The sequence below is a fragment of the Myripristis murdjan genome, chromosome 16 (genome assembly GCF_902150065.1).
Source record: "Myripristis murdjan chromosome 16, fMyrMur1.1, whole genome shotgun sequence".
NCBI lineage: Eukaryota > Metazoa > Chordata > Actinopteri > Holocentriformes > Holocentridae > Myripristis > Myripristis murdjan.
Genome location: NC_043995.1, coordinates 4,540,918 through 4,685,096, shown reverse-complemented (window position 1 = coordinate 4,685,096; position 144,179 = coordinate 4,540,918). Strand labels below are relative to the sequence as shown.

General features: G+C 41.9%; 2 protein-coding genes across 4 annotated transcripts; one reads left to right on the top strand and one right to left on the bottom strand.

The window, feature by feature from the left end:
• The first annotated feature begins 50,209 nt into the window (after window positions 1–50,209).
• On the top strand, window positions 50,210–118,189 carry LOC115374502 (nuclear factor of activated T-cells, cytoplasmic 1-like). Its single transcript, XM_030073460.1, is given in 12 exon segments — window positions 50,210–50,312; window positions 51,535–52,627; window positions 54,737–54,762; window positions 54,765–54,812; window positions 54,815–54,894; window positions 65,113–65,315; window positions 70,324–70,496; window positions 71,603–71,743; window positions 83,133–83,188; window positions 86,258–86,390; window positions 94,803–95,462; window positions 116,325–118,189. Coding segments are annotated over 12 exon segments (2,754 nt in total). The 5' UTR covers window positions 50,210–50,227; the 3' UTR covers window positions 116,381–118,189.
• An 11,219-nt stretch (window positions 118,190–129,408) lies between these two features.
• Window positions 129,409–143,213, bottom strand: slc52a3-2b (solute carrier family 52 member 3-2b). Of its 3 annotated transcripts, none has more exons than XM_030073224.1 (4): window positions 143,032–143,213; window positions 134,219–135,302; window positions 133,164–133,287; window positions 129,931–130,143 (listed from the first exon to the last, which is right to left on the bottom strand). In XM_030073224.1, the coding sequence occupies exons 2-4, from the start codon at window positions 135,253–135,255 to the stop codon at window positions 129,931–129,933; spliced, it is 1,374 nt and encodes a 457-aa protein (XP_029929084.1). In that variant the 5' UTR covers window positions 135,256–135,302; window positions 143,032–143,213. The 3 variants fall into 3 exon arrangements, with proteins under 3 accessions (XP_029929085.1, XP_029929084.1, XP_029929082.1); XM_030073222.1 differs by lacking the exon at window positions 143,032–143,213 and adding an exon at window positions 138,239–138,421; XM_030073225.1 differs by lacking the exon at window positions 143,032–143,213 and having other exon boundaries at window positions 129,409–130,143; window positions 134,219–135,255.
• Between the last annotated feature and the right edge of the window lie 966 nt (window positions 143,214–144,179).

Genomic DNA, 144,179 nt, shown 5'->3' with positions numbered 1-144,179 from the left:
CTCCTGATGGTGAGAACCAGGAAGGAAACAGTGACAACAAGCCAAGTGATTAGTTAATGTGCTGTTACAGGTTCTGCGTTTTCCCCTGCGACGTGGCGGAGCTGCACTCAAGCCCAGAATGCTGCTCTGATTAAGGTCATGCTCAGAGTTTATACCACGCCACCTGAGGATGGCCTGTGTAGTGGACAGGATTTATCGCCAGTGTGCTGATTGTGTTTGAGGATGTACATTTATATAGACCCAGGTCGTGAATGTACTTCATCACTTTACTCTGTTGTGTGAACTTTTTAGCCTAACTTTTTTTTATATACCTGCAATTAAGCTCTGATTTTAGTTGCCCTTTTGGAAGATTTTTGAGGATATGTCAAAGCTGATCACCTTAGTGCATGTGTAGTAAGCTGTCCTTACCTTAAAGGGCCCCTAGGAAGTCACAGTTTCCTTTGTTTTGCGTGTGATCCAGCATGTTTACTACAGGAACTGTTAAAATGTGACTGAGTGGTTTCTGACTTATTTTATTTTCAGTGATTCATCATTTCTCTATGTGTTTGTGGGCTAATTACAGTAAGCACATCACAACTTAACTCTGATTGGCTCCTGCAAAATCTGTCGACTCAGGCCTCTTTTACAGCATTTGAGCAGCAGGTTTACGCTCTTGAATTAGAGCAATGGCTGTGGTTGGCCAATCAGAGTCTAGTATTATGACTGGTATGTCTTTCAGGAATTAAGGCCTGTTCACACCAAGTCTGAATTTTAAACCAAAACAAAGTACCTCTGTGGATGAACTCCTTACCATCGAGTCTCCACACTGATCCCTCATTTTTCCAGAGACCACGTAGATTTATTTTCTCAGTTGAACCTTGTAAATGGCACTCAAAGTTTAGTTTCAGGATAGCATTGATAACTTTCCTCTAACTTATTTTTGTCTGTTGTTTAGTGGAGGAATAACCTGAGAGACACACATACCAGAAGATTCAGCTCAGAGTTGACTTGTTGCTTCTTTGCTTTCCTTCAGATATCCAAACTTTTTCCTAGAATGTCAAAAACTTAAGCACTGGACTTGGTGTAAATAGTTTTGGTGCAAAAAAAAAAATCTGTGTGGTGTGACAAGGCCTTTAGTTTTCAAACTCATTCAATGAATACACATTTGCTAAGCTATGTTTATTTCCAAAAATATCAAGAAGAATTTTTTTTCTTATCCTGGGCCAGCGTATATTTGAAAGCAAAATGATGAAAGCTTAATGATATGGTACCTTTAAGTTATTTTTTCTTGCTCTCTTCATTCCGGTCCTGAAAAGAGAGAGACGAATCATGGGAAAATTACAACAAGTCTTCCGGCCCCTTCGACCACATAGGTTGTTTGTTCCTACCCTCTTCTTAAATTAGTGCCCACTACCAGCAGCAGCAGATGTACCACAAGCCATGGTAAGAACGTGTCAAACCGGTCACGGTTTGGTTAACTTTAGGCACCAGTAATACTCGGTTAAGGTTACGGCGAGGTCGAGGTTAAGGTTAGAGGGCCTTTGTCGTCATGGAGACAATAATAAACCTGCAGACACAAAACAAAAACACAAACATCAGACTCACCTTATGCACGTATTCAACCCAGGTCTCCAGGGTCAAAGTCCTGACCCATCCACCCCCCCAAGACATGTCCCAACATGGAGTTTGACACTTGTGATCCTGCAGCACATCACCTCACTTCCAGACAGACCACACTGTCAGGTCAGTATCAGCTGCTTGCACAAACAGCCTATGGGGTTGTTTTATTGGTGCACTGTCTTGAAAATGACATGGAGGCAATATGACAGAAAATCAATCAATCATCACTCATCAGTCAATCATTATCCAATTTCCCCTCAGGGATCAATACAACATTTCTGATTCTGATTCTGATTCTGAAATGATTGGCATTGTTTCTGACTCCAAAGGAGGAGACAAATGAAAATATGCTCATTTTATTTTCAAATTTCTGTACAGAAGAACTTGCATGGAGTAAGCCTATTAACAGGAGACTTCACTTATTTTCATAATTAATATGAATAATATGACTTAACAATAAAAGAGGTAAACTAATTAGGATTCTTTTGGAATCATAGCTCATGTAATTGTGCTTGAAATCTCTCACTATTCGTCACTTATCACCAAAAAAGTCATGCTACAAATATGTAGCCTGCCAGGTATTTAGTGTAATAAGTTGTTATGAGCTGTGTGTGTGACTGCTCTGCCATGCATCTTCCTCTGTGATGTAGGACAGCCAGATTAATGTGTAACATATAGACAGTGCTGGAAACAGATATTTCTTCCCTCTTTCTCTTAGAGGAGCCCCAGATGCCCTTGAAGCTTTGCAGAGTGTGATTTGTAAATGAGATAGGCGAGTATTACAGACCCTTGGTATTTCTCTTGGCGCCCTGCGATCAATTAAAGAGCGACAATAATAAATGTATACATTTAGAGGGATTTCGCGCGGGTGACAAATGATTTTACCCTTGAGCTATTGACATTGTCTGGGAATAAGCTGTGTCTGTCCCTGTTGTGTATTCTGTCTGAGGGTCCCTTCCTCTGCTCGGGGAGTCTGAGGACACAGCAGACACGTATTCATCATTAGCATGTGAGCATGGATGCACACACACACACAAAATCTTCAGGTCACACACACACACACACACATACATGAACATACATGCAAGCCTTTGTGTGTAAAGTCACATCTCGAGGCTCACAGGTCAAAAGAAGAGTTAGATTTAATCATTGTTCTCACTTATAATGGGATTTTGGAAAGATAATCATGAAATATTTGTGCGATTCTCTCGCTCGCTGATACCGATCTTTGGACGGAGGTAATTGGATCCCCTGTAGTCAACTGAAATGATGATTGTGAGCTCTCTTATTAAGTGGGATGGGAAAATTGAAGACTTGGCGAGGTTACATGATCGTTGCAGCGCGGTGGCATTTTCTGTGTTCATTAATTTTACCAGTACGCTTTCAAATGTTTGTTTGCTTACTCTTTCTCCGCGGCCCGGGAGATTTACAAGTACAGCCTCTCTCTCGTTCACTTTTTTTTTTTTTTTTTTTCGACGCCTGAGATCAAAATTGGAAAATATATCTTCTAATCCCCTTTTGATTTTATTCATGGCTTTGATATGTCACCTAGTTCATATGATTGATTGGTTGAGGGGGTGATGGAATGGTCGTAATAGAAGTCATTAACCTGGTGGGGATCTAATATTACCAATCTGCTAGCCCCTGAAAGATCCATCAATAGGTGAGATATTTTCTCTGGGAGAGGGGGGTGACACATTTAACATATTTCAATAATGTAATTTTCATGTGGAGCAGGTCAGACTGTGAGTACAAAGGGCAATAGTGTTGGAGTGTGTGAGTTGAATCGGGGCGTATGCTAAGCAAATCAATAAAACATTAAAGGCAGCATGCAGAGAGCAGCCCATTTGGTACCTGTCTGCCAAGGGCAATGGTCTAGCCACTCAGAAAAGAGAGAAGGATTGGAGTTGCTGGGCTTGAGGAATGCTCTGGCACTAACATAATTGGAAGGTAGTTGCCTTATGACTGCAAATTGGGTTTTTGCGCTTCATCAATAGGCATTTTGACAAGCGGCGTCCATCACGGCGCGTCTCACTCTCGCCACGCCGACCAGAGAAAGAAGTGTCTCAATAATTACATTAAATCTCTCCCCCTCACCCACCCCCCGCAACCGCCCTTATTGTTGGACAAGGAAAGCAATATGGTATAATTAGGTTTGATTGGGGTGGAGGTGGTGGTGGTGGTGGTGCTGGGGGTGAGAGGAGGGGAGGAGGGGCTCGTTTCCGGTGAGATCTGCGGATGAGCGAAGTTACCATAGCGACATGCATCTGTATCCACCGGCGCGTGAAACATAAAGCGAGGCACGTGGGCACGTCGGACAACACGAGACATCTGTTAAGTGAGAGGATGCCAGGCGTATTGACACTGACCCGCTGCGAGAGATGAACTAATGGCGCCTAAATGCGGAGCCGCATCAGTTATACATGATCTGCTGGGAGGATTTTTAATCTTCCTGGCTCGCTTTGTGCACGCTGCACACTGTTGTGATTTGTCGGGGCAGGGGGAAACAGCAGCAGAAGGCTTGCATTTGCTGAGTTTAACCCTTAACCCTGCAGGCCGCTGAGCTGGGAGCTGACTGATGGGCTGCGGTGAGGTTTTTTGGAGGCTGATAGCAAGATTTTTAGACCCACGGTGATGATAGCCTTTGTGAAACTGTCCAAGTTTTCATACCAAAAAAATCAAAAGATGACTATGATTTTGTGTTTCTGCCAGAATCATCATCATGAATCAGAATCAGGTGGGGAAACTTCTAAAACAGCATTCAGACCATCATATGACACTCTCCACTGAAGTCCATAATGTTTAGGCCTTTCAAACCTAAGCTAAATCACCTGAATTCCTTCTAAGAAAAAAAAAAAAAAAAAAGGTGATGAGTAAATTAGCAAGAAATTTGTACAAAGTTACGAGAAAATTACCAGAAGATTACCAAAATTTAGCAAACAAATAAATAAATAAATAATTTCATCAGCTAGTTACAAAAAATCCCCCCCAAAAATGACTTCAACATTAATGGAAAATTACAGAAAAATTTAAGCAAAATTATATTAAAAATAAGAATACCCAAATTCCAATAGAAGTCTAGCCTAGAATCTAGAATCTACCCCCAAATATTTTCACTTTCATTTGACCATAACACCCCTCAGATAACAGGCCCCATGTGGACAACAGCTACAACACATTCTGACAGCAGAAGACGTTTCATCAGTCTAAAATATAAACACCAGCCATAAACAGGAGTATTTTGGGGTCAGTTCCTCAGAATGAAAGAGCAATGGTTTTCTCAGACAATCAACATGACACAAGATCCCACCAAACAAGCACACAGAGAGAAATCCAGTGCAGTCGAGGTCGAGGCTGCCCTTAGCCTCAACACACCAGAGGTCTGCTGAGGTCTGCTGAGGTGGCTCTCCTGTCCTGATGCTTCCTGATGGCAGCGCTCTCCCCACCTGGACCTGTGACCTGAAGTGCAGATGCAACAAGTTCACACCTGCTCTCTAAGCACAGCTTACAGTCACTGTGAAGCAGGGAAGCACTGACACACCAGCTGAAGCACACAAGGCAGGCTGAGGGACAGAGGCCACGTCAAAAAAGTAAATGACAACACTTCACCTCAAATAACTGCTGGAATTAACTGACAACCACAAACTCATACACTGTAAAAAAAAAAAACTAAAAAAAACTAACTAACTAACTAACTAAATAAATAAATAAATAAATACATTTAAAATGAACAATATAAATAAATATTTTTTTTTATTTAAAAAAATCTGTGTTAAAACCTTATTTTTCTTAAAACAAGTTACAAAATCTTCTAGTTAGTGTATATGAGATATTTTCATTTTTCCAATACGGTTCACATATTTCAGGAATTTTTAGTGGTATAATAGAGTAGTACAAATATAAAGTATAAATATGTTGAAATAAGTCAAAGTGAGGCAGATCAGTCCACCAGGATCTAGGAAGAAAATGACACTTGACAACTGACAACTTTCCAACAAATTTCTGGAAACAAGCTGATTACCTTGTTTGAAAGAAAAAAAAAATATTATCACTGAAATGTGATATTAAAATATTATAACAGCACATAGAGAAAATATAAATGTACCACTGCATATACTATATACACACTACATATTGAGACTTAATGCACATGATGAACATACTTTTGATACTACTTATACATACATACCTTGAAAAAAATTGTAAGGCATATATTTCTATATTTTGTGTATCTTTCCATTTCTTATAATTTCATTATTTTCTTGAGAATCTGAGCAACTGAAACTGACCCAATTTCCCTCCGGGGATCAATAAAGTATTTCTGATTCTGAGAGGGTGATCTCTCTGGTCTCATGTACAGCTGATAAAAGAGGTGGAAATAGCGTAAAATCGGATTTTTAATACTGGTGGAGTGCCACTGTGTTCATTGGACACTGTTTACAGAGCGGCATTAGGGCTGAAAATCAGCTCGAGGGTCTTGGTTAATTGTCACCTGAGTTGCTGTGGGAGGCGGCGGGCAGGGAAGTGCATTAGCACGGGGGAATGTTTCAACTTCACTGCCCACAGGGGAGTTGGAAGCTTTAAGGTGGCACGCTGCTTACCAAGACTAATATGCGGAGGAGATGGGGCTCCAGCACATGGATCTCCTCTTGACGGCTTTGTCACTTAACATTACACAATTCTGGATGGGGGGGTGGTGGGGGTGGAGGGGGTGGGCTATGTGAAACAGTCTAATCATGCGATCCTTGGTTCCCATTCAGGGTTATCCACATATTGTCTCAAGTGCTATGAACCCCGTCGCCTTTGTGTCTGCGTCTTGTAAACACAGAACTGGACAAATAAAACAACAGGAAGTGTATGACAGAAAGCTCTGTGTGGTGTACGGTTTGATGTGTCATCACATTCAGTTTATGGATATTTCTCCCCCCCCCTTGTTTTTGTTTTGAAATTGTGTAAACTTTTGCGAGAGATGTACACAGATAAGCGAGTGTTTGGATGGCCGCTTGTTTAGTCGTCCCAGCGTCTGTTATTGCAGCTATAAGGACAAACAATAATCGCAAATAATATCATTTCCATGACTGGACTAAACAGAGACGGGGGTATTTGCGATGCTGACGTGCGAGCCGGGGCGGCGGATGATGACGGGAGGTGAGACGGGACAGCTGAGCGTGACAGATATTGCTCTGGTGAATGCAACCACTTCGGGTTCAACCCCCGCTACAGTGAGCTCATATTTGGTCACTAAAAGTACACGCAGGCCCACTTTTATCCTCTTCCCATCATCCATCGCCTCTGCTCAGGTTTCGCAAAAAGTAGGTCGGTTGCCATTTGTAATTTACTATTGAAGTCACTGCCTGAAAAAAAAGTAAAAACAATTATCCTCTCATTTTGGAGGCATATTTCTTTAAAATTGGACAGTCTGGGGATCAGTAATAAACCTAAGTGCTGGAATGAAGAAAAAGCTCCTTTTAAAGCTGTCCACCTTGGGGAGCGTGCCACTGGAAATCCTCTGGCTCTTTTTAATACATCAAAGCAATAAATTAATCTTGAATACAACACATGTACAGGCAGGGAAATGAAGACAAAGCCACGGTGGACCGGGGCTACATGCCTCTTATTACGGGCCTGTGATAAACGCCACCTCAAGCCTTACAAACGGCTTATTGGGAGGTGTGGGAGAAACTTATTCTTAATAAGCCTGTCACTTTACAAGGGAAGTGTAAGCAAGAGAAAAATGGTGGCGCGGGAACACGGAGACAGAATTTGTACATTCTGGTGGCAGTCTTATCCCAAACTGCTCCTTTTGATGTGATAATATTTTAAATGCTGGCTCTGTGTTTTGGTAAGGCGGATCTCATGATTCATGCGCTGAGCATCATATCTGTTCCAAATCTAGCTGAGGAGAAACACGGGAGGAAAATCTTTTATGTGGCCTTGGAAAAAGACACTGAAGTGCCTGATTTGTCACTAAGTAAAGTTTGAGAGAAAACATGCAAGAAGCAAGAGAATTGAAATCATTTCAATCGGTATATATATAAAAAGCATTCTTATAATTTCCCTCTTAGGCTTACAATACCAGCATAAATCTCCGTAATTTCTCTCTCCTCTCGTTGTGACTAAGCTCTTAGTCATTGTCATGGTGAAGAGGAGCAGACCACAACGTGTTGTGGAAGATTATGGTTTGGAGAGATGACTCAGGAGCGGCTGATGTTTAGCGCCAGCACATCAGAATCATCAGCCGGCTCCTAATTCTAGTTATTACTCTGTTTCAACTGTTGCATGATGGGAACAGCGCGGTCAGCATGTTGTCTAATAGGGGACGTGTAAACCACACATTATGCTACCACAAATGAGAAAATGATTTTAGATCCTCTATTTTTTGGGCAGCTCATTTCCTTATAACGCTCAGGGTGAATTTGTCCACATTATTAAGAATCAGAGACAAATCTTTATTGAAATGAAGAATGTGGACAGATCAAAAACCGCTATGCCATCAAGATGTATTCGAAAGCTGATGAAAAGCTCAAGTTTCTAAGCTGCATGAGAATTCAAGCATGTTCAATCAGAAATAAATCAAACAACATGCTTCTTTCTTTCCTGACACTTCCCATACATTATATGGAGACAAACAAGCAAACCAATAATAATTAATAATAGTAATATTTTGAAGCCACTGCAGTGAGAAGATGGTTCCATCCCCATTAATTAAGACTATAGATTTGTCCTATTTGCTTAAAGGTGCACTATGTAAAATTAAACTGCAGTGAGGATGCTTTAGACTCAACCGACTGGAAAAAAAAGGAAAAGAAAAAAAAAGTGAGACAAGTATGAAATTTGAAGTTTTCACCATCAGGCCCACAACTGTGCAAAATTTAAATAATCAATGAAATGAAAATGCAATAAGCTCAAAATGTGGAGTCTTCATGGCTCTCATCATCGTACCCAAGATGAGGACCCTTTAGACTCAGCTGTCCAAAAAACCATGGAATGACCACAGAATATGATGACTGATTCACCCGATTTGCTTTAAGGTGCAATATGTAAAACTGGGCTTAAGAGAGGACCCTTTACACCCAACTGACCCAAACAACTAAAAAGAAAAAAAAATGAGAAGCATACAATAAGAAGGTTGAGTCTATACGGCTCTCATCATTGGACCTATTATGAGGACCTTGTAGACCCAACTGACCACAAAAAAAAGTGGAATAAGCATAAAAAATGATGGTTGACACTGTAGGGTTCCCATTGCTGGCCTGATCCACTGATAAATGACATGCTTATTTCAGATTTTGTGATAGCTGAGTCTAAATGGTCCTTACCCAACCAGCCCAGAGTGTGGCTACCCGACCCGAGCCCACTGGGACCTGTTGGAACCTGATGGGTTGTGTCGGGTTTTGAGAAAAATTTGGAAATTATATTCTGGTTTGGGTCGGGTTCGGTCATGTCGGTGTTATTTTAGTGAAAAATGATGGACTTACTGTCTAACCTGGGTAACCTCCTGTGTAGTGCTGGAGTTTACACGTAGGCTATTTCAGGTGGTAAATGTAAGTGATGGAGGACAAGCAAAATCTGCGGCTCGGGTGTGGTTTGGATACAAAAAAAGAATGACTGTCGGGTTTGGGTCAGGTTCTGTTACTATGCTCTCGTCTTGGGTCGGGTTCAGACAAAAATATGCGGCCCGAGCTGGACTCTACATCAGCCCTGAGTTTTGAATAGCGCACCTTTAAATAAATATCTGTTTATCGCACAGTCCCTGGTGAGGAATCTTCTACAAGAGGTGACAGATCCAAACTTAACAGCAATACCCTAAAACAAATCAACACGTCCTTCCATACACAGGTCGTTTGTTCCAACCCTTCAGTACAACCAAGAGGAGTTTTTCCTAAATGTATCCCACCTACAAACAACAGGAGCGTGTCTTATATGACCCAAAGGATCATCTCCTGAGTGAGCCAGCTAGCACACTAGCCAGGGGGCTAGCCACTAAAAATACTAGGTTATGGCTTGGAAAAGGTTATTGTTAAGGTCATTATGGTCAATTTAGGAAAAAATCACGGTTAAGGTTATGAAATGTTTGCTCACGCGCCTTATATTTACTAGATAACATTAGCTAGGCTACCTAATCTCGATCTTGGGTCGGCTGTATTATTGGGTGTATTGTTGGCTGTGTTCTTCACAGGACCACTAGAGGTCGCTTTAAACTTAACTTAACTTTAAAACGGAACTACAGCTCATAATAAGCTGCTGTACAAATGAAGCATGGTGTCGTTTTGTGCCGGAGGACAGTCTTAAACAAACATACCCCTTGTAATGAAGTCCTTCAAACATCAGAATCAGAGATACTTTATTAGATAGATAGATAGATAGATAGATAGATAGATAGATAGATAGATAGATAGATAGATAGATACTTCATTCATCCCGCAGGAAATGCGCAGTTTTTCAGCAGTATCCACAGATTACAGATTAATTAAATAAAAAAGATAAAAAAGATTTAAAAAAAAAAAGAAAGAAAGAAAGAAAGAATAAGATCTAAGTACAACAGAATAAGATCTAAGTACAACCCAGTGTGCAAAAAGCAATGTGCAATAAAAAAACAGAAAAAAAACGTGTGCATGGGTGTATAAAATGTGCTTAGAGGTAGGTCAATGTGCAAATTTAGAAGAAATATACAGTATACACAGATGATAAATAGCAGTAAGCAATATAACCACTATGAACAAGGATTATTAAAAAAAATAGAAATATGAACAATTTAAACAGAAGTATGAACAATTTAAACAGCAGTGGAAAATAACCTAATCAGGGGGAAAGTGTGACGTTGCCACAGTAGTGTAGCTACAAAGCAGACATCTTCACTCCCACTGTGTACGTTAAACTACCAAATGCCATAAATCACTAATACAACTTGTGATATGGATTGCATGATTCACAATAACAAGTAGCTCTGCCTCAGTATGAAGAAAAAAAATGAATTTGCAGGCTCATAAATCGTGGTTGTTGTCAGTAGCAAGGTGAGAGTGTTTCTAAAGTTATGTAGTTAAATTCAGTTCAGTTCAGCTTTACCTCACATGGGGTGATCTAAAACACACGTAAAAGTTCAAACAGTCATTAAAAACAAGAGACAGAATACACTCGTCATATAACCAAAAGAGACAAGACAGGGCAGATTACCCATGAGGTCAGAGTGCAGGCTGAGGTCAGCGCCCAGGCATAGCTGAAACTGTGATAGCTACCACTTGGAGACCTAATGATGCCCATTTACATGTTGCATTGTGCTGGTGCAAAGGTATTTTAATGGGAAGAGAGGAGGAAGATGTTCTTCGAGCGCGACCTGACCTCGGAAAATCAGCCGCTGAGCCGGATGAGCTCCTTTTGATGAGTGTTTTAAGTCGCTCTCCTCTGATTCCATACCTACGGTGCGGCTTGTAATATTCAAAGCCACATCTCCAGAGGCTTGAGGGGAACCTGTGAAAGCATTTCCCTGCCGTTATTGACACACTGCGCAACGGAGGTGACATATTTTGCTCCCTGAAGGCCCAGAATACAGTATAACGCCCCCAAGACGACTTCCTTTTCATAGCGCAGCTCTGAAAGCTTCCTGTCACTTAGCGCAGTTTGACAGCATCATCACAGCCACCATTGATCTGTTTGCTTGCCTCTGCATTATTAAGATGACAATAGTGTGAGCGAATGTGTGTGTGTGTGTGCGCGCGTGTGTGAATGTGTGTGTGTGTGTGTCCCAACTGTAATGCATGTCTCAGATCCATTATAACCCGATTAGATTCCCCTCTCCTGGAAGCGCCGCTCTGTGACAGAGAGCATAATCTTTAATGGAATTTGTGTGAAATTAAATTATACGAGCATCAATAAACATAACATAATTCAGAAGAGTAAATGGGCTTAATTTATTGGATGGGCAGGCGTAATGGCACCGGTGTGTATAGAATGAAGATGTCAGGGAGACAGGTTTGGAACAGCAGGGCAAAGGGGGTTGGCAGATACATCATCAGCGTGTGTGTGTGTGTGTGTGTGTGTGTGACACTTTAAGTGAGAGAGAGAGAGTGAGAAAGATAAATGTTAACGACAGGGCATAGCAGGTTCTCTTCTTCTTCACTGCTCTTACTGTTATGTGCATGCGTGTGTGTGTGTGCGTGCGTGTGTGTGTGTGTTCAATATTCTGAGGCAGGAATTTGGAACAGCAGGAGACTGGCAGATCCTTCATCCACATGAGTGGGTAAAGAAAGTTCAACCTTTTATTAGAGAAGACTGTAATTTAATGGGCAGGGTGCGCACATGGACCGAGAAAGCCAAGTAAGAGGGGGGAGATGAGAGAAGGTGGCGAGGGAGGGGGGGGCGATCGAGAGAAAGAGAGTGAGAGAGAGAGAGGAAGACAAAGATTAAATTGAGAGACAGATGAAAACGTGGGAAGAAAGCAATGGAGACGGAGCGGGAGTCGGACAGAAAATGGGGGAAAAGGATGAAAAGGCCAGGGTGAAAACATACTGAGGGACGTGGGTGAGAAAGGAGGGGCTGGAGCACGCACGCATGTGTGTGTGTGTGTGTGTGTGTGTGTGTGAAGTGGCGCCTTGAAAGGAAGATTTGATGGAGTGGCTCTGCAGCTGTAACAGTCAAGTGTTTGATTGCCCGGGCGGGAATCGCGCGAGGTTGTCATTTTGTGTCTTAACCTTTTTTTCGGAGGGAGCTTTTCTTTTTTGGGGGTGGGAGGTTAATAATCAAAAATGATCTGCTTCACTAGAGCAGATAAATAGTGTCAAACACAGCTGGGACGGAGAGGGGCTGACTGGCCACCACAGAGCTAAATTGATGGTTGTAGCGCGAGAGGAGATGGGGAAAAAAGCCGCCCTCGCTCTACTGTATGACATGAATAGACTTCTAGGTGTCGCATCTTTTTTTTTTTTTCTTTTTTTTTTCCCCTCCCCGCGCTGTCGGTTTTGTGATGAGACGCAGTCAGAAGCCGCGCGTGTCGTGCGAGACTGTAGCTGAACTGATGGAGCGCGTTTACAACAACCTTTCCAATTTACAATTTGAGAGGTTGACATTTTTATTTGGTATTTTTTTTTTTTTTTCTCTCCTCTTTCCTCCTGTCAGTCAGTTCGGATGTATTTACGGAAGGTTCTCCACACTGTTGACTCTGCGTGAGGGATTATGTCATAGAGTCAGACTTCTTGTCACGCACACACACACACACACACACACACACAAACAATAAGACATAGAAAAAGCCACAAGCTGTTGAGGACATACATCATTGTCACATTTTTTTTTCTCCTCCCTCCAGAAGGCCCACAACTGTTTTTGAAAGATATACTGTCTGAAAAAAGCCTCCTCTTTCTTTATCCCATGAATCTGTTTGTGTGGCGGATAAAAAAGGAGATGGACTGAAAGAGGGGGGAAAAGAAAAGCAACTCGGTTTACTTTATCATCTTTCAACCCCCCCCCCCTCCCCGCTCGCCCTCTCCCTCCCCTCCAGATTTGTAGCCGTAATCGAGGATAACTTACAGTATAATCTTGTTTGTTCCTTTCTTAAGTGGAGCGATAACATCTCTCTCGGATCATGAGTGGAACGGCAGGCGGTGTGGAGGGAGGGAGGGGTAGGGGGTGTGTGAGGGGAAGAGGAGGAGGGTGGGAGTGGAGCGGCGAGGTGGAGGTGGAGGTGGAGGTGGGACGGGGGCGAGGGAATAGAGAGGTTGTTGCGTCGTCTTTCTTTATGTGGAAATCCTATAGCGCGGGCGTTTATGACTGGCTGCCCTGCTGCTTCCCCTCCAGGATTTACTGCCCTCATACACCCACACACACACACACGACCGCGCACACACACACACACACACACACACACACACTCCTCAACCTCCCTCTCATAATGTAAACGCAAGCGTTATCAGGAGAAAGCAGGGAAGGACAGTAATAAATATCAGCAATATAAGGGGTCAGCAGAGGTCGATCAGCGAGAAAGATTCCCCCCCCGTCATAATTTGTTTAAGGACTTATAGCCAATAGCTATTTTGGGGATTGTCAATGACCACTGAGGGGGAAGAGGGGCCAACCAGTCCATTATTCAGTGCAGTGAAACAAGCTTTTTCTTCAGCATAACAGCCATTTAAAGTGGCTTATGGAAGCCTTCCCGTTGTGTACATTTTGATTGAAGTACATGACTCAACAATCACCAGGGGCATAATATACCTTTTGATGACGAGCTTATAACGTCTATTACTATTATAAGTAGCATGTGATGTCAGTTATATGCAGGGGTGCCGTATATGGGGGAAAAGTTAGGACAATTCCAAAGGCCCTTGCCTGACGGGGGCCCAGATAAATTAGATAAATCTAATATAAAATTATTAAACCATCATCGAGTAAATATATATGTATTTTTTTCATGGGGCCCAAAATTCCCGGCGGCGCCCCTGGTTATATGAGCATAGGGGTTTTGCAGTCTTATTTAAATTTCCCCTTAAAACACAGAACTTATATACACACTTATATTAAGTGGAATATTCAAACGCAATGTGTCATTAAAGCCATTTGTATCATATATGATACACATTTTCAATTCCGTTTTTCGTTTTCAGTTTAATCAATATTTGACCAAAATACTGTTGTATACCTTTGAACACTTCCCCTGTTCACCCTGGACCATACCATTGGCTCTTCAAGTACATATCATATATCATACACCACAAAGGTCGTGTAATAACATATTTTTTGAATTTTTTTTTTAAAATATATTTTGTTATAGGACTAAATAAAGGGTTCCATTTTTTTAAAAAATTGGAATTTTCTGCCAATTCTTTCATAGTTCAGGCTTTATAGGGTTAAAGGCTGCAGCATCACATCAAATTGAAAATATTTACATGTCTTGTGCATCATTTTTTTTTTAATTTATTTCCCTGGAATTCAGCAGGACCATGCAGCATGCGCATGCAATGACGAACACGCTCATGTGACGAGGCCAGTGAGCGATGAACTGTCTGCTGATCACCTTTTATTTTATCATTGCATCATCATAAACCCATTCCTCAGTCTTTACAACATATTTTGGAATATAAGCAGATGGTAGATGTAATAGTGGCACATCTAATCGATACCCAGCTTCCTTCACACTACAACTTCCAGCGTCTATCAAAAATTATATAACCAAAATGATTTATGTATGATGGGAATCAATAACGTTTTTTATAGCTTGTGACTTGGGTCAATGTAAACTGCAAACACAGTGTTTATTCTCATCTGTACCATCTATATTAAAGATGGATAATGTGTATTTATTTTTCTGATGCTTTTGCGTGGATATAGCATAATGTTCCTGAGCAGAAGTAATGAAGTTCAGTTGCACTGGCCTCCCTGAAGCTGCATGGTTATTAAAGCCTGTTGTTTATGCCCTGCTTCCTTGGGGAGAGAGGGCGGCTCTGATGCTTGCAGGAGATGCATATCCCTCATCAGGAGAGCTATAGAAATGTACGCCTTGTTAATTATTTAAAAGGCCGCGCAGGCTCAGAAACTTTGCCGATAAAACGGATCGGAGATGAGGGGTTGTTTGCTCACTGTCGGGGCAGAAATGCGATAAAGGTAAAGCGGGGCCTTTAGACTCTCCCAGCACAGCCAAGCCTTTTCCGTGTCCAGGGTGTGGCTGATGGATGGGATTCGCCCACCAAGACTCCCCCCACCACCGCGTCCCACCCCCCATGCGCACACCTCTCCCAACCCACCTCCCCCCGAGCCACCCCCTCCCAGCCTGGACAGGTGATACAAGAGTATATTTATTTATTTCCTTTAATACTCTTCTTTATCTCCCTCATTGTTAGTAGGCCTGTGAGATTGATCAATATTTAATTTTCTGGGAGAGGGAGTGGGGAGGAATCAGGGCTGCAGTGACAGTCAGGAAACCTCCATATAGCCGCTTCATCCTCCCTTCCTCTTCCTCCCCTCCCTCATGTCTTGCGTCTCCCCATTCCTCTATTTCCCCGACATCCTCTCCTTTACACCTTTTTCCTGTTGCTCTGTTAATCATTTTATTTTTTTCCCCGCCAAAACAGTTGAGTCTGTTCCTCCCCGGGAGAAAAGAGGGCTGAGGCGAACCTTTAATGTGATGAAGGATCATAAAAGGAGCTGCTTTTTGCCCTTCTGCAGGGAGGCCTTTCCCGTGAACAGGGGCCTTTCGGCGACCTTTGACCCCGTACGCTCGTAGGCCATTGCTTGGATGTGCCCTTTAATGACTGAGGAGTCTCATGAATGGATCATTTTTCACTCCAGAGACCGGGAACCAGCAATATAAGCAGAGGAGAGGGACAAGGAATGCGGGGGGGGGAAAGTGAGGGCGGGGGCGGGGGTGAATAAAGAAAATAGTTTGTAAAGGGATTGTGTTGGTGTTTGTCTGCGCCCGTGACTATCTGCCGGCAGTCTTGGAGGATGCTGACACCTCCGAGTGCGAAAAGCCACTCTGCACATTTCTCATTGCTTAAGTCGAAGCTGCAGATCGGTCAAAATAAAGGATGGGCGGACGCGGCGCGAAAATGCTGCACTGCTGCGGATGAAAATGAGCAAGGTGAGGCCAATAGAGCCCTGAGACAACTGCTTAGTCAGGCCCAACTAATCATGTCCCTTTGTCAATGTATTTGAAACGAGCGAATTGTTGTCAATGACATAAGCCATTACTGTCTTGACCCTAGAGCCCTCTCCAGGATAAATAACCCATAGATTTCATTTAAAACTGACGAGCGTTTGCGCGTCAAATTTCCCCCGTTTTCTCTCTCTTTCTTTTTTTTTTCCCCTCCCGGAGAGGACACTGGAAAGACTTGAAACCGCGAGCTATGTTTTATTTCAAGTGCTTTTAAAATGTTTTGATACCATCAAATTTTAGCCTCACTTCAGGCATCAAAAGAAGAAAACACATGTTGTGGAAAAGGAGGGCATTTTTTCCCCTTTCAGATTTTATTGAGGAATGTTAAACGGCTCTTGCGTGGACCGGCCACACTCTCGCAGCTACTTACGGAAAGATGAAGCATCCCTGTTTCGCTCCTTGCTTTATCAGCGGTGCCGTACAGTAGATGATCATGAAAGGGAGCTGATAGTTTTGACTGCAGGCCATTGAGGCTCTCTCTCTAGATAGAGGGCAGTGCCACCACAGCTCTCATTATGCCCCCCTTTTCCTGATAATCGCCACCAGAAGGGAGCAGGAATTTCTCTCCACATGCTGGTGGTTTCTGGCTCGTTTCAACCTCTGCTTCCCATTGAGGGGAGAGGAATTTAAATTTTCATACACAGCGATGAGAAATTGCTCACACACAGTTGTTCCTGTCTGGCTCGCTTTGAAATAAAGACTTTGAAATCGCAGTGATAAAACGTTATCGGGAGAGAACGGGGGGGGGAATAACGGCTATTCCTTCATAGGTCTCTCACTCTTTGTCTCTGTGAAGTGGCAGCAGCCAGTTTTAGCTCTTTGTATCTGTGATCCACATAGCTGACTAATAGTGCTGTGCAGCATGTGGTCTCGGGGGCTTCAGGCCAGGTGTTGGTGTTAATGCCGGAGCCCTGGCAGCACCTGCTAGGGCCAGCCGCGGCGTAGCGGCATGCGCATCCACGTCTGCTCCACTCGCCCTGCTTCACCGGCAACTTGCTGGAACTGAGGTGAAAATTCAGCGACTGTTACAGGGGAAAGTTGGCATTTGAAAACATTTTTATAGAATCTGATGGGAAGGCTTTGACATTCTGTCATAATTGCCACCACATGCTTTAATTTCCTCTCACAACATGAGCGACTAATTTAATTTCTCTCCGCCTGGAATGGAATCAAGCTCTATGATATTTTGTGATATTAGGTGGCAGGGATGAGGGTGGTAGTTTGATTCTTCATGCTCTAAGGTTCCTTATCCTCATTTTTAATTCATTTAACAAAATCTGAATTTGTTCATTACTGCATTATCTGTTAGGCACCTGAGTGTCTGCAGCACTCCATAAAAGACATAATAGAAAAAAGAATATTATGCACAGTTCAACATAGCAAGAAACTGAGATAATAACTATCTAAAAGCATATTCAAATTTTGCCAAGTAGGTTTACTGCCTAAACCTACCCATGCGCCCAGTGCATCTCATACTGAACAGTGCCTCCAGCATCAGTGTCAGACGCAGAAGGGACATGACAAAGCGTCAGTATTTGACAACTTGAGCATGATAATTCACTGGCTGTTTAAAAGCCAACATAAAAATCTCCATTTTACCATCCACCGGATGCAAACTGGCTCCTTCATCTTCAGGCCACAGTGCTTGAATTGGAGTAGAACGACCTTTCCCATTCACATCAACATAGAAGGAGGGTCTCACTAGTCACTGTGGCCCTTGTAACGCTGTAACGTCCACATTCCGGTTGGTGGTCACTGTTAACATTTATTCACTCAGCGAAAACAGCACAACATTTTCTCCGCTCTCAAGAAAGTGTGACACACTTTTCCGCTCTACATGTGCTTTGTCACTAACTTGTCACTGCAGTAACGAACCACAAATGCCATTTTATTTTGAACTAGCCGAATGACCACAGCAAACACTTCCATGACCGTTTTACTCCACTCAGGTTCTGTGCCTCAGACCATTCCTAGCCTCAGCATACTTTACAGCCTACCCTCCCTGGTAGTTCCACATATAAAAAAGGGATATGTTCATCCATAAAAACACAGAATGTACCTAAAAATAACGGGTATGCAGCCTGTCTACATTAGAGAAGCAAGATACTTGCCCCTTGAGAGACGAGTAAAATATGTCAAACAACATCAAATTCAAAGCTGGACCCATTTCCCCTCTGTCTCTTCTCCGAGGTATCACTGTGTAACCCCCAGCAGCCGCCACACACAGCTTCATAAGATGTTATGACCTCTTATTAAACAGTGGCACTTTAAAGTAGCCCTCTCCTCCTCCTTGCTCCCTGACTCAGTGGTCCACAGAGGCCAAGTTCTTGCCAGGGATTATCAAAGTTAACAGGATTTTAATGGGTCCAGGGAGACCAGTAAAGACCCTACAAGGGCCAGGTAGCGCCGTTCTCCTGCTACCCCACTCGCTCCCTAATGTAGACAGGCTGCATATCCAAGCACCAGCTAAATAATAAACAGATGGCCGCTACCAAATATAGCCAGCTCCAGTCCAAACTACAAAGGGACCCCGAAATGAAATGATAGGGTATTAAAGGGGAGATACAATTTGCAGGTCAAAATGTAATGGTAACCTTTCGCTGTGCAAATTGAAAATTAACCTTTGGGGGTATTGAATCATTCACAGCTGATGTTGTGCATGCACAGCATGCATTTGACTGTGGCAGAAAGAAAAAAACTGCAGACAGAAAAGGGGGGAAATCGGTGGTGATGAAGTCAGATCACATTTATGACTCTGGGGTTTTTCTCTCATTTGTCTCCCCTCTTTGGGACGTATCGCAGCCAAGAAAATCAGCAATGAGACGGAGCGCTGAGAGAGCGGAGAGCCCACTGCCTCTGATTCCTCTGTTCATCTCGCTCGAACATTTTACTTCCAACACATATTATGTTGGAGAAGTCAGTTTTTCTGCCTCCCCGGGTATAAATCAAGCTTGCTCTCTGTGGCTGTCAGATATGAACTGAAATTCCAGTTGACTGTGTTTGCGGTGTAGCGTTGCAAACAAAAACAAAATGCTGCTCATTTTTCATCGAATTATGATTTCTGGGAAAAAAAGAGTCAAGGTCCACTGTATTTTTCTCCTGGATGAATGCATTTATACAAATAGTCTGGCCTCTTTTCACTGTTCCTGCGGGAATTAATCCATGCCCTAAACCCCCTCTGCAAGAAAAGGCTTATAATGCTAACCTTGTCATATTCAGCAGCTGTCAGCGAAATGGCCACTGTACCGGGCCAAGCTGGTAAAGTGGCCTATTCATTATCCTAATCTCATTAGTTAAGATCTGTTAAGTAGAGACCGGTTTTAATGCATGCTTTTCCCTTTTAATTATTGACCATAAATACATTGGAGTGCATTAGGGTCTTGGGGCGAAGAGCAGAGCGCCTCCTAATAGATTAGGGGACAAACACATTATCTAAATGTACGTATCTAACTAATCATGCATCAGCTATAGCCATGTGAGCACTGTGACATCAATTGCAGTTTGACATCTGACCCCGGCCGAGGTCTCCGTCACACAGAGGGCTGCAAAGAAAAAAAAAAAAAAAAGAGAACAAAAAAGAAAGAAACTGACGTCATGATTACTGTAAAGTCCAGGAACTCCCCCCCCTCCTCCCCTTTCCTTTCTCATAATGATTAAGGCCGTAGTGTTATTTCTGAATGCTAACAGAGTATTTCTAAATTGCTCCACGGTTAATCATGTTACAGATTAAATCATTTGGGGATTAGTATTGAATACATGAATAAGCACTGTATGTCAGCCAGCATGCTGGTGATCTCATGTTGAGGAGAAACTGGTTCAGGGGGGAGAGAGAGAGAGAGAGAGAGAGAGAGAGAGAGAGAGAGAGAGAGAGAGAGAGAGAGAGAGAGAGAGAGAGGGTGAGAGATGCAGAGGTCTCTTGCAGCCTTTTCTCTTTCCCTTTTTTTGCTATTTCTTTCTCTATCACTTTTACTCTCCCTCTCCCACTCTCTCCCTCTCCCTGTCTTTCTCTCATACACACATGGACGTGCGCACACAAACACACACACACACACACTCATTCTCTCACTGATGAGGGATAGAAGTGTGCTGTTCACCACATAGAGGGGCTCTTTTACAGTTGTGAGGAGCTATTGTTTTAAACAAGAGTGAGGACATGCCCCATAAGTATCATCCCAGCTGAGGACGATCATAGCTTTGTGTGTGTGTGTGTGTGTGTGTGTGTGTCTCTGTGTGTGTACATGTATCTGCACATGTGTATATATTTGTGTTCTTTTTTCTCTCTTTTTTCATATCCACCATGGCTGACAAAGGGGTAAAGGTGCTGTTTTCTTAAAATAGATACAAAGATGAAGTCCTCACAACACTGGATGTTGATTGGCCCGCAGCACCAGCCTCTCTGATATAAATGAGGTAAACCTGCTGAATGGAGGCTTTCCAGCTCAGATGCTGCAAACTGGCCTAATTGAAGGAATTCTAACAAGTGCTTTTTTGCAGCGGTGGGCGGGGGGGGCGAATCACGACCTAGTCCAGTTGTGATGCATTTTCTGGAGTTTTCTTGAAAAATCAGTGTGCAATAATGACTTAATAACCACTCAAACCAAATCAAACTTGAACAATATCATCAGTATTTTTGAGTAACTTTCCTGAACTCACCTTCTACCCCTCACCCTTTGCTCTCGCAGCTCTTATAGTGTTCCCCTGATCACATAAAACTTTAGGATGTAAAGTGACAATAAGCAGTTTTCAACACATTGCACATACATGAGAATGTCATATTTTAAACAAACACATCTTTGAAGGAAAAAACTCAAATTCTGCACTGATATTTGTGCTTTTCTGTGGTTGTTCCTGGAGACTGGAGTTTACCCACCTTTTTATTCAGCACTACATCACTGCAGCATCAGGCTAGAGAACAGCTGTTGAGCCCCACAAGACAAGCCTCCTCTGTCTCCATATCCTGTTAGAGAAACGCAGAATAAGGACTATTGTCTTGCCCAACAATTATCCACAATAGCACGCAGTGTGTTTCTGTGTGAAATAAGAGCCTCAGGGTTACTTAGCATAAATGACTGGCTATGGCGAAGTCACCAGCTGAGTGTGTGCTATGTGTGTGTATATAGTGGTGCACATGTGTATAATGCATGCCATGTGTATTTGTACAGGTCTGGATTGGTGTTATTACCTATATGACGTATGTTTGCAAGCATTTACAGTGGCGTGCTGTAATATTCATGTATAATTAAGCGAGGAGGAAATTGTCCTAACAGCTACTTGCGCTGATGGGAGCCAATCATAACAGCCATCACAGCTCTTTTATGGTGATTCCAATATATGACTGGGTGAAAAGCAGCCTTGATTTTTAGCCTGATGATCATGTCAGGCCTATTTTAATGTTTTTTTTTTTTTTTTTCTTTTCTTTTTAAGTGAATTCATAAGCCCAGGGGCCTGGTGTGGAGATCCTTCCATTCCTTCAGCTGTGGTTAAAACATGGAAATCAGCAAAACCTGGAGTTACAGTACGGCGGCTGTCACATGACGCCAGCAAATATGCTTCTGCAACCTTGTTTAATAACATGCTTCTGTGTTTGATAAGCTGCAAAAAAAAAAAAAAAAAAAAAAAAAAAGAAAAGAAAAAAGAAAAAAGGGATTATGAGTTTTCACTGTCATTGTTCGTGGAGGTCTCTCTCACCGGCGTGCATGCAAAAATAATTACCAGCTTTGTCTGACGCTAAACACAGGTGATGCATACGCAGGTTTTACGTTTAATCTGCTTAATTACTGTATGACAGCGTGTGTGTGGTTGTGTGTGCGCGTGTGTGTGTGATTCATGCCCTCTCCACTCCACAACCTGCAGTGTCTCCCTGCTTCATCATTATCAGGCTGCTGCGTACGTTATGGGCTAATTCGACTCAGGCAATTATTGCAGGGGAAACATGTATGGAGGCGGGTCATAACGGTCATATTGTATTGGCCGTATTAGTGAGTCAATAAGAGCCCAGGGCGAGTTTATTTAATTACAGTAGTAGCCTGATTAGACTGCTTTCCCTGGAGTAAATACGGGCTACATGTCATAATCATAACAATGGTGTTAATGATGAACAGGTCAGGTAATATCCCCTGCTCTCTCTCTCTCTCTCTCTGTCTGTCTGGGTCTCTCTCTCTCACTTCCTGTGTGTGGCAGCTTGCCTTGTGTAAGATTTTATTGTCGCAAATTGCCAAAGAAATTCATTTTTTTTCCCCCCATGAGCAGGAAAAACAACTGAGCCATCCTCCTTTTTTTGGATAAATACCAGTTATATTTGAATTTGACAATACGTGTCAGTCGGTGTGTTTTAATGTGTTGCGGCTCCCAGCTGACAGTAGATACAGGCATGGTTAAATAGCAGCCTGGAGCTCCGATATTCATATCTCCAGAAAGCATGCTGGGGAAAAAAAAAAAAAAAATTGAAATGACTTACCCTCCATGCCATATCCCAAGACTTAATGAACTAACGCAATCAAAGCAAACTTGACATTTAGTCATTTTCTTAAAAAAAAAGAAGAAATAAATAAAACAAGGTTAATGTTTGTGTTGCCATTTTTTAAATTAAGAAATGCACCCCAAACCCAGCATCTATCACAAAAAGAAGATAATTAATTTGGACATGTTATTTAGATATAATTTACATATAAATGTGTTTTGTGTTCAAAATAAATAAATAATACAAATACACCATGGTGATAAATGACACTCTCAAGAGTACAATTTACAATTAAAATGTTAAAGGCGCTGATTATGTTTGAGAACAATTTCTTCTTGACCTTTTCAGCTTGGAGAGCGTTTTGACAACGCTTTTTACGTGTTTTACATGTTCGCTGCTCTCTCTGACTTTGCCATGGCTCACTTTTCATCAAATCTACCTTTTAATGCAATTTACTGGACTTTTTATTTAAGTGGTCGCAAAACAGTAATGAAAAGGCATCGTATGCACATTTTTAAGTGCAAAAAATAAGGGGCGAAAGCTGTATGGTTTTAAGATGAAGGTCATTTTCAGATGTTTGGTTGATGATATTGTCCGTGCTTCGAATGGGCTTTAAATCTGCTTTCAGTGCATCACAATACACCCTAACTTTTTCAAATATGCCAGTCCCATCTGTGGTTTTCTTACTACTGCCCTGCCAAGCTCTGTTCAAACCCACAGGACTTTATTTTAAATTCTAGTCAAGATCCTAAGGTTTCCACAGATCCCAACCATGTGCTGCTGAATTCCAGGGAAATGTGTATAAAATGATGCACAAGACATGCAGATCTTTTCTATTTGATGTGATGCTGCAGCCACAACGGCATCCTGGCTTTGGATGTTTCAGCCAAAATGAGTGTGACATTGGCTTAGTGAAGTGCTGCGACCTGCAGAGTTCATATATTATACTATGTTGTCATACAATATGGAAAAAAAAAAAAAAAAAAGGGGGTAGGGGGTCATTTATTTATTTTACTTTGATTGAACTGTCTTTTAAAATGAGTTTTTGTCTCATTTTATTCCCATTTTTTACTTTTATTTAATTGTATAACATTGTCTTTATGTCTTAAATTTTACGTAAAACACTGTGAATTGTGTTTGCAAGGTGCTGTACAAATACACTTGCCTCGCCTTTGCCTTGAAAAGGTACCGTGAAACATTCACAGCTTCTTGTTTTATGATATTATATTGTATATACCACAAAAAATGTTCTCTGGCATGAGTTTTTGTCATAATTTTCCATGCTATGCACAAGCCAAACTTTTGAACTGGTTCTGTTTGATTTAAGCATCCAAACGCATGTGTCAAGCTTTAACCACATGGTGGCAGCAAAGTGACAATAGTGTGTGCGCCGGCATGTGTTCGCACATACTGTGTGTGTCCCTGTGTGCATGATGTATGTGGGTGGGTGAGCACACACGTGTGTACGCCATCACACATTTGACAGCGCTGATGTGACCCATGCTAATGAACGCCACTGACGCAGACTGACACCAGGACAAGAAAAAGACCCTTTTCTCTCCAACGCCTCCATTTCTGGGCCTTTAAATAGCCCCACGTAGCCTGCTGCATGTTTATTAGTCATGTATCAGAGCGGCGGCTGATGGACACGGATGCTCATTACCAGTTAGTGTTGCTTCAGAAGAGACCAATCTGTGCCCTGTGAGGCTCGTCAGTCAGAGGCAAACGGGCCTGACAGAGACGTGAAACTTGAACTTGAACAGGAAATGTTGCACAATATAGGGAACCAGACGAAAACGCAGCTTTCCTTGCCAAAAAAATAAAAATGTCCTTGATCAGATCATTCCGCATGCCCTATAATAGGTATATTGTGCAAATAGTACAGAGTGTTCCCCTGAGAGTTTTGTCTGTCAAATAATAATGTCCCTGTCCTTTCTTTTACCCTCCTCTCCAGGTATTTTCTCAGAAGGTTAGGTTACCTTACATCTGCATAAGTACCACATCTCTCTCCCTCTCTCTCTCTCTCTCGCTCGCTCGCTCTCATTTTTTTCCTTTTCTATATTGAGTTATCTGATATTTTGGCAATTTGTGCAATGTGACACACACACATAAACCTGAGAGGCAGACCTGCTCCCCTTTTTCCCTTCCATGCATGACATCACCATGTCTGCTTTTAATTAAAAGACACGAAATGGCAGTACGGGAAATATGAGCAAAATATTTGAATTTCAATCACTATCACGTTTCCCTTATTTCACACAGACTGCGCCTGTGGAATGTGCCATACTCCTGCATAACCAACGATGGGATCAGTCAGCGAGCATTAGGCCTGGGAGCAGAGGAGAGCGAGAGGCCTGACGAGTTAATGCAGGAGCTAAGGAAATGCACTGGAGTCTTACTGTTCCAGGTGCTTTTTGTATAGCAGGGGATGGTGCACAGAAATGGGGACGTTTTGGCTCGACGGACCTCAAGGGCCTCTGCGGCGTCTCTGTCACCAGCAGTGTTTCAGTAGATCTGAGGTGAAGAGTGGAACTATAAGAAAAGAGGAAAAAAGTGAAAGAGATAAAACAAAGATGTTAATACACCAAAAAAAAAAAAAAAAAAAAAAAAAACTAAGCTTTCAGGTGACCTTAACCTTACCAGATATTTAACTGAGGCTCGGTAACTGCTAAAAAATAAAAATAGAACAATCTAAATGAAACAAATCAAAAACATCAAATCAATTTGATTTTCTAAAACAAAACAAAAATAAATCAAATCAACTGAGTCAAAATAAACTCCTTCACTCAACAAATAATATGTTCTCCACCAGAGGGGGCAAGTCTCCATAGGCAAAACACACTAGTTTCCCCTTTTTTCTGTATTTCTTCATCTTTGGGCACCAACTGCCTACTTCTGTTCTGTGTGGCTGGTATGCAACACATATTTATGAGACATTTTTGAGAAATTTGCTTATGGTACTCAGTAACATGTTTATAGTCATCTAATTATGCTTTATGTGATGGTTTTAGGTCCTATGGTAATATTTGTATAATATTCTCAAAGGGACTTTAATAGTTTTCTGTGGTATATGTATCCTAAATTTATGGATTTTTTTTTTATAAGGAAATAATTTTGTTTTATTTAAAAAAAAAACAAAACAGACTTTTCTTTTATCTGGTTTATCTTATTATTCTGAGTACTGGGCTCATGAAATGTCGTAGCTTCTGTATGCAGAACAAGTTGAAAAAAAAAGTCAGTCTTCATGCAATACATGATTGAACCAGCAGATGGCTGCAGCAACACATAAAACAGAGGCATCATTCTACAGAGTTCACATTTTCAGGAATTGGTTGTTTTCTGATTCAGTATCATGAGTAATTCTTGGCATTAAAACTTATCACAAAAGGATATTATTCATTCAGGGGAAAAAAATGCGTCTGTCATTTTATCAGATAGACTCCAAGGGGAAGCAGGCCAGGCACATAATCTCCCTGTAGTTCTTCTTTTCTCAAGTTGTCTGCTGTTTTTCAGTGAGTCAGTGAATGGCAGTCCATGTGTTGTGCACCTGAGAGAGATGTTTTACCCCTCTGGCCAGCCCCTGCACCCCACTCTGCTGTCTGATCACATCTCACCTGCCTCTCCTTGCAGTTCTCTTCTGCTTGCTTCACACTCACTCAACCCTGCCAGGATGGTATTCTGACATTTTGTTTCCTCAGATTAAAAGTTTGAGGCCACAGCATCTGTTAAGTGATATCCTCCGTTCACAGATATCGTATCATCTGCTATTTCGAGAGTTTATCGCCTCCCTTGGTCTAGACTATAAATATCTCATTTGACTTTGCAAAGCTAAAAAGGCACAGAGAGCCCTTTTCAGTTTGCAGTCATATTCAATGATAGACCAGTCAATGAAATGGAAATTCTACAATGGCTAACTTTGATGAAGTATATGAATGGAAGATTACATGAAAAACCAATCACAGTGCCCACTGTCCACTAGGCTTGATGTAAAAGTGGAAATATGTCATCCAGTCCTATGAAACAAGTGCAGGCTTTCAAAGTAAAATGCATCTGTTCCTATTTGTTAGCAAAGTACGAATGACTAACCTGCTGGTGGTCAGTATGCTTGTGCTGCAAAGTGGTTCTAAATGCAAGTCTGTGCAATCATTCGCTGGTTTCAGAGAGTTACTAGGTTCTATGCATGCACTGTGGAAACAATACAGGAATGCACTAATAATAAAATGAAAATGCACCTTTGAATAATTAAGTATTTTTTAAAAGGAAGTACTCCAGTCGGCCTAGAGTTGTATTCTATACTTTGGCTCAAGTAATCTTTGTCCATCACTAACGGCTGTACACTGTCATAATGCCCTATACATTCCCTCAGTCTTGTGTGGGAGTTTGCCCAGTTGAACACCAGCTGCGGTTTCACAAGGCAAATGCTTCATCTCCATTCACTGACTATGAAAGGTGAGTAACGTGCAGGCAGCAGCAATGCCCACCAGGCCAGACACCACAAGCAGGCTCAAAGAGTTTCATGCTCTGCTAAGCTTGATGGTCGCAATGCTATGCAATCACATTTACTAACAACAAAAATTCTCCAGGCCATAAAGCTTTAATTCATAGCTCTAGTTTGGGACTCTATGGAAAATATATTTTTAAGTTTGTCTCCTTTTTAAAACAACATCCTGTGTAGAATACAGCAAAGTTAAAAGACATCCAAGGCTCAGTTTAAAAAATGTTTAAAGGCCTTTATTATTACATGGCTGAATAGGTAATTATTAGTAGTACCTAATTCCTGTTTGCCTGATTGCAGACCCACGCAGTGCTCTAGTGCCATGTGCATTATTCCAGCAGACTTTTTGGGAATCTTGGGGTTGGTTTGTCTATGGAAAAGAGAAAATTATTGCGGTTTTGTTGAGATTTCCTGAGCATACAGAGATTTTGACAAATGGGATACTGTATAGAGCAAAGAGACCGAGATTATTGTTGGTCTTTGTGGTGTGTAATGTTATCAGACGCAGTGTGTTTTAGCGTACTATATTTGAGTACTATCTGTATCCACCAAGATTTGAGAGTTCCTAAAAGTCTTAAGCTGGAATGAGTGTTTTTTCAGGGTCTGCATCTTCCACAGTTACACATCCAGCAGTGCTGGGTCAGCTTTAGTTTGCCTTGTAGGGTAACAATGTAGTCTGGACTCTGGTAAGACCATCCAACTGTCCAGCAAAGTGAAAATATCCTGCCTGTAATAATATGTTAACTAATGTTTTCCGAGCTAACATTGCTCTAGAGCTTACTTCCTAAAATATTGTATGAGGTCCATGTTGCGACAAAAGCTAAAGCTCCATATTATTTTGAAGGGCTTTGCTAACCCTCAACTCTTCTAACATTAGATTGGTAAAATAATTCCTGGTAAAATGGTGGATTGATATCCAACAGCACAAAATCAGTGCTGCCATGCTAACCAGCTTACAGCTACTGTTACTACCACTTGTTGAGTCTAGTGGAGGACAGCACTGCCGGATGGGAATTGAAGGGAATGGGAATTGGAGGCTTCAAATTTTTGTATGTTGAAGAAAATGATCAAACAAGACTAAACAAAGAAAAAACATAGGTGTAAATGTTTAATTTAACAAAACAAAACAGAAAAAACCCAGAAACTGTGATGCGTGGAATGATGTGCTCTCGCTCCCGTGTACACCACGCAGCAGCAAGGATAAATGATTGGCTGGATACTTGAGAGACAGGTTTTTCAATGTGTTTCCCTCTAAAAAAAAATAAAAATAAAAATAAAAAAAAATCTATGACTGGATTTCTCCAACACCACTTTGTTGAAAAGAAAAACTGATTTTGATTCAGCAGTCAGGAAATAAAGTTAAATGACGCACTGTTTCCATGAAATGGCAAACTTATCATACATTTGGCCGCTTTTTGGCATTATTAATCGTGCATCACAGAGAGGGCAAAATTATTGAACAAATACATAAATTATTGTACATCTGGCGACGCTGGTGCAGGATAACAGGTGCGGTTGGACTGTCAGTCAAAACACTGAGGCTGTGTTCTCATTGGATCGCTCCCCTGTTACATAATCAGCAACAAAACCGCTGTTTTGGCTCAGCAGAAACCAACCAATAGGCCTCGCTCTGCATTAAGGACTCAGTTTCGTGATGTTTCATGATTTAAAAAAAAAAAAAAAAAAATTCAGTGAAATGTACATATTTTAGTTTATTGTCCCTTTAATGTGCTAACCCAAAGGCTTGCACTTACAAGGTCTAACTTTTGACAGCAACACAAAGCGAAGTGCCTGGCCTGCATGCTGGTGACTCATGAAGGAACTGTCTGTCTAACATGCAACTATAGGAGCCAGCTGCCTCTGAAACCACCTCATGAAGCCATAACCGAGATATACTAACCTATTTGCTGAGTGAGTTTCATAACTGTCTGGACACTCTGAAAAAGCCACCATGGCAGTCAGTCAGCCTCCGGTACCTAATAGGAGACTGGGACACAGATCTGGTTCATGTGTTGAGGGATAATTTTCCACCTTGAGTATCCCGGGGCTCTGAAAAGCACACAAGGATGCACGCACACACACAGACACAGACTATCACACACACACACACAGACACAACACTAATGTGTTCCGACGAGAGACCGATCTTGAGCCCGACTAATGCGAAAGTGGGAATCTCATTCGTCTGGAGGTCTCCTCCTCACTCACGGCCTGGCATGGTTTTCTGGGAAGTGTGGAAAGCTGAAGCATTGAGTCACTCTAGACGCTGGGTCAGGTGGTTTGAGACTGCGAGAGGGGAATTATGTCGGAGGGGCCAGTTTGCAGTGTATGTCTATTCTCAGTCTGGATATCAGGGATTCCCTCTGACAAGACCTGAGCCTTATTTTCTTATGTGAGGAAGGCAGGAGGGGGGAGAGCATGCGTTCTGAGGGTGACGATGTGTGGAATTATATTGTCCAGATGTATTTACACATACATCCACAACTTCATGAGCAGAAAGGGCCGTAAAAGTTGGCAACAAACCGTTCTTGACACGTGTATGCTTTGTGTGTGAGTGCGCTGTGTGTGTATATGTGCACGCGCGTCCATGTGCAGCCGTCTATGTGCATGCATTTTCCGGTGCACATGTGCGAATTTCTCGGCATGCCTGTGTATTTTTCTTTGGCAGCATTGCGGCTCCTCATCTCCCTTTACTGGAGGCTGATTATGGGCCCAGGCGCTTTCCCAGAAGCCCTAGCTGTTACGTAGGTAGTGGCAAGGTTGTGACACATGGGAGCTGCTGAGTAACACTGCCTCCTGCTGCCAGGCCTGACAAGCTAACCATGAAGGCATGCAGACTTTCACAACGTCTTACCCAACTGGGTGTCTCACTGGGGGGAAGATGTGTCATAATCCCAAATGCATGCATGTAGGTCCAGTGAAGAATGGCATTGTAACATTAGATACTGCGGTAAAAGTGAAAGCATATGTCACCATTCTTTTGGTTTAGTAAGGGGATAATCCACGGCGAGGTGTGCATTACAGGGTTTTAATGCATGACATGGAGGCAACCATCATCCATGGAGACCATTATCCTGCTTATACCACTTGACAGCAATAAAAAAATAGGAATTAAGTTATGGATCGACCATACCATTTTTGCTCGGGTCAGACAGCCTGCCAGTGGAAACGCTAACTAACGGTGGCTAAAGCAATTAGGCAGCAACAAACCTAGCTGAAAATCAGTTGTATGTCCATAAAAACCTGCATGCATTAAAGACAATACACGTTTTGTTGGACACTACTTGTATAATGTAAATTAAATTTATATGCATTTATATCAGCCTCAAAAGGTGGTAAACTGTATTCTGTAAATTAAGAGGTTTTAGTTGTTTTAGCTCTGGTAAACTACACCAACAAGTCAACATATGGCAACGGTGGTCTTTTTTTTTTTTTTTTTTTTTTTTTTGGGCAGCGTGTTTCTAATGCAAAGTTTATTAGCCAGTTTAGTTTCACAGCGCTCTCCGACTATTTTTCTGTCACCCCAGCTTAAAGAGGGCATCATTTTTGCCCATGGGTCAAAAACATGTAATGCAAGATTGAAAGCATAAAGCAACACACCCTTACGCTGACCTTATAACCCTGTGACCCGGAGTCACAATGTTATTCAGCTTGAGCCATGGCATTGTAGACATTATGAATTTGCCAAAATGGATTAAAACGGCACATATCTACACAAAACTGACTTGGCTAGCTCAGGGTTGGTGTTAACGTTACACCCGTGTTAACGGCTGGAAAGTTACTGCAACAGTTTCAAAGCTATTTGTATTTTAAAAACTGTCACTAGAGCATGTCGGCTAATGGATAATATCGGCTGGCATATGTTGGTTCAAAACTTTATTGCAAGCACAGGGGAGAAAATCCCATTTCATTATTGCGGGGGACAATAAACAGCAAAATTTCAGAGAGTAATTCCTGGGGGGGACATGAAAAAATTGCTGTCTGGCACGACTGTACCTCCCTCTTTGTCTCTTACGCTCCTTTGAAACTTGCTGCACAGTGTTGAGCGCTCAGCACGTTCATATGTTTTAAATAATGGTATTGAAAGAGCATAATCCTCGAACCAAATTTCTTTGCTCACTGTTCTATTTCCACTACAGTCCATCAAAGTAGCTTTACAAGAACTAGAAACTCAAAATGAGCTCTAAAACTAGAGGAAATACCTTGAATAATCCAACTACATCAAACTATTTTTTTTACTTCAAAAAACATATTTATTGTAGTGTCAACAAAAAACAAAGCAAGATATGGCATCAAATAGTGCCATACAGTATATGTTTGAGACAACTTTATGGATGGAGGGGTCGTGTCCCCTCTGACCCCCCCCGGGATTTCCGCCTATGTGCCAGCGTATGAATTTAGAACAGTATATGAATTTGATTATGTGCCAATTAGAATGCGCACCCTCCAGCCAATCAGAAAGACGTATTCACCCAAGCCATGGTGTAATGTTGAGTAATGCACTGCTCTGCACATGTGGAGACTGTGAATTCTGTTTGAGTGGCGCTATGACAGAGTAAACCGGAGTTCATATTGGGTCAGGGATATTAATACGGTATCAAGTAATGCAATGCTTAGGCTAAATCAACAGGCATCACACTGTAATAGCGCTGCCATTAATCTTCCTGTTCACATAAACGTCTCCATCTGTAGCCATGCCCACTGTGGAATGCTTTGTGCGACCGGTGCTAAAACACACAGCTCTTGTCATGTCATGTCAATAAAAACGCCCAGTGGCAAGCAGGTGAGCACGCAGTTCCTCCCTGCCTGCTGAAGGTCAGCTGGGCCTAATCCTTCAGCCGGTCGCTTGCTTGCGCAGAGCCGGAGGAGAGTATCCTGTTTATCCTCTGAATACGCAGATATGTGTTTCACCACAGCTCTTTTCCTGGCCGCTTCATTAATGACCACATCCACAAAACCACAGCACGATCCACATTAGGCGCTTGATTTCAGACATTGTTCAGTGTTTACTTGCTGGAGAAGAATTGGAGTCCATGAATCATCGCATTTTGACTCACACTGCAAAGAAAATATGACAATGTTTAACTGAAAACGCTGATTTGCGTTGCGGGTAGCAAATATGACTGTAAAACTGGCAGTCTCGTCTGACTTAGAAAAACCTAAAAATGAATCCCAGAACCCAACAGTCGTTCTGCTGCAGAATGCTAAATGGTAATTTGTAAATTGAGACTATTACTAACTGAATTTGTGCTATTACAGCACGCCAGGCTCACAAAGAGAGACAGCATGAGAGAGCTGCCGCTAACTTATCAGCAGGGGCAGCCGCCAATTTTCCTACTTCACTATATTTCCTGGAGAGGGGTCCCTCATTACACTATTATATTATGTGGTTTCAGTGCAGAGGGTCCAAACTGCCGCATCAGGGTATTCCTCTTGATTGGGATCGCTGTCTGAGGTCAGGAACACCACCGTCAGATTCAAGTGAAAAACACATCAACTGATCACGTTTCCAGAGGCTGGGCAGAGAAACTTCTGGCTGCAGGGAGGAAGCAAATGACTTCAGATGGATTCACAGTCAGGCAAGAGGCTCCCGCTCGCTCTCTGCGGATGGATGGCTTTCAGCAGCACTTGATTACGTCTGGTTAGATCTCGCAGTGTTTTAATCGCATAAATTGGACGGAGAGAAAAGGAAAACCGTCTCTCATTCTCCCTTGATTCAATGTTCAGCTGTGCGTGCGTGCGTGTGTGTGTGTGTGTGTTATGTGTGGGTGTGAAAGAGAATATATAATACACACATGTTTGTGAGTCTGAGTTAATGGAATTCAGCAACCCGTGAGTCACACCGACCTGATGAGAAGATCATCCGGAGACAGACATCCTAAATCTGTGTGAGTGTGTGTGTGTGTGTGTGAGCGCACACACACACGTCCACTGGTGTGTTTGCGCACATCTGTGTTTCCTGTGCTTACACACTTGCACGTTTTAAATGTGTGTGTGTGTGTGTGGCTGCTGTTAAACCTTGTAAAGTCCTAACACAGCAGAACACAACGTGATGTAAAGCTGATTTTGGTGCAATCAGGGTCCAGGTGATGCAAAGCACTTAAGGATCACACTGTGTGGCTTACTCCTCATGTGATACACACTCGGCCGGGTCCTATCAGAGCCAGATGGGGGGTGAATCAAAGCAGAGGGCTGACTAATGACACGACATGGATCGCGTCATGTTGTGCTCAGCAGAGCTACATCCATACTAGGTTAAAAATCCAATTCATATTTATCAGTGTTAACAAAGAGACTACAAAAATGCTTGGCAATCAAGATAAAAGATACAGAAATAATATTACTCAGGTCAACCCAAACAGTTGAGGTAGATGGCCACCAACCCAGAGCCAGGTTCTGCTCAAGTTCAATTTTTTTTTTTTTTAAATTATTATTATTATTATTTTTCCCTGCAAATGTCGCTATATGTGTTTGCTCATGGGGGACATTTTGGGTCATGGGATGAGCCAACATCTGTTGGGTCTCTGTAAAGTACCTTGAGATAACTTTTGTTGTGATTTGATGCCATACAAATACAATTTGTATAGCGGAGCTGAGATGGAGGACAGTAGCAAAAAATTAATAAATAAATAAAAACTAGAAATAAAAAAAAGACTTTGTATGCTGCTTATAGTGAGAGCAGATGGTGTGTGTAGTGATGTGTGTAGTTGGTGATTTTCATAAGGTATGCAACAACAAAACTGACTGAAACTGTACTTTCATAAAAACCTTTACGCATTAAATAAGAAAATGCACTGTTAACATTTAGATCACTTTGACACTACATGTACACTGTGAATTAAATCTATAAGAATTTATATCAGCCTCAAAAGGTGGTAAACTGTACTCTGCATATTAAGAGGTGTTTAGCTGAGACTACACCAACAAGTCAACATATGGGAACACTAATCATTTTATTTGGGCAGCGTGTTTCGAATGCAAACTTTATTAACCGATTTAGTTTCACAGCGCTCTCCGACTATTTTTCTGTCACCCGAGTTTAAAGAGGGCATTACTTTTGCCCATGTGTCAAAAACATGTAATGCAAACATGAAAGCGCAAAGCATCACACCCTTACGCTGACCCTGTAACCTTGTAACCCCCGAGTCACAGCAGTAAAAAACAGAAAATCCCCTCCAACTGGACAGCTGCCATGGTTCCAAGCAACCGACACAAACAGCAGGAAACATATGAGGGGATCCCGTCACAGGGGCCGTGAAAAAGGAAGGCATTGACTAGGGACAAGGAAAGAGGGTGGGGGCTGGGGTGGTGTGGGGGGGGTTGGGGGAAGGGGGTCAGTGCTCCACCAGACTTGCTCCCCTTCCCACCCACAGCAACCCCCTTCCACATAAACGCTTGGCCCGTGCGACTTTTCTTTAAAGTATTTCCCCAGCCTCTCATTCACATCGACTGTATCTGTCTGCAAACCGCTGGGTGACTTGCTGCCGTGCTGTAAAGCCAGGATGGAGCTATTTTTATTCGTTTTATGACATGTCAATACCAACACCAAGGGCAGGTCATAGAATCACAATAACAGTGTAAGTGACCTGCCTGAAGCCCGCTGTGGCTCTGTAAATGAGAGGCCCGGGAAATTACACCGTTGCAACCGCGCCGAAGGACGCTAACTTGACTTGACATCCTCCTCCCCGTCTGTCAGTTGTCACACTTGCAGATTCCTTGAAAGATTTGCTTACATTGCTCATGCTGGATGTGAAATATTGCGGTGAAGAATGCAGCACAGTAACTTGACGGACGGGATGCTGTTTCGACTTGTCCCTGAAAATACTGCGCTGTACGTGTGCCCTACTTTGCGTCCTTGCGAGGCTGCTCTGTCCGCTATATGACAAAGTTACAGTGGGTGCAAACACAAGCGGCCCCTGTGATATTTCAAACAGCACGCTGACGTTTTTAGGGTATTGATCAGGCAGGTGCACTGTGTCGCATTTCTCATGTCAACTTTGCAGAAAAAACAGCCAGAAGAAGTAAGGAAACAGTAAACATGCATCATTCATCCCCTATGAATGATGCAGTCTTGTGAGTTATGATTGAAAAGTGGACCGGGTCATTATGTATATGCAATTAGCCACATTCCTCACAACAATACAAAAGAAGCACTGATGGAAGACCAAGGAAATCCAGAATAGCGTATCATGAGCTTATGTTTACAGCTGTCTTCAAATTAATCATATCTGATTTTTCTAATAATCAGAACTGTTTTTTTTTTTTTTTACAAAAGTTGAAACGGGCCAGATGGATAAGGCAGCTTTATTTATGGAGTACATCTCACACACAGGCAATTCAAAGTGCTTTAGAGAATAATAAAAATATCATCATAGTGAGATTTAAGAGGTTTGAAAAGTAAAGGACAGTAAAGCACAAAGGCAATTCAAAGTGCTTTGCAGAATACAACAAATTCAGAACAGCTAAAAAAAGTCCAAAAGCTTCATTACAAAGAAGAACTGGTGGTGCAAAACATAAAAGTTTTAAGTTCTAAGAATTTTGTCCAGATTAATATCATCTGGGTTATTCCAAGGAGGTGACTGCAAGCCCATGGCTCATGATAACAAAACGCTGCTTCACCATGTTTTGTTCCAACTCTTGGGACAGTCCCAGATGACATAAGTGTCCTTGAAGGTTCATATGGCACAAACATGTCAGAGATCCAGTATCATGCCAAAGCATGGAATAGACACGTCGGTCCACCAGGGGAAGCGTGTCAGTGTCACGTTTGCCATGCCTAAGTGTGTAAATGTCATGCCTTGTTTGGTGTGGGACCTAGGCCAGGCAGAAGAGAGCTAAAGTGATAAAAAAAAAAAAAAAAATCAGAATCCTGGCAGACTGTATTCCATCAGGTCCCAGCACTCACCCATCAGTAAAAATAATAATAAAAATAATAAAAAAAATATAACCAGACCTAATACTACCCAACTTAAGCAAAATGTGAACTTAAAGCTACATTAGCTGGAAAGCCAAAAGCTAAGAGAGCATTACATCACCTGTATGCAACTACTCAACAACAGTACTCCTTCAGTTTCATCTCTAAGAACCTTCAACTCTTCAACTTCACCCCGACTGAAACATAATTAACATGATGTGACTCATAGGCAATCTAGAACATTTTAAACAGAGGCCATAACTAAATTAAACATTAAAATTCAAATTAAATGTACAAGCCATACATCTCTATCGTACCTGGTCGGGAAGGTGATGGGTAATGGTTCCTTTGGGTTCACATGGAGTTGTTGGTATTGACTAGCCTAAATGTTCACCCCCTGCTGGTACAATGGCTGGTACTGCACGCCACACTAGCGGGACCTTTAAACTCTTACGCATGACGAAATGTGACATTGACACGCTTCCCCTGGTGGACAGGCAAATCTACTACACACTTTGGCATGATACAAGGTTATACATATGTACGGAGAGACTTATTCGGGCATCAAATTGTGCATCAAATTTCATGTCATTCCAACTTGTGGTGTGGGGAAACATGACTGATTAAAACATGATTAAAATGTTTGATTGTAATACTACCATTGGACCAATCAGCACAATTTTGAGAAATGCAGTGGTGAGCTGCGTTATTTATCAAAGTTGCATTCATCAAAATACAATCAGCTGTGTCTTAAATATTGCATTTAATAGGCTGATGACTGGAGGATAATCCGGGGTCTGAAGTAACAGACCACAGTCTGTATGCAATTAGGAGTGAGGCAGAACGTCTTGTGTTGTTTTGGTAAAATACATGACCAAATCTCTTCTGCTGTCATCTTCCAGTTAGAGGAAATAACTGTGGAAACCCAGCTGGATGTGACAAATGAAGCCTCATATCAAAGAGGAAAATCATTTTCTATATTTACTCTACAATACACTTCAAGACACGGCGAGATTGAACTTGGATTTGTGACCCTTTCACATCCGCATAGTCAAGACCTTGGCTGTGCTGGACTTTATAAAGGCCTTTTAATGTACTGCAGCCAAGCCTGAGAGCCCTGCAGTAAAAATGGCCTTGGCATACATGCCTGGGTTTAAATCATTGTTATGGACCTGGATGTGACAGTCATAGGCTAGAAAAATGAAACCATCCACCCTCATAATCCCATAACCATTACTGGGATTTGCAACAAAACTGAACGAATACACATTTCTGTAAAGGAGGGGGAAAAAAACACGCTGCTTATATAATATCATTTTGTCTGAAGGTGACATTATGGTCCTCCTCTGATGTCTCGCCTGAGTAATTGGCTGTGTAAGAAGTGATGTTGGAAAATTGTCTCATAGGTTATATGTCTTTGACCTTTCGAGACTGTTATTGGCCACACGTTTTGGATTAGATACACATGTGGATAAGATACAGTGCCCATGTTGGAATCACAATTTTAGGACACAAAAAAGTCAGCAAATCCACTTGCAAGGACAAAGTGCAACAAAAGGTCATTGGTTAAAAAAAAAAAAAAAAAAAAAAATGTGTTGTTGTGTTGTGATTCAACACAAAATTATGCATTGCATCTTTTAGTCAATATTTTCTTTTTTCTTATTTTTCTTTCATCTTATCTTTCTTTTTCCTTTGTTTAGAAGCAAATCATGTTGAAGTAATTCTGTTTGATTTTTTCCACATTTTAGAAAGAAAGACACATAATTGTGGTTGCTAATGCATTTAACATTCTAACTAAATGTACTGAATTGAATCGTTGACTCGAATCGTGGTTTACAGGCTCAAATTGAATCATTCCAAAAAAGAAAAAAATCTTAACAAATTGAATAACCAATTTGTGACTCAAGCTGATGCGGTGCTAAGCCAAACATTCAACCTCCCTGCAAACTACCGATCATCATCTTCTACAATTTTTTTTTTTCACAGTGTGGAAACAAACATAACAAATTTTCTTTTTGTTGACAGAAACTTTATTGACATCATCCTGGGTGTAGCTTTCTGTGAATTTTTACAGTGGTCTTAGTCCTCATTTTTGTCTTTGCTGTGTCTGAGCAGCTATATACTGTAGTCACATTATGATAAATTACATTGCAACCAGTCATTGGCATGCACTGAGTAACAATAGCATTATGAATGTTTTTTTCTCTGTAGACACAAATGTAAAATTCTCTTTTTTTGACACTTTACAGACATCATTCTCGGTGTATAGTTTTTTGTGAATTTTTAGTGGTCTCATTTTTTGTGTTTGATGCTTCTGAGTAGCTATACACTGTAGTCACATTATGATAAATTACACTGTAGTTGCAAGTTTTGGCATCATTACGGCAAGAATAGCTTGAAAGTGTGAAACACCCCCCAGTTTGCATACCAAATCTGCAAAAACAGCCTTGCATCCCTGCAAATTAATCTTTTATCCATGGAGTATCGTGTAAACAACTGTGACAAGGTCCCATCCTATCCAGTGCTCCTTCCCTATTTTATAACAGCACTGCAGAGTCAATATTAGTCAATAGCCGTGTGACGATGACAACCCCTGCTCATTCAGTATACAAACCAGACGTACGCACTACTTCCTATTCATAAGAGGAATCTCTGAAAAAAGCCAGGAGCTAAACATACAGTGGTGTCCAGACATGCCTAAGATAGCTCAGAGCAGTTCTCCATTGTGTGGAATGGAGTAGAGTACGCACCTCTGCAGGCCTACACACTGGGGGGAAAAAGAGAAGTGGGGAAATGTGTACAATCCTGGCCGTGCGTGAGCGCCCGAGTTGGAATTGATTGTAGCCATTCACAACTTGTCTGTATTAACCACAGACTTCTCCATTTAGCAGCGTCACCAGTCAGATCAGACACTCTTCCGGAGGGAGGGCTGGCTGCAGCTGCGGCAGTCGCTGCTTGACGCCGAGGGCTTGAACACACTGTGCAGTTGAGTAATAAACCTCTACTTGTATCAACAGTGTGTGCGCTGATGAATGTTTACAGCTATTAAAAGTTATGCGATTCAAGTTATAGCGCATAGCAAGCCTGCTGAAAAAAACACATAATGATAGTGCAGGGAGTGCAAGATGCCACTGCATACATTTCCCCGGATATGACAAATGAATTATACGTTGTAAAAGTGGAGGGCTAACAGCAGCTTTGAGGACACAGCTTGGGTTTGCAGCCTTGAGTTTTATGTATTTCACTGAGAGTTTGTTACCTCTCTAGATTTCAGTGTCTTGTTAGAGCCCCTGTCCATATTAATATGTGCTTCAAGCTGACTTCCCCCCTATTGGTCACATTCCTAATGTCTAGACAAACAAATATGACAGGTTTAAGCCCACAGCTCTCTCTGTGCTGGACAACCTCAGATGTGATTATTTATACCTGTCAACTTTTAGTCCGTGTTTTATGTGCAGATTTTTTATGGAGATTCTAAGAAATGGGTCTCTGGCCGTGCAAGACATAGCCAGAGTCCTGGGCCAAGCCACTGGTAGTAAACCATGATAGAAAACTGTGGCATTAACTACTGTGCTCATACTGCAATCCCCGCTCTTATCATTATCACATCACCAGCACACTTGGCAAAGATTTCCGCTCCCTTGACAGCGATGCACCACAGAGAAGTTATGCGCTAAGAGCAGAAAAACTCAGAAAACAGGAGTGTTGAAATGTGTACCAGACACAGCTGATCAAGGGGCTGGCACTTATTGATGGGTGTGCGTGCATGTGTGTGTCTGTTGTCTTGGCGTTCGACACGAATGGCCCCGCTTTCGGGAATGACCAAATAAAGAGAAAGGGCAAAATAAACCGCATCAGCAACAACTCAATTCCCCATAGATACTGAAAGCAGCCAGCGTCTGTTTACAAGACATGAGCGGCGATCATTTTCGACAAAACACGCAAGCGAGAGCGGGCCACTCGTAAAATCTGTGCACAAGACATACTATGTCGCTAATGCTCTCCGCAGACATGTTGTGGCTGCTCAGTGAGCGCGATTTCATTGGACCAGATGTAGTAGCGCTATAAATTACATCTTCTCTGGAAATGTATCATTATAGTGAAGTGAAGGCGACTACCTCTGAATACACTGACACTGTATACACCCTGTTTGGAGCTTTACTGTGGTTATGAACCAAACACGGAGAGATGGCACTCTTACTACAAATAGAGTTTAAGTACACTAAATCTGCACTGGGCAACTCCGCACACTGGTGGCTCCAAATGGCAGCAAGTAACCGTCTGACAAATCTGACCTTAAATATCCAGAAACCACTCGATGCGACGTCATTAACTACACACAGCACACTCATGTTTACCAACCAGGATGGCCAGTGGTGCTGTCAAGCAAAGGAAACCTAAAGGACAAGAGAGGAAAAACATTTCATTTCGATTAGTGCAGCTTTCTCTGGACAAAGTGCTCATACATGGCTGTTTATAATTCAAGGTTAGGTTTTGATTTGTCATATGTGTGGAGACGAGTGTGTACCTGACAACAGAATGCCATGTGGGCAAACAGGGTGAATACACAGAGACTCAGTTTCAGGGGATCGGATTCTCTGTTGCAGCTCCACTTTGTGATTTAGGGCTACCGGCTGTATTTGTACATAAAAAAAAGTTTGCCTGGTGCAGAATTAATCCAAGAATGTGTACTTAAAGAGTAAGTCCACAGTAAATCAGAGGAATATTATAACTCACCCTTTGCGGCTATTTTTACCAACTTGTGGTTTTAATGTATGATTGATTTTGTATTTTTTATTTATTGTTTTTAAGTCTATCCAATCTTTTGTTTTAAATACTTCTTTTAAAATTTTAAAAATTTTAAAATATGTTTCCTTTTCTCCTGTTTTTAGTTTGTAAAGTGCTTTGAATGCCATTTATGTTTGTGTTTGTGCGCCTGATTGATCATATATAGCAGAACAGGGCTGCAACATTGCTCTGTAAGGGTTGAAACTTTCAGACATGTCGCTCTTCTGGCCACAATTAATTCCTCATGTGACGGCAGGTATTTTCATCAGGTGTCAATGACAAAAGATGTGCTGTGACACCACTGATTGGTTGAGACCAGAGCTGCAACATGCCTGAAAAATTTCCGCTAGTGTTGATTCAGTCCAGGGTTGCCAAGTCCGCGTTTTTTCCGCCAAATTGGGCTACTTTTTAAGTGTTGCCGCGGGTAACAAATATTGTCTGCGGGTTGGGCTTGGACAGACATGAGTAAAGATTCATATTTTGAATGACCAATGTTTATACCCAAATCCTGTCAAACTGACTCCGGGCCAGATCAGCATATAAACTATCCACATATGTCACATGCTCCACAGACAAATAATATGCCAATGCTGTGTGAGGACACTCAGCACATGACCAATCACATCATCAGCACCGTATCCCATGGTATCCCATATTATATTTTAAGTTCTGATATACTGTAAATTAAATAGGTGAAAGAACTGTTCCGGGAAATTGCCTTTAATGTTTATGGTGTTATTTTATAGATATTATAGTGCATTTTGCAATTATAGCAATGCTGTTGGACTTTAAAAGCAACATATATGGATTTTTGTCTCAGACCTGGCAACCCTGATTCAGTCTTTAAAGGTACACTATCTAATGTTATGACTCATTAGCACCATCTTGTGGCTATTCCCTGTCCTCATCAACGCACATACCAAGAAGCTGGATATTATAAGCTAAGCAGAATTTCATTCATCATAGTTTGAGGCAATATTTTTAAACTACAGCATAATTTCGGGGTACACATATGGTTAGAGATGTTTACAAGGAGCTACAAGTGGTATCAGGTCAAGCAACAGCCATGGGAAACATGGTAAACATATATTTTATGATATAGGCAACAGTACGTTCTAATGCTCTGCTGTAGACCTTTTTCACAGCAGTCATTTTGCCATGAAGTAACAGGCAACCACAGGTGTTACTAATGACTTTAATTACAGGTTTGTTCCATTAGGTCACATTCAGTCACATCCTGGTGTTTTCATGCGGTCTCACCGGAAGAGCTCTTTTAAATGGAGCGAACCTTCATGAATGTTTTTACCCTGCTTTTGATGCTAAAACGGCTGCAAGGAAAAGGTACGTTACAAGAAAGCTAACGGTATGGCTAGGGGGGCTACACACAGCGTATGTTGCTAATGTAAAAACAAATGTGTGGCCTAGTTCGCAGTGATAAAGTTATTCCTAACTGCGAAACAAGTCCAGGGTTTCATGAGCTTGAAATTCCTGTTGTTAGCCTGGCTAGCACCAGACCCTACAGACTAGCATAGTGGGCACTAGCCTTGCTAACATGGAGGGGTGACTTTCCTAAAATAGAACAAAGCCAGACCGGTCTAGCCAGCAGTCGAGTTGTAAAAAAAAATTCAGGAGGGATGGCCATGGTTATGACTTCACCAATTTCACTTTTTTTTTTTTTTTTTTTTAAATGGGGGATGGGTGGAGGTGTAAACTGAAATAGACGTATTAGCCAGGGTTGCCAAGGTCCGCGTTTTTTCCTCCAAATTGGGCTACTTTTTAAGTGTTGCCGGCGGGTAACAAATTTTGTGCGCGGTTGATGATAATGCCTATGAATAAAGATTCATATTTGAATGACTATGAAACCTGCTGCCGACGACTTTGAGCCCACCAGAGAGATGCTGGCCTTGTTCCAGGGGGTGCCGTATATGGGGGAAAAGTTAGGACAATTCCAAGGGCCCTTGCCTGACAGGGGCCCCAAAAAAATAGGTAAAAACTAATATAAAATTATTAAACCATCATCGAGTAAATATATATATATATATATATATATATAGATATATATATATATTTTTTTTTTTTTTTTTTTTCATGGGGCCCCAAAATTCCTGGCGGCGCCCCTGCCTTGTTCAATACAGTTTCTGTATGACAGGGACCAGGGCAAGGATCTCAACATGTCTAAAAAGAAACTGGACAGCGCTGTAAATAGTTCAAGTTCATGGAGTTTTTTCCCGTTCTTTTTTTATGTTGGAGACAGTCAGCAGTTTAACAGGTGAGCTGAAATGATTTTCAATTGCCTTTGCCGGGGAAATTGCCTTTAATGTTTATGATGTTATTTTATAGATATGTATAGTGCATTTTGCAATTATAGCAATGCTGTTGGACTTCAAAAAGCAACATATATGGATTTTTATGGGCATATTTTGAGTTCTGGTATTGGGCCTGATTTTTGGGGCCGTTTTTATACCCTGTTGGCGGGTTTTGGGCTGGTTTTGAGTTGCTGTTTGGCTGCTTTTGTCTCACAGATCTGGCAACCCTGGTATTAGCCACTACTGCCAGTACTGGCCTACATAATATTATGCATCTCCACAATGTTTAAGCACTCCAGTAGCCTATGCAGAAATATATCAAAACCAGAATAGGTGAAAAGACGCATTTTGCTGCATGATAAAAACTACATATGTTTTGCCCAAAGCTGCATTGGTATAGCAAAAAAAAATGGAACATGTATGTAGGCTTTAGGGGAGACTTGTGGCTACTGAGTGAGTGAGCAGCCTGACGTTAACGTTAGTGAACTGGTGTTTTAGCTAGCTGCTTAACAAGAGAGATGAACGTCAGGGCCATACCAGCTGTGTCGTTTAGTTGCTCATGGCCACAGATTCAACCTCTGCTGACTTTTGTAGACTAATAACAATGAACCTGGAGTTTGGTCTTCTTGAAAAAAGTCTCGGAAATGGCGTCCACCTGCCCGTTTGGCCATGCTTACGTATGCAGTATCCACAAGATGGCATAGCTGCGCCTGCAAAAAAAAAAAAAAAAAAAAAAAAAAAAAAAAAGCATGTGTCATTGCATGCCCCCCTCGCCCTCAGCATTTTCATATTATAAGCGTAATTCTTGCAAAATGATGAAATAAGTAACAGTTTCCATATTTATTGATAAAATGGCATCTAAAAAAAAAGGGAGGGTGGGGGGGGTTCATCTGTTTTGTATTGCAGGAGGGATGCCATCCGCCCTCAAACCCCCTCAGCTTGAGTCCTGGGTCTAGTTACTGTCAGAACTTGACAATCTGAAATTTGATCAAGTAATTGTTTATACAGCAGAGGTTTCTGTTCAAGGCAAAATGATTGGTTGAGAGCTTTGTTATTTACTATAACATCATGGGAGGGCAATTTGCGTGTGCTCTTGTACATCGAAAGATTTTTTACATTTGGCTGGTCAGTTTTGGCTTAGTGGTTAGGCTAGTGTTAGGGCTAAGTTAATAAACGGTTAAGGTTAGTAATGCATGTAACAAGTGTATGTTGCATGTTGTCTGTGAACAGATATCCTTCAGATTGGTTTATGTTGCTCAACAAGTTATAGATTGGAGAATTATACTTTTGGTAGAGCATTAAAAACAGCACAATTAATGAAACCAATATTGCTGATTCAAAATCAGTGCAACCAAATCACAGCCATGATGTTATTTACAAAAAATATAACACCCGCCCTCTTGTATCATGTGGTTTAGACATATAAATACCTTGTGATAAACAGACCCAAAAACTAGGCAACACCAAGACAGAAACTGAATGCCGTGAAGAAAAAACACTAAAATGCCCAGCGATGAGAGATGGTATAGGCCTAGTTACTAAATGCATAGATCAAGAGCAGCAGAAGTTAACATGACTGGGTTTTGAGCTTCGGCAGATCTTCTCTCATGCTTAAGGACGTGACAGCTATAATGTCAGTCGCTGTAGAGCCCTGGTAGCGTATGAAAAGCTCTGACTGTTGCTGACAGACACCAGCCTAATGGTACTTTTACTCACAGCACAGAATCCATCAAGATAAGCCTTCAGACTCCTATTGAACAAGACCATGCCACAACCGCAGGGTTTTAAGTTGTTCACAAGTAGCGACGGCCCATCCTACTGAGACTGCCAATCAGTTATGCAGCTACTTTTTTCCTACCACTGGCTTGTACCATAATTCATCTTCTAAAGTATGTGATGCTGCTTTTTCATCTCTGAGCTCACAGGCGCACATCAGCCAAGCCACAGCCGACGCCAGAGAGCTACTGTAGGCAAAGAAAACACAGCGTACTATTACTTTCCCCCATGCAGTCTGCGTACGCTTGCCCCACGGTCTGCCCCCAAAAGGCGGTCTGCTTCTGATTATGTGCGATCATCCTCCCTGCTTAAACTTGCCAGCTACATTTCAGACTCACGGGAGGATTGTTTTTTTTTTTTTTTTTTTCCCTTGAAATCTGGCCCTCATTCAAAAGGAATTACATTGTAGATTATCCAAGCCTCTGCTAATTGTGCACTCCATGGGAGCCACCAGCACATAACAATATTTCCCTATGCTTTCCCAAAATACTGGCTGCATAGTCGTCTCGACCATTTACACTATTTGACCCATCAAGGTTGCAATTTTATTTGTGGCACGTGTCATAAGAAAAGCAGTGAGAGTTTTGCCTCTCCCTCAAACTATCTTAATGACAGATATCCGTGCAAATTCTCTCTCAACTTATATCACTATATACTAACATTTCCGATCATTATACCAATTGTTCAGTGCTACATTCAGCAATTACTTTGTACTTTGGCAGTTGAATCACAATGCTCAGCATGAGCAATGTTGTGTGTGTGTAATATTTAAGTGTCAGCTTCTATTTATCAACCAAAAGCTGCTCAGCTAGCCACAGTGCAGGGGTTTTTACCTCTGTGTCAGTATACGGCCCCAAAATATAACAACAAAGCCATGCCATGCCAAGTAGCCTGTGAATAAATGATAACAGAAGTGCAGTGAAGGAAATTAGCCAAAAAAATGAAAGTCAGTATTTTCCTTTAACGCAGGCAAAGCATACGGCATCATGCCCGCAGATTCATCGGGGACTGACTTTATACAAAACAGTGGAAAGCAAGAATGAGGAACATGGTCTGTTCGTGCTGTCAGTGGTTCAGGGTACTTATTTTGGGTGAAGCTGTGAAACCATATTTCCCTCAAACATGAGGAAAACACATTTGGAAAAGAAACTTAATAGCATTTGAGCTTTGATTTTAATCATGGGGATAGGCTGAATGTTTTGAATAATGCTGATGATCAAATAATAGCATGATTGCCAACATTGAGGACAGTTAACGGTATAGCCTACATATCAGCAGATACACTGAAATATAATACTTTGTTGATCGTTTGCAGGGATCCTCCCTTCTCAAAGAGCGGGCAGGGGGGGCTGGTTTGGGTCCGATATGGAACAACATGAAAAAATGATGCATATTCATATTCACTGGGTAAAGCAATGTCTTATAGTACTCTTATAACAAAGCTGGCGTTGTACTGAAGCCAGGTTATACTAGGCCTAAAGAAAAACTGTGTATTTAATGAGACTGATGACAAACAAAACTACAACCGAATTAGTTCAATACCGCATTTCCAAGCTATTGTTTGAAAGCCTTTGGTCTGCAAGAGGAATGTAATCCAGAGCGAGTAGCATGAAGTTGTGTTGTGGGCAGTAAAATGCTTGGTAAACTATCATTCAGCGGTCTCCATGAGGCAAACAACCACCAATAAAAACAGAAAATTCTATTATGTTTTCGGAAGACCAATAAAGACCATATTCCCAGAGTTACTTACATCAATCTGGTGTTGCTCACCATGATGACTTACTGTCATAAAGATTTATATCATGCTGGAAAGGTGGATAAAATCCCCTCAAAAGGTTTACAGTCCACTGCACTGATAGATTAAAGAACTTGTTTCACAATTTTCAGAGATTGATGAGAAGAAGATACAGAGAGGCCATGCTCAAGTATATTTTTTGACACAGGAAAATAACACTGCATCCAACTGACAGTTTTTTTTTTTTTTTTTTAAGAAAAATTGAAAATTTCTTGCCTAATGACTTTATAATAACATTTCTCTCCATTGATAACCTATAAATTTACTTACTTACTTACTTACTTACTTAGGCTACTTACTTACTTACTTACTTACTTACTACTACTTACCTAATCGATGGATAAACTGGGTTTGGCTGGATTTACCACATCTTGAAAGAAACATACAAGATCAGTGTAAAGCAAATGAAAAAGAAAAATTTTGAAACATGGTTTGCATCGAGACAAAATGATCTCACCCCTCATATTTTTATAGTGATATGACCAAATTACCTCATGAGGTGGGCATTTTTAGGAGCACTATTAGGGATTTGTGACGTGCACATTTAAGCCAGGCTAATAATGGAGATAAACTCTATTTAAATGAGGGTATCATGGGGGGTAAACTGGATTCTAGATGGGTCTCAACCTCGGTGACATCCACTTATGACCGGGGATCACCTTATCCCCCACCCCCACCTCCCACCTCCTCCGATGGGATCCCAGGGTGGAAAACATCATCAGGATGTGCAGGAGGCTGCAGGAGCCGGCAGCGTCATCCCTGGATGGGCGGCGCACTGACGGAGGACGGAGGGTGTTTTCCAGCTTTAAAAGAGCCGGAGCCGGCCCCTCTGACAAACCGCGCTGCGTCACCGACCAGGGGAGCCTCTTGGAAACCTTAATTAGACGAGAGAGAGAGGGAGAGAGAGAGAGAAACTCACCTTAACTGTCTTCTCCCTCCTAGCTGTATCTGCTGCCGGTCTCCAAATCCAGCTCATCTCCAAGCCTTTTATTCATTTGGTGCGCGTATTCCATCGCGCATGGGTACCAAGTGATTTACTAGAGCCTTGCTTTAATTGCATCGCGAATTATGCTTTTACCTGAGGGTGTCTGACGTGAATCAGCTCGTGCATTAACTGTCATCGGTGAAATATTTCTTAGTATAACCTCACAGCCGGGAGAGTCGCGCGTCGCTTGTTGAATGCAGGATACATTCAGCCTAAGCGTCAATTCCAAGTTCAGCTTTGGAGCAGCAGCCGGGAAGGACCGGGGACTTCAGTTTCTCACCTCTCTCGCCGCCGAGATGAAGTCTGCAGAAGAAGGTAGAGCACACGTACACTGTTGTCTTGCTGTTTGCCATACACCACGTCAAAAGTTTTTCGCCGCACCCGTGACGGCCGTAAACGTGTTGACAAATTCGCGGTTGCAACTAATGGAAAGTGACAGGGACCTTGTGCGCACATGTGGAGGCTGAAATTACTAGGCACGAAGCGTCAATCAATTCTAACCTATGGCAAAGCCCCTTCAGCTGATATGTTGTCAACAAAAGTTCAAACCTGATGTTGTCCACTGCATTTCTGATGAAAAAATTGAGTAATGATTAATCACTGAGCGGATATTATTATCTGATATATTGCATGAAAATACCAAATTATGACGTGTAGATCACCAAAAACAGATTAGAGTTGTTTATAGTGAGCATTTGTCCCTAATGTTATTGATTTATTTTAATTAATTGTTGTTTTTTTTTAAATTATTATTTATAAAAGAGAGCAATCATTTCTGACAAAGATTAATTTGCCGTCAATCAAGGTAAGGCACGAGAAATGCCTGTTCCTTGTCAGAACACAGTTTATAACTAAATCCATACCATTTGATTTCTCTAAGTGTCTTTGCAGGAGTTGCTTAACAACATGTGTACAATCAACTCCCATTTTGAATCTGTTGCTGCTGCTGTCATTATGCAGTGCATATTTTAGCACTTTGATGAGACAGGGCCTATATGAATAGCTCTGGATATTGAGTGATGGATCATAACAATGAGGAAAATTCTTTTATTTTCTTGTGTCTCTGCCCCGGGAGGTCAGGGGCAGAACAGCAGCTCTGAAGCTGCACTGCTTCTCTGGGCAAGGACAGTTCAGCAGGGCCAACGCTTGCCCCAGGTTGACTGGTTGACAGGCAGTCTCTTTAACCACGAGCAACTGGTTTGATTTTTTGTTTCAGCTCATTCTTAAAAGTATGCTATGACTCAACATGTGTGGATGCAAACTTTAGTCCTTCAAGGCTCATTGATGCGCCGGCTGTCTCACTTAATTCACAAAGTCTCCCAGTGCTGATGTCATTGACTTTTTGTGGATTTGGGATTTTCATTTTTGTCTTTGAGGTTTCAGATGGACGGGTGCGGGCTGTATTATTATTCATTTCAGTCCTTCAGTCCTAAGCCTCATAATTGGTAACAGGCATGAGAGAGAGAGAGAGAGAGAGAGAGAGATGTGATTTGTGTGTGTTCAGGGACGCTGGGTAGCTTGCTTGACAAGGAGATGCGCTTAACCACACACAGCCTCTATGGTCTGCCGATAGCTGCTTTACTGTCACACACATGCATAAACACTGACACGTAGCAAACACACACACACACACACACACACACACACACACACAGAGTGTACTGGTGAGTTTGCCATAGCCTACAGCCAGCCATCTGTGATAAGTGGCCTCAGGGCTCTTAGTTCCAGAGGCTGCAGATGACTTCTATGGGCGACCACCTACCTCTCCCTGAGGTCCCGTCTGTCTGAGCCCAGCCTAGACCACAATCCCCATGGATAAACCCATCCAATCTTTAGTCATGCTGGTTTGGTTGTGGGGAGAGAGTGTTTTGATCATGATAGAATAATTGAGAAAAATTGCGGAGGAGAGAGAGAGCACACTATAATCTGTGATAGTCAGTGTTTTCAAACGAACTCTTGCTTACACCACACTTTGAATACACTGCACTGCTGTTCAAACCGTCAGAAGGAGCGGTGCGCCTTGAGAGCGAGAGTGAGTCATTTTATTTTTCTTTCATTTGTTGCACCCCACAAATTGCTATCTGGTGTTTTTTTGTTAGTTCAGCAGACAAAGATACGTGTGACCCGGAAAAAGCAAAGTTCAAGATCGTGCATAGCAAGAGAGTGAAAGCCCCAGTGTGACAGAGTGGGTGTTCGAAAAAAAGAAAGAAAGAAAGAAAGAAGCTGAGTATATTGTGGAATAGTGTGTTGAACACATAGACAAACACTCAAAAGGAAAAAAAAAAAAAACAGCTGCAACTTTCAGTAAAGTCAGTCAGGCCTGCAGTCAGGAGGTGTGTCACACCGGGTAGAGTGGGCAGGAGATTGTTATCTGTAGCAGTAGAAGAAGGAGAACCAGAGGAGAGGAGCATCAGTAGAGACAGTACTATAAGAAGACTACACTAGTTTTTTAGTTGAAAGCTGCAGAGATGAGTTCCCAGCCTGAAGAGCAGGAGTTTGATTTCAACTATCTGTTTGAGTACAGCCAAGGTGTGCAGCACAGGACTGAGAGAGGTGGGTATGGAAGGAAAACAGAGGATTTTTTTTTCCCTTATTGTATGTATATTGCACTTTGCCCAAGCATTTTCTGGGATCATGATGAAAATAGCCTAATATGTGTGTGTGTGTGTGTATGTGTGTGTGTGTGTCTGTGTCTGTTAAAGAGAGAGAATGAAGAATAGTCTCAGGTAGCAGAGGTGACTCATTTTGTTAACAAACTGTGGTAATTTCGCTTATATTGTGAGTGATATGCTACATGTTTAAAAGAGATACAGTTTGATGTTGAGTTTTCAGACCAGATTTGCTGTGAAATGCTCTGAGTGTACCCTGTGTCACCAGTTACCCTCTGCCTTTATGTTAGACAGGAAAGCTAATAGGCTTCATTGAACCTTGAGCTTGTTGCCCGATGCACGAAGCATAATCACCTCTGAAAATAGACTGTCAGAAACTAATTTTAGCAGGCCAACCCACGTATTCTGTGGTGTGTGACAGATTCATCATTTCATGTGATGCAGAGCATTGTGGTTAACAAATATAGCACACTGCATTAAGGGGAATGCCCCTCGCTGGTGTGCAGACTGTGAATGGTATTCATTTTGTGACTTTTGTCCCCCATTGAAATGATCGAGGAAGGGCAGACATGAGGTTTCCAGTCCTTGGCAGAAGAGTGCTCGCTAAACAAAGAGGCACAACTGCTTTATGTTTTTCCATTAAATGAACAGAGTTTTGTATTACTGTGCTTGTCCATCGAGTGCACACGCATGTGTGTGCTTTCTTTTGTGTGTTTAGCATGGTGTGTCTGTGTTTACTGCCTCAGCAAACTCCCTTTGACTTAATCACAAGCTCAGAGCGATGCGAGAGTGCTGTCAGTTTTCCACAGGGGAGGGCCTAATTCACTCTGTGAGTGATGCAATCAATCAAATAAGGCATCCATCACTGCTGCTGGAGGAACTCCTGTAGAGTGCACATGACAGTCGACTGCCAAATCAAGCCTTAGCTGAACTGATCAAACAAACAGCATGCCTGTGCAACTTGTCATTACACATCAGCTGTAGCAACTATGCTTTGATATGATGGCTGCAAAAGATATTTGTAAGATTTGTGTAGGTATACTGCTATAAAATGTTATCACAATTTCTGATCATTTTAATGGGTATGCTAACTTTGTAGTGCCATGTATTCACACTGTATAGCTGTTTGCATTTAAAATATATTTTCTCTATATTTTCTTCCTCAGATGCATACAGCTACACACCAAATGTCAGTCTGTCCCTCCCGCTGGGCATGGGAAACCCCTGTCTGGCCACCCAATACCACACGCTACAGTCCAGCCCAGTCATCTCAGTTTCCTCTTGCCACCAGGCTGGCTACAGCCTCCAAAATGACAGCCATGCAGCCCCCGGCTATTACCTGCCCCAAGGCCTGAGACCCAACGGTGCTCCGGCCCTGGAAAGCCCCCGCATCGAGATCACTGCCTACAGCCAATTTCCCGAGGAGGAGGTGGAAGAGAGCAGCAATGTTGACCACATCATCAAACGAGGGGTTAACTCCATTGTGACACTGACGCTGCCCAACGCAGACGGCTACCGTGACCCCACCTGCCTCAGCCCCGCCAGCAGCATCTCCTCCCGCAGCTGCAACTCCGAGGCCTCCTCCTACGAGTCTGGCTTCTACAACTATGACAACTCCCCCCAGAACTCCCCCTGGCAGTCTCCTTGTGTCTCTCCCAAAGGCTCGTCCTCTCTCCTGTCCTGCCCGCATGCCGGAGGCCCTGCGGCTTCCCCGCGCCACTCACCCAGCACCTCCCCGCAAATAGGGGCAGTGGCTGAGGAAGGTTGGGCGGCCCAGCCTCGTGGCTCCAGGCCCAACTCCCCTTCCTGCAGTGGAGGCGGCGGAGGGAGCAGCACGGGGAAGAGGAAGTACAGTTTCAATGGCGTCCCCTACCGCCAGACATCCTGCTCACCCAACCAGTCGCCCGCTCCGTCCCCACAAGGCTCCCCAAGGGTCAGCGTCACAGATGATAACTGGCTGGCCAGCACTAACCAGTACACCAACTCCGCCATTGTGGCTGCCATTAATGCCCTAACCACAGATGGAGTGGTGGACATGGGTGAGGGAATCCCAGTTAAGGCCCGTAAGACCATGCTGGACCACACCCCCACCATGAGCCTGAAGGTGGAGCCCGGTGGTGAGGAGCTTGGTCCTGAGGGCGAGCTCTGCCACGAGGACTACGCCTCCCGCCTGGCCTTCAAGAAGGAGAACTACTGTGGAGGTTTCCTGGATGTGCCCCAGCATCCCTACTCCTGGTCTAAGCCCAAGCCTTACCTCAGGTAGGTGGAGCTGCTCTCGCCCCTGCTGTGCTACACGTCAAACTGTGTACAGTGCAAAAGTTAAACACAAGCATCCACAAGATAAAACAGTGTGACATCAAAGCTGATTGAAGCAGTCACTCTGAAAACAACCCGACAGTCTTGCCTCTAAATTGCCTCACCAAGACAATGAAGCACATTAAGGTGTTTACTTATTTAGACAGATTTATGGTCGTTTACATCTAGCCCAAGGACTACTTTTAAGTTTTCCAGACGGCACAAAAGGAAAACAATTCCTCCAGTAGAGCCACTACCTTACCCTGTTGTTGTCTTTTCTTTTCCAAATTTAGTGTTGTTTGTTTATTGCAAGGACAACATTGTTTTAGATTTTAATCTTCAAAGGCCGTATCAAAAGACAGAAATCCAAAAGTTGTATGCTCCTCTCATCCAAAAGGGCTTCTCTTTGAAGATCAAAAATATTTCATAAATCATATTTCACAGGGAGGAATTGCCCAGCATATGTGTGTGTGTGTGCCCCTGTTGCTATACCAACCCACACACAAACACATACACATAACACACACTCAGCTGTATCACCAATTTCTGACTTTTGAGCAAGGTAAGCTTTTTCAATTCAGTCTGTGTCCCTCGTGGCATTTTTTTTTCCAAGCCAATAGCACACTTTCCTGTCGGAAATCAAGTGTTTGATTAAGATAGTGAGCCACAGGAAGTATGGTGACAGGCCTGGCTGAAGCGGGAAGCAGTCTGTGGCTTAATCAGCCGGCCCGCTGCTCTGCTCTGTCGCGCCGTCAGCCCATCTCCTTCTCTGCCACTAATGTGATGTCATGCTCTGACTGGGCAGATAAAGCCCTGCAGGGGGAAATCAGTTCGTTTTGGGTCAACAAACAGCCTGCAAGTTCCAAGGAGATGCCAGAGATTGGTTTCAGGCGAGCCCCCCCCTTCAGGTCAGGGGTTCTGCGCTTAACAGACATCCGGCATAGAGAATATTGTCCTCGCTCATGTTTGTTTGGTTTAGATATCTCCACGTCTTCACATGGGAAGCCCTAGCTCTCCATCCCAGAACAATGATGTGAGAGAGGCCAGCTGCGGCTCTGAGAAAGAGATACCACGGTCCAAGGCTGAGGGTGTGCAGCTGACCCTGTTTCCATTGTGACTGCATTGTTTTAAAGCCTGACTGGCGCTCTTTATGATTTAGAATTATCAATTTGGCGTGGCGATGCTGCGTTGAGCGAATCTTATCGAAGCGCGAGCCCTTAAACGCTTGAGTGTGCGAGATTTGTTATTGTGCCCTAGAAATGTCCTTTCCTCTCACTGTCTTTACTTTCTTTACTCCTGTGTCTGTCACCCACCTGTCGCACCAATATACAAACACACCGCTCTCTAACCAGGGCACATTCGTCTCTCATTATTTTTCATAAAGAGGGACACTAATTATTACCCAGGCCTAAGGAATTACCCACGTCAGAGGATGACTTCAATTGATTAGATTATAGGCCATGATGAAATGGAGGAGAATAAGCCAGTTGGATTGCACTTAAGTGTCCTCATTTGAGGCTGATTTAAAGCACGTTTAGGTCTTTGTGGATGTAGACTCCTTGGCAGAGATGCAGCCATGGGAACAAAAGTGACATCAGAGCTCCTAGTTTGGCAAGAAAAATACACCATCAGTTTTGACTGAAAGAATAGAATAGAATAGAATAGAAAAATAAGAGATGCCAAGATAATTGCTGTTTCTACATCTTTGGCTTTGTCTTTTGATTATGTGTATGCGGTGTCTGTTGGTGTCTCTTTTCTTTGTCTGTTCAGCCACGGCCATTGACAGTGCTCATGCCCAGTTCTTCTTCTGTTTATTCCAAGCAAACCAGAAATGTAAAACACATCACCTCCTGCACACTTGGGGATTTTGTTTTTTTTTCCCCTTGAAAGACCTACCAGACAGTGGCTGTTTAGAGCAGCAAATTCAAATGCTTCATGAACTGGGTGTAGTTGAATTAATCTTATGTTATATCGGAGCTGTGGACAGAGAGCAGCGAAATATAAAATTAAATGAAAATATCACAGCTTTAATTACTTTAACTTAATACCAGCCATTGCCTCATGTTATTGCAGCCCCTCTCTGCCAGCTCTCGACTGGCAGCTCCATCCTGCTCCGGCCCTTACAGCCGGCAGATCGAGGTGCAGCCGAAGTCCACCACAGGGCCCACTATGAGACCGAAGGCAGCCGAGGGGCAGTGAAGGCTTTGTCTGGAGGCCATCCTGTGGTGCAGGTATGTCACAAACACTTACACACAGACAGTATAGGCAGAGTGTTGTCATTTTGATAGATGAGATTTAAATCACATTTCAAACTGCAAACAGTATGGACTGAATTTCGTCTGAAAAGATAAGTTCCTTGTTTATGCTGCACTTAAAAAACATATTCACTCTATCAAGGATTGATAGCATTGTCAGATACAATTTGATTAAATTTAAGCAGATCAAAAGACAACAGCTGGGCTTTTTCTGCAACTCACTGCAGCCTGTTTGCACATGCACCACAACCTGTGTGTAGTTCTGCGAGTACGCATGTGTGTGTACATTCTGTTATTAATGGCCCCTGAAGCCGGGAGTCAATCTACTGCAGCTAAAGGCTGCTCCGACCAGCAGCAGTACATACTGACTCAATTAGTAAAGAGCAGGACCATCACCTCTCAGTATTGTGCTTGGCGAACACATAAAGAGCATACGTCAGTCTCACCAGCGGCACAGCACAGAGCTCCTTTCTCTACCACGCTGTCATCACACACCGCTGACATCTTGCTTTGCTAAAGGCAGGGGACTAGCAGTACATTTCAACTCACTCTGTTCACCCTATTCAAAGTGTAAATGAAACTGCATTTCAAGGTCCATACCAGTGACTCTGCATTATTTAGCGTAATATCTGTAAAATGTATAAACTTCACTTTCAACTAATCTGTTTCCAAAGCAAGCAGTTGCATTTTAGAACTCCAATATTATTTTTCCTCCCTTTTATCCAGCCCTTGGTTTCCATTCATTCCACTGAAATGAAAATAAACTTTAAGAGACTTCAAACTTTCTTCACAATAGTATTCCATCACCGTAATAAAGTCGTCCACATTAGTTTTCCTAAAAGCAGCAGCACCATTGTGTTTTGATGACTTGAAATCGGGTGGAGTGACCTGAATGGGTCTGAAAGCCCACATTTCCTTTATGCAGCAAATTATCAGTTCTGTGTTTTTTGGAATGCGAATGACTTTGTTAGCTGCAGAAGCAGAACATTAAAAGGTGTGTGTTTCAACCAAAAATTCAAATTTGAAAAGGGGGCGATTTTGTATGTTTTTTATTGATTTGTAAAATGGCTTGTGTCTATGGAATATATGGGTAGATTGTAGTAAATGGGCCAAACATTCAATATCACTTATGTGGTCCTTTAACATAGTAATGATATAATTCTAATTGGTAGTAATTTTGGTACAGACTGCACATGAGGACCTATATATGGCACATGTTCACGTCATAATTTCAATTTAAAGTGCATGTTTACACACATGTGACAACACACCCCTAAACAACCATTAATCACATCGAGCTGAAGGCAAAGCAAGCAAACACTGACAAATCTGGAGGGGAAGCCTTTTGGACCAGTGTGGTTTAAGGCTGGTGGTCCATCTCTCCCACACACTTAACATCAGACGTTGTTAGTGCCACAGCTGTTTTGTAAATAGATGTTGTCAGCACATCCCAGCCTGCTCAATGTCAAACCTTCTCAGCAGCTGTTGGCCAACAAGGTGTTATAAACACAGGCTTCTCAAGCTTCAGGTTTTCTCTGTAAATACAGGTAATTATTCCCCTTCATTACAAACCTTTTTATATAAACATGCTGGCGGCCCGGCATCATACACTCAGGCCTGCCCTGTGCTATAGTTAGACTTTTCTCAGAGTGAGCCTGCAGGTGAGACTGGTCTTGGGTTAGCTCACACCGCACTGTTACTCACACTGGGGGCCAGAGTGAAGACTAATGACTAAGCATCCTGTGTGTCAACCTATACACAATGTCTTCCAGATTTAAGATGGTGAGTTGTTTATGTGATGCTGTACAGGCCCCGCAGGGAATTGATGTAGCTATTAAAATCTGGAAATTGCTAAATTTATAAGAATATTTTCAAGTCTTACTGTGTATGTCAAGCACTGATTATGATGCAGCAGTCATACAGAAAGTATGACAGCTGCTTCACTGACGCACACACCCCTCCCTCTCGCATAGCTCACGTTTTACTCTCACTTTTTTATTGAAGAGTGATTTAATGGGTCTGATATTGCATATGCAAAGGGTCGGGATATCTGGAGGGTTTCGTAAGACCGTGGAAGCTGTTGGCAGAAATATGAATGTGTGGAGATTGGGCAATCGCCTCTGCACAGTAGAAGTGAGAAGATACTATGTTCAAGTGAGAGTTTACTATTTCATAATACATCTTGAGGAAATTTTTGCATCGTTGGGGCTACAACAAAAATCTTTTATAAGTCTCTTACGCAGTCTTTCTCTTTATTGCTCGGTTCATCTTCTGATCTCAGTTGTAGTCCCTGGTGCCCTGCAGTAATGAGTGGCAGGCATTGGATGGGTGAGGTGCAGTCAAGGGGAATGAGTCAATAATGACATGGGGGCATGTGTGTAGGAGAGAGGGGGAGAGAGAAGGCAGAGGGAGTCACAAGGCAGCTGGGGCTTGGCTCGACCGCCTCTGGAGATGCTCTGCTTCCTGCTGATTAGGGCCTGGGTGGCCCAGAGGATGGCTGAGGGAGGGAGGGCTGGGCAGGGCAGAGAGGTGGAGGGAAGTTAGAATCCCAGAGCCCGTCAGATGCCACCTCCCCTTCCCACACACTGCTACCTCCCTCCCACCCCAGGGGGCCTCCGCTTCACTGAGGATGTCGTTCCATGTGAATCGCTCATCCTTCACCCATCTCCCAAACCAACACCAGCAGGCCTCTCTCCTTCAGTCACCCACATCCCAGTTGTTGTTGTTTTTTTTTTAGCTCATGGATGAGCAGGCACATACCTCATAAGTGATGGTTACATGTGTACTGGAAGTGACAACGGACCAAAAAACAGCAAGGTGAAAAGCAGGAAGGGGCACAACATGATCCCCGGGGAGGCAGTGACTGACAAACAGCGAGTGCATCACAAAACCAAAAATCACTGCTCCTGTTTTGCCTCAGACGTTTCAACCACTTATTTACTGTAGCAGAAGTAGCAGCCTCATAATGAGCGGAGGTGTTTTCTTGACTGCTGACAAATACACAGACTCCTCTTTGTTTAGGAAAGTTCGCCGTCTGTAAGGGCTGATGTCATGTAGGTTGTCGACACCGCATTCCCATCACTACCATCCTCCCCACGTGCTGGTGATGTACGGGTCTATACGCTCTATGAACTACGCTCAAGGCACAGACCTCTGTGTCAGTGGTTTTCAAACCTTTTCATTTTCTGGACCCACAAGTTGATTTTCAATTAAGCTGTGGACTCCCATTTGAAGTGATTTTGCCCCAGAGGGCCCCTTTAATCAAGAAAGTATTTTGTTTTGTGTTCAGTTTTAAATGTTTGTGAAAGGCGTGTGAACACACCCATATTTAAAGACAACAAATCTGGTGTAGATCCAGCATTACTGACATTTAAATGCATCAACAATCATAAATGTGGTTTTATATATTTTCTATCTTTTTTTTTCTAATTAAAAAAAAATGCTCATTTTCAATTTTTTTTCCCCCCAAAATTCTGGCAATTGTCTTTTTGCAAACTGCAGATTTGCAATTTTTTTTTTTTTTTTTTTTTTAGCTTATCAACTCTGTTTCCTCTGTTTTGGAGAGAAATCAAGTGACTGTGCAGGTTTCAAAGGGTTAAATCATTTAGATGTTATACTTGGATACTGACAAATAGTGGTGAGATTACGCCAGAAAGAAGGAAATGTTAACATGATCCCTTATATTGTTTCTGCATTGTAAAAACTTCTCGTGAATTATATTACAGTGAAATTCAACTCATTTTGCTGCTGACCCTGTAGAAGCCCCTCCAGGACCCCTGAGGGTCCCGGACCCCACTAAGAAATCCACTGCTCTACATTATGGGTTACTTCGACTCATTACCCCTCTGCTGCTTGCACCAGCTCTCTGCACTCCATCCAAATCTCCCATCATTTATTTTCTGGACCCACGCTATGTCCTCTTCCTGCTCTTCCTCCTCCGCAGCCTCTTAACCTCCCCTCTCACGATTGGTCCACGCTTATGACCCCCACGGCTGTTTTTCCACTTTATTTACTGCAGCAAACCACAGCGTCATTAAGGGGATCTGGGGTGCTCTACCGGCTCCTCTCACACTGTTCCAGAGGCTCCCCTCTCTTACCACAGTTATGTCAAATGTCTACAGGATGGTTTTTCAAAGCCGTGCTCAGGAAAAACCAACAACCTGGTCCACCTTCACGCAGAATACCGCCAGTGATGGTGATTGATGGCTTTTTCCAGGAGAGAAATGATAGGCAGGGGAGAAAAAAAAAATTATGAGAATTATTTTCATTGAGGCTAGCGCCCAAGGACGTGATCCTGCTCTGATCTGTTTTGCGGCTCAGCTGAAGACGTTGGAAAGGTTTTTTAGGTTTACATTCGGTCAGGAAACACACAGACATCCGCCAGGCCCTTAGTAAGCACAGGAAACAACACCTGTGGAGTATTAGACCTATCACACACAGCACAGCCATGCATATGGCTACTGCATATAGGATAATGACTGGCCTATAGGGCTTTCTCCCACCCTCTCTTTCTCTCTCTCTCTCTCTCTCTCTCTCCCTCTCCCTCCCTTCCTCTCTCTCATTAAGTCTAAAGCAGCAACAGACATGGTGTAATTTCAGCAGGATGTGGCCATCATCCCTATTAAAGTGTGCGTGACTTAATACCCATCTCCTTTACCCCAGAACTCTGTGTAATACACATCAAGTTTGCTGTATTGTTTCCGCTGCTGCAACATGAAAGACCTTGGCAAACATGTGCCTGTTTCTTTACATGTGCGGTTTCACCTTGGGATCTTGTGCTCGCTGGCTGTGTAATGTCTCGACAAAAACCCCTGATGTACAGCGCCCTATACTGTAGCTGCTAATTTGTTGCTCATTAAGTGTACTGCCACCTCTTGTTTGATATTCAGAAGGCTCCGTCTGTGTGCCCTGCAGTTAGAGCTTAGTCAGGGCTGTTATTCTTTGCCCAGAGGGGTATTTATGCCGCTATTTAATTCTGAGGTTCACCATCTGCGGGGCTTCCCTTTCACTGGTATTGGGCTACCACTAATTACCAATGAATAACAACTGGAAAAAATGGAACTAACTGGGCATCGTTTTCACTGGTTTGAGGTGATGACCAGACAGCCCACAGATTTATGAGGCAAGACACTGGTGGGTAGTCATGCTATCACAGGGCACAGCAGTCCTCCCTACATTGCTCTGCCCAGATTCCCTGTACATTTTGGAGGATTTTTCATATGGCAGGCAGCGTTGGTAACAAAGCCATTCTTTTTATATGGAATTTGGACCCTTGCTGGTCTAGACATGGGCTAGAGCTTTGAAACCTTGCCCTAAATGACATAACACCGCAGTATTCAGTTCAACACAAACTTTGAGGGATATGGCTGTTTAGTTGCTTATAAAAAAAAAAAAGGAGTACCGCTTGGAACTATGGAAACACATTAAAAGACTGCATATGTTTACTTATGCATTCAGTATTAGGCGCTGGAGACGGCGGGAGAGGGGGAGGGTGATGGAGCAAAGTCTGGAAGGAGAGACAACTTGGATGAGTGTAGATTTAATTGGGTACAGCAAAGGCTGGCTGTGCGACTGTCAGCACTTGAGAGAGGGAGAGGGGAGCGTGATAATGGGAAAAAGCCTGAATCTGCTGTTGCAGTTCTCCTCCCCTATCCCAGTGGCTCCCCTCCTCTCCTGCTTCCAGTCATCTTCTCCTTCTCTCCCCTTTTCTCTGCGCCACGTGGACTTCTACGAGTCATGACATTTCTCCAGGCAGTGATGAAATCACTGTGGAGAGATAGAAGGCAGCTCAATGCAGGCCTGTGCAGTATATTCACACTCTCTTTCTAGCCAGGCCAGACACATCTACTTTACCTGCAAGTCATCATTAAACATTACTTGCTCTAATCCTTCTCTTTAACTCTCGGAGCCAGGTGTTACCAGTGTTTAATGTGTCACTGTCACAAAAGAAACTGAGGGATATCTTCAAAATTCAGGAAAACATTGTTAATCAGGTGAAAAAACATTACTCCACATTACTCTAATTACTCTATCACATATGATTTTCATTGAGTGAACCAAAAGAACAAGCAAACAAGCCTTTTGGAAAATGACTTCAGCTGATTTCAAAGGTCCTTGCAGCTGAAATCTGCCGCCGCGATGATGTATCTGAAATGGTCCGAAGGCGGTGGGGAGATGAATGGTGGAAAGTGGACGGGTTGCACTCCCCTCTTGCTTTTTAGCTCGACAGCCCTCCCCATCATCACAACTGACCCAGACAATACAGCTGCATACAATTACACAATTAATGCATCAGCTGCCATATCCACAGTGTTTTATTTGAGCTTCAGCTATCGAGAATGGCACGTGCAACAGTGGCTTGTGGTAGGAGGTGTAAATGGATATCGCTGACACAGTGGCAGAAGTTGGCACACTTGAACAGCTGCAAATCAAGCCTTGATTCAAATTTGGTTTAGATTATCTCGAAGATAAATATACGTGCTCCAGCTAGACTGTAGTTACAGCTAGGAAAGCTCATCTGGTCAAAATTAGGCGCTCCCTCGTCCAAGCTCACACACGCAGCAAGAGACAGAAAAGCGAAGCTGAGGTCACAGGTGTGTGCGAAGCCTCCGTCGTCGGCCCACACTTAAAGTTTACGAGAGTATCTCGGCTTTTTCCCTCCATCTTATTACTCCTGTGAGGATAAAATGAAGAAGTAAGTTTTGCGTTCTGCTCGTGGTGTGCACTTGAGTGAGCGTCACAGGGGTTCAGTAGGAGAGAAAAGGGGGGTATAGGGAGAGGGTCAGGGGAGCACATATGGTAAAGGAATCAGGGGAGGTCGCCAAGGGGGACTAGACCGCCTTCCTTTGCTGCTGGGAAGGCCAGCGTCACTGAGAGGACTGCCTATAGAGACTGAACAGTTCAATCTCCGAGGGACTGCCTGACCTCATTAATCACTTCCTCTCCTCCATGAGGTCACCACGGCTTTGAGTAAAGACGCCACCTTCGTTGTGTGCTACCGCAACACAACGGAGGGGGATAAAGACCACCCCTCCTACTAGTCTCTCTTGTGGCTCTCCTTACGGCCACGTGGAGGGTGAGGTAATGTTTGGAGGTCACCAAGAAACTCAAAGGCGAGATCCACTGAGGCAAATGTACAAAAAGTGGCAGAAGACGTGGCTTTGTCGCACGACTGCCTGCATTTTATTAAATCATAAAGGACCGTCATGCAGTTTCAGTTTTTTTTTTTTTTTTTTTTTTTTTTTTATTCAGATTTGTATCTCATGCCCCACTGTAGCACGCTTACTGCTCTTTACGTAAGTAACTGGTAGCATGTGCAGCTATGGATAATTACCTCTGGTGACACATAAGTAAAATATAACAAGCAGAGCGGGGTCTGCCGGTGAGATCACCACATGGATGAAGTGGTCCCCTGGGATGCCAAGACTTCAAGAAGCTCCTGACCCTGGCCTAACTCACTGATGACTAGCATGTGTGACTAGCTCACAGGTCAAGACAGCTGCTAGAGACACTACGTGGAGTTGAAGAGAAAAATAGGACCGTTGGAACTGGAGATGTATGACAGCCTAGCTTTACCACTCCCCGTGCAGTCCCTTGATATCTGAATCAAAGAATGAGAGAGATCTTGTCATTACATCCGAGCCGCTGGTATTTAGATTATTGAGACATATGGATATATGCTCTACCTCAAAGAACAGTCATAACCTCCCTTTATCCAAGATAATTAATATTGAAAAAGGTATAACTGGGGAGGGGGGGCACCATCCTCTGCCTTATTCCATAATCCAAAAGTTCTTTGATCAAATATAGGCCAAGGATAGTTAAGGATCACTGTTTATTATCAGGCTAGACAAGTTTTAATACAGTATCCAGACAAATTTGTTTTCAAAAGAAAGATATTAAGTGTCCATGACACTGTAGCACTAATTTCCACTGACTTCCAATGACGTAGTCCTCCAGTCTTCCACAAACCATCCTCTTCCTCACACCCCCATCCCTGACCCCCCTTGCAAAGGTAATTATAAACCCATTAATCAGATTATGTCATAGGTTACATGTGGTCTGCATTTTGTTATATGACTCAATCTGTTAGATAAACAACAGGGGTCTTTTATTCCGTTCGACAAACCCACTGTTTTCTATTCGGAGGGAGCTCAAAGAAAATTGGCCTGAAATGATGCGCTCGTGTGTGTTGAGATAATTGACCAATTTGTGGGATTTTTCAGATGGCCATGGCTGGTGAGACCTGTCTTGAGTAAGTGATCTTTTGCGGTAAATCCCACATGTGGTCAAGCACCTAGCTGAGTTGATCCACGGAGGTCCAGCAGCACTCAATGAGAGGTTAGCCCTCTCTTGCCTCTACAAACCAAATGGATTCTCCAGTTTACTGAAAGTTCTAGGCTTGGAGAGACATCCAAGCTCACACTGACTTGCCCACGTTTTCAAACACCCATATGATTATTTTGAACTGAAAAGAGCAAGCATATCCTGGGAGGTCTGTAGCGCAAGACTTGGTTTCACCAGCAGCGATCCACATTTGGTTGGCAAATTATTCTGGTCAGAAATCACACACAAAGTATCAGTTGTCTTTACCGCACGACAAAATCTGCAATCCTGACTGTGTGTTCATATTTTTGACCCATTACACAGTAGGTTAAATTATTCATTTATGTTACTTTAGACACTATTAGAAAGTGATCCAGGGATGCTAAAAGTAAAGAAAATTGCCAGTTGTAGGTCATATTTGAAGGGCTGTGAATCCCAAAGTCAACAGCACTTTTCAAACTATGCATGGCTATGCAGTTTTTTTAAAGATTTGATCTTTTTATTGGTGAGCAGTAGCAGCTAATAGAGGCCTGCTAGAGGAAGTGGTACTTGTTTGAAGTGGTGGTTGTGATACAGGAGTCTCTTTCATCACAGCGGGACACCGTCTCTGAGCTTTAATGAAAATCATAATGCATGTTCATAACTGCCCAGAAGCAAAGCGACTGGATCCTGTCTGCATGCTAAGCACCATGAACTTTTTTGGGGGTCGTATTAACCATCACATTCGGGTATCGTGTTTGCTGAAGTTGACCTTGTTCGACAGTTAATGTGTACTCAATCATACTTTTTTACTTAAGTAATTTAATTTAATTATAATTAATGCAGTAATTAGTTACTGAGATAACATTTAATGACTCACTTTATGGTGTTATCAAGCAATAGTAGATTAAATGTTTGGGCATACAAAAATATATGATTTACTGATTTAGCAACAGTTTGCCATAAATGTGCATTTTTCTGATTGAAAGACACAAAATAGGAAGATTTGTGAGTTGCTGTTTTTTTTTTTTTTTATTGCTCATGTATTCAGTGCACTGTGTGTGAGTCATATTTGACCAGTATTTCTGTTTTGTTAAGACTGGAATTTGAACATTGTGTGCACCAGCAGTTTATTGAACACATGTGCATGCAATGATGTCAGTGCTATTGTGTGTTAAGATATTTTCGGAACCACATTATTGAGAAAATGATTTTAGATATTCAGTGTATTGATCCCACTGGCAGAGCAGAATTTTAAAGTAAGGTCTGCCGATATCCATCTTCACATTTCACCCCAGGTGCAGTCCGTCTTTATATGTGGCAATAGACGTTAGCCCAATAAACAATTACATAAAGCTTATAAACTGTGAACATCACCCCTCGAGACAGCGGCAGTGATTGTTCTGGTTTCTGATTTTGTCCCTGAAAGGGTCACTTTCCATTGAGTCACTGTCGACTGCTTGCCTCTCCGTAGGCACTTTTTTTTTATAGCAGCAGTGAGATTTTAATGAACAGTGAAGTGATGGGAAGCCAACCTCTCCATCAGCCTCGACGTCTCTCTACCCAGGAGATCACTGCCCCAGACTGTCTGAGAGACATCAAAAAAACTTTTTTTTTACCCTCCCCTTAAGGGATGTACAACTAACTCAAAGAAAGAAGAAAAAAAATAGCCAGAAAAAGGGGTCTCCAACCCAACCAGAAAACAAACACAAAGACAAGCGTTTTATTTTCACAACCGCTGCACCAAGTGAGAGCTTTCATTAAAGGCCCTCTCAACTCTCAGTAGCCGATGTACACTCAATCTCTATTACCGAAATGAGGGGTTGCATGAGGTGGGGATCTTAAAACCTGATGTTGGCTCTCACCTGACTCTCTTTGTTCTCCCACCAGCTTTACGGCTACATGGAAAGCGAGCCGCTCACCCTGCAGCTCTTCATAGGGACTGCAGACGACCGCCTCCTGCGACCGCATGCCTTCTATCAGGTCCACCGCATCACCGGCAAAACCGTCTCCACCGCCAGCCATGAGGTCATGCAATCCAACACCAAAGTTTTGGAGATCCCTCTGCTGCCTGAAAACAACATGAGAGCCATGTGAGTGCTCTTAGGCCTCCACGAGTCCGCTATCCATCTTTTTCTTTCCACATTTTCCCTACTTCGCCTTCTTTCCTATACACACACAAAAATATACGCTTTTCTCTCTTTCGCCACCTTTTTCTGTGCTTTAGCTCCACAAACAGAATACCTGATGATAGGTACTCCACAGCACAGGCTTCTAAGAGGCCTTGAACAAGAGAAGTGTGATTTCTTAGGAAACCCTTTTACCCTACATTCACACAGTGAGCAACTAGTTTGGTGGGTTACTCTGTTGCAAGTGGCTTAAATAGAGGCTTTGCAGCTGTGTCATAAATTTCCTAGTAATGGTGGCTGGAGTTTTCATGGAGGTTCTTTGGAGAACTTTCTGTTGAGTTCAGTTTTGAATGCAAATAATAGCTAAAAACTGTATTCAACCAAGCTACAAAAGGAGAGACACCTGAGAAATACTGGTGCTGTGTGTGTCAATATAGTTGATTTATGTCCAAATTGAGGCTACTGTTACACAATAAACTGTCTTTCCTTTAGGCCTCGTGATTGTTAGCCAGCTAACTAGCCACAAGGCTAATTCAGAAAAGCATCTGCAGAACTCCTTGCATTGAAAGAGAGTTGCGAAGTGGGCACAGCCTCAAGTTCTGGAAGTGTTTTCCCCATTGTTTTCTTTACTGCAATATTAGGCTGCTCAGTGCAGATTTACGGGAATCTCCTAAAAAGAGGGTTAAGTTATTGCCATCTGTTCCAAATGTTTCTGAGAAATCACATTCTTCTTTTGGTTAAGTTTCTTTAAATTCCACATCGGTGGATGCAATCTGAAACAAAACGCCGCAACATAGTCGCTGAAATGATCCAAAAATGTATGTACAAAGTTGCCTCAAAGCTGCAAAGCTCAGTCAGGGACAAGAAGGAAACAGGACAATTAATTTATAGGCTACCTCCATCAGCCTTTTTTGGATAAAGTTGCCGCCCAAACATAATTTGGTTGGAGGTATTTTTTCTTCTACCAATAAAAATACAAGAGACTTTTTTTGTTTGTGCAGTAAATTTGAAATCTGTCTGATCTCAGCAACTTGCAGAGAATTTACCTCAGAATGTCATTATGTATTTCTTCATTTTATTTTTATTCTTCATAATAGCAGATAATAACAGTGCACAATATGTACATAAAATTCAAGTGCTTTAAATTTGTAGAAGGTAATAGAATAGAAGTATGTCCACAGACTTGTATCTTTTTTTTTTTTTTTTTTTTTTTGGAGCCAATATTCCATAATTCTCTAACAGAATTGAATAATAATAATAATAATAATAATAACAATAATGATAATAATAATAATAATAATATTTGGAAGTTCCCATGTGTACACATATGGGAATTCTCATATGGGTAACCAGCTTCCCATGCATTTTTGTATTCACGATACAAAACTATTCTTGAAATAGTGTGAAGTGTGGAATCCGGCTGACTTTTGATGGCTCTCGTCAGCTCCTCTGGACTGACAAGATGGTTGACTCCATCCACACAGCTGAGTTTCTCTTACAACTTTATAGGAAATGAATATATATAATATAATATGTGTCTCATTGATTTTGTTGCTCACAGTGTGAATGTGGGGTTAATCTGTGTTGCATTTTATACATCTTATAGATACTCTCAGCTTACCTTAGGAAAGACTTTTCTCCAAGTTAGCTCCACTCACACTTGCAGGCAGGGGTCTGTGCTCTGCAGTAGCTCCTGGGCTGGGGCTCCATTCAGACTACAGTGGCTTTGCTGGATTGGGGCCCAGAACTCTCTGTTATGATACAGCCGTTTTATCTGAACCTAGGTTACTAAGGCTGTTACCTCTTACTGCACCTCAGGTTTATTCTTCACTGTTTCAAAATGTGAAATATATCCTTTTTTTCTGTAAAGAATCGAATAAGTTTAATGGGTCTCTATTATGTGTAGGAAGTATTTTAATGTTTGTTTAAATACTGTGGGAGTTTTGAAGTATTTGGCCAAAGTTACGGGATATAAGAGCCGCTTGACTGGAAACTGGTCTTTTCTGGTTGGGCATGGATGATTTTAACATTCATACTGCCTTACACTGACATTTCCAACAATACCGCTATATTCCTCATATTGTATCATATTTAGTGGCGCCCCTCACCCATACGACTTTATATGTCACTGGGGATAAATCTGATATTATAAAAATTATTCAAGAGGAAGTTTCTTTTCCCCTTTGTCGTCAGCCTCTGTGCTAAAGGAAAAGGAGTGAAAGTCCTCTCTCTCTCTGTCTCTCTCTTTCCTGACTATCTGAAAGGTCAGAGTCAAAGGAAAGCCTTTTGACTGTCTCTTTCCACTGAGCTGTTAAACAGGCGTCTTGATAACGCAGCATCCATCTCTCTGCTCTCATGCCAGCGCTCATTTGCTCGCTGTGTGGGATGCAGACAGTCGAGGTTTGCAGACAGTTTCAATCTGTCTCCCTCTTTTCTAGGAGGGGTTATCTCATGCACACAAGATAGTTTCATCTCATATCTAGCAGGACATCCATTTCTGCATATACTATTGAAGTAGAATTACATTTGACCATGAATAAATATCCAATCAGCATGGCACTTGTAAAGTATGTTTCTGACTGTTATTACTACAGTTACTATGATTTTTTTTTCTTATTCATATCACTTGGCAGGCTTTATTATCTTGCTATCACAGAAGACTATGTCTTTCATCTAATCTAAACATCTCCTTGCTGAAGATTTAACTATCCAATATTTCATACTATAGAGGCTTTGAAGAGTGACTGCATAATGAGGCATGACAATGTTCATCAACTGTGTTTGTTTAAAACTATAACTGCATGACAGAGTACTTTCATCATGCATGGCCAATAAGAGGCTGTACTAAGCATTACGTGTGTTATTTTGCTCATTTATTCATATTCTACAAACCAAAGTCAAGGGAAAAAAGAGCTGTATAAAACCTGACATTTAGCATGTTCCAGGAATGCTGCCCAAAAAAAGCTACAATGTAAAATAATTGAAATGCCAAACCATATCCCATATGTATTCCCCACTTTTTTCTTACCAGCCACTGTTTGGTTTTATTTAATTTCACAAAAGACCAGTCTGAAAATTAATGCCTTTTTTCCACTAAGAAAAGGGGAAAGAAAATCTACCCCATGCCCCCCAAATTATGAAATGAAATAAAATAAAGACATCTTGAATAATAAAAAAAAAAGGTTCTGCTGTTAAATGTGGCATTGGTTAGTGGAGGTTTTAACCCTATGTTGAAAGAATGAGGCTCAGATGGTGTGAAGGGAGCGGACAGGCCTGGTGCAGTCAGACAGCAATAAAAAGTGACTGTGAGAATGCTGACTGCAGCCAATGTTTTTTTTTTTTTTTTTTTTTTTTTTGCCACTGGAAAGAGCTTCTTGAAAGTGTTTGGGGGATGCTGATGGGGGTGGTCGTCGGGTGTGTGCTCAGTCCTGGAGATTCCTCCAGAGAACAACAATTTGTGCACTACCAGGACCATTTAAAACTGTTATGTGCTGTAATTAATACCTAAGTCTGTCTTTGAAGAAACCCCAGATTGGGAATGACGCGGTTATGCTCCATTGGACTTCCAATGTGTGATCCGCACCACCAGTGGAGACTTCGCCGCTGGTCACGTTGTGCAGAAATATTGCTCAATGTCTCCATAAAACAGCCACCTCAGCCTTTCTCAACTCGGTAGAAAATATCCTGTGCTCTGCAGAGTCAAAGAACATACGGTTGAGAGCTCATATGTAGATATACTGTTGTCTAAACCCATCTAAACCCATTGAACCCACCTTTTTAGACCTTTCAGTTAGTTATTTTTATGATTGTTTGATCACAATATACATTCTATCAAGGGGTGATCAAACTGATGCAAGTTATATGAGCAATTTGTTTTATTGTTTAAGAAGAAGTATAGATAGGGATGTCTGGTATATTAGCCCTTTTCAGACTTGGGTTCTTTAGCCCCTCACTAACTCACACTAGTATATATCAACCCAGGGCTAACAGGTAGCACAAGGTTAAGGATTCACACTGGAAAATTAAAGGCCAGGGTTAATGTCTTCATAACACTTGTAGCACAGTTTTAATTGGATACCAAACATTCTGCCGTTTAACAAAAGCATTCTTTTGCCGTTGTTCTAACCTTGAATCTAACCCTGAGTAACACTACAGATTTTAACGTGACTTTTTAGGGATATCTCCACAAAATCAGGAATAAACTGAACCGGAGCAGTGTTTAGTTAGCCTTGGTCTAAGAGTGAGAATATCCCACATTCAAGATGCAAATGTGAAAAGACAGTTAGCCCAGGGCTAAATGTGGTCTTGGCCCAGAGCTAAGTGTAATGTGAGAAGGGCTATTGATATTTTATTATATGATATGAGGCTGTATCATGTGGGATTTTGCACATGCTGATATTGTGATATAAGTGACATAAGTATTGATTTTACCTGGTTTTAGAGGCTGCATTACAGTATGTGTTGCTGTTGCTGTTGTTTGCCCCTGCCTTCTTGGCCATCATATCCACATTAGCTAACTCTAGCTGTCTACTGATAGTCTATTGATCCTAAAGAAGTATTTACAGTTACGTATCTGCTTTGATTCAGCTGTGAAACTCACTGATGTTGAGTGAAGTGATACTGAGTTAATGTTGGTCAGTTGAAATGAGTTGTGATCCCAGAGTTTCTAATGACTATCAAAATCTCTAGTCTTTCTCAAGTATCTTGAGAAAGCTCCAGTGGCAGAGAGACTATATACAAGTAAGCACACATTTTCTGAGACATCAAAACTTTTTTTTTTTCATATTTTCTTCATTTTTACATTTGAAATGGAGAAACTGGGCTCCATGTCTTTTTTGATTTACTGTTAAATGACTGGTTAGGAATAATAGATGCATGCTAATGCAAATGTTTCTATTCTTCTCCATTCTACTTTTTCCACATTTTTCCAAATATCGTTCTCTAATATGCTTTCCATGCTTCTGTGTTGCAGAATTGACTGCGCAGGGATCCTGAAACTGCGTAACTCAGACATTGAGCTCCGCAAAGGGGAAACGGACATTGGGCGTAAGAACACACGCGTGAGGATGGTGTTCCGTGTGCACATCAACCAGTCCAATGGCAGGACGGTGTCCTTACAGGCTGCCTCCAACCCCATCGAGTGCTGTAAGTCAGAATAAATCAAGAAGCACAATCCTACACACACACACACACACACACACACACACAGAACCACACGCAAGAAATAAACACACAAACTGGCATGCCTCTCCCTCTTGGCTTGCATGTAAGCTCAAGGTGGCATCTATTGTTGTAATCCAATAAACTGAGTTACTATTTTATTACCTGCTGGCCCAAATTCTGTGCCTCTGCACCTAATAAGTTTTATATGATCAAAGCAATTTGCCAAGGCAATAGATGCATTGTACATGATGCCAGACACATGTGTTGTCTATCTCAATATGCACTTTATTATTGCATGCATAAGTTATTGTGGTAAGACTACCCCATTAGCGCAGGTTCCACAGAGGTCATTTGCCAGCTCCAGTTTTGGCAGTTGAAAGAGTGCATTGAAAGAAACCTCTGTTTCTTTGTCATCCATTTGTGTATATAGGTGTGATGTTATGTGCACCCGAGGAAGCTAATTAAAGTTCGATGGTAAGAAGGAGCTGGCACAATAGTTTATGATCCAGATTGGATCATGTGCTTCATCATTACAGAGAAGGGTTATTTAATGATCTTAAGATTTCCTCAGGGTTTTTATCACTAGATCCTAGCTAATGTGTCATTATGCAATCTCAAACAATAGGGGATTCCAGAGAAAATGTGTAGCGATGTGATAACAACTGTGTATTGCGTCTCTGGCTGTGGATCTGGACACCAAAACCCAAAGGCCGGACATGACTAGCTAGCAACAATTATAAAAACAATTCTGCAGGCAGGTGGCTACCCTCTATGGGAAATAATGACTCTGAATCTCAGTATGTCACTGTAGAAATATTGTTTTGATCAATCATCCTCTTTTTATATTCCAGTCAAATAGCAGCTGTTGGCTGCAAGATGACTTCTTAGTGAGAAGTCGTCAAATGGTCATTATAAAGTTGATAAGCCCATTTTTCTCACCAAGAGTTGCTGTTTTATTGGCTGTGCATTGGGCTTTCTGGAGGTAGTGCTGGAGGTCTTGGGGTGGATGGGGATCAGGCAAGCACTAGTGTGTGGGCTCAGAAATCTGCATTGAAATGTGTGGGTTTCCCGGTTTCCCTGTTCAACAGCCCAGCGCTCGGCGCAGGAGCTTCCCTTGGTGGAGAAGCAGAGTCTGGACAGCTACCCCGCCACCGGAGGCAAAAAGATGCTCCTCAGCGGTCTCAACTTTCTTCCTGACTCCAAGGTGGTGTTTGTTGAGAAGGCCCAGGGTAAGCTGCAGGCACTGGACCACGTTTACTGCCTCTATTTTCCTTCTTTCAGTATCTCTTTCAAATGTCTCTCTCCCTCTCCCTCCCTCTCTCTCCCTTCATTGCGTTTCCTCAGTCTCTCCTCCCGTCAAAATAGAGCAGACCCTGCCAGCGAGCCACATGTGGTGTGCATTAAGGCACTATATTTTTAACCAAAGCATATTTACATTTGCTGAAGTTTCCATTGCCTGTTCACTGACGCTCGCCACAAGTTAAGGAATGAATCACAACCAGGGCATGTGCAATGTCTCTCTCTCACTCTCTCTCTCTCTCACTGTCTCCCTCTCTCTGTCTCTCTCCTTTTTGACACTTAACCCTACCTCACTTTCACTAGCTCCCTTTTCCATGCATTCTACCAGTTTCCTCTCCCTTTTGCTTCTGTCTGTAGTTGAGCCTCTCTCACATGGAGACAATCACACTGGCTCTCTGTCATTGAATCATGGTTATTATTTGTTTTTTTCATATTTCGGCCATGCATTTCCTCCCTGCGTGGGAGGGAGCAATGACGAAAACACTCTTGATCAAGTTTGCAAGTTAACGGCCATTTCCTCGACTGCACCCACTAAATCAAAACAAACGTCAAAGACAATGTTACCTCTCGTGGACTTAGAAGAATAGTTGTTGCTGCTTGTGATGATAACAAGAAGAAAGGAAGGGTAAGGAAGAAAGAAAACATTATTTTTCTCTGCAAGTAAATGAAACATAGATAAAGTTTCTTTAAATTTTCCAACAGAGATCAAATTCATCACAGCTCTGAAATCATACAAGCAGATTTTAAGATTTCAGCATAATTGTAAGCCTGTAAGACATTGTTTCATAAAGGGTTACTCTTAATTAATTAATTTATTTATTAATTAATTTATTTATTTATTTTGGAAAATAGGTGTTTCATAATACCTGGTGTTGGTTTTAGCCTCAGCGTCTTCACAGAAACCCTCCTGCTACTTAATCACCTATCCTTCCTCCCTACCATCTCCCTTTTTCTGTGTCCATCCCCACCTTGGGCCAGAATTGTCCTACAGTTTCTTAGAATGCACATGTAAAATAAAGTTGGGGGAAAATGCCCTTGATAATAGGACTACCTTTCTTTGCATGTTAACATGTTCCAATTTTATTCACTGGGTTGTCATCTACTCATGCATGAATGCAGCTACTGTCCCCCTTGGGCCCCCATAAATTATTTATTGGCACCTGTGACTCTTGCTCTGGGCAGGAAAAACGAAGCAGTTGTTTAATAGAAAAAAATAAAGAAAGAAAAAAATTACAATCTCACATAACCCACCACATCAAAAAAAAAAAAAAAAAAAAAAACATACAGTGAGAAAGTCAGAGATTGAGGGGTGAAAGATGGACTGGTTCAGGACAATGCTATGACCTGTTGCCAGTTTCCAGGAGTGGGAAATAAGTTAAAGTAGCAGTCCATCCATTTGTAAAAAAAAAAAAATTATAAAATATTGTTATTGTTATTATATTATTTTTCCTCTCTCTCGCTGTTCTGTAGGACAGTAGTGTTTCTATCTTCCTCTCATTGTTACTGAGTGCTGGACACTGGCTGAATGCTCCAAATGCTAACTGTTAGCCTCCTGCCATTCAGGTGGACTTCCTTCCAGCTAACACTCTCCAAAATTACCACCTTAATCCACTCAAAAAAGGTTTACCATCACTTTCTTAGAATAAAATGAACATACAATTACCAAGTGCACACTGACAAGAGGTACTGTTTAAAACTGTATTTTTCATGTTATCAATGTCCAGAACAGTCTGGTAACATCAGCACTTCCTGTATCACTCTGCACCAGAGCAGCAGCAACCACAACAGAAATGGAGTAGTTTGCTTGAGTTCCCTATTGTTTGTTTTCTTCATTTAACACATGAATGCATGTTGACCAAAACAACAAAAACAAAAATAACAACTTTCTCCAGAGTACTTAAAGATAGCCAGCAATTACTGTTGTGGTTAGCTTCTGTTCCTCTGCTCCCCTCTATTACACATTTCTGTTCAGGCACCTGCCAGCCACTGTTGTAACTGATGGCCAGCATAGATTAGAAAAAAAACATCTACCTTTGATGTTTTTTCTTCCACATTCTTAACACCATTTTGGCCTGTAAAAGTTCTGTGATAGCATATTTAGTGTCCTATATAGCACCTGAGGGGGATGTGAAAAAAATATTATTTGAACTAATATTAAGTGAACTATCCCTTAAAAACAAATCTTATTGATGCAAATTGAGTGTCTATTTTACAGTATCCAGTGCAACTGTATTATTTCCCAGTTCAGAGAGCACCCCTCAGCCCCTTAGAGCCCGCTGGGGTTAAGGGTGAGGCAGAGAATAGGGCGAGGAGCTGTGGATGTACTTGTTAATGTGATATGGGGTCTCCCTCTTCCTGGCTTTACTTAGTCATGGAGGGGGATCCCCCCAGAGAGGAAAGCCCATACATGCAACGCACCTTCACCGCTCCACCCCCACTGCTTCTTGCCTTCCCCTTGACCCCTTCTGGGGTCTTGTATTCCCTCTCTCTCTCTCTCTCTCTCTCTCTCTCTGTCTGTCTTTCTATTCACCTCGGTCGCTCTATTTCCTTCCTAATCTTTCTGTGTTCCTCCAACCCTCTGCCTCTCATCCTCCACTCCTCTCACCTCTATCCTTGATACCCGTTAAAGACATTAGCCAGAGTGTAGCTGTGCGCTAGTGGGATCCCCACACTCGTGCCTGCCATCGACATTTCAGTGGTTTGTTTTTTGTCTCTGTGGTGGCGAAGAGAGGGAGAGAGAGACTGAGAGAGCAAGGTTGTCTGTCTGCTGCTTTGTCTGCTCTTATGTAAACGTTAATGACCAACCACTTCCAGGGTCTCCTAAGTCAAAAGCCTATTACAGACAGACATACACACTGTACATGCACACAAAAGTATGCACATACACAAAGTCACATGCAAACACACATACAACATGCACATACACACATACCATCCACTAATGGTTGCTAACTGCGAGCAAATATGAGTGTGGAAAAGTACTTATGTCCTAAATATACCTCAGAATATTGTCTTTTGGCATTTTAATCAGAGCATCCTGCTGTTTCATGAAGGTTTTCAGCCTCAAAATTTGTCTGATTGTTGATTTAGAGGGCTAAAACTGGGATAAAGAAAAAAGGAACCATCAAAATTATAATTATATTACAGATTTATTCTATAACTTCGGTTTTATTTTCCCTCGGAAAAGTTCATGACTAAATGCGCCCATGAAATACAGAGCGCTGTGGTGCAATAATTACCATTCGCAGACACGTGTGCGCGCACACACACACACACACACACACAAATCCTGGGACATATGCTCACACACACACAAAATTCGATTCTTCGTACAACACAACACCAATCACTGCATTTGCTGCAGTGGTGACAGCCATTACTGTTGCTGCCATCAAAGGTCAAGACGGCTGCTCACTTTCCAAGATTGGCTCCAATAAACACCTTCCAGAAAATTCCACAAATCCTAAGGAGCAACAGACGGTTTCTGACTGTCTGAATCCAACTTATGTGAATAATTATGCTCAGTCAAAATCATCCAAGACAGAGGGAGATCACGCAAGGTTAAATGAAGTAGTTAGCTCATAGCCTAACTTTGGACATCAAGTATCTATAAGCAGTGCAATTTACTGGAATTACAACAAAACTAACTAACTAAGTAACTAAATAAATAAATAATATTACAAGAAAACTTTATAATAAAGTTATATATCTAAACATCAGGTCAGTGTTGCTGTATTAACATCAAAATTCTTGTGTGTAAATTCTGCATCAACATGCCGTCTGAGTGGTTTTCATATTGGCCAACACGTAAACTAAAATCATCATGACGATTATTGAAAAATTCTCAATATCGGGCCAGGACCAATAATTGGTCATTCCCATTGTTGTGTATTAATAAACAAGTCATGTAATATAGAGGTCATATTTAAAAACAAGCAAAAAAAAAAAAAAAAAAACTTTTTTTGGCTAGGTTGTTCTCCTTAGGTCCTATGAAGCTACTGTCCTACTTTGACTGAAAACACTATGCTAAAGTGGTAGCATGAAACACCATTGGGATATGGATTATTTTGGTATCTACTACTAATTATAGTAGATACTAATAATACCTATGATGATGATAATAATAATAATAATAATAATAACTCTATATAGCATTTTTCTAAAGTAACACAGTTAGAAAGTGTTTTACAGTACAAAATGATAAAACAACAGCAGCATAAAACACACAATAGATAAAGTCAAACACACTGGATGAAACCCAAAAACCATTTAGCAAAAAAGAATGTTTTAAAGGGGAATAAAAACAGGACCAACAGGAAGATATGCCAGTTCTGCATGTGGCACATTGACTAAAAGTTCATCACAACCACCACCATGCCCAGTCAGCCCAGCTGGATGCATTAGTGTGCGGCTGGGGAGGCGGCCACAGTCAACGGGACTTTGCTTCTGCAGACTGTGGTTAGAGTCCTATCTCAAGTGAGAGCCTTGTTTATTTTTAGCCTTGTTTATTTTTACCTAATATTAGCAAATGTTTGCTAACATTTCACATTTACCATGACCTTTTCCGAACCTTAACCATGACTTTTCCTGGCTTTAACCAAGTAGTTTTGACGAACGAAGTTAATGAAGCAAACAAATGTGACTAAAGTAGTTAACAAGCTAATGTTAGCTAGTGTTCACACAGGCACGAACATTAACAGTCACATGATGTTTAGGCAGGCTGTACCACATTGGCTGTAAGTCAAGCTGTTGATTTGCAACGTATTTTGGTTCAGAAACGTTGACATTTCAACATATATGTTGGTTTGCAGAAATGTAGAATGGCAACATTTTGTTCTAGTGATTGGGTTGAGCCAATCAGTGTGAATAGCCTTCCTCGCCACATGATCAACCTTTCCACCAAGTTCCATGATGCTGTGTGAATCCATTTGAAAGTTTGATGGATTTTTATGTGAAGCCATGCCCACTGCCATGCCCCTCTCCAGAACTTGCATAACCGGGGGGCTAGACCAATTGGACAGTCTCCTAGAAACTAGGTGTATTCCTTTAACAGGTGAAAATGTTAATCAGACTTCTCCTCCTTTGCACGTCCTCTCCTCCATCCCTCCGTGTTGTTTTGCTTGTCTCTGTCTCCCCTGAGATCACTGCAGTGTCAAATGAGCAGAGCTCATAGATGATGCCACTGTGGGAGACCTTACTGCGACTTCAAAAATAATTACTTCTACTTCTCAAATGCCATGTCCATCCCCACATCAGCTTCACACCAGCACCCACAGGGTAACTGATGCAAACTCTGTGCCTTCAGTGCACAGACACACACACACACACACACACACACACACAAACACACGCACGTGTGTGCGCGCCTACCTTCTGTAGTTATTAGCCCATGGGCCTGTTTGTGTGTTCAGAAGGAAGTGTTTTCAGTGAGTCATTTGTGAGGGATTCCCTGTAGAGGGGTGAAACGGAAAAGATGAAACCCTCAGAGGCTGGATGGAGACCAGAGGGAGGAGAGGGGAGGAAGAGGAGAGGAAGAGGATTACAGAGTTTCTATGGAAACCTTGCGTGTGACCACTTTTACTATTTCTAAGACATCAGAGCATAAAATGATCAAATCCTACACTCACACTGAAATTTGCTTAATGAATGGATGCCAAGCATACCAGTCTCACCAAAATATTTGATATATGCATTTACCTTCTATGGACAAACCCTGTTGCTCCTCTTTTGTCCTTAACTTTACCCCTCTCTCATCCCAGACCACACATTTCAGGATCAGGCTATAGAAACATAATGATAGACTCTGTAAGCCCTCAGTTCTTCATTGTTTTCCTGCAGTATAAACAGTGTTTGTAACAGTAATTACTGTTTGACACACTTTTAAGTAATTCTGTTTTTTTCTCTGGGCACTTCTATGTTGTCTTTTGATTTGATTTTCTGTTATTTTTATTGCGTGTGTGTGCGTGCATGTGTGGTTTTATGTGTGTATTTGAGTGTTTTGGTTTGCCCAAACCATACTTTTGGCACTGGAGAGGGAAGGCATACCTGGCACACCTATTGCAGTGTGTGTTCTGGCTTGCCTTGCTTTCCATCGATGGAAGGATCGCTGGAGGCAGGGAAAAATAGAGAGAGACATAGAGGGAGAGAGAGCTGGGGAAAGCCTACACTCTGACTCAGATGGGAGGTGAGGGAATTCCCTGGTGAGCTGGATAGTTTTTACATCTGGTCGGATTGGAGTGTTGCCTGGAGCTCGGCAGCACCACACAGCCGGGGCTTCAGCAGGGAGAAGTCTAGTCTTCTCCACCTCTGCTTCAGGCTAGTCTAGCACACAGGCAGGGCTTAAAGTCTGAGCTGCAGTATGCAGCAGAGTCCACAACAGGACCCTCAGGCTCACTAAAATTCTTCTTCATGTGGGAACTCTTCAGCAACAGGCCAGTTAACTCTTTGGATCCTTATGCAGTCTAAGAAATTGATCACAGACTCGGATATACACTGCAAGGGCTCTATTACAGAAACTCTGTATCTTAAATTTGAATTTAAGACAGGAAAAGTCTAAGAGTCTAATTTCATAGAAGCAGTTCCCAATGAACTTTAGGAGTCCTATCTTATCTTACTTTATCCTGTCTCCAACATCACTTATCAACTTTTACCACTGTTACCTAGCACCCCACACTATTTGTCTCATCTCTCTGAGCTAAACACTACTTTGGAATTGTTGTTTTTTCTCAAAGAAACTTTTGACTAGGTTTTACTCTCTTAATTTAATAACACCATCACACCAATGGAGCAAAACCAAGGACAACCACTGAACTTCAAGATAGATGAGTTAGAGGTATTGGTCACATCCATACAGAAAATTAAAGATAATACATTTGGGACATTTTCAACAATGCTTTCTTGGGAGATAAAAGAAATGGATTGGGCTAAAATAGCAGACACTATATATTTAGTATCCGGCATTAATGAAGCATTGAAGCAATTAAAAAAAAAAAAAAAAATCTCTCATTTCCTGATAGGTCTTACCTCCAACTGCATGTTTCGTCATCAAACCACAACACATTATTCAGGTCTGCCATAAGTCTTTCAGAGAATAAGTTCCACCTGTCGACATTTTGTAGGTTCTGTAAAAGGACTAAAAGAGTCACCATGCAGATTAAACAAGTCAGCTAACCCTATCTGGTGGAAAAGTCAAAGGTTAGGATGGCTTTTCAGTTATCCTAAAGTTTGGGAGCTAGGATGCTATTTAGGAAAACTGGCTTAGGAACTGATTTAAGACCCAAATCAAGTCCTAGCCCAGATTACCATGGTTACCAAACAGTTAAGATAGGATCTGCAAGTTAGGAAGTTTCCGTAATATGGGCACTGGACCTAAAAGTGTGTTTATAAATTGTTGTGCACCTCTGCCATGGGCAAGTCTACACATCATAAGAATCAGTCGATGTATCATAACAGTCTAGACTGACTGGCCTCTGGCCTTAATCCTTTCTTCAGGCAAGTCTACACACCATGTAGCTACATAAGGAATTCAAATCACCACATCACAATCTTTCTATTGCAGTTATTCAGGTAAATCCCCCACATGATAAAAGTAGTGACTTTATAACCCCGGGCCTAAGTGATGGGACTTGGATCCTTAGCTGAAACCAGTTTGAGAATACTTTTCTTATCAATCAACCTCAGACCCTTTCCAGATCATAATCCATACTGTGTAACACACCACAGGGCTCCAGATGGCAACTGAAATGCTTGACAGTGCACCTAACTTTTTCATTTTGCAACTAGTTTTTTCCTTTGACTGCACAGGTTACTGTCCTTTGTCATCACCCACAGGTCAAGTCTGCTTACACTTTTCTTGTTAGACACCAAGACTAACTCACTAGTAGACCGTGAACTCCTTGCAAATGCACTGTCAGGCTGTAATTTCCACTAACGCCTCTCAATTTGGAGCAGATCCAAATTTCTCAGATTTCACCACATCTCAGATTGGCAGAGACCAGGTGTCCCAGAGGGGAAAGCAACGTTACTGCAAGGCCAGGTCACGGGGGAATCCCCTTTGGCCTTTTAGCTTTGTGCTTTCTTAGACATCAAATCTGTGGAAGCAGTGCTATATTTCAAAGCAAGCACTGTATCAGCAACAAAAACTGGCACTGAAATGGAAAACATGCTCAATATATGCAAATAGGAGAGGGAAAAAAATACTCCTGAAAATCATGTCTGGAAATGAGACAAAGCTAGAAAATACGACTGGATTGATTCACAAGAAAACCTCTACAATTAAGCCCTGTGAATCATATTTTCCATTCCCAGAACCACTAAAGTGAACATTCTTTGGCTGGTGGAGGTTGTTGTGCTGTAAAGAAATACACAACAGTTTTAGTAGAAGGAGAAAGCTCCTCACATTGGTGGTGCAAAAAATGAAAAAAAGAAAACAAAAAAAGCTCCAAGTTCACCTCAAGGACAAGGACATCACTCATCAGCTATGGCCCCATAGTTCATATGTGTAGGTTTATCTTTATAACCCCTTAAAGAAGTCTTTATGAGGTCGTTGTGTATGTTGCTGTAAATGGTATCAAACTTTTGTACGCTGCGTAAGGGGTGGGACTTCTATGGATACTACCTTTATTTGATGCTTCTCTAAAAATAATTAAATAATTGATATTTGTTTATAGTGATAGTTATAAAGATTACGGCCTGGAAGTCATAGTTTACCCACCTTCTTGTTTACCACTAAATCTACTTACTATGAGGTTGCAGTTTCCACATTAACCAAAATCCCATCAATCAGTGAAAACAAAAAAATGAGAGGATTTGTTTGTGCAATATTTACTATGAGGGCAACACTGTTGCTGTGTTATCACTAGATCCACAACATTAATTGTTGTCAGGAAGTGAAATAATATTCAGTCTTGGGGAGTGTATATTTTTGTGGTTAAATTGTGGAAGCCTCACCCTGCATGTGGTCTAATTGCCTGATGAATAAGTGTGTTGTCCTGGTTGTCTCTGTTGGTGTTAGTTTGTGGATCTCTTTGCACAAGTGAGTCATGTACATCAATAGACAGATGGCTGGTTTACCCTAGAGCTTCAGACAATGGGTAATTGTGTGTGTTTCTGTCTGTCTATCTATGTTCATGCATGCCTGGCGCATTCATGCATGTATTGATGCATGTATGTGCCACTGTTTGTGATTAGATTACTAAGGGAATTGTCTAAATGCAGTTCCGATCCCACCTTTTCTTTTGTCAGTTCACCTTCTATGACTCAAATTGAACACCAAAAGGACAGAGGACACTGGGTCTGTGCGTGTGCATGCATCTGAATCTGTGTGTGTGCGTTACGCGTGGGCTGGAGGCTGCGTGAAGGAGGAGGTGTTGTCGGGAACAGAAGCATTTTGCAGATGTTGCAAGGAAGGAGTAAATGGAAAGTTCTGTGGTTATCAGTCCTGCAGCACTCTCTGACTCGCAAAGGTATGCCACATGTGGCATCGTCCCAGCTCGGTCTGAAGTTTACTTTTGCACAACCTGACAGAGTAATCACTGCAAAGTTTGGAGAAACAAGGCGACGGGGAGGGATAAAGGAGGCATAAGAGGGGAAAGAAAAGATTAAGAGAGAGGAAAATAGAAAGAAAAAGGCTGAAAAACATGTTTACTAGTGGAGGGTTGCCGTCGTACAGTCTAAGGTTTCCCTTTTGGAGTGTCTCCCAGAGCGGAGGCGGGTGAGATTCCCTCCTGATTCCCCAAGACGTAACATGAGGAACACTCATCTTTCCCTGACCCCTCTGTCTTTCTTTGCCTGCTCTAATTGCCCTTCCATACCCTCTGCCACCTCAGCTTTATGTGTAACTTCCCTCAGTGCACCTGTCCATCCATATGCACAGCATCATGCTTATTCCCTATCGGCATATCACCCTACTGCTATTTCCTACCCATCCACATTCTCTCCAACCATCGTGATACACATTTCTCCATATGCACTGAGTCCAAGCAGAAAGCCCTTATCTGATCTTTTTCGCCGTCTGTTTTTCTCTTTCTCTGTGTTTTAATATGTCCATTTTGGAAAGAGATATCTGCTGATGTTCACTCTCTGAATAATAAAGCTGACCACCCGCCCCCACTCACTAACACAGCTCAACAATAATAGGCCAGCCGTGACTGGGATTCTTTATTCTTTCACTTGCTGCGTGATGTGAAAAACATAATGCTGTGGGGAAAAAAAACATGGATTTAACATCTTCCAGAGCTCTGGGCCTTGCTATCAATTATTTGGACTGTTATTATCTTATCTGATGGCTTCCAGTCTTCCAAGCTAAAGCAGAATATGTTGCACTGATTGTATGTATAAATGCACAGCTGCTGCAGACCTTGTCAGCATAGCAGTGGCACATTGCCCATGCCCTCACCTTGTAGTTACCCAGCTGTAGTGTGCCACCAACACAAAGGCTGTTCTGTGTCACTTCTATTTCTGACAGCTCTAATGAGTCATTGGCCAAAAAACAACAAAAAAAAGTGGCACTGTGGTTGGTGTTGATTGCCCTAGCAGAGCTCAGAGCGTCTGTTCACGAAGGTGTGGCATGAAATCACAGAGAAACCCAAAGAATGCGAGCTGAGCTTCTACAGGCTCCCAACAGCTGCAGCAGCTCACAGGCTTTTTATTTCATTGCAGCACGGGAAGCCCTCTCACCACAACAAGCTGGAGATGCGAAAAAAGACAGAACAAACGAAAGGCGTTTTTTTTCCTCACAAAGTCTAAGTCTAAAAGCTAAGAATAGAAATAAGAGGGGAAAAAAGGAAAAAAAATGTTAGCGTAAATGGGATCTTTAAAAGAGCCAAAAATAGGCCCAAACTTAATTGTTAAAAAAATAAGAAAGTGCAGTTTACATTTGAATGTTAACTCTGTTTGCAGGTTGTTTATTTTTGAAAGATGTTATTTCACCCTTTGAACAAAAATCACTTTATTTTATTTTGTTTTATTTTATTTTATTTTGTTGTATTGTATTGTATTTTATTGTATTGTATTTTATTTCATTTTATTTTAAAATTACATGGTAATTTCATTCATTCATTTTTGTAATGTATTTTATTAATTAATTAATTATTTTATTTATTCACAATTATTTGATAATTTTGCAGTAATTTTATAATTTTCCTGTAATTTTTGAAAGTAATCAAGTGGATTTGCTCAGGTTTCAAAGGGTTAAACAAGGCCAGAGCCGAGCAAGTGTCGCTGCCACTGAATGGAAAGATGTACCTCCTAATGCCTTGCGCTTAATGCCATGATAATGTGCCATAACAGCCATTGTATTTTATCTTGTTGTCTGTGTAGATGGTCATCATCTGTGGGAGACAGAAGCCAAAGTCGATAAGGACTCCATCAAATCTGTAAGTACACCTCAGTCACATGACACTTTGGAAATGCTGTGGCTCTCTCCAACCCCCCACGCCCCATCCTTACCGCTCTTTTCTCCACCTCATCTGTCCCCTGCAATGATGTAACCTTTGCTAAGCTGTTACAAGTGGCGGCATAGACAACGATGATTAGCCCACGCAATCCTGAATGGAATTTTCACAAAATCTCTCTCACCCACGTGAAGTAAACACTAGCTGCTGTATTTGTTTTCGTCACTAATGCGCACAAACACAGGCAACGAGGTATGCGTACACACACATAGAGAAACACACCAAGACACTCAGACGTACACATAGCCAGACGTTTACTTCACAGTGAAGTGGCGACTTGGACTGCAACACCTCATCTGAGCCCTGCGCTGTGCACGTGCATCAGCCAAGCCTGGATTAGGCCCTTTTTACCTGCTGCTTTCATGAGAGCTGCAATGAGAAAATAAACCAGTGCACTTATTTTACTGACGCCCAGTCACACATTTAGATTGGGTAATAAAAAAAATAGGGGCGAAAGGGATTCGTCACGAGAGGAACAGTCAGTGTTGTTCTACGTGTCACAGAAGGCAGCATGTGCTCTGGAGTTAATTAACATTTCATGGAGGTTCGTTAGGTCTGTTTTCACTGTGGAGATACTGCAGCACATTATCGAATACAAGGATCTGTGAAAACTTGTTTGTGTGTGTGTGTGTGTGTGTGTGTGTGTGTGTGTGTGTGTGTGTGTGTGTGTGTGCGTGTGTGCGTGTGTGTGTGTGTGTGTGTGTGTGTGTGTGTGTGCGTGTGTGCGTGTGTGTGTGTGTGTGTGCCATGACTGTGTTATGAATTGTTGATGCCTTTCATCAGCACTGTCTCATCCTTCCTCCACCTCCCCTTTCTTTGTAAACTCACTGAGGCAATTTACACTTGCAAGGGGTCTAAAATAAATCACACGAGTCCCAGTCCTGCAAGTTGGAGGTGTTTTTTTTTTTTTTTTCTGTCTTTTTTCCCCCTCCCTGTTGTTGCTGTTACACACTCAGGTGAATGACTTTGTTGCATCAGGAGGGCTAAATGTGGACTCTCTGATGCTTAATTGGCCTGTAGGGCTGGCTGATGCGCCGTGATTGGAGTCCCAGATGCTGGAAAATTAGTAGGAGTGCAGGGCTCGGCCGGGGGTGGCGGTGTGGGGAGGTGAGGTCGATGAAAGACAAATAGCACACTGTGCTTATTTGCAACTCTGACAAACAAGTGGAGGGAGATGGCAAAAGAATAGCCTGATATTCAGACTTAATGACCATTCTTTTTCCACTCCATCATTCTGTCTGAAATTAACCCTATGCTAGTCTACCTTTGTGGGCGGACAGATTTGAATCCCCCTGACCACCAGCAGCTGACCTGTCCTGCTGCTGTGACGTAGTTTTCAGTCGACACAGTAGCTGCTTAGCCAGTTTACGGCTCTATTTCAAATCAGCTTAACTTGGCAAAAATGCCAATCAAATGTTGACACTTGGTGCCAATTTTGCAAAGTTAATTTGTTTTTGAAAGGGGTCTTAACAAATGCAAGAGCTCCATATTGCCAAAAAGCCGATGAAAACTTTTGGATGAATGATTCTGTGAAGTCAGGCTAATTCTAGCTCTGTTCCAGGGAGTTAATTTCCGCAGCTAGGCTAAACAGTTAGTTAACAAAAGGCTAGCCACATCAGCTAACTCCCTGGATCAGAACCAGAGGCTATGGGGTAAGATCAGGGGTCCTTTCAAGTGGGGCTGATAAATTCAACGTTTTCCAAATCTCGTCGGCAAAATGAAAGAATCTTCTACTCTTAGAAACACCCTCAGCACACAACACTGCTCTGCTTTGAGTATTCTGATTTATTTAAAACAACTTCAGTAGCAAGCATCTATAACTTTTATCATCCGTTTTCTCATGTTGTTAGCCAGTTTTAGCTAATATGCCATGATCTCTGTTGCTCTAGCATGGCTTGATCACGTCAAGAATGTTTTTTGCTGATTGGCTTTTCAACCAAGAAATTGCATTTGAATTGTGCAGCACCACACCCGTATGAATCGCACGTTCAGATTCACTCTGGAGCAAAGCTGGTGAAACAGAGCACTGGCCTTTTTCTCATACCAGCCGCCACCAGGTCAGCTTACAGTCCTCCAGCCTGCCCGCATGCCTGCCTGTGTTTTTACTGCTGTTCAAAGCGTGCTAGCTTTCACTGGTGGGGATGGAGTACTTAAACACACACACCTGCATGTTTTCTTTGCCGTCATCTGGAGGGCAGACTGGGTCTCTGGACGCAGACCTCTCACTCTCCCTTGCGTCAGCCATTCTCCATGCACAGCATTGACCGACAAAAACCTGCTTCCTGTCACAGTGCCCCGTTCTGGCCTGTTTAGACCCCCGAGGGAGAGAGAGGGAGAGAGAGCAAGAGAAAGAAAGAGTGAGTGAGAGTCATCTTAGGAATTACCAGGAATCAGGCGTTCTGACAGATGCTAACGCTCCAACAAATTCTCTTCGTGTCCTGTTGGCCCCTCAGCAGAAAGACAGCAGTCGAAAGTTCATGTCCGTCCAGACTTGCCGAGATCTGGCCCTGAGGAAGGAGGAGGAGGGGGGAGACAGGCGAACCTCTCCACAGGGACACACGGCAGCACAAACAAATAACCCGGCTACCTCTCTCGTCCTGTGGTGTGCAGGGACAAGGCCGAAGCCGTGGAGATTCTCCCTCAAAGGCAAACAGGGGCAGCCGACCCAACTCACGGGCTTCACTGCCGCGTCTGCACAGTCCAGACAAGCTAATTTAGAGCAGTTCACTCAGCTGCCTAACGTCCAGCCTCTGGGACTCAGTGCCACGAACACAGGCCAACTGCAAAATAAACATAGCTGTTGATTAATGGGTGCACGCATGTTGTAGTAATTGCTACTCCGATTTACATTTGGAGGATCGTTTTTAAAGGGTTTATAAAGCAGATGTGATGAAATTAGATGAGTAGATAACTACTGAAGGGCTTGGATTTTGTTATATGATGCTCTCAACACCTTGACTATCCCATCTGTGGGTTTGTTTTTCCTTCCAGAATACACTCGTTGTGGAGATCCCTCCCTACCGTAACCAGAGAATATCCAACCCAATGCAAGTCAACTTCTACGTCTGCAACGGCAAGAGGAAGAGGAGCCAATACCAGCGCTTCACCTACCTGCCTCCTAATGGTAAACATCAGAATAACCCTATCACCTCATCAGCAGTGACACTTTTCTGATTTTCCTACACATAATGTATATTCAACAAATAACTGTGCTTTACACCTGAAACACCATGCTAGAGCTGTCAGGATTCCATGTTGAGTGTTGTCTTTTTTTTTCTTTTTTTTTTTTTTGGGAGGGGGGTGGGGTGAAGTTACACTTGGCAACTCTTTGCTGTAGCCTGTGAGTGAGAGCAGAAGATGTGAGGTGTGTTTATTCTGTCGTGGGGCTGCGTTCCCCAGCGATGAGGTGTATCTGCTGACTGACAGAGCCTCCGGGCAGTGTTGACGTTGAGAAGTCAATCCCCCCGTCGACCTGACTTTCACACCCCACCTAACACAGGACCTCCCGTTCACCAGCACACCTATAACGCACATGCATGCACAGACACACACGTTTGTGCGCACACATGCACAAGCACAAACACATCTGCCAAATGCTGCTTTGCCCTGCCATTCATGTAGCAACCCGAAAACCCAGGAATACCTCTCCCTGTGCTTGTCATGTGTCCCTGGCCTCTGTGTTTATAGATGGCTTTTCACATTGGAATCTGAAGAATGCCTCAGTGAGAATTGGGAGAGCTACCTTATAGCAGGTTTCTACCGCAAATTTAGATTAAGAACTGGATTTTAACAATAGGCACAGGAGAAGCATAAGCTTTGCCTATCAGTTTCAAATGTCATGAATAAATACTATGTTATTTCATCTTCATTTATCCAGGGAAAGTAGACCAAGCATGTTTGCACTTTTTAGCAGCACCCTGCCTCACATTCATACAGTTTCACACTTTCACACTGGGGAGCTGACCTCAACATTAAATACTGAAGGAATTGAGAGTGTTACTCATTTTTTCCCCACCCACATTTTCACAGTCACTGACTCAAAGTTGAGGATTCAAACCAGTGAGCATCCAGTCACACGCTTGATTCTCAAACCTCTAGGCTACTGCCACCCCTTATTCCTTAACTAGTGAAATCCATTAGATCAAAACAAGGGTATCTTGTTTTCATTGATCAGTGTCTAATGGGCCTAATGCTGCTGGAATAGCATGCTTTGTGTTTTAAGTCTATAGCTGCTAATAAGATGCGACATTTAGATTATCACCAGATGTATTTATGGCCAGAGGAGATAAGCAGTGATTCAGCCCTTGGATGAGGCTCTGAGAGAAAGTAGAGTAGGGCCCTATTTGGAGATGCCTGATTACTGTGATGAACGAGTGCATTCTGGGTAACTGGACCAGTGCTGACAAACCGTGGCCATATATAGCATATCCATTCCATATACCATCCTGATACACCAAGAGGGAGAGAGAGAGAGAGAGTGAGAGAGAGAGAGAGAGAGAGAGAGAGAGAGAGAGAGAGAGAGAGAGAGAGAGCGAGAGCGAGAGCGAGAGCGTAGGATGGAGGGAGTCTTATCAGCCTTGACTGAGCATCCCTAAGTCATTTCTCTGAGCATAAACATGACTCTAATTAAAAGATGACTTGTTGTGCTCTCTCTTTTGCTGCCAAGTAAACCACAAGTACAGCGTGGACCACACAAGCAGGGCCGATGCCTTCATGAAGGAGCATAATTAACTCAGTAATGTCACAGCCAAAGAGACCATGACTCATAAACTGTTGAGGGCTATTTTGAGATTTAACATCCTTGTAATTGTGTGGTTCATATAAACACACACACATTACAGTATACAACAGAACTGTGTAAAAAAAAAAAATAAAAAAAAAAAAAATTGATACAGCTGAGTATCATGAATATTACTTTTAACAGTGCTGTATCCATTTTCTGTCCGCTTCTAACGATACAGTTTGTGCATTTGCCATTTATATAATGTCGGTGCACCTACATTTCAGTGCGCTGTGTTAAAGGTGCACTAACACTGCATTGAAGTGAGGCTCTTGAGACTCAACAGACAAAAAACATGAAATAAGCACAAATGTTAATGGTTGAGTCAACATGGTTTTCATAATCAGCCTCAAAGACTGGTAATTTATGTTCCTGTTCTATTTTTCTGGTCACTTGAGTTTAAACGGTCCCTACTTCAACCAACCCTCAGTTTTGCTAAGTGCACCTTTAAGTAAATGCATTTAGTTTTAATAAATTGGCATTTCTTTCCTTTTCTTTCTTTTTTTTAATTAAACAATTAATTAATTTGATTTTTTTCAAACAAACAACTATATATTTTGCAGGTTTTATTAGTCTATCCAGTTGTTCTGCAACTGGGTAGACTATTTTAAGCTCTATATTATTTTTGTAAGTGATATGTGACCTGTGTATCATGATATGTATTGTATTGTGAACATGGCATCTGTCAACAAGCAATGTAGAATTTCATAGCTAAGAAAGGTAAATTGCATCTAACCTGGAGGAGACTGTAGCTGAAGTGGAGCTGCTCTGGAGGCCAAGCTAAGCTTATAGGTCGGGTTACATCTCAATAGGGTGAACCAGAGAACCACAGCTTTTCTTAATAACCAGTAAAAAGGCAAGGCCATTCAAACGGTTACCACTATAAACTGCATTCAGATTAAATGCAACCAGTGAGATGATTTCTAACTCCAGACCTGCTCTTCCTCTGAAAAATGTTTGCGTAACTACATCTCAGTTCTGCTGGATACTGTCAAGGGTTTTGCAGAATATAATGATTGTCATCAGAGTAAACAGGCCCTAAGTAACAATGATGATGACTGTAATAGTTTCATGGTTTGAAGCAACAAAGAACAAGGAAAGCCCAGGGTAGCTGTTTGTTTTTGAGGGTTTCAGTGTGAGATTGTTTAAACACCGACAGAGACAGTCAACACTGTGGCCAGGTATGGGAGGAAGGCGTAGGAGGGGGTACAAAGAGGGGGATGGTTGCCCATATACACACACACACAAACACCACACACACACACACACATACACATGCACACTGTTGTCATCACCTCTTTGCTTGCCTATATAAAAGGGGTCTTTCCGGCCCGCTGTCCCAACTCATGCACAGTTGTGGTCACTGATGTTGTTTAGAAAGAACATTTCTTTCACACTCTGGTGTCTGCTGATCTATAAAAAGGCAAAACCAACACTCAAAATAGACTGATTTGTTTGAAAAAGCGGAAGGATGAAACAAACAAACTCTGGGACACAGATGCTAGAGAAAAACCACCTTTATTTTCCATTCAGGTCATGTGATCACTTGTTATTCTGTGCTACTAATGCATATGGTTTTAAGTGTGCAACTGTCATTTGAGCCTTAAATGAGGTTAACACCTACCTGCTGGTGCTCAAATCTCAAATTTGAAATTGAAATATGAACACCTAAATGAATGATTTTAATATATTTTCTCCATTAGTCTTGATTGTATATACTTCTGCATCTATTCTATTCTATTTAACTTTATTTTATGTTTCTATTGATGCTGCTGTAACGTAAGAATTTCCCAGTTTGGAATCAATAAAGTAAATCTATCTATCTATCTATCTATCTATCTATCTATCATATTTTAAATAGGATATGCATAATTCCAGAGAGACTGCATTGTTTTAGCCATGTAAACATGCCTGATATTTATCTTCCCTTGCCACACCACAGACGTGAATTATAACATATTATCAGATGCAATCTGTGATGGAAACCTGACTGTTCTCACTCTCACAAGTTGACAGACAGAGATAAGCTTGAGTGACCTGGGTACTGGCGTACTCTAGTCTTGTTGAAACATTGCCATAATAATGCATTGTGAATACAATTAAAACAGGATTTCGGCCATTCAGAATGCTCCCGTCAGAGGTTGGTTACTGTGCAGTCTGTCAGTGAACAATTGAGAATTGAGTAGGGATTGGAATACAAAGAAGCACAGAGTGTCAAGCATGGACCTGAAGAACAAGAGTTAAGCTTTAGCTTTATTTTTGCAACACCAATCATATTTTTATGATTGTGCAAATTGTAAGATTCTGTCTGGCTTTTGCTGTAAAATAATTTAGTAATTTGCCTACTGTCTTAATAATCCTTGAATGTTATGTTATCTTTTAGTGGTGCTATTTTTTATGTACTTGGACAAAGTTCATTACATTTGCCAGCTAGGACAGCAAATTTTTGTTGCTTGGCATCTCAGTGCACCTAGCTAGAAGGTTAATTATTCAAGTTATGAGCTGTCAACTTTGGGGTAACAATGGATTTGGACATCGGATCATGAAGACATTTGCTGTTTCTGACATATAACATCAGCTGCAGCTGTGTGGAATGGTCTGTCGAGTCCATGATGTTGAGATGTACATACAATTCAAGTGTCCTTGTCTGGCTCCCGGAGTGAGCCACGCTTTTCCAAGCTCCCTTCCAGTCATTCTTGCGTGAGTAGAGACGTGACGTGTTGCTCTTCAAATAAGAAACAGTTTTTCACCAACCACATTAAACAACAAACGCCAAAAAAGTGCTGGCAATGACCAAAGCTTGAGCGAAGAACTTCTCGGAACCCCTTTATTTTAACAGGCCGTTCGGAGATTCCTCTGTAATATCAAGTTCTATTCTTAACGCAAACGGGTGCCGACCCCCCCCCCCCCCCTTTTTCTCCATTGGTTTGTGGTTGGAGAGGTTGGAGCGGGGCGAAGGCAGAGTGAGAAACATGTTCTGTGACACATACAGGAAAAGTTAATGAAGCACACATTGTTCGTTTTTTTTAGAAACATTTGCACAGTCATGTTTCCCGAACTGGACAAAGACTGGACTGTTTCTGCCATGTCTACAGCTTTGGGCATTATCAGACTCACCTACGGTACACTGGAGCCCACAGTGTACTGGGTGACCAGATTGCCTACACAGTGGGACACAGTGCACTAGGAACCTGTGAGTTAATGAACTACCACCTGTTCCATGTTAAATGTCACCACAGATCCATGCTGTAGGAAAAAGATGAGTTCAGCGTGGGATTTAATTTTTTTTTCTGCAGCACAGCAATACCTGAGTTCTGTGGAACCACCAGTTCGTATCCCAACTCGGCGAGCATCCCGTCAGAAATGAGAATCAGAGCCTGCTGTATCCCAGAATCCTCTGTGCCTGTGGCTGCAAGTAATGAGGACCTCCTTCAAAAGACAATCTACAAGGCTACATAAGCCCTGTTTGCTTGCCCTCCTAATCAAATACACTGATACAGGCCCAGACCCACAAAGGCATACTCACTCTCTCACAAAGACATATACGTATGTCCTTACTGCCATTCCCTTCAGAGGAAACGAGAGCTCAATAAATACCCAGATCAGGCCTGATCAGTTTAATATGAGCAGACAGAGGGAAACTGCCAGAGATGGAGAGAAAACCATGTGCAGAGCTTCAGCCGTCTGTGGGCCATAACCCACAGGTTGGGAGGAAATAGAAGCCAGCTGAAGTCGGGACTCATAGGGTGAATCTGCTTTCTGTGCTCACATACAAGTGGAAGGGAGATACACAGATGGAGGGAGACCTCTTTATGTCTGTTGCAGAGAAGATAGTTGACAGTCTCAAGACAGTTTGTGAATGTCGGAAAAAGTGATTTCGTATTTTCTCAATCTGGATCACGGCCATAGACATGGAGGGAGGGACTGCAAATTTGTCATTTTTGTCAAAATAAAGGCTTAAAGCTGCTTAACACAGGATTTTGATCAGCCTGAACCAGTGGTTTTCAAAGTTTGGTCCGGACTCCTAAGGGTCCTTGAGGGGCTGCCAGGTGGTCCTTAGCAAAACAAAGGAAGAATAATAATATAATTCCACAATAATAATTCACAAGCAATTGTTGTTATACAAGAATAGTATGAGTCATTATTTTAACATTATATTTTAATCTCACAACTTTCAAACTCAGTGTTCAAGTATGACATCAACAATTTAATTCTTAATCCAACTAGAATATTTCTTCATATCAGGGTTCCAAGGCAAAATCGCTTCAATCATCACATCACCTGAACACCTTTCAAAACCCTGAGCCTAAACCACAAAATGGGGCTGGAACAGAAAAGATTGTCCCATCCCCAAGTAATTTTACCCAAATGAAATTCTAGTGACAGGTGTGGCCACAGGCAAAAAAAAAAAAAAAATTACATCAGATTTATTTATCTTCCAAACCAAAGAGGGACATAAAACGACCTGCTAAACAGAAGCTATTCAGAGAAAGTTAGACTCCGTATTTGAATCTTTTGCCTCTCTAATTCCTCTGGTATCCTTTGGCATCACACTGTGACTGCTGTGTGCAGTTTGCTGATGTCATCTTCCATGATATCTGATTATTAAAGAGATAGTTCACCCATTTTTAAAAATGTGACATTATTTCACTTCCCCCCTCATCTTCCTCTCATTGTTACTGAGTGCTGGATACTGGCTGGATGCTCCAAATGCTAACTGTTAGCCTCCTGCCACTGCGGTGGACTTCCCCCCAGCTAACACTCTTAAAAATAACTGCCCTCATCTGAAGTCCCTAGTTGCCATTGTAGCTTTAATACTAAAAATTAAACTATTGCTGTGTTGACATTCTTCATCACATGCTCTTTGTTCTCCAGTCTTTGGACTCTCACTACAGCTGCATGAAAGGCTCATATCTGCATCATGTCAGCATTTCAAGATCTAAGAAAAATGCTCTTGTTTTTAACTTGGTGATCATTGCTTTTTGAGTTTTGTTACACAGTATAATTGTTTTGAAAGGGATTCACAACCCAAAGGTCATACAGTTGTTTTAACACACTGGGGGAAATGCAGTCCTTAAATTAAAAATACCTTAAATTGACTGGTTTCTACATAACAGTAGGTTTTCATTTAACTACATTGTTCATAATGATGGCACCATGGCACTGTGCCATTCATTCAGCATGCAGAGAAGATAGAGAGAGAGAGAAAGAAAACAAACACAGAGTGAAGTGACTGCAGATATAGGGTGCAGCATGTGACTTGCTTGTTATTCCCCAATCTGAAGAGAGAAGTCCGGTGCATCATGGGACCCACTGTACGGTGTTCCCCCAGACTCCAGGCCTGCTCTGTGGGCTCTGATAGCAGACAGGGCTGACGTAAATATGCTCCCTGCTGGATAATCACAGCACCTCAGCTCAGGCCCCAGAGGCCAGAGGCATGGGGCTTAATGTCACAGTCGGATCTTACTCCCACAAAAAAATAACAACAGATGAAGAAACAGGCTGTTTTTCATACGACACTTCATACATTTCATTTGTGCCGTTCACTTTTATCGTTCAAAAGCTCCATTGTGTACAAGCACAAACACAAACATTTTATTCATGTCGACATCTGTAGGCCTATGAGTAAATGTCATTTGGAGCAAATTTAGCCAAAAACACTTATGGTTGGCATGAAACACTCACCACACCCATTAACACATTTTAACAATGTGCAGAAATAGAAACAGTGTGTCCATTGTGACTCAGAAGCCTTTGCTATCCATCTGGGTATCTTAACACTGCCCTATTAGTGGTGTCCTGGCACAGCTGGAGCGTGTGTACTCATACAATAACTCGCCAGTCGGCTTTGTAAAGTGGACTTCTCTCCCTCTTTCCCCCCTTGGCTTACCCCCACAAATCGAGCGGTGGTATGTTTAAAAATTCAATTAATAGAAAATCCGTCTTGCTTTCAAAAACGGCTCTTGATGGCCAGGAAACACGTGATGACTGTCAATCCAGACTCATCAGGAAGCAGCGCAGACCACCTCTAAATGCACCGGGTGTTGGAAGACAGGAGGCAGGGTGATCAAGTGGGGTCATTGCACTCTCCTGCATTAGCTGAGGCCCAGTGCTCCTGAAACCGCAGGCGTAGCCATACAGCCTCTTAAGGAGCTCAGGCAGCCTAATCAAAATCAAATCATCTCAATCAAATCATTTCTGTCTCTGTCTCTTTTCTCTCTTTTGGTCCCGGTGCAACAATTATTCTTAAAGTGTGGAGGAAGCCTAGGGGTCCCAGGCTCCTAGAGGAACAGCAGCAGCAGCAGCAGCTCAGTGCTTTAAAGTAGTCTTTTATGGGATATCAGAGCTGGAGGAGAGTCCAAAGAAAATAGGTCTTTTACATTATTAGAGCCAGCTGTGGCTTTCCACACTGATGACTCATCCATTTTTCTCCCCCCCTCTATTCTTTTGCTTTTTTTTTTTTTTTTTTTTTGATGGTGCGGTAAAGGAGGGTGGCGGGTGAGGAGGGGGGTTGCTGTGTTGGGAGGCTCTGCCAAATTGACACTGAGCCCATATTCGCTGGTGGTTGTTTGTTTGGATTAAGGAGGGTATCCTAGCCACAATCGTGCTTGCTCACCAACTCCTTTACTCACCCTTTGCTCACGCACTCACTGAGCCACGTGGATCCACAGAACGTGGATCTCCTCCGCGTTCCTAATACTTTCTTGTCTCTCTGTATCTTCTTTTTTCTTTTTTTTTCTTTTTTTTTTCTCCTAGTGCCGATAATAAAGACAGAGCCCAATGATGAGTATGACTCCCTCGGGACCCCCGGGCTGCCCATGCATTCTAAGCCCTACTACAGCCAGCCCAGGCTCACTCCCATCATGCCTGTAGGGGATCCCGATGCCTGCCTGGTTGGGAGCTACACTCCTTGCCCGCCTCGCCATGCCTCCATGCCCGCCTCCTCCCCCAGCTCCAGCCCCACATTGCACGACCTGTCCCCTGTCACATATAGCAAGTGCCTCTCCAGCAGCCCCACCCATGCGGCCCCACCGGGTCCTATGGTGCCCACCATCCAGGAGACCCCCGGTCGCCCCAACCTCACCCATCCAGCCTCCCCGGACCACAGCTCCTCCCTGGGGATGCTCCATTCTCAGGGCAGCCCCAGCCATCTCAACAGCCCGGGAACCCATGGCTACCACCCTATCTACGCCAACAGCAGCCCTTCGTCCTCCCCGGTCTCCCACCCCTCTACTCCAGGCGGGACAGCAGAGAGCCCCTTTGTCCAGGCCTATAGCCCAGGTCAGGCTCAAGCCAGCTCGGCCCAGGCCAGAGATAGCTCCCCCAGCCTGCTCCCGGAGGACGCCAGTCCCCCCTCCCTGGCCATCACTGTCAAACAGGAGCCACAGGAATTGGACCAGATGTACCTGGACGATGGTGAGTTACGTGAAAGAAGAATGTGCATAATAATTATTTCACAAATATGTTGTTTTACTTTATGAAAACCTCTCTTTATGAGCTCACTGGCCATGTCAAAATGTTCCGTTTACGCAGCACGCTGCTTTTATTTAACACCTTTGGCTTATCTGCATGCCACCATGCACATCACCACACCCTGCTGCACCTCTCACTATTTCCTGATGAAATTCTGGCAGCAGATTTACGTCAGATTTGTTTAATTTTAGACCCCGGCAGATTTATTTGCTTTTGCTTCAACGTACAGTCAGGCTCATGTTGTTCAAGTAGCCGCTTTACTTTAAAACAGCGAATTGCCTTGATGGGATTTTGAAACAATCTGTCAAAACATCAGAGTACCGAGGTCAGTTGGGGTGCAGCAGAACAAAAACAGTGGCACACGCGTAGCAAAGCAAACTGTTGACACAAGGACTAATGAAGGAAGCAAAACAATGGGTAGGGGTTTCCTGAACCGAGCCATTTTCCCCCCATCTTTCTGGGAGGGATGCTGGGAGGCAGAAGGCAGAGGCTTTGTTTTCCCGTGTTTTCCCCATGGAGCCTCCACCATGCGGCTGGCGTCATCAGGGGAGACTGGGGGGTCAGCAGCCCCCCTCTGGAAATGAGTCCAAGAGGATAGGGTCGGTGCACCCAGTCTTTATTGCCTCATGAGTCCGCTACTCATCATAATTAGCCCTCTCTCTCAGGTCACCAGCGTGTTCTCTCTGTGCTAACAGAGGCCCCACTTGTTGTCAGGATGTGTATTCATGGAACGCATCAGTGGCATCCTGCCAATTTAAAGTGATAAAGTCCCTATGCATCCAAACATGGGAGGATGGGCGGATAACTCTGAACTCAGGAATATCACTCTTCCTGTGCACCTTTTGTTCAGTAAACAGAAATAGTATGTGCGTGCGTGTGTCTATGTGTGTTTGAGTGCATGCATACTTAGCTTCACTCAACAGCTTAGGGAGTACAAGGGTGATAGGCATGAGGGGACCAGGGGAGTTTTGCTGTGGAACTGTAATTGAGTTGAATTGCAGTTGTCAGCATATCTGTCAGTCCTGATGAGTCCCATTAGTCCTCACCTCATAAACAGACAATACAGAAACAGGGGAGGATGTCTGTCCGTTTATCGGCTCTATAAAATGATTTCCAACTTTTTTCTTCTCTTTTCTTCGCAACAACATTCTCTGTGTCATTCCTTCTCGAAGTTTTTAATAGTTACTGCAAGGCGCACTGTAGGATAATTGAATGAACCTGAAACTTGAGCTTCATTTTGTATTTGTAATAGGGTTCTTAAAGGGTCCTTTTACACCGTAATATGGTACAGTATGAAAATATTCCAAATGTCCACAGCACTGCTAAGGTGAAATCCGGTAATCTTGTTTCTCTCTTCCACTACTCCATTCGCTGTCACTTTAGCAGCAATTGCTCTCCCGCGCGGTGGCCAAATGTATTCAGCCAGTGATTACAGTTGCATTAGGGACGCATAGGAATGTGTATCGATTGACCGAGGACAGTGAGGCAGCCCCATGCAAAACCTCAATCTGCTGCCATTTTGCATCACCTAATGTCTGCGTAAGCATCTGTGGTGAGCTCCTGGAGTCCTGGTAAGTGTGTGGTGGTAACAGCATACTCCAAAGGCATCTGCTGCTCCCGGGCCCGGCCCCATCCCAAACCCCTCAAATGAGCCCTAAGCTAAAATAAATAAGATCGGAAGGCAGCTCACGGGGCGTCCCGCTCCCCATCCACACGCATTACCAGCACACGTTAGCAAGCTGAGCGCTCCATTAGTGAGGGAAGACTAGCGGATGACCTCACCACAGCAGCAGTGATTTAACGCCAGCCTTGCTGGAGCAGCGTTCCTCCCCGGCAATCGGAGCCTGGTGATTTGGAGTCTGCAGGAGCACACTTGAGCTCCCCCCAGAGTGGAGCGCCTCCCACGCTCAAAAGCGGAGGCCTCCGGCTCTCATCAGCCTAGAGGAAATGTGTCTCTCTGGCCAGCCCCAGACTTTACGCAGCCCCTGAGAAATCATTCAGCTTATCAATGGTGAGCTACTGTACCACAAGGAGCTCCGTTAGTATGGAAGGAGGCTGGGATGTAAACCCCCCGACTACCTTACACAGTCTCCACCATAATCTGCTAAACTCCACTGTTCCCTCTGCTATAATAGAAGCTTAGTAACTACAGTAAGTGAGAGACATTAGATGGTGTTTTGGGGGTCAGCTTTGCGGCTATGTGGGAAATATCCAACAGCTGAATTCATACTCAGTATTGATGAATGGTCAGCCGGCCACAATAGGGTCTGCAGTTCGATTGAGGCGCTGAGGCACACCTCCTCACGTAATGCTGTGTTGGCTCTCATCTGGCTCAACCTCAGGAAAGACACATGGCAGCTAGAAGTGGAAATCACTGGGTAACTCGATACTAACACTATATTTTACCCATGATAATGATGTTATCACAATACAGGCGATTCTGGGAGATGCTATATATTGTAATATAATCACAATATCTATAACTGAGGAAAATAAAATACTCTTGAAAAGGCAAAAAAAAAAAACACTACAAAGGAATCAGTCATGTTTTTGTAATCATTCGTGTTTGTGCAACTGCAACATGAACATTACGGAGTGGTTTCAGTTAAAACGCCTGAAGGGAACAGGCAGGGCAGTGTGCTATCTGTGCAAATTAAGCTGAAAACTCCAATACCCATACTTTCCACAAGTGTATCGATAACGACTCATGAGAGGAAGTATCGTGATATGTTGCATTATCCACCTCGATAGCAGCAAGGGCATAGATCAGCAGAGTTCAGAGAATGGAAGCAAGATGTACTTCTGAGGAGGATAAAAAACTCAGCTCTGCTGGAAGACTTGGCACTGGCGTCGTTGACTCATTGTCATGAGTTGCTCACTTAAAACAGAAGTTTCTCCAGACATTTCATGCACACTCACAAGTCACTATCTCTAATTCAGCCTGATTTACAAGGCACATGGCTCTGAGCGCAGTGCCAGTTAAATGACATCAATAAAAATAACAATAGAACTTATGAAAAACGAGCAGCGCAGCATTTACGTTTGCCTTGTTAGCCTTACTAATTAACCCATAAAACGAACGCTATGGTGACGGCACACTTTGTCACACATCCGAAAAGAGCAGTTACGGTGACATCATACCCCCTCTTGTCTTGCATATACACTGACACGCATGTGTGAATATGTGTGTATCTATGCACACACACACATATGTACATATGTTTTTGATCTTCAACTTTTTTTTTTCCTTTTTTTTTTTGATCTTTCACTTTTGGGGAAATTTGGGCTAGCCCTTCACTTCCCCACTATATTGAGTATTTATGTTTTGTTTTTTGTTTTTCTTTTTTATCATGTATGTTTTTGTGTATGGGTGTTACATATATGTGTGTGTGGAGCAGGAGTAGCATGTTGGCTGGGCTTGGCGTTTGGTCCTGTGAGACTGCTGCTGTGTGTCCTCTCTCATTAGCCGCTGCAGCAGTCGGTGATATCATGAAGTACAGCTGAACGCAACATACAGCGAAGGAACTAGAGCTAATCAGAGGGCCAGATTTCTACCAGCTGGCTCTATGGAAAACAGAGGGCCCTTATTCACCAAAATAAGAAAAACACAGCGTGCCAAGCAGGCTCTGCCGATTCCTGACATTTGACATATGTACTCTGATTGCCTCACGTTACAGCGCCAGGTTCCCCTGTGATTGTTTCCTCTCAGCTCCGGGTTTGTGCATTTGAGACGCCATAGTCGCCTTGTTTTTGCAAAATGAAAACAGAATCGGGCCTCCCTTTCCTTTTCCTCCTTCCCTCCCTCCCTCCTGCAGGCAAGGAGGCATTCTAGCATTTCTGAGGATCTCCACGTCCACCATTGTTTCTTCTGAAGGCAACTCCAGGCTTTCCTCATGGAAACTTTTACGCGCTCTTGGCGCGGTGCCCAGACCCCAGGACTCCGCAAAACCCCTAATGATGATTGAGAGCGCGTCCGCACCGCTCTGAAAACATGCTGAGTCGCTCACATTGGACTGTGCCGCGAGACTGGCTCTAGGGCGGGGGGAGGCGGGGGAGTTGTTTGGGGTGGGGGGAGTTGGAAGCGGAGGGGAGGGGGTCATTAAAGTGGAGGTTGAAGTGTCTAATGGGACTCACTAAAGCAGAACTGCTCCTGTATGTTTGGACAAAACGAATGTGCGTGCATTTGTCTCTGTTTTAGTCCGTAGACCCGGTGAGATATGGAGGCACTGTAAGACACGCTGATGGCTCATAGTCGGAGCCTGTGCTTTCACAACACTCCCCTTTGACCCTCTTTGGCCTTTTGGGAGCAGGTTGAACTTCAGCTAATAGTAGGCAGAAAGAAAGGCTGTCTTTTGGTTAAGTGCAAAGCCAAGAACAGAGTCTCCTCCTAGATGCAGTCATATTGACAGGTACAAGAGGAAGGGTGATGGCTTTTTTATTATTTATGGACTAAAAGGAGGATGTGGTGGATTTTTTACTATTGGTTCTGTTGCTGCCTTCTCGTATTAAGAATGTTGTTTTCCTGACATGCCTTGAAATGGTGAGGTACAAGAAAAAAGTTTGGGCTTTCTGGATAAGTTTTATAGTCATCGGAAAAATTAATATATATGGCTAGCCTCTACGAGTGGCCTTGGGGAGTCATTAACAGCCGAGATGATGGTCGGACAAGGGAAACACCAGTATAGTTCAGAATCTTCTTACTGGGATCAAAACCACTGTTTTTACTCTGTAATTTCAGCAGCTATGTCTCTTACTAGCTATTACTATGTAAATCTCACCAAGTGCTTGTCTGAATAACTAAGTAACATATAGAAACTTTTATGCAAAGTATGGTATAAGATAATGTATGATATTTAGTGGTGATCTACATCCAGGATTTTGAAACTTGAAATGCAATTTTCTTCCGTTCACCACACGGCTTCATACCCCACCAGGAGCGTTTCAGAGGCTGAGCATTTTGCCTGCCAGATTTTATTGACTTTTCAACAGATTCAACAGATTTTGTTGATTTCTCGTTTTTCGCCACTTCCAAGATGAATCTCTCGCTGTCTATAGTGTTGGAAGTCTTCTGACCAGTTGACTTCTGTCCTGCTGCGACCAGTTACGATGTAATGTTGATGTAATGATGTAACATACAATCAGGAGTCTGTAATAGGTGTTTTATTTTGAAATTTGATCAGATGCTTTATGCCATTCCTGTGTCTGATTTCCTGCCTGGTTAAATCCACTCTGTGCAGCTTGATGCAACTTCTGTCAAAAGTTGACTAGGTGCATTTATTAAGCAGAGAAGAATAGAAAGATACTTCTGGGACAGTTCTGGGACGCTGCTGAAATGGCTGCGGCGCTTCTGGTGGAATCACAAATGAGTGGCCACCATTAGTTCCAGCAGTGGTGTCACAGCCACCACTCAACGCAGCCACACCTGGTGGAATCAGGCCTTGAAATCAACCCTTGTGAAATCAATTGAGCAAATTTACTTGATTTCTTTCAAAAACTTGGGGAAAAAGGCCATTCACAAATGAGCAAAAAATTTGGGGAACACTGCTTAAAAAATGTGCAAAAGCTATTTAAAATTATTAGAATCATATATTTAAAAATCAGATCAGTGATACTGGATGAGAGTTCTTGTGTCTCAATGCCCTTCAAGGACCCCTGGAGTTTCTTCTGACCCCACTTTGAAAACCACTGGTCTTAATGGGTTATAAATGATAAGGGTATAGGAGAGAATTAGAAACTAGCATGGCCCATGGCCAGTAGGAAGAAATTATAATTAGTTACCCTGTAGAGGAACACGCTCCAAAAAATGAGGTCACTCTTGTACTAGGTCAGCAAAAAAGCGATATAAGTACTCTTTAATACAAAGTCAGTTTGTAATGAAATGTAGAGGAAATAGGTTTGAGTGATATATGGAAGTTACAATGGAATTAATGGAAGCCAGAGAGCAGCGCATACCATGGCGTCTTCGCAATGCAAGAGGGATACCTTTGCAGTTGAGTGGAAGTCCTCTGGATTACCTTAGCACCCTCTGTTTCCTCTTACATCGCTTTTATCTCTTTCCCATTGGCCAGACATAAGAGCGTTAAGATTCCTGGTTGTGATCAGCTTTTTTCAACACATATTATGAAACCCACTCAATTATAGGCTGCATTGTCCAAGATTGCTCGCAGTTTAGCAAATAATTGGATCTAAGTGGATACATATGACAGTGGCAATGGGGTCACAGTATTAGTGCTTTGATTTGTAGGCCTTCGCAAAACCATCGGGAATATTATTAGTTTTGATAAGTGCAGCAAGATGAATCTGTAAGAATTCAATCCATTCATTACCATAGTATGATTGCTTTCATGCATGTGTGTATGTGTGTGTGTGTGTGTGTGTGTGTGCACCCCAAATCCTGGCAGCTGAGCCAGCGGATCTGGTCTGGTTTCAGTCGCTCCGTCATAATATCCACAGTCACTGAGAAAGAATGTGTCTACTGCGAAAGTGCAGCTACATTATCTAAACAAATTGAGTTTCTTTTTGTGTCTGAATTCTGATACACGCACACATTCAGATGGCAGACTTAGATTTCATTTTAAATAGGTTTTGTGTTTTTGAAAGAACCTTCAAAAGTCAGAAACGCATGAAGTAGGTTTGCTACTGTGAGGCTAAATATGTAATTTTTCTCTGATCGTTCCAAGCTGTGTATAAGGTTGGGTAGGTACCGCCGGGTTGGATTTATCACTAGCAGAAAGATCCTCATAGTGAAGTGCAGAGGAGGCATGCACGCACACACTCCTCTGCTGATATATTTGAGCTCCTTCGTTCAGTTTATATTCCTCTGGCTCATCGTGTGTCGTGTATGTCATGTCATTTTTCCTGACACAGCCGTTTAAAGGCTTGGTTTCTGTGGCTCACATTCTGAGGTTAAGGGAAACACACGTTGAAAAGCCACCAGGCCACGCCGATCACAGCGGGTCAAGACCCAGAGAGGGCCTGCGGCTTGGCTGGGATCTCCCTTGCGTATCAGTGATCATGGAGTTACCACCTCGCTCCAGACACTGTCATTACTGAATCTTAACGTGACTGATATAAATGCGGTTGACTGCGCCGACAGCGTGATCACTGATGACTCCACTTAAACGAAGAAGAAAATAGCATGTGATTTCAGCCTTTTAAGATTGGTTCTCTTTACTGACTGGCTTGCAAATTTGCTTATTTTAAATTTAGGATATTTCCTGCCGGGGTTCAGTGTCTTTCTCCAGGAAACTTAGGAAGTGCAGAAGCTTGCTGTCGGCTGACACTATCTTCCATGCAATGTAATAACCACACATGCACACTTTGTGCACACTCCTCTGTAGCTTTGGTAGCGTGTTTGGTCACAGTTTAAGGGGATGTAAATACCTGTGGCACCAGTAAACAGAAGCAGGTCTCCATCCGAGACCATTTAATAACAGCTCCCCATCTGAAATTTGTTCGCTCAGTGAAATAGTATCCTGTAGCGACGGATGTCAACAGAGAAGCCTTCTCCAGCTGCGGGAGGGGATGGGGAAAGCCGTGGGGTTTGCAGATCTTGGCAGAGTTCTCCGTCTCCTCCAATGCAATGTGCAGATAGCTCAAAAGGGGAGGAGGGGGGCTGGCATAGAAAGAGAAAGAGGAGGGGGGCGTCAAGATGGAGAGTGTAGGAGACACTGGGATAAAGATATAGTGTTCCAAATAAGTGAGAGTCCCAGTAGCATCTGTCACAGGACTATAAACCAAATCCACATTGTTCTGTGTTCCAATCCTGTAGCCTATTACACAAATCATTCTCCACACAAATGTTTGAATATAAAGAACACTTGTAAAACTAACGAATCTTCCCAATACAGGATTATGATCATGCCGCTCTCAATCAGTCCCGCTGCATTTTCCCCTAATCATGTGTATTTAATAGACTGGGATCTAAGATTCAATTTGTCTTCCATTCTTTATTCACTATTGTCCAGGTTATGGGCCAGCTATGAGGCATGCAATGAATTAGGAAAAGATTTTGGGGTCAGCAGATTCTCAACATGTCCTTAGATCCAGGAATATTCACAGAGCATGAGAAGAAGCAGGTCAAGCATAGAAATAAAGGCAAGGCAGACACAGACAGGCGGACTAAGAAAAAGAGGGGAAAATGTGAGGTGGAAGAAAGTAGCATGCAATCTTTGGTGATTTTCCCTGGCAAGTTTCTCCCAATGCCCCTGTTCTTCACACAGAGACACTACGTGCTCCATTGTGAGCTGAGGCTGTTAAAACAAAACACTAAAAGTCAAAGAAAGAAAAACACTGTACAAGTTAAAGATCACGTTTTCCTTTTTTTTCCTCTTTGCCCCCAGTGATCACTCACAGTGCAGAGACTTGCTAAGCGGTGGGTTTACTTTGATGGGATTGAATGATCATAACCATTGAACTGTAAGCATCCTGCTGCCAGCATATGACCCATGATGGTTATACATTTGAACGACTCTCCAGATTGTACTCAAGTCGACTCTCCTCAAAACACCATGCTAATAAATAGGAAAATCATTTCACCATCAGCATCTTCACAAGCCTTTGTTTCACCGTGAGGCACTGAGAAATATAATGATGAAAGGCTAAAATGATGTTGCACACAGAAAAATAATGGTTTTAAAATGGTTCTTTAAAAGATTTTGTGTTTCTGTGAAGAACAATGAACTATTAAAGAACCACTTTAATTAGTGGGTGGTTCTTCATTTGAAAAAAAAAAAAATGAAAAAAATGGAAAATGGTTCTGCATTGAAACTTTTTGGATTTAAAGCTCTTTGAAGAACAATCACCATCGTGTCAAAGAACTTTTTTGATGGCTTGCACCTTTGGGGATTTGGGGGCTCTTTGACGTGCCATTTCAGAGATGGTTCCTGAAAGAACTGTGGTGTGAAAACCACTACTAAAGCATCACTGTAAAGAACTATTTTCACTGTGAAGAACTATTTACAGTCCAGTTGGCACTGGCACTCTATTTTTCTGTGTGTATTCGGTTCCAAAAAAAATATTGGAAATGCAAAGCTCAGGTGACTGCTTTTTTTTTTTTTTTTTTTTTTTTGCTTGTTCCAATTTTAGCAGTGCATATTAATCCAAGCCTCTTTTCTGTACAAAACCAGTCTTGTGTTTTAAAAATTATGTAATTCATTTGATGATGTGTTGGCTTCCTTTTAGACCCCTGAAATTCACTGCCGTTTCTAGCTCTAGCAGGCAAGACAAATCAAATCTCTCCTTCTGCTTATACAGTAAATTACCCATGTCAAATCCGCGGGCGTATACTTTGAATTTGAAAGCTCAAGTCGTAAACACTCTGTGTGAATGAAAATGTCACGTACATTTTAATTTGATCTGTGAGATTTACTGCATTATAGAGCATAAAAGCAGGCTCCCGTTTCTGTTAAGGTATTCAAGTGGCAAATCCCTCCCCCCAAGCCCCAGCAAAGTATTAAATCTGCAAGAGATGAAACCGGGTGGACAAAAGCAACCGAAAGTATGATTCTATGATTTACAGGTGACGGCAAAGGTCTTCCTTTCCCTCTCTCTCACACTGTCTCTGGAAGAGTGGCCCTGTCTTCCCTTTAGATTTGGAGATGGCTTGGGTTTCTGGACAACTGCGTTACAGTCTCCAGATGGATGAAAGTTTGTCTGTATTCTATGAAAATCAAAGAAGGGTCGGAGAAGGGTATTGGAGAGAAGGGAAGTGGCGGATTTTGCCAAGATCAGCTTCCTTCTTGCCTCCAAGTCCATGATGTGCCCTTAGGTGACCTCGTCCTTGGTGTCTGCGAATCCCCCTGCTGGTGTTGATGATTTAATGTAGTGGGGTAGCTCTAGGGTTCAGCAGACTGAGTGTTAATCAGATCACACTCAGCTTCAGTACAAAGTCATAGCTCTCAGATCGCTAGAGCTCAGCAGGAATGTTGGAAGACAGAGGCTGAGTTTTTCTGCACAGCAGGAGATTTTTAAGATTTAGTTACCTTCAGAATACTATTCACTGCCTTTGCTGTGACTTTACTATAAATCCTGCAAGAGCTTTCTCTCCAAGAGAATGGTTCCGCACAATACGCCACTCACCCTGCTCACCAAGACAGTGAATGAGTCACAAACCTACAATCTAATACAATGCTTGGACTATCAGACTTTCATCAAAGCATGTTATCCAAAGCAGCCTGGGAGACAGTAATGTTGCTGGCATTCTGCACACTTTGCATTGCAGAGTTCAAGGTAGTTCTGCTACTTTATCATGTTTTAAGTTGAAAAAAAAAAAGATGGCAAAGGACAGTGAGCAGAGCAAATACCATTTCATGGTTGGGAAAACAGATAGTTTAACCAAAGGCCATGATGCGCAGATACACACACACAAGCAGACATGCACGCACACTTATAACAGCAAGATACCTCTCTAAGCTGTCTATTTGTGACTGATGGCGACCAATAAAACTCGCACTGAGGTAAGCCTTTTGGACACCGAGAACACAGTTTCTCTATATATAAATATATAAAAAATAAGTTTCTGAAATCCCACATTACGACTGACAGGCAGCAGGTGATTTAAAGAAGCAGAATACAAATGCTGACGTTATAAATCGTATTATATGCAGGTGCAGGGCCAAATTCTCACTCAGACGGCCATAATCTACTGAAGTATGATTGTTTCAATATGCTCATATTTTCTGCTGTGCGCCATTTTCAAAACCAGCGAAATCTCTAGTCGTCTGCATCGGGGCCTCTGCTGCAGCATACGTTTCTAATTCTGAATCAATCACAGCAAGTTTATCAGATGGCTGAGTTATTTTACCATAAACCCACTGGTAATGAGGCATACAAAGAGTTTTAATCTGTCTCCTTTCATATCTCAATCACATAGACGTGTGTGTGTGTGTTTCATTCAGTTTGTGGCATTTTCAGGCTTTGCTCTTTGCTTTGACTTGGTTATGCCTCACTAGTTGTTGTGTGAACCTGAGCTTGATTTCCCACAATCAGTCATGTAGACAGCCTTTATGTCAGATGACTTTCAGTTCCATACATCTATTTTAGGTTTTGTTAAACATCGTGATTGTTCCGTCCTACCGTGGAATTCAGTACTAAAATACCATATGATGCAAAGCATTATGCAGCTGGCTTTATTGAAATGGTCTTATCATCTTCAAAGAAATGAGGAAAGACTATTTGTAGGTGTAGGTGAAGGTGTAGGCGAAGGTGTAATCTACAAGATTTTTTCTTTCTTTCTTTTGCTTCCTTCTTTTTCATGTGAAACAAGAAATTAGGAATGGAAAGACATGTTTTTTATTTATTTATGTATTTATTTATTTATTTTTAGCTGACAACAGCATTCAGTATCTTTCCACAATAGCATAATTTTGGTAGTTGATAGCAATGCCAGTGATTCAGTGATTCCATGATTATTGATATCTGATTCAGTACCTATTCAGTAAAAACTGAAATGCCATTTACTATACATATTTAAAAATGTCATGTGTTTCAAGTATGTAATCCAACATCACTGATCTGACATTAAAATATGTAAGTTGATTAATTATACATACTTATTTACTTACTTATTGGTGTTTTAAAAAAAAAAAATCATTATATTATTAATTTCAGAATTTTTAGTATTTTTTTGGTTAATATGCTAATTGCCTTTTTTCTTGTTGTTTGAAAGAAAGAAGGGAATTTGCTTAAGTGTCAGAGGGTTAGACAAACAGGCTAAGGGTGCATTAGAATAAGAGCACTGAGTTACAGGGTAAGGGATCGAGTTGGTATCATTTTTTTGGAATTTTGTAATTGACTTGGTACTGAAGGATCAATTTTTGTGACATCACTACTTCCCACCCATGAGTAATACAGATATAGGTTTTTTTGAGAATGTTTTTTTTGTTTGTTTGTTTGTTTGTTTGTTTTTGTTTGTTTTTATTATGCAAAAAAAAAAAACAGAATAAAGATGCATGCAGTTGTTCAGACAGCCCTGTCTTAAGATAAGTAAGTGCTTTATAAATACCATGTTAGTTTTGTTCTGTTGCTACTTTGACAGTTTATGACACACTCTGAGAACATTGTCCCAAAAAAGCCAGATTTCACAATTACACATGCAAAATATCAGGAGTGAACATTTTGAATCGATACCAATAGTCTGGTATATCAGTCCAGCCCTACCAGAATTATAAATGTTATCACTTCTGGTGTGCCAAGGGGAAAGAGCTATCAGACACAGTGTGTTTAAAACAGAAAAAAAAAAAAACTTTTTTGAAGTTGCCACAGCTTGAATGACTGCTGTGCTGTATCAGGCAGCCACAGAAAACAGCAATACAAACATTTCTTCATATAAAAATGCCACTGTTTATTACTTGAAATCTTTTAGGGTAGAGAGTTAATCTGTTGCACTCAGCAAGGGCTGTACAGTGAAAAGTGACTTCATTTGAAAGAAAGCGGCAATGAGGGCACTGGAGAGCAGCCCTAACCATGTAAACACCTCCCCCTCATCCTCCCTGGGGAGCAGCCTCAAGCGATCACACCCGTGGCCTCCTGGGCCTGGGAGGAAATGAGAGGAGGAGGAGGAGAGGGAGGTGGCGAGCTCACAAAGAAAGAGAGAAAGAGGCGAGATAGGGAGAGGTGCAGCACATCATACAAGATCAAAGGGAAAGGTTATGTACTGCTGGGGCCAAAATAAGCACATCAGTGGTGGAGCTTTCAGTAAAATCTGTTGTCTTTAGATTTGCTGTTCTAATTTTAGGGGCCGCTGAGCTTTTATTCTCTCTTTTTCATGCCTGGATCATGCCTAACTCTGACTGGCCAAGTGATTTTGACCTGGACTGGTTAGACAATTAAAATCTCCTGGGTCAGCTCGTTTACTTTGGCAACCGGTCGGATTCATCTGGCTACAGAGAGCAATAAAGTAAGTCCTCTGAAAAGCGAGGCACATCAGAGACTCACAGGTGGAGATTAGAGCAGAGCTCCACTTTATCTCGCTGTCTCTGCTACTCCACATGCAGCGCTAGGAATATGTCACTGTCAGCTCTCAACGCTGCTGCTGCGCTCTCCTTCAAATGAGAGGAGGGCTGGAGGGAGCAGCACTGATTGGAAATGCAACTTGAAGATTCAAAGACTCCCTCCTTGATTCCAATGGAGCTCAGCCACTTACTGTTAACACTCTCATCTTGAATTCTCTCCATCTTTTCTCTGTATCTCTCTCTTTCACTCTTTCTGAACAAAGGGACTCCTCTATCACTCCCCTGCCCTTCTCGGACTCCATTTTCAACTACTGACTCGACTTCAAACTCTTACTGTTCATTTACAATGCTCTGAACAGTCTTGCACTTATGCATATTTCTGAACTACGGCTTCTACAGTCATAGAAATCCAGGAATTTTCGATGGAATTTGTGTTTTCCAGGCCTGTAAATGTGTTGGAAAACAATGAAATATGCCAAAAGTTTTGGAAAAGTCATGGAAATTTTTAACAACGATCGTAATCTTGACAAGGAGGAACAAATACAACATTTTCCCCACAAAACTGGCTCTTGCACCTTCCTAGAAAACCAATTAATCAGAGTCAAAGAGACTTTGCGGTTGCTATGAGACAAATTTTATGTGTCCTGTGATTCCACCCCATATTATCTTGCTTTACTTATTACACAGAATTACAGTCATGGGAATTTGGTATTGAGTGATGGAAAAGTCATGCGTAAGTTTTGGAATTTCATTGGCAGTAAGTGTAGAATGAACTTTTTTGTATTTAAAAGGGTCACCCTTTAGAATGTGGATCAGCCTTCCCAACAGTATTTCTTTCATTGAGACTGATCTGTTTTAGTCAGTTAATTCTCTATTTTATTTTATTTTATTATACTGTGCTTCGTCTGTTCAGCTTGGTTCTTGCTCTATGATCTGTTCTTCTTAGCCACATGAACCGCCTTTTCTCTTTTGTTTTTAAATCGTCTCTTTACATAAAGAAGATTGACTTGACTGTATTTGACTTTCTACTCCCCATATCTCTTTCCTCCTCTCATTTTCTTTCTCCACCTATTTCTCATATTATCCCCTCTTTCCATGACTCGCGGTCTAATCTTCAAGCGTTTCACGGTGCTATTGTTCACCTTGGCGGTTGTGGGAAGCTGATTGGCTGCGGCCCATGGCACAGGAGTGTCTACACAGTGCCACAGCTGCTGCAGGAGAGTTGTAAAACCTGAGCTCGGGCCCTCGCCACAAACTCAAGCTTTGTTTTAAAACAAACCCTCGCTCTCTGCCCTATCTCTTTCACTTTTTTTCTTCACTCCATCTCCACTGTCAGGCGTCGAGACTGAGTGGTTCCACATGGGAAAGCCCAGGGCTTCACACATCAGCGTAGCTGTGGGGATGAAATATGCTGTCTGTACATATCATCACATCATTAGGCCCAAAGGGAGCCCTGGGATGGATTAGATGCTGTCTACCTGCAAGGCTCAGATGAATTTATGAAGCACTTTATCACGCTGAAGCATTAGTGGAACACTTTGTCTCTTTCCATTTGTGTTTATCTGTGGGAATAATGATGGCGTACTTGTTGGTATATGTCTCCGTCTCTTTCAGCCTGTCTATCTTATTTTTCTTTCTCTCTCTGTACCGACCTTTGACCCCTCCTTATTCTTGACACCACTGGTTATCAGCAGAAGATGAGTGGCATTGCTCAAGCCTCTCAGTCGTTTCAAGCTTGCGTGGGAGGCAGCAGATTGTCCATTAAGTGTTTCTGCTGAGCCCGAGAGAAGATTTGATATAGTGGGGAAACAAAAGTAATATGTACCAGGAAATTCAATTGTGTCTCTCCAGCAACTTGGAGTTTTAGTTTGGCTTCCCCACCAAATCAATTTCACATGCATGCAGAGTTCAAATGAGGTTTAGCATTTAAAGTGAGCCTCATGTGCCTGTCTTTCTGCCTTGTCTTCTGTGTGAGTTCCTGCATGGATCCAATGCCAGTGATTATCTGTGTTTATATGAGTGAGCCTGTATGACTCAGACCTACTTCCTCACATGCTGCTGCAGGCCTCAACACCACAATAGGAGGAAACTACCTCCTCTTTCTCACAAACCTGATGTAGTACTATAGGCGTTCCAAGTGTAATCATAGGAAACATCCCCTTTTGCTACAGCGTGAAGGTCCTTGACCCCCAACACTGCTATGGTTTATTCATGTGGTGAAAGTGACAGTGGATCAGAAAGGTGCTGTTCTCCCTCTTTGGTATCATTTAGTGAGAACAGAAGTCCTTAGCAGGAAGGCTCGGTTGCAACCCTGTGTTGTGTTTTGGAGAGTCAGCTGGGGGAACCTGAAGGGAGGTGAGGTCACCCTCTGCCAGGTCATTGCCAGTCAGTCCTGATTTGGCCCAAGGCGGATTGGGTTACGACGGCAGGAACCTCCAACTGGCTTTCAGGCCGTGGGGCTCTGCGCCTCCCCAGACCACAGGGCATCCTCTGTTCTCTGAGGAAGCCCGGCTGTTATCGAACCTCTACTCAAAACGCTCCCCACCAGCCATGCTAACTAATTCCCCAGTGCAGGTCATGTTCAGGCTGAACTCATGCAGTCAGCGTGGCCAAATGAAGTCATAACGCCCCAGCTTGGATAATTGAATAACAAGGAGGCCAGATTGCAGCACAATGACTGTGATGGACTTCTCTTTTTTCTTCTATTCATCTTTATCAGAATCAATGATGACATGCACTTAAAAGGAATATGTAACTAAAATATGTATTTTTTTCATTTAATTTTTTTTATTGTCATTATAGGGTGTAGAGAACCTCTTGAAACTGTAAGAGTGCAATGTCCAATCAGATCCCCACATTTGTTGTTATTCCTCCCGCCCCCATTTGATTGACTCATCAGCTGCACCTGTTATCCTCCACTAGCCTTAAGTGTAACTGTTTGTTAGCACAGCACACCTATTTTGTGCTGTTCCAAGATGTGAATTCACCATTTTAGAGAGGCTTATTTTACCAATCTGTCATTATATCAGTAGAGGCAAGGGCTAGCCAAGTGCCTCAGTCTGATAGATGGAGCTTTAGTTAGTAATGCTGTCAGACATGGACTTTTCTCACATCAACTCGACAGCTACAAGCTTCCAAAGTGGAAGTTTTTAGCTGCTGCAAAATAAGAAAATTGCCAGTTTTGACTAGGTTTATCATCCCTTTAAAGTTGCAAGATTTTCATGTAAAAATACTCATCAGCCTAAATTATCCCCACTAACCAAGATGCCATGATTGCCCTGTTTGCCCAAATTAAATTCTAGTGTTGGATATTGACAGGGGTGAGAAATGTTCTCCACTCACAGGAAGTAGTAAACTGAAAGTTAAAGAGTAACTCAACACTAAATCACATAAGGCAGAAAACGTCTGCTGCACTGCTCTCAATGAGGTGAAACTGTCAAGGCACACTGGACATCTGACCACACCCGATCAGTGATGTAGAGCTAGTTTGCTTCTGTCACTTTCACTTGGTGCACGGGCAGGTGTGTCTCCTCTGCAGGAAAATGTTCTTACTTGGCAGACGATATAATAGCAATCCAAGGTGGACGCACACCTTACTTTGAAAGGAATGGAAGATGGCACTCTGATTGGTTGATTGCATGTTACACCCAACACAGCGATGATTAAGCACAACCCTTTTGAACCATGTACCTGGCACAACCACCATTTAATCCGCCATTAAAATAGACCTCTGTATAGCTCTGTTTTTTTTGGGGGGGGAGCAACTGACTCATAGATCACATGTTTATTTCATGTTTTTGTAAGTTGAGGGTCCTCTATTCAGCTCACCCTCGGCAGTTTTGCATAGGACTCTTTTAAGGGCAATATCAAGACTCTGTCCCAAACAGCAATGAACAAGTCCCCAGGATTCTGGGTATTGAAATTCTCAAAACTGAAACTGTAAACTCGTTTGTAGTTTTGCTTTAAATGGTTAAATAAAACAAATCATGCACCTTCCTTTGCCTCAGACTGGAGGCTCCTCAGCACTCCACCTTGCTGGATGAAGCAAGTAATTTTTCGTCACTGTTTTTGCACACCGATTACCTTGGAGAGGTTAGCATTCATCCAGCCAGCAGACACACCCGATGGAGACTGGGCGTCAGTTATGAGCCGCTTTGCCCTTCCAAGGAACATTTGTAGGCCTGCACAAAGGAGCTGAACTGTCCATTGAGCTCTTTAACATGGCTGGCATCGTATTAAAGCACAGTTATGTTGTTGTGTCACTCTCACACCTGCCTGAAATAGATCTGCCAGCAGCCCAGCCCTATGTATAAGTCCTGACAGGTCCTGACTGCGGTTTACTGATCACATGGCACTTCAGCTAATACAGGATGTCACTTTGTTTGGGTGAAGGTTGCAGGGCATAGTTTTCTGTCAGGGAATATGTTCAGTTCAATTTTCCGCTGTTTTTGTTTATTCATGAGAGGGTATCCTCCCAGTTACAGCTTTCCATTATTAAAATGAGCGATCAAAAAAGGAAAAAAAAACTTTCCAGTGCTGTTGAGAGGGTTGAGAGGCCACTGGGAGTTCATTTATTCATATAATTTGACAGGAGACATATTAATTTATGTCTGTAGTCTGTAGTATAATTCCACAAGAGAAACATATTCTCTAAACTAATGGGATGTTATAGGTATTGTTTTTATTATTATTTTTTTTTAGTATTATTATTTTTCTTAACTGTGTATGAAGAGAGAGCACATAACCCCCTGGCACACATTTGAAAATATCTGAAGTAGCTTTACAAGGCCTATTTTACAGAGGAGAGACTGTATTATGCCCATGCCCGTCCACATGATGCAATGGGTTGAATTTTTATGGCTAAATTCCTCTCTGAACAAAATGTTCCCCAGCATATCTGACTGCTTCCTCTTCTGCTGTGTATTTGTGGTTGTCCAGTCATCTCAGGGCAGGTAGACATGTGGAGAGAAGAAAAAAAGAGTTGTTACTAAGACAGTGTGCTCTTCTTACTAAGTAATTTGTTGCATGTAAAGATATTCAGAACAAGGTGATCTTGACTGCATTGGTGCATGGAAAATGATTTGGCTTTTTAAAGTTCATTTTCTAAACTTTTATAGTTTTTTTAAAATTCATGTAAAATAGGCTTTCTCAAATTTAAAAGAGGCCAGAGTGGATAAATGGGACTAAATCTTAAGATAAAATGAAACTAAAGCTGTAAATGCATTAATCATACGAACTTTGAACCAGGAAGCCTGAGGTTTAAATGCACCTAAACCAACATAAAAGCAATCAATGTAAACATGCAGAAGAAGCAGTTATAGATTTTTTTTTTTTTTTTTTTTTTTTTTTTTTTTTGTCATTGATCATGTTTTCCTTTGTGTGATTAGTCTTAACTGACATATCTGCATTCATGTTTTTATTATGTCCACAGTTCAGCCATTACCTGTGTCTATCAGGTTCATTCAGTTTTCATCAACCGCTCTTTAAGTTTGTTTTTTTCTCAGAAGACAGTGGCACTAAATAGTGGCACCAACAACACATTAAACCTCTATAAATAGCATCTTGGTGTTGTGTAGTGGTGTAACAGTCGGCCACATCCTGTTTCTGAGGCTCACACAGCGTCAACAGGGTACACAGATGAAAACGCCACGGCCACTCTTCTACCTTTTCATCTCTCTCGTCTTTATCGCTCATTTCTTCAGAATGGAAAATCATTTGACATGAAAGCGGAAAGTATTAGTTGATAAAGCACAGTGAAAAAAACACTGCAGTTAATGTGTGGGCGTAGGAGACGTCACTTTTTTTTTTTTGTTCTGACTGAAAAGAAGAAAGGCAGCGACTGCTTTTCCTCAGCAGGAAACAGAGGGTACGTTTGTGGCTTTTTGACACCAAGCAATCGGGTTTTCCCTGACCCGTTGTTACCTGGAGCTGTTTACTCACCTCAGCCATAGAGATGAGCAACAATATTAAAGTTTGATCAGTCAATTGTTACATGCACTTACACCTCCCTTTTGTCCTGCACAGGCAAATCTAAAAATAACTTCAGCGTGTAAATGCCTGTTTAGCCCAGAGCGGAATTGTGTCGAAAACAGCCAGCAGTGTTGGCTCAGGTTGAATTTTTCCAATGGGAGTTCCTCCTGTTTAGGGAGGTGAGCCCCAACCAACCTGTGTGTGTGTGTGTGTGTGTGTGTGTGTGTGTGCATGCATGCACACACTATGTGTAACTATGAGTGTATGGAAACCGAGGTATGCTATTATTTTTGTGTGGCCTATATTTCTTTAAAGTGGTAGTTTGCAAGATCCTTTTATTTTCTTATTTCTTTGTTGTTGTGTTTTTCATTTATTATGTTGTCATGAAGACTCACAATAAAACCCCTCATTAACTGGAAATACAGTATCCACCACTGCACTATATTAAGTGGTGATAGTACAAAACCAAACAGAAATGCATTTATATAAAGATATTGCTTATTATTCACTCGAATTGACTAAATATGTATTCATTCTATAGCATAGAGAGGTTGCAAGTCATTTAACCTTTTTTTTCCCAGCAATACCAGACAAAAGTCTCATTTGCAAGAGGGGCCCTGGCCAAAATGGCATCAGAGTCAAAAGCAGGTTTACAGAAATAAAGCAAATAAAATCAAACCAGCACAATAACTATAAATGCACATGAAACAACATTAAACAACACAGTTACCAGTGTGGAATGACATAAAACGAGAGCAACTTTGAAATATGGATGAGATGTACTGTGATGATCAGCCATTGACCTAAAGACTATGTAGTGATAAGGAGCTCTGGTCCCAGTCTGTTTTGGACACAAATCTCTGGGCCTCTGGGTGGCCAGATTTCCTGTCTGGGCTCCACACTGCTGGATGACTGTTGGTGATTCAACTAGACTGGAGTGTCCTTTCTCTCTCTCTCTGTCTCAGTCTCTCTCTGTCAGCTTTATCATGGGGTGCCCGAAGCTAAGAAACACAGGGCTGTGGGGTCCTCGCCATCTTACAGTCACTTCCCTCCTTTGTGCCAAAGAATACAGAGCAGATAAAGACAAGGGACTGATCTCTGTCTGCCCGACTGTGGGAAACGCGCGGGCACAGGAACTAGTACAGGAAAGGCCAGAAGATGAGTTAAAAAAGAGATGTGCATCTGGGACCGATATAGGTTTTGGACCAAAGCCCCCAACAGCTTCAGTTTCTTTCAATTTGATCATTGCCTTGCTGAACAAAATCCAAGAACTACAAGAATTCAGTGCTTTCCCCAGACTCAGGATGGAAAAGCCTCTGAAGCAGCTCTGGGACACTAACACTCTCTATTGGAAAACCATACTAATGACATTCTTTTAGGTGGTTTAGCAGCTCCTGAAGGCAGGTGTGTGAAAATCCACTGAAAAGCCAATGCACAAAAAAAAAAAAAAAAAAAGATCACTTTGTCAAAATGGGTGAACTATCCCTTTAAAGGTTCTTATGCAGTGATTGTTAAGAGGTGTCTTTAGTAGATTAATTTTAACCTTTCATTTTGATTTTCCCTGTCAGAAGAAATAAATGCTATATTTTGTCAGGACACTCTCTTTGGTGTCTTTGGATTAGGCCAGTATGAAAAACGTTAACACAAAATTGTTACATTTCAATTGCGATGTAATTGTTGTAGAGAGGAGACAGTGTTTCATCTATTCCCCTTTTCCCAAGCACAGAGAATCAAACCAGCAACCTTCCAGTCAGTAGCTTGCTTAACGGCAGACTACAACACCATCAAACCTAACCCTAACCTTTAATTGAGCTCTGCATGTGCTTTGTGATGTGATGAGCTTCTCAGACACTGATCCACCACTTCTCTTGTGTTTCCACAGTTAACGAGATCATCAGAAACGACCTCTCCAGCATCTCTGTGCACACTCACGCATAGATGTCCACAAGTCTTCAGCAGCAGCGCAGACACAGGCGCTCACACGCATCTACACACACACACACACACACACACACACACACACACACACACACACACAAATACAGACACAGAAGGCCGACATCGAGGACAAGACAAGTGACAATAACCCTCGAGATCCAGATGATGAAGAATAAATTATTGAGCAGGATCTTCCAACGCGCCCCTCGTTGTCATCAGCTCCTCCCTCTCTCTGTGTTTCAAAGGCTCTCTGCAGCGCCACGTTGACAATCACTGACAAAAAGACTGCATAGCTCCATTCGAACGAATGAATGAATGTTCTATTAACAAAGGGAAGTGATGTTGGGAGAAAAGTATATGCCTACACTTGCCTTAACTCACAGCATATGCTCTCCAGTGGACCAAACAGCTCAGTGAGACTGAATACTCTTCTATCATTGACAAAATGACAATCTCCATTTTGAGTGTAACCCGTGTCGTACGTTCATGCATGGACAAAGATAACAGCACAGTGAGTGTAACACCATTTTGGTTCATCTGTCTGTGTAGAAAACCCACAACAACCCGAGCGGTGCCTTACGACAGCGATAGCAACAACAAGACAAAACAAAAAAACATCACCAACAGCAACAGTCACTCAAATGCAAATGGCTCATTGTAACCCAAAGCGGTTGTTTTTCTATGACATTTTGTCATTTCAATGATTTGTTTACAGGGAAACAGATTTAAACAAGGCTGGAAAATATGTAGGGAATATGTGAATAGATTAGAATTGTATTTTTTCCTTGCTTTCTTATTATCTTGTTGTTCATTTATACTGAATGTTATGTATGTATGATATTCTTTTGTATAAACACGTATTTGAATATGTACTTATGTATGCCTTATGCTTATATTATGCAGTTTGCTATTGACCCCCTCGGTTTTCCATTCGTCCCCCCCATAAGTTTTCATACCACTTCTGCTACCTTGCATTATTCCTTTCACCTCAGTGCCTATTATTATCATCCCGCCCCAGTCTTCCACTCGTCCACCTACCTAAGACCAGGACACAGACATGCTCCGACAATCAGAGAGAATAAACATATCGAATGACAACAATTGCTGACCGGCAGGGGCTTCTAAAGGCGGGTATCAGCTTTTTCTTTCCCCCGCAGTTAAAGGATAGTTAAACAACGGTATGCTTACCTGCTGAATTTCAAGAATACTCCTGGCTGACATATATATATATCTATATATATGTATACTTATCCATACCTCTTGCACTGCAGGTCTGCATGTAAATAGGCACACAAGTAATAGAAGTATGCAACAATCTCAGTTTTCCCCTTCATCGGTGCGATAAAGCTGAGGCAGGACTGACTCGTAAAGCCTGGCAATAATTGATCGACGTATATCAAAGGATTTTGTCTTTGGTGAAATTATTGTCCAAGTTTCCCTCTTCTCTTAATGTTCGAGACCTTAGCATAGAACGCCCCGCTCCCCCTCTCTCCGTACAAAACATTATGCACTTTACCGTAGAAACAGAGCAGGTTTTTTCTTGCTTCCAGACCAAATGTTGTAGATCGATTCCCATCGTAGCGTGATGAACACATGAACCTTGGCTCTGCCGTCTCTTTCAAGCATGCACACCGTACTAACGTCGGGGATAATTTAGCTGACCGTAGCTTACCAATATAGCTTCCTAATACATTTTAGACATATATAATGGCATGACTAAACTGTATGTATAAGGTTTCTATTTTGTGCCTTATTCTCTTTTCTTGGCTACAAGATCATTGCAGCTCTCTTGCTTTTCTATGTAGGCACAAGGTGAAACATATTTCTCTTTAATATTAAATATTTATGAAAAATTAAATGGTGTTTTAAGTGCATTTAATGTGTTCTCAGCAATGAATTAATAAATGACATAATGATGATCATACTTAAGTGCGGTTCTCCATTATTTTCGTCTTATTTTGGATTTTGAGCCGTCAGTCCTGTGGCGTAGAACCTTGATGAAAGATTTCCTCTACAAGCAGGGTTTTGATTTTAGCTTTATAAATATCACACAAGATTTTTTGCTATCTGTGACTGTTAGAAATTATGTGAAGTTTTCAGATACTCCAGTTGCTCTTCATATATAAAATAATAAATTTTGCATCATGAAATACTGCATCAACTCAGCTGCTCTGTCTTTTTTTTCCCCTCTGTGCATACTGAAAGCATTGTGACATGCATGGCCCATATGGCCGTGCTTCAGTTTCAAGGCCTTCTCATTCTTTCAAGGTGCTCAGCTCTCTGTGATTTTCCTGCGTTGTACTGCCTGACCTGAGTAAACCTTGGACGCTTCCAACCTGTCCCTGTTTTCCTAATAAAAAAAAAAAGTGTGGGGAAAAATATATTATTTTTTCAGGCATGCGGCAAAATTACATTTTCTGATAATTATATTTCTATTCATTTCTTCATGTATTTCACTGTAAATACCTTAACTTGTTGTGAACTGGGGTATATGGGTAAATATTAGTGGACATAAATATTAATTACATTTTTTCTTTTGATCCATGAATTACATTTTTAGTACTGCACTATTGTATTTTATTTTACTTTATTTTGTTAATATTTATTCATTTATTAAATATTTTAAATGTAAATTATTTTATTTTTTGTTGTTTTTAATTTTTTTTTTATTTTACTTTTTGTTTTTGTTTTTTGTTTTTTCATTTTTTCTACTTTATGTTGTCTTATTTTCTATTCAGCACATTCAGATACACACACACACACACACACACACACACACACACACACACATACATATATATATATATATATATATATATATATATATAGCCTTTTTTTTTTTTTTTTTACTGTCTGCAGGTCCTCTCAGATCATTTTGTTGGAATCCGTTTAATTATGCTGGTATCAAAAAAAAAAAAAAAAAAAAAAAAAAAATCAAATTAAAAAAAGAAAAAAAAAACATACAGATTATGGCATTTTACCAACAGCTTTACCAGCCAGCAGAGAGCCCACTTGTCTCAAACAGCAGATGGTGCCTTTTTTATTCCAATTTTGTTTCACCCGTAAATACAAACCTATACGTCTGCTTACACGGTGCAACAAGCTGCTGATATGCCAAATACAAGCAGAGGCCTGTGTGTTTTCCGGTGAGTATTGTTAATAGTGGGTGGTTATGAGCGTGGCACAGCTCCTCACCATGGGAGCTGTGCCACGCTCCTGTGTACCACCTGCCAGTCCTCCAGACTTTTTCCATCCAGCAAAGTTACGAATCGCCCATCCCCATAGTGACAGAAGGCAGGCCTAGGCGGTGCTCCCCGTACAACCATGTTAAGCCCAAAATAGCCCCACTATTTACAGATGCAGTCACGCCCCTTTTTCCTGGCACCCTCTCCTTACCTAAATATTCCTCTGACAGAGCCGTACCCTTTGACACAGTGGAGAAATGACTCCGGGCCATGGTTTCCACTGCCAGTGCAACAGACAGGTGGAGGGACTAACTAAAGCGATGGAATATTCATGATGCAAAAACAAGAAATTTATTGACATGGGTTGAAAGGCCTGGGTGAATTCACGATCATTATTATTATTGATTATTGCAAAGCATATTATGCGTACAGTCCCTGCAGAATCCTGCAGAAGAGCATTGACATGTGGATGTTTTACACAATTGCTAGATTAGGAAATTATTTCCGAATTTAGCAAATTGTTTGTGGGTCAACATAGTAGCCAGGCCACCGAAGGCCAAATCAAGGATTTGAGAGCTACAATTAACTGCATAGGTTTGATGTATTCCTTCAAAAAAAAAAAAAAAAAAAAAAAAATCACCAAGTAATGTGTGTTTACAAAGAGTAAATTGTAAAGAGGTGTAAGCAGGTATAAAAATGAATAAAATGTTTATATTATTTATTATTATTTGCTCTCTTTCCTCTTTTCCCAGTTGTAGCTCTTCAACATTGTGAGTAAAAAAAAAATGAATTATATTGTACAACTGCTTGTTATTAAAGTGGTAAGCTAGGTGTAGGTTCATTTGTCAGCCACCACTTGAGCCTCCTAAGATATTAACATCTGAGTAATCTGTAGGCAGTTAAAAAAAAAAATAAATAAATGCAGCATTCAGTGTTGTACCGTGAGACAACCACACTCACAAAAACAGAGTGAATGGAGAGGAAAGAAAGACTCTTCAGCACATCTGTGTCTTCCTGCAGACTCTTCTGCACGCCGTGTTAATGATGACGCATTTTGACACAACATGAGCTCTCACTGACATGTGATGAAAGCCAACACACATGTATGTTGTCCGACAGTATGTATGTTGTCATTCACTGCTGCCAACTCTCTTCCAAGCAAACAGCTACTGGCCTCTGAAATATCTATAAGTTGCCAAACACAATGTGCTAATTTGCATATGAATTTAGTGGAGAGCTTGGTGGTGGGTCTTTTCTGCTCTCCCAGTGGCTGGAAGCCCATGGGTTGGGAATATAGAGACCGGACCTCCTTGAATTAGAAAACAAGTAGCACAAATGCATATGCATTGACATCAGCCATGCCAATTTGTTGCCAAATGCTTTGGCACTGAACACACCGGGCCCTATCTTACACCCGGTACAAAGAGGCGCCAAGTGCAACACAAGTGTCTTTGCTAGCTTCCAACCAGCACAGTTGTCCTTTTCACATCCAGCGCCCACATTGTGGAAATAGTCACTTGTGTCCATCTGAGCACCCATGGGTGTGTTGGTCTTAAAATGAAGTGTGGTCAGGCGCATTATCGGTGCATTGGCATTGATTGACAAAATCCAGGTCTGAATCAGTGGCACAGTATTTCATCATTATTTTAAAGGAGCATTATCAAGAGTGCGGATACCCGGCCCAGACAAGTATTTATAAATTATGTTTGGGTGAGGGTTCGGTCATGTCAGTGTTATTTTACTGAAACATCATGAACCTACTGTCTGTTCTAGGCAACTGTGTGTATAGTGCTGGAGATTGTTAAAAAAGAGCCCACTGACATTTTAACCAATGGTCCAAAACATGGAAAATCATTGTTCTGATAATGCAATTGCAGCCAACAATTCTATCTTACAATGTGGAGATTGTTTTTTTAAACTATGGTCCTTCATTGGCTTTGCTACATGATACTATTAAAGAGACACCGGAGGCTGCTATGAAGGATTTAATATTATGAACAATTGTATTAACAAGCACAAATCTTAATATATTTAATTTACATGAAGTGTAAAAAGAGCTACAAAAAACAGAAATTTCCAAAAAACAAAACAAAATTTACATTAGAATTATGCAGAAGATTTAGGGGGCTGATGGCACAGGGAGGGACTTACAAGATGAGTCTGATCAACACACCATAACACACGCTTGTGCAAAGATGTCACAGCAAAACAAAGTGAGTAAAAGGGGTTAAGTGCAAGTTTACATGGCAGCGTGTTGATGATTCAACAGAGGGGCGCTCCCTCACCACCTCAAGTTCCACAAAAGAGGACCACTGCTTGCCACAGCTGGTTTGCCAAAATCAGTGACATCATATACATACAAAAGGAAACGATTCCACTCAGGACTCACAGGATTGGATAGTAGGAATTGCTAAAATAATGGCTCCAAACTACCTTCATACAATGTGCAATTCATGTGCCAATGCATTCTAACCTCAAATTAAACCACATCATAATAAAGGCAAACAAGCAGGGATAGCAACCTGCAAAAGAACCAAGAACACAAATAATTACAGGCATAATCTTGAGCCAGACTTACAAAGTAATGTAAAAATAAATAAATAAATAAATAAAGCCCTGTCTCCTAAACAGTTACTGTCTCATACAATTAAACTGCATTTTCAGTTATGGTTCGAGGGGACAGTATTTTGTCATGGATTACGTTTGCTTGCAGTGCATCATGAGAACATTGGTATTCACTTAATCTGAGTTACCCACTGGGAGGCAGGTGGGGTGGTAGATGGGCCCAACAACCAACCATCACCCTCTTGACCCGTGTTTGAGACCAGCATGGAGCAACCGTGGTGCTTCTTGCAAATGTTAGGTACATTACATTACCATAACCAAGTGTTTTTTGTGCCTAAATCTAACCTTTCCCTAACCTTAACTAAGTAGTTTTGGAGGCCAAAGTAATGAAACTGGCTAAAATGCCGCCCAACATGATATACAAGATATATTGATAAGAAATGTATTTGTTATACATTAGAAAACATAAACATAATCTGCAGCAAAATGCATGTCCCTCTAAACATAATTAAGATTGTAGTTTAGCTTTATAGGAACGTAATTTGTAGGAGACAGGGTTGAAAAAATAAAAGGCAAATACGTCTGAGCACATCAAACACCACCTTGTACCAAGGGGCTCTGTGTGCCTTGGGACTGTGTGTACTGGACTATCTGAGGGTAATTATCACTCAATAATACTGGGCCATCAAAAGAACAACACAGAAGAAGCTTTTCCCATCACCTTGCTCCCTGCTCAGTCATAGATTGAGGGGCAAAAGGCTAAAGGCATCAAACACTTGGGCTACAAATAACACAGCATGGAAGCACAGCCACCAAACCAGGCTGTCCCACGCTGCTCTTCAGATCTGTATGTACTGCCTGTGATAAGAGCAGGGAATTAGACACAGGTGCGCCACATGCTACCCATTAAGTGGCAGTAGGTCCCGGGACCTCATAGGTCACCATCTATGTACAGGATTTTTTACATGTTGTTTCTGCATTGTGGGTGTTGCTTGTCATTATGTATTGTTGTTAACCATAACCTTAGCCTAACCTTAACCAATAAGCCAAAAAGACCACCCAAAATGTGAAAAAATGTGAAAAAAATGTTCTTAGAATTTTTAATTGACTTATATTCATTCTCTACAGGATTTCCCTAATGTTAACCATAACCATCTTATGGCCAGTCCTGTCCTCAACCCTAACCCCAACCTTAACCTAAACCTAACCTTAACCGGTAAACCAAAATAACTCACCCAAAATGTGAAAAACAAACTTGACGCTGCTGTGATGACAGAGTCCCACTGTGTTGAATGAAGCGTGCATGACCTCCAGCAAGGTTTTGTGATACGAATTGAACTTGCTGTCTGTTAGTACTACAACAGAGAACAATCTTTATTTAAAGAATATCAATAAAAGTGGCGTTTCTTGTGTTAACTAGTTTGTTTACAAAAACTGTACTGACAGTGGGAAAATGAAGTGTCAGTGGTCAGTCTAAAAAAAGTTAGCCTTTAATGACTTCTTCACATTTTTGCAAATGCATGTTTAATGTTATTATCAGTTAACAAACAGATAATTATTATTATTGGTTATTGTTATCAGTCCTCAAATTCCATATTGGTGCATCTGTACTGAAAAGTCAGTAAATGAAATAATGTCAAGTTGGCAACAGTGATGTCACACTCTGCAGGACCAGAGCTGATTTCTTGACAGATGTTAAGCACACACTGACTGACTGACTCACCAGCTGGCTTACTGACCGACTTAACAACTGAAACAGACACAGCTTTGCACACTCTGCAAACAGCAGAGACCAGCAAAAAGCCAGCCTCTGATCATGATGATTGCAACGCGTGCCATTTTCTCCCTTGTGCACCCTCCACCTGGCACGGGGGCACGCCTCAGACGTTTCACTGTGTGGCTTTATAGTGTCTTTATGGCTTTGCTTCCCCCCCCCATTGTATTCCCACAGAGCCCTTGATTTGGGCTTTTATAAAGTGAGTGCATAGGCACAGTGGTGGAGCTCCTGCCCTCTTCTCTCATCGGCCATCTGCAGGCAGTAAATCCTCAATATACCTCTGTTATGAAGGGCACGTTGAGAAAACCATGGGGGTGGCTTTAAGAGATGCTTTAAGAGATAATTGCTTGACCATACAGAAGGACCTTTGATAGTTTCGTCCCATAAGCACGCTCCCCATTTGATCTTTTTTCGTCCCCTGAGTCTGTTTTTGTCCGCTTTTTTCTGTTGAGTTTGACATCAGTGCAAGTCAAGAAACGCGTAGGTCAAGGATATAAACAGATCATCTTATCAATTTCCTTTTGAAGGCTAATAAGGAAGGAAGGTGTGGACCATGTGGCTCTGTGTTTGTGTTTACATGTGGCTTTTTATGTGTGTGTGTGTGTGTGTTGGGTGGTTTAGAGCGGGGTAATTGGACTCCACAGGTGCACCCACACCCCTTCATGGAACCACTTCACATGTGACAGGGCCAAACAGATGACCCGCTGACACGCTGACATGGTCACATCGTTGCGGAGCCGCAGACAAATCACATTTTTAAAAGACACTTTAAGAGACGCTCGAAAAGACAACCAGATGGGGCCTGGAAAATCTTGTGCCGTGTTTTATTCTCCATCTGCAATCATTCAGCTTGATTCACTATCTCTTTCTTTTGCGATGCGTGAAATGTTGTGCAAGGATTTATAAAAATTTAGCAGGGGGGGGGACAGATGTTTGAGCTTAAGGAATGCGAAAAGCGAGAATTAGCCTGAAACTGTGTGTTTATATGATGGCAACATGTGAGTGCCCCGTTCTCCACATCAAAGTATTCTAATTTCCCTTTGTAGTTGGCCCTGAGAGCTCAGTTTCTTTGTTGGGGGAAAAACTCGGAGACATCCCGAGCAATCATTCGTCTATTGTTTGCTGTAAATGTTTCGGTACATACGCACAATGTTTATGTTGATGTAGGTTGTAGCACACATTAGGGATGCTCTTAATGGGCTACAGTAAAAGCCCTTTGCTAGTCAGAGTTCAGGCAGGTGCAGACTCTTACAGTAGATAAAGGAGCCTGGCATTGGAGATGAGTTCACGACAATCACTGTGAGGCTTTTAGACGCCTTCTCCAAGCTCAATCTTCATTTCCCCTGACACTGATTTTGCAATAAGGATCCGGAGAAAAGGGGAATGTCCATCTATTCATTTTAATGATCCCTCATTATTGACTGCTGGCAGAGAGGGGGCGGGCGAAGGTAATGATTCTTTGTCTTTGCTGGCCAATCACTCCTCTTAAAGGAATAATACTCTAAATAAGGCCGCTAATGGATGCCCAGTGTGACCTAAGGCTGACCCCACACACAACCCATGCGAATTGACTTCCCGACATGGCGGACTGAAAGTTTGCCATTTTTCTCCTCTGTTTCTCTAACGGTTCCTCCTCACTGAGTTATGATTTGCCCAAACCATAACTTCAACAGAAAGCGTAATGGCGATTATGAATATCCACCCACAAATCCCACGGGGACTGTAAATATTGATTTCAATAAATCAGCGTTAATCCATTGGAATCAGAACCCATCACATTTGCCATGAACACTTGTCAGCTGGAGATATAGCGACTGTCTGGATGTGCTTTTTTCACCCAAATTATGAAAACCATTTGCCAGGCCCTAATTTTCTGCTTCAGCAAGATTCCCTCACCTGAAACCTTTTCAAGTATTTTGTCTGTGCACAAAGCATTTTGCGACCCGTCACTAATCGGTTTTGGATGCCGGGGGGTTTCTCGGCGGTCCTGCAGAAGACTTGCAAGGGAATGCCCTCGTGTTTTAGAGCTACAGTGGACATGCACTGCAAAACAAATCACAATTTTAACAAGTCATGTAGTTTCACATTCACTATGAGGTGAAGTTTCCAGTTTCCAGTTTTCCAGTTTAAACAATCCAATCCATAATTTTCTGTCATTTTCCTGATCCCACTGGCTTATCTGTCTTATTCTGACTTGTTTTCACTTATACATGGTACTACAGAAGAGTGTGAGGGCCACACGAATTTTTTTTAAAAATATATATGGTTCTGAGATTAATCTCAGAATAATGAGAATGAAGTCAAAATTCTGAGGTTGATGTCATAATTGTGACATTAAAGTCAGAATTCTGAAGAAAAAAGTCTGATTCTGACTTTAATCTCACAATGCTGACTTTTGTCTCAGAATTCTGAGATTGATCTCAGAACCATCTGTTGATATTTTTTGAGATTAAAGTCAGACTTTTTTTGATTAAAGAGACTAGACTTCAGATTTCAGATTAAAGTCAGAATTCTCAGAATGAGGTCAGAATTAGGACTTTTTTCCTCAGAATTCTGACTTTAGTCTCAGAATTCATAGATTTATCTCAGAACATGATTTTTTTTTTTTTTTTTTTTTTTTTTTTTTTTGGTGTGACCCCAATCTTCTTCCGTACTTTTCCAGAAAAAAATCCTGAAACCAGAAAAACTGTACTGGAAACAAATGGGATTATTTCACTTGTTTTAAGAACAACAAAATTTTCACACTGAGTAAGGGATTAAATGACTTGCTTCCCTCTCTAACCGCAGCTCGGATGCGATATGAGTCCCTGTAATGTGTGTGTTTTGCACAGTGGCGGCTGATTTAGCCATCATTTAATGTGTGTGTGCATCATACCTCTGTGGGCTGCTGGTCATAGCTGTCATCAGTCTGTCAAGGTAATGAAGCCTTTACTTTGCAGCAACCTCCAACAGCTCTTTAAGGCACACTTCACACCAGTGGAGAAATACACTCAGGTAGAAGCTGCTCTGCCTGGACGGTCCGGTGGATGACGGGTGGGCGGGGGATGTTATTAAGGCCATTCGTCTACAGGGCTCCCCAAGCCATACTATTCCCAAACTAACCGCAAGACAACCCTATCATCTGCAAAGATCACCTGTCTCCTGCACACTATATGAATGTTTTATCATAAAAGCTTTTCTTTTTTGCTAAGTGCCTCCTTGAGTGTTTGCTTTTAAGTTTTGATTACTTTATGTCTTCTTGGAGAAGAAGAAGAAAAAAAGAAAAGAAGACGAGGCCCATTTTGATATAATGGACTTAACGGGAAAGTTGAAGCCGCTCTTGTTTCTCTTGAAGGCGATGGTGCAGTGGAGTTGTCCAGCACACTGGGTGTGAAAAAGTTTGGACAAAGTGGTCATTTCAGTGCCTCGGCATGAGCAGGGCTTTTCATCCCGAGACTGCCAAATTGGGCCAAGCAGGTGGAGAGAATGGAGAGGGGAAACAGACATGACACAATCATATAAATAAAACAGCATGGTGCGGTTCATATAGGATCCACATGTTTCCGTCTGTCAGGAAATATAGGATGTCAACCGTCCCGGTGTAAAAAGATTCATTTACTAGAATTAAAAGCAGTCCAATTCATCATCCTTTCCCTTTGATGTGGTGGATTACATCTCATTTGGCTCAATGTGATAGTTCAGCTGCTCTTTTTTATATGTGATAGCTGAGCTTCTTTTTTTTTTTTTTCTACAGCCTTGAGTCATTTAGGAGAAAAAATATTTTTCTGTCTTCTGGTCCAGACGTTGAGGTTTCCAGCCACCCCCCCCTCACCCTCCTCCTGTAGCTTTTACCAGACATCGCGTTGTGAGAGGGGAATGGTCGATTGCATAACGGCAGGCGAGACTTGATCGTTCCTGGCCTTCTCGCAAAATTCAATCATTCTCTGCATACTCCAATCCCATGACGGCCCATTAAAGAGCAGCGCGGGCTAGGATTTCCCCTCATATGTTTTAAATTGAAATTACGATCACCAAGTCTGCCATATGCATGAAGCTAAGGAGACAAGGCGCTTGGGGAGAAGGAGATAGTGTGATATCAAAATAGTTGGGCTGAAAGAGACACAGAGAGAGAGAGAGGGAAAGGAGGGCAGGATGACAGAAAAACAGAAAACACTGGGCTCTCTCTGATTGTGTCGGTGATGTTGCTTCATCCTACCACCCACAGTCCGACTGGTCAGGCTGTCCACCTGTCTGAATACATTTTGCATTAGAGTAACCTTCAGCTCCACTGTTCCATGGGTGGGCTTGTCATTACTGAGCCGCCAAGCGTCGTTCAAACTCTCAGAAACTGATTTCAGATTCTAGTGGAAATCGTTCGCTTTCCAAAGATCCCAAACATGTCCTGCTGAATTACAGGGAAATGTATATAAAACGATGCACAAGACATAGAGCTTTTTATATTTGATGAAATGTTCCAGCCATAAAACAATGACATCTGGGGTCCAAATATTTCACTCAGTGGAAGTGTGATGTAGCTTCAGTGAAACAGCAGATAAACAGTGGAAAGGATGATGGAAAAAAAATGTTTTTTTCTAACTTTGAAACTACCTAAGGGGGGATTTTGGTGAAAAGTGGAGTTCAAGCAGCTGTAGAGGAAATTATATTTTCCTCTGTTTGTATACACATTGATCAAATATGTAAAATGCAGACATTTTGAGAATTGGAATCCTTCAATTTGAAGTTGCTGCATCCAAATTCCATTCTTTTTTTCCAGGAGGTTTCAGACTAACTGGGTCTGTATTGACTCCCCTTACTAAACTTTTGCTAAAACCCTTCCAATCAGACTTACAACATTTGAAGTGACCCCAACACACCCTGATTAACTGCTTCTCAGCACACTTGACTCACTAAAGCCACAAGCAGATACAGGGAGGAGAGGTATGAAGAGATGATGACCCCAGATGTTCTTTGAGGAACCAATGGGACTTGACTCAGACGATGACTGGCCACGAGTTCCTCATTCCTATTTGTCCCTGTGGAGTGGAGGAATGATAAATACACACTCACACATACACACACACACATACCTGCATGGATAAGCACTTTCACTGATTTAGTGTAAGGAGGAAGTGATCCAGACATGACTCCAGTGACCTGGGCAAACACCCCAGAGAGATGCACTACTCCTCCAGCTAAACAAAGGCTGAGCGATAACTTTATGCTGTTGACAGAAACAGTGGAGAAGTTTCTGTTGTATGACGTCCAAGATTTTAGATTAAACACTCAGACCTGAAGCCTCTCTACTTCCCAAGTGTCTTAAATACACTGCTGATCCAAACCGTGGATGCCTTTGAATCTTGATGCTCGCCTGCAGCTGGGCTTTACAACCTCAGCCAGAGATCTTGCAATCCTATAGTGACACCTACTGTTCCTTTAAAGAATTGCGGTCCACCATGTGCTCTTGAAACACTTGTACTCTCTTTATTCAAGCCGCAATAACACCAAAAAAAAAAAAAAAAAAAACTGTGACATTTCTTTTTATTTAAAATTTTCCATGTATGACAGTACCAGTGCTTTGTTCTGCTACTTAACTAACATACATAAAGCAATCAAAATTGAATGTGACATTAAAAAAAAAAGAAAGACAAAAGTCTAAATATGTAAACTACACTGAAAACAGGTCTTTTAAGGCACATTTAAAATACAGCCTCCTTATAAAAGCAAAATGAATTGTCTAAACAGCACTAAAAATAAACAGTAACTCTAGATGGTTCCTTGGTTGCGAAGGAATTGTCATAGGCTTAGCAACAGAATACTATTCTCTGTGGTCTTTGGGATTGTTAAGGTCTGGTCTCATGTTGTCTGACACACTGATACTCTAGGATGCCATGTCCACCTCTTGTAGTGTTGACCTTGTTAAGTTAATAAATAGATATATCTGTAAAAACACAGTTTAACCCTTCGGAAACCAGCTGACAGAGTAGATACAGTGACTGTTACAAACATTACAATTCTAACCCTTTACAGTCAAATTTGCCCCGCCACTACATGGGACACCTGGTGTTGCAGGGATCTCCTGACTTGAAAAGTCCATAGACATTGACCAGTGGAAACATGGATAAAGCGCCGAGCATGGAGCCCAGCTGCACTACTGCTCCACACCACACGAGGGCGCTGTGGCCTTCATCCCGCAGAATCACACCAATGATGACCTTCACATAGGACAGGGTCAGGACAAACAGGATCCAGGCCATCACCTACAGCAGAGGGGAGGCAAATATTGTGCAAGGTTGGTTACCATTATCTCCAAAAGGACCTGCAGCCTCTGAAATGGTTCTCAGATAATCGAGTTTGGCCTCAGCACGTTGGTTAGCCAAACAAACACTAGAGCAGCTATTTAGTCAATTATTTCAGTTAGTTCTTTAAGGTGAACATCTGCTCTGTTTGGTTTTAATAAAAGCCTGCAGATCCATTGTCAAGATGGCATAACTGAAAAACCACAAGGCTAGAATATGCATTTCATTTTTCATGCTCAACACTTGTGATTTTAAGATGCAAAGGGACAAAATTAAACACATAAAAACATCATAAAAGCAAAGTACATAAAATAAATGTCACTTTTTTTTATGTTACATCATCCCACAGCTCAGGCTACATGGATTCAGTTACAGCTCAAACCATTTCTTTGTAAAAAAAAAAAAAAAAAAAAAAAATCTGCACTGAGAAAGATTTTTCTGTAAAAGTGTCTTGCAATTGAGTGATGATAAAGATTATATTCTAGTGTTCGGTGGAAGTGATGAATCAAAAAAACTATAAAAATGAAAAACAAAAGTATCCCCTCCAAATAGCAGTGAGCCAACGCTCTGTCCAGACAAAGGACTCCCCAACGTTTGATCTTTTTCTCTTGTAGCTTTGATATCATTTGCTGACAAGCACCAGATGAAACAGTTATTTAAATGTGGCTGGGAATATGTGCAGTTTAATGATATCACCTCACAGGGTTTCTGAGTATAAACCGTCCTCCAGCAATCATTTTGAATATATTCTGCACATAGGGCTGGATGATGCAGACAAAATCAATGGACATCACAATATTTTTTCACTGAATACCTCAGTGTTGATATTGTGATGACATTGCAGGGATGACTATTGGTGCTTTTCACCAGATATTCTCCACAGTGCAATTTATGATGTTGACTGAGGAGGTGGAATCAACTAGAACAGTCTGTTCAGAGCAGTTCAGAAAATTAGGTTCATTGTAATCCATACTTTAAAACCAGGAAAAGAAAAGCCATATGCCATATCATGATATTATGATAAAATCAAAAATCCAAGACAATAATTAGTCTTGCACACTAATAGCCCTTGATGAAAGAGCAAATACAGCCCTCTGAGAAACTCCTTAGAAATGAGATGAGTCAGATGAGTCTCAAGAAGCTGGGACCCAATACAGGATGTGGCCCAGCTAACTCACGCAATCTAAGCACGGCAGCTGAGTGGCAGCTGCCTGTTGCATGCAAGTTGGTTCACTTCTGAAATCAGTGCTGAATTCAAGTGGTTGTAGTTCGTGAGATGTGAGACGCTGAAATGTAATGCGTCTCACGCATGTTTGTTTTGTAATGTTTTGTAATGTTAACACCAACTTTTTCCTATTTCGATGGACCTTTGCTTAACCTTAACCAAGACATTTTGGTGGCTGATGGTGTGTGTCCACAGGGTCAGTCATTTCCATGCTTCCCATTCATTGTCAGTGTAGGCAGCTGTGGGATGCATTCTGGTTGCACTGCACCTTGAGAGACAGGGCGTCACATAGGTGTCTGCTAAGGTCTAGGTTACTGTATGCAAATTACAGGTGTCTGGCGTGTCTCGCCGCCTCTGGAAAACTCCTGTGAAACCTTTAAACTAACTATCGTCGATCTAAAATGAAGACAGATTCAACAGCTGCAGGGTTTATTTCTCGCCTGGGTTTATTTCTGCTTTCAGAAATTTATTCTGGTGAACTGTTTTTTGTAATATCAAAGAAAGTTTTGAAAAGCCATGTTGGCCCAGTTTGAAATCCAGGAGTGGACGGCCCACTAGTAAAATGCTCATCCAATCAAATGCGGCTGTGAGGTGTTTGTGCGGTTATAGGAGAGAGTAGCTGCCAATCATCAGGAGCGACACGCCCATCAATTGTCCAAATGTGTGAAGCAGCACAGCAGCTGGCATCAAACACACGCCCCTGTGGACACGCAGCATGACAGAGCTAACGAAGCAAGCAAACAGGTGTTACTAATGAAACGTTACGAAAGTTTTTGTAACTTCAGGAAGGGATTTGAGTTATGAGTGATGCACAGATTTGGACTGGCATAATAATGGATTCTAATTAAGTCTGAGCTGATAGGATCACAAAAACTGTCATTCACATCACACTCCCAGAACAAATGTGGTATGTACCAGGGAGAGTCGGTACGACACGTTAATATGGAACTGCGTGTGTTGTTGAACTCTTTTATAGCCCATGGGTAACAGTAAAATGGGCTACAACATGCCACAGGAGAAGAAATATGAGAAGGAAAATGAATTGTGAGGGCATTATGAGATGCAGTGTGCATATCCTTCATTAACTTATTATACAGTAAATTGTGGAAGGAGGTCATAAAAAGTTTGTCAGAGATGTTTAACGCTAAAGTCCCCTTACATGCCAAACTGTGTGTGCTTGGAATATACCCGAAGAACTTTCTGCAAACATCAAAGCAATTTCCAGTTCTGGACTTTGGAATTCTTCAAGCCAGGAGAGCTGTTGCATTGTGCTGGAAGAGTATGGATGCTCCTCCATTGAGAATGTGGATAAGGGAGCTTTCTGATTGTACTGGACTGGAAGGACTAAGGTACATTGCCAAGGGCAAACGAAAAGACTTTGCTGAGCTCTGGGAACCATATCTGCATATCATGACAGATGAAAGTACAAGATTTATCTGAAAAGAGTTTGTAATTTTTGTGGGAAATATATTTGTTTATTTATTTTGTTTTCTTTTATTTATTTATTTATTTTTTTGTTGTTTGTTTGTTTGTTTTTCCCCTTATTATCTAATTAATGCAATTTAATTATCTATGTCTAAATTGAAAACGGTGCAAGTTAAGTGTATGTGTATGTCTGTGTGATGTGAACATAAATGTCGTATGTTTGGAAAAGTTTAAAAAATGACAATAAACACAGTGTGGGAAAAAAAAAAAAACTTATTATACAGTGGTATCTTTTAAAATCCAAACACATTTTGCAGTGAAAGACACTTACTATGACCACAGTTCCAGTGGGACTGTAGACCAGCAGAGGGCAGGGACTCAAAGCAGCCATGGCCATGATGTAAGCACCGAATGCTGTCCCCGTCACGGTCAAAACACCCATGAAGATGAGAGACCTAGAGACAGAATGCATTTGGGAAAGTTTACATGGGCATTGACTTGGTTAACAAATACTTACTCTCATGTGAACAAGAGATATATAGGAATATGGTACTGGGGAAAATCCAAAACATAAAAAGACAAAACAAATTTTTTCTTATTTCTTATAATGTAACCCACATAATTGCTATTACAAATTGCTCTTGTAATTTTCTAGCAATTTAATTTTAAATATAATATTTTGAATAAGTAGTTTTGTTGTAATTTTTATTAGAATTACTTTATTACTTTTTGCTGTTTCTTTTATTTTTTTCTTTTATTTTTTCTTTTTTTTTTGTAATTTTTATTCATTTCTTGCCAATTCGTCCATCCACCTTTTCCCATGTTTGTGATTTTGCTCAAACAGGTAAATCAATTTTGGCATCTTAATATTTGATTTAGACATCAAAATGCCACAGGCTATCTAAGACCTCTATTGACCTCTATCAGTGACCAGTAGGAATTGTAATAGCATCAGTTAAAGCATTGCCCCCCTATTCACACCTGTTTGTATAATATGCGCATAGTAAAGCCACATGTTTTCTCATAGAGAGTAGTAATCTAATTAGAGCAGAGCTCCCACAGAAATAGTCGTGGAGGAAATATAATAACAAAGCTTTTCAGGCTTTGCTGCTGAAATGTGTTGTGATGCTAAGTGCTCACTCATAGCACCTCTATCCTTTTTTCACTAGTTCTTCTTCAGTTCTAAATAGAGGTACATGACAAAGTAAATGACAGCAAGGGAGTGTAGTAAGCCACAAATATGAGCAGTAATCGCTGAGTCACTGGTCTTTATCAATAACCCTATCAACCTACCACAAATATACTATGGCCATTTGGTGCTATGGGGCAGAAAAAAATTATACTCATTGCCCCTTTAATAGAGTGGTGACCGGTCACCTTACTTACCTGATCGGTATAAACATGGCGATGAAGCAGGCCATGGGGTTCGCAACAGCTGCCAAGGTGGCAGCCAGATGGTAGGCTTTGTTCCCATAAGGCAGACAGGAGTATGACTGCACCGAGGGCAGCACCGCATTGGTCAGAGCATTGACCCAGGCCAGCACAATGAAGATGAACATCACCTCTGGGCTGCTGTACGTCCCCTTCCCGAAAGAGCTCCTCTGCTCTCTCCTGCTGGCCTCCGACGGACTGATCATAGGCTTCTGTTCTGCTGTCTTGACGTGCAGGGATAGATCTTGTTCTCTCTTGCCCGGGGCCAGGTGGTCGCTGAAGTACATGTCGCTCTTTCTCTCTCGTGCCACAGCAGGGTGATGGTTGAGTAGGATGAAAGCTACGAGGCACACCACCATCATGGCACTGAGGAAGAGGAAGAAGACCTGGGCAGAGAAGTTAGCGGGCTGGTAGATGGCCTTTAGCTCTCCACTGTCACCTGTTGTCAAATTATCGAACGTGTGGTTGGCTGCTTCAGCCGCAGTAACGTTTTGACAGTGGACCACCCCGACACCTTGAATCAGGGCCACCAAAGCAGGCACGAGGCCGCTGAGCCCTTCCCCTACAAAGTATGTGGTGAGGTACTGGGGGCTCAGCCTCATCATGAAGGGCAGGAAGGTGACGGAGGAGGTGCAGTCCACCACAGACAGCAGGAAGCTCAGCACCAGGAGGGGCACACTGTGCAAACTGCCACCCACTGGCACCGTGTACTGCCAGAGGAAGGCCAGCAGGAACGTGGCAATGATCCCCAGTCCCACGATACAGTAAATGACAAGCCGCTCGTCCAGAACCCCGGGGCGGAAGCGGTGCATGACGGTGATGAACAGGGGACCTATGTTGGCCATCTGGATGAGGACTGTGAGATAGGATGGCAGGTACCAGTACTCTGGGATTTCGGGTACCACTAGGGGAAGCTCCACCCACATTCCATTGATGGCCACCCATGAGCCCATGCCAAACAGGCACGCCAGCACGTGGGTCAGCAGCGACATGATGAAGGTGTTAATGAGGAATGCCGGGAAAGATGGATTTACACAATCTGAAATTCAAAAACAGTTTGATTATCAGCACGTGATTAACAGCTAAAGGACTCTTCACCACAATTTAAAAGAGATGTGGGACAATTAAAAATTTTCATTAAAATAAAATTTGTAGCAGGGCTTGACTGCATTGGGACAATATTGATCTTTCATTAAAACCTGTCATGGGCCAATCAGTATGTTTGATGAATATGATGTTATATTTACATATTTAATACTGAACTGGTTGTCTAAACAGCATTGGTTGTAAATTTGATAAGATTTCACATATGTTTGAATGAATATATGTATATTGTTATTATCTTTAATAGTACTATTAGTGTTTCTACTATTGGTGGTAGTAGTAATAGTGCTAGTAGTAGTACTAGTAGGCCTAGTACTAGTACGAGTAGCTGTGGTAGCGGTTATACGAGTAGCTGTGGTAGCGGTTATAGGGGCAGCAGCAGTGGTAATGGCAACAGTCACAGTAGAAGTATTAATTGCAGTAGTAATTATAGTGGCCTTTTAATTATCCCTTTAATTATCTATTTAATTATTCCTCAATTTGGCATTTTATTCAAATGTAATTAAATGTATTATCTATTAATTCGTTAAATTGTTTTTACCCCTTGTGTTTTTTTTTCCTTTCATATTTTATAATATACCATTATACCATATTCCATATTTTATTCTTTTTTATATAAATCATCCTTTTGCTCTTGGTTTCACTCAATGTTTTCACTCTCCATGCTATAACACCTGATCCTTTGTATTATTATTTAAATTTTCAACCTTTTATCCACTTAATCTTGCCTCTAGTGTTTCCTCATCTCTAACTGTCCAGATTTATGTGAGCATTTCGTCTGGTTACCGAGGTTCCTGTTTTATTGTATGGTGTATTACAGTTTCAGTTTTATTATGCCCTGTTTAATTATGTGAAGCACTCTGCGTTACATTTATTTATATGAAAAGTTCTATACAAATAAAGTGTGCTTGATTGATTGACAGTTGTAGCAATTGTAAGGGCTATGGTAGTCGTAATAGCAGTAGTAGAAGTAGTAGTGGCCTAGTTAGTAGGAGAAGTATAAGCAATAACAATTGCAGTAGTAGTAATGGTACTAGTAGAAGAAGTGCATGGGTTTCATGCTGGGTTTCAATGGAGGGTTTTGGTGTCTTGCAATGGTCTGAATGCTGAACCTTTTTGATTCAAACAAAAGCAAAGTCGTGGTGGAAACACTGAATTCATGTTTTAGGAAGGTTTCACATGCAATTAGAATTTAAAGAAACTGAACATCAGTCATTGGTGGCTTCAGTCCATCAAAATCAGTCAGCCTGTTGTTTTCTCTTGCTCTGTTACAGAACCACAGAGGGAGTTTTGAACGCCCCTGTAAAGTACCTTGTGGGTGACCCATGCACGCTAACAGTTAAACAGGATCTAGTAATATTATCTAAACAAGTTAGCATAGCATAGCTGACTTTCACATGTTGTCGTTGACCTCAAAAGCATGGTTGTTCTCTGTATTCCCATGTGGCTGGAGATGACCTTCCCACTCTGTTATTCCCTCCCTCCTGGGATACCAGACCTTTAGCACACTAACACACTACACCAAAAAAGCCTCATGTCATTGTAAGACACACTCATAACAGGAGTCATATAGAGGAACAGAAATTAGTTTTAATCTGTGACATAAACCCACAGGAACTGTGCTATCACGCAAAATTTGTCCCCATCCGTGATAGAGTGATTCATTTAGACCCAACCACAAAACCCATCAGATTTGAGCTGTGTCACTGAGTGAAATATGTCCTTTCTGATCTAATAATTTTAAGTTGATTTGAAGAGGTGATGTTCCTGTCAAAAATGTTTTTTTTTTTTGCTTCATATTTAATGAGTTTTCCTAATTTAACGGGTACTACTGGGTAAACATGAAATTCACATGATGATATATTTTCAATGTCCTGTACACACTTTGTAATGCATCGGTTATAAATAACAAAACTCTGTATTTAGAAATAATATTAAGCCATAAAAAGAGCAAAAAATAATATTTCTTTCCAATTTTAGGTCAATCAGTGAGATTTTACGGTGATTTGCATATTTTTCCATAGTCATGTAATAGGAATACGGGATGTATAAATTTACTAACATAAAAGATGCTAGTAAATTTGAACATAACAGGAGGGTTAATTATGTATATATCTAGGAGGGCGCCAACTGCCCAGAATAAATAGCAACTAGGAGATTATTTGGTAACACTTTACGATAACAGTACAATAATTAACGTTAGTTAACGTTACTTAATGCCATAATGGTTAATTAACTGTCAGTTAATGATTATTATGGCATTTACTAATGTCAATAATATCTACAATAACCCTTAAATAACATATAAATTAATAGCTTAGCATGAACAGCATTAGTACATGATTCTTAGACACATTAGTTAACAGTTAGTTAACTGTTACTTAATGTTCATTACCTGTTACTTAATGTTTATTACGTCATTAACTAATGTTAATTGTTGTACTCTTATTGTAAAGTGTTACCGATTCTTTTTAATACACAATGCTCAGGTTCATCAAGTAAAACTTCTAATAATCTCTACTATCTAATATAATAATGTCTAATAATGACTTAAAGCCTCACTTAGGTGAAATTAATAACGCAAGCATAACATAGTCCTAGTTTTGTCCTGTGACAAATGAACCAGTTAAACTCCTGGTTTCTGTCAAAAATTGTGAACTCATCCTAGATTGCCACTTTGCCTCTGTACACATTGTGTGTTACTCCACTTCCCTTACGTTTCACCATCCCTTTACACAGCACTGCTTAATCAACAAACACACAGGGAGCAGATGGGCTTGGAAAGGCTTGCTGCTCTAGGATAACCCAACAATCCAATAACCTCTGCGTACTTCACTCACAGTCCAAAGAGATCAGAATTCATCATCCTACCTCATTCAGAACAGAGCCAGAAAGAGATTGCCTCCCCCTTCCTCCTTCCTCTTAAAACAGTTTCATTCCATTATGATCACAGTTTTTTGTGTTACATCAGCCACACAGTGTGTCTCTGTGTGTGTGTATTTGTGTTGGTGTGTCCATTCACTACCCCTCTTCTGTTACGCATGCACACACCAAGTAACATTGTGCTTCCGCCTAACTAATGCACCTGATGGGAGGCACTGCGCAGACGCAGCCTTCCTACGTCACCATGACACTAGTCCTCTGCTATTGGAGGCTGCTTTCAAAACCAGCCGGCCATGTGCTCTGCCTGAGCCTCACAGCTCAGCCGGTGTAGGAGGAGGGGAAGAAGAGGGCGAGGTTTCAGCCAGAGAGAGCTCCTCCTCTAGCTCTCCCTCCCCCACATCCAGCATGTACGACCTTGGGGTCTGCCCTCCCTTAAAGAAACAGGATCTGGTAGTGTGACTGAGGAGGGGGCAACTGCTAGTAGCTGCACATGCAGCACACACTATGGACTGATGTGTACTTGAATTAGATGAGTGTAGAATACAATCTGCCAGCTTTGGTCTTTTGTTAAATTAGTCAAAGACCTTTTGTGGCAGGCACAGCGTAGGTGTTACTAGTGATGTTAATGAAGGTTCTGTTTTATTTAAGTGTAGCAGTGAACCAGAACCATGGTTCTGTCAGGGCCTTTTCATACTAGGTACGATTTCCTTGTACCATGCCTTAACAAGCAGTTGTTCTTGAGATCACATGCTCCTGTGTTAACATAGATAGACAGATAGGTGAGGAGACAGAGGGAGAGAGATAACTATAACTATAACTATATAATAAATCGGGATTCTAGATGTAACACAAATTGGCAGAGTTGTGACATTTCAAAATGTCAGCTCACTGTAAGGAGTTTTGTGTGAATGAAAATTTAATCTGATAATTCCTCAGTGAGCCACAGCTAAAAAAAAACAAAAAAACAAAAAACAAAATCAAACAAAAAGGAATTCAATGAGGATGTGAATGCAGCATATAAATCAACATATCACATAAAGAACATTAAAAAATCTATTTTTTTTTCTTTTTAATAAATACAGTATGACAGTCCGCCGTGTTGCTGAGATTGTCCATACTTCCAATATGTTGCTCAAACAAATAAGCCTCATGTACATTAATTAGTAGAAGAAAAGAATATTATACTGTAGCACCAAAGTATTTTTTTTTTTTTTCTCAGAAATGATTACCAGTAACCAGTGAGTGAACCATCACCGCTGTTAGCCAGAGCTATCCTCCTCTAATATGACACAGAGTCCTGACCTGAATAGGCATGTTGGGTCAGTTTTGGGTCATCACGGGGTTGATGAGCTAAATGGGCTTTAACACCCTGACAAGACTACAATTCTGGGGAAAACATTAAATTGTGAATGAAGCGTGCATTTACTGTCCCATGTTCACCAGTTCAATATTCTGTTAACTAATATTAACCCTAACCAGCCCTCAAATACAGAGCTGGACCACATCTTGTAAGGTTGCCATTATGTGCTTATACAGAGCTGGGGAACACAGGACCGTGGGAACATAGGATCTTGGGAACATAGCCATCTATTAAAATTAAAATGTAAATATGTTTTTAACTAACAGCAAATATTGGTTTCTTCTGCATGGCCTGGTAGAAACTGCTCCGTCACGACACTGATTGTGAAATGGAGCTTGGCATATCAGTCCACGTTCCCTTCCAGCTCCCTGCCTCGGTTTTAATGTGCCTTATCTCTCGTGGCCTGGAGGGGCCTTGGCTAGCCTCGCCCAAACAAGACCAGACAGACTGAGCTGCATATTATTTATGGTTGATGATCGAGACTGGCTGTTGACAGGCAACATACGGAAAGCAGCTAAAGGCTTATTAGAGTTGAAATATTTATGAAGAATGCAATGCGCCTGCAGTCGTTTGGCGTGACTGGCTTGTTATGTGTAGGTTTGGTAACCCTCCCTAACCTCATTATAATCTTAGGCGTGGAGAGAATTTCTAAACTAGTCTTAACCGGTTTGTCAAGTTTAATGTTTGTAGCACCAACTCATATTCAGCAGGTAGGCCTTTGGTTTTAAATCCGATAAAGGGGAAAAAACCCTCCTGAATCCTGTATAAAGACAACTATTAGTGATTTATCTTGCATTTCTAGGCCTATTTTGTTTGTTGGTGTGCTTTTCTCCTATCTGCTGAGAAGTGGCTCAGTGTAAACAGTGGAGTTTAGCAGCTGAAATTGTTTCATCTTTTCAAAACATCAACAGCAAATGCCATGTTTTGCTGTCAGTTATTCAGAATAATAAAAAAAAGGTTTCATATGCCAAAAGGTCAACCATCACATAGAGAGAAGTCCTCCACTATAAGAGAGGCAGAGTTACCAGTTTCTCTAGTGACAGAGGCCTCAGCTGACAACAGTGCAGCCATAAGTGAGAAATGGGAACAAGTCATTAACTCTCTCACTCACAAAATCACTAACTGAAATAATAGTAGGTGAGATATGGTATACAAAAAAAGTGATAATCAGAAAATAGCTGACTCCTGCAAAGCATTGAACATCACAGATAATGTAGAAATTTGATGTTGCAACTACAAGGTACCCAAACTCACTATCTAGAAGTGTATGGTATTCTGGTAAACAGTTAAATGCAACTGATTCCTTGTTTTACTGCCAGTGACTCAACAGGGAGTCCATGCTGCCTTCCATGCTTTGTGTTGTAGTTAAAACACTGAGAGAAAATAATTATGATTGATATTACCTCATTTTCTTTAAAGGCATTGTTCTATGCCTACAAACAGACTGTTCAGATCTGCTGGGAGAAGAAATATTTTCTTCCACAGGTAAGAACCATGAATTATCACACAGTGATGTAGGATATTTAAGAAAACTTAAAAAAAAAAAAAAAAATCTTGTTCCAAAATTGAAATGGCCTATATTCCTCTTTAGCAGGAGACAGATGACAGCTGCAGATGACAAAGCTGTGCCTGAGAAGTCCAGATGCAGATTCAAGTGCTGAGCCCAAATTTCTCTCAGCATGTATTATTTGTGATTTCCTCAACATGTTAATGAAAAGTGTTTATATATGCATGAATTAGACTTCTAAGGCATAATTAGCTATCAAGGAGTGTTTACATTAGTGTTCTCGATTTTTAGTTTTAGACACCATCTACTCAGTGAAGACACATGTATGAAGTAAACCTTTTTTCTTTTTTGTTTTGGAAAGGAAATATTACTCTATTTTACTGCTAATAAATGATCTGAAAATAAAGAAATACATTTATAAAAAGAATATGTGTTAAAAGGTAAGTGTGTACAGTGTGCACTAACTGCCTAATGAATAACCTTAGTAATACTAACCTGTGCTGCTACAGGCTGGTTAGAGGTGATGCCCTGATGAACTTTGCTAAGCCTGAATAGCATGACCAGATATTTGCCAGTCGTCTTAAACAGCCTAGACTCAAGGAGCCGAAAGAAATCTAAATCCTATTCCCAGTGAAAACTGTAAAATAAAGCAGGATGTCCTTGTACACACTCACATTAACTCGTGATAATATTGTCCAGACAGTCAAAATAGTAGCTTTTCTCAAGGGTGTTACTTTTAACAGATAAGACGACCAAAGCTCTGCCTCAGTCCAGCCATAATTTAGCATTTAGGCACCATTTCATGTGGCAGACTGCCAAAGACCCCTGCCGCCAAGTAGAGGCGAGAACTTCTTTTCTTGGATTCAGATTATATGTAATATGTGTAACCCAGTTACACAGTACTTACTGTAATCTTACCTTTCTAATACAAACAGAAGTGTCTCTTAAATGCAAACTTTGCTCTGTTCCCAGAAGCCTGGTATAGTCAATAGACCAAGGATTCTCATTTTGGCAAATTAGTACAAATAAAATCTAAATCAATGGCATATCGACTCTATTTTCAAAAAGCTTCTTCATTCCTCTAACGTTCCTTAAATACAGGCAAATCTGGAATGTTTACCCCTGGAGCTTCATTTGCTCCCTGTCCATTTTACAGCTGATCAATTCATGCTGCAACCCATGTGTGAGTGAAATTGGGGACATGCCTCAATGTTTTTATGATGTGATTACATATTTACTTTTACAAATACGTATTTTGATTGGTATAGTGGTTGAAATGTGTTAAAAATATGTTAATGTGTTAAAATAGTCCTAAAACATACAGCAGAAATACATATTGGCATGATAGAATTCTTTGATATAATGCAAACAGACATATAAATCTCATCAGGTATTTCTCGTTAGGTAACACGTAGTGGGTTGGACAGTAGCCACAGATGAATAGCTAATACATACAGTCCAGCAGGAGCCTTGTGGGAGAATCTAAAGCAGTTGGTAAAAAGATATTAAGAGCAGATTTTTGCTCGAATTCATACAATTTTGACCCCAAAGAGACAGTTACATACACGCTACAAATTTTACATTCCTGGTACAAACTGAAGTCTCTCTTTAATGCAAATCTTACTCTCATGCTAGAACCACAGTTGGGAAAGTTTGCATTTATGCAAACATAAACAAACATAAGAGGAAGGTTTTATGAGCGAATTTTGATGAGGTTGCTTAAGGAACCTCAGTTCTAATGTTGCACGCATTTCATGAAGTAAACTGACGGCTGCAGTCATCAAACGTCCACAGGAGTCATGTAACAGTGTAAGACTACACAACTCCACACCAAACTCCATAAACTGGCGTAGATGCTTTACATTTTAAATTACCCTCATCCATCATTGTAAATTGCACAACGACACCACCTACCAGCTTCTGGCCTCCCTTTCAGCTGAAGCGCTGCTGGATGTTGGATGGGATGTGAATCTCCTGAGTCAACAGCCGGCTGTGGAGAGAGGTTATACAAGTGTGTGTGAAACTATGCCAAGGGCTATTACACTCAGATGCACACACTACCTACACCACTACATAACAGGACAACCACGCTCTGATGTGTCTGCCTCTGCAATAACCTTGCACAGAGTGTGCTGACTGCTTTGCACTAGTCTGGACCGGTGTCATGTGACCGCAAAGGGCTGAGCCAGGGGTCCAGTCTGGGAGTCAAAATCCTGGGCAGCGGCGGTGGGAGGTGCTGGAAGGGAACAAGGAAAAAGGGATGAAAGAAAATCAAGAAGGAGGAAAGAAGGAAGGGAAAGGGGGAGCTAGGATGGGAGCTGGAGAGGCTAGAAAATGGTGGGAGAAAAGTTAAAGGAAGAGATCCAGTGCTCTGCGGAGGATGGATGTGCTCTCCATTGGGTTGGGGAGTGAGTGTGTGCAGCTTAGTCAACCATAAGATGACTGTGGACAGCGGCTTGTGGTTTCTGAGTGGGTGGTGGGTGGAGGTCAGGATCGCTTTTGTTCAGAGCAAATTCCAGGTCAAATGAGAGACCCCCGTTGAGCGGTCGCTTTATGGGATGGTATTTGATTCGAGTGCCCTTGCGCCCACCTCTGTGCAAGTCATTACAACATGTACTCTTCCCCAATTTTGTCAACAAAATAATTTGCCAGCTTATAATACAGCGTTATTTGTGATTGAATTACGCTTATTCCTTTAATTTAAAGTTTTAACATGATTTGGCGGTGGTTCTCAACATGGTGTCCTGGGAACCCCAGGAGTCCTCAAGGGAGTTCCAGGGCATCCCCAGAAAAATGGGCAATATTTTGATTCCAGTAATATTTTATCAGCTTGAAGTTATCCCAATGAGAGTGTACAAGACGGGCTATTCAGTTCCTAGGTTTCACACTCTTCACTGTTTATCTGCCAATCTACAGTATGGACAGTTATGGAATGATTGTCGCTTATCAGATGGGGATCCCTGAACCCTGATCAGTTTGGGGGTCCTTGATACTAAAATGCTTGAGAACCAAATTCTGTAGACCATGTTAAAAAAAAAAAAAAAACAAGAAAATAATCAGAA

Excerpts from the sequence above, each read along its gene's own strand:
- slc52a3-2b (XM_030073224.1), bottom strand. The coding sequence starts at position 135,255 with ATGTCGCTGCTGACCCACGTGCTGGCGTGCCTGTTTGGCATGGGCTCA. Across the intron at positions 133,288-134,218 it reads GCCATGTTTATACCGATCAG|GTCTCTCATCTTCATGGGTG; the intron begins GTAAGTAAGGTG and ends TTCTGTCTCTAG. Across the intron at positions 130,144-133,163 it reads CCACTGGAACTGTGGTCATA|GTGATGGCCTGGATCCTGTT; the intron begins GTAAGTGTCTTT and ends CCTCTGCTGTAG.